At 40.6% G+C, this 110906-nt stretch overlaps 5 protein-coding genes across 6 annotated transcripts; 1 reads left to right on the top strand and 4 right to left on the bottom strand.

Moving 5' to 3' along the window:
- Positions 1 to 2045: 2045 nt before the first annotated feature.
- On the bottom strand, positions 2046 to 21919 carry scinlb (scinderin like b). 2 transcript variants are annotated; one of them, XM_084732355.1, is made up of 17 exons: positions 21803 to 21919; positions 18214 to 18401; positions 16351 to 16505; positions 13200 to 13361; positions 11813 to 11962; positions 11139 to 11228; positions 10118 to 10250; positions 9463 to 9551; positions 8481 to 8696; positions 7866 to 7999; positions 7550 to 7640; positions 5778 to 5948; positions 5511 to 5685; positions 4008 to 4123; positions 3781 to 3858; positions 3589 to 3649; positions 2046 to 2915 (listed from the first exon to the last, which is right to left on the bottom strand). In XM_084732355.1, exons 2-17 carry the CDS (start codon positions 18392 to 18394, stop codon positions 2755 to 2757), a joined length of 2163 nt encoding a protein of 720 aa, XP_084588481.1. In that variant the 5' UTR covers positions 18395 to 18401; positions 21803 to 21919; the 3' UTR covers positions 2046 to 2754. The 2 variants fall into 2 exon arrangements, with proteins under 2 accessions (XP_084588481.1, XP_084588482.1); XM_084732356.1 differs by lacking the exon at positions 21803 to 21919 and adding an exon at positions 18523 to 18540.
- A 12954-nt stretch (positions 21920 to 34873) lies between these two features.
- ccdc18 (coiled-coil domain containing 18) lies at positions 34874 to 55658 on the bottom strand. Its single transcript, XM_084732677.1, has 26 exons — positions 55120 to 55658; positions 54582 to 54771; positions 54047 to 54205; positions 53738 to 53844; positions 53276 to 53404; positions 52899 to 52995; positions 52692 to 52813; positions 52306 to 52585; positions 51943 to 52030; positions 51035 to 51252; positions 50827 to 50937; positions 50604 to 50735; positions 50257 to 50391; positions 49525 to 49602; positions 48849 to 48965; positions 48593 to 48760; positions 44719 to 44861; positions 43232 to 43395; positions 42898 to 43111; positions 41236 to 41335; positions 40978 to 41115; positions 39805 to 39945; positions 39423 to 39560; positions 37287 to 37709; positions 36312 to 37040; positions 34874 to 35240 (listed from the first exon to the last, which is right to left on the bottom strand). Exons 1-26 carry the CDS (start codon positions 55203 to 55205, stop codon positions 35220 to 35222), a joined length of 4428 nt encoding a protein of 1475 aa, XP_084588803.1. The 5' UTR covers positions 55206 to 55658; the 3' UTR covers positions 34874 to 35219.
- Positions 55659 to 59539: 3881 nt separating this feature from the next.
- Positions 59540 to 72610, bottom strand: mtf2 (metal response element binding transcription factor 2). The gene is made up of 15 exons (XM_084732205.1): positions 72040 to 72610; positions 69852 to 70053; positions 69368 to 69449; positions 67846 to 67956; positions 67618 to 67718; positions 67120 to 67292; positions 66587 to 66682; positions 65023 to 65091; positions 64631 to 64754; positions 64197 to 64264; positions 63908 to 64078; positions 62646 to 62769; positions 62287 to 62345; positions 61773 to 61865; positions 59540 to 60455 (listed from the first exon to the last, which is right to left on the bottom strand). The coding sequence occupies exons 1-15, from the start codon at positions 72042 to 72044 to the stop codon at positions 60080 to 60082; spliced, it is 1854 nt and encodes a 617-aa protein (XP_084588331.1). The 5' UTR covers positions 72045 to 72610; the 3' UTR covers positions 59540 to 60079.
- A 605-nt stretch (positions 72611 to 73215) lies between these two features.
- On the top strand, positions 73216 to 84316 carry dipk1aa (divergent protein kinase domain 1Aa). The gene is made up of 6 exons (XM_084732254.1): positions 73216 to 73728; positions 81593 to 81727; positions 82239 to 82346; positions 82435 to 82611; positions 82704 to 82835; positions 83443 to 84316. Exons 1-6 carry the CDS (start codon positions 73675 to 73677, stop codon positions 84121 to 84123), a joined length of 1287 nt encoding a protein of 428 aa, XP_084588380.1. The 5' UTR covers positions 73216 to 73674; the 3' UTR covers positions 84124 to 84316.
- Positions 84317 to 90441: 6125 nt separating this feature from the next.
- rpl5a (ribosomal protein L5a) lies at positions 90442 to 96423 on the bottom strand. The gene is made up of 8 exons (XM_084731807.1): positions 96280 to 96423; positions 95824 to 95893; positions 95573 to 95688; positions 95346 to 95480; positions 93864 to 94066; positions 92788 to 92965; positions 90916 to 91004; positions 90442 to 90613 (listed from the first exon to the last, which is right to left on the bottom strand). The coding sequence occupies exons 1-8, from the start codon at positions 96280 to 96282 to the stop codon at positions 90511 to 90513; spliced, it is 897 nt and encodes a 298-aa protein (XP_084587933.1). The 5' UTR covers positions 96283 to 96423; the 3' UTR covers positions 90442 to 90510.
- Positions 96424 to 110906: the final 14483 nt, after the last annotated feature.

Here is a 110906-nt window from a genome sequence, read left to right as displayed (position 1 = left end):
AAGAGAAGAGTTATAAGAACAAACAACAGTATTGTGGTAGTACGTTGTGTCTTTTGCAACTTATATAAAGAAATATCACGTAATTTGTATGTGGAAAAGTCACCCGGGCCCCAGTCGTCCCTACTGACTCCGCAGCACGCTGCTCCCCTGAAAACAGCTTTCGTCTCTGTTACTGAGAGCCGAGCAGGTCTCTCTGTTTACTGCTGGTGATTATGTGATTTGATTTCAAGCCAAAAAATTTTATTCACAATGTCACTTTGCCTGATGCACAGTGGATCAGGATCTGTCGCACAACACAATCTTACAGCATCCATAAGATTATAAATACGGGGACACTTAAGACAGCAGAGACATTTTTAGAGTTGCAGGTGGAACCCTAAGACACAAAATAACAGATCTCATGTTGTTTTCATGTGTATTTCTGTTTCCAGTTATTGATGACAACGTAAGGCATCTTCTTTACAAAGCTCAGGACTTTATTTCCCCATGTTCTAACACACTGGTCATAATGTCTGTTGCATCACATTATCTTCATTAGCAAATAGGGAGCTGCATGGTTGTCATGGCCTTGTAGATGTTCAGATTTTTTATTTTTTGCAGCATTTTAAATACTTCTTGCGTTGGCCACATTAGTTCAAAAGCTGAGGTTCAACATTCGCTCTTTACCAAGGTATCAACAGTTGACAAAAGGTCCTTTTACTAGCAGCTTTGCAGTTTTCAATAAAATGGCATAATCTTCATCAGTAGATTAAGTTTGTCCTATTGTCATGGAGATGCCCACTTTAGTTTCTATGACTAATCTGTTTATCATGTATTTCCCAAAAACCATAAGGAAACAAAACTTTCTAAAACTGAACAATTTTGCCTGCCCAGGGGCTACAGATGAGAATTAGCCTTTCTGGCTAACTCTGGCATATTATCAGGAATGTTATTAAAATGTATGGCTGGTGTTTGTCAGCGCGCCATTCAAAGTTGGCCCCTCCTCCTCAGCTCAACAAACAAGAAAGAGAAAGAGCTAGAGAGCAAATGAAGTGAGGGACTGAATCTGAGAAATAATTCAAATTCATTCTAAAGTGCAAAATAAACACGTCCACACCTCCGCATAACACCTGATTTTTAAATGAAAGTAGCCATGACTGTGTGTGTTTGTATGTGTGTGTATGTCGTTCTGCAGCTCTCACAGGCAGAGAGAAACAGAGGCAGCGATCATGTAACCATTGGTTGCAGAAACTGACCCCCAAAAAACATCTCAACCACAGCAAAACATGAGAAAATAATAAAATGCAGTCAGAGGGTATTCTCTCTGCAGATACAGCCACCATCACACACTTCTAGTGGGTCATCAGGGATGATTAACAGGGATTATTTTAATGAGTCTATGTTTTGTTTTTTAGAAACAGTATATGGACAGAATACTGAGATATGATGGCATGTTTAGATGAATATTTCATCACTGTAGACAGCGGTATGTATGTGGTAAATCTGTCTCCTGGGGGCCCTTTAAAGTGGTTTTTATTACACGGGACCTTTGGTGTTCAAATTCAGTTCTTTGAAATTAAATCAAGTAAAAGATTAAAATGCTCATTAAACCATCCATTAAGAGCTGTTGCTGGAATTGTTTTTTCACTCACTCACTGGAAGGATTTGGCTAATGGGCTTTCCACCGGGTTTGTTTTGGCACATCCTGTAATTAGCCTGGAAATGACAGAATTTCTCAATTCACAGTATCATTGCATAATAAAGAAATTTCCAGGCTGGAATTCTTGCTGCTGAAACCGGTGTGTCTGCGCCGCTGTGAACTGAGCTTTCATGCCTTCTTCTGACTTAGTCAGACGCCGCGAGCTGCAACAGCATCCCATACTCTCTCCCCGAGAGAGAGAGAGAGAGAGAGAGAAACTCAGCAAGCGCTGGCTGATAAACCTGACAGTTTCTGTAGGTTTGACTCAAATTATAAATGCTGCTCGTGGTGGGTATTAGTGCACATTTAGGATTAGTCTCATTCCTTTACTCGTTAGCCTTGAAAACGTTCAAATGCGAAACACAGGTTTGAAATACTGGGAGTTTTATTTAAAAGCCATCCATGTGAGCATTTCAGGGTCAAGTAATAAAGAGTTGACACGCGTACATACCACTGCACGCCTTTTAAAATTCACAAGCACAGAATATGATAAAAAAAAAAAAATGCAGCATGCGACTTCTATTAAGTGTACACCATTGCAGTACCAATGATCAAACACAACACATGTAGACACAGCGTAGTAATGGGATAAACTAATTCATTGTGAATAACGAAGACTGTGGAGACAAACAGAAAGGAAAAGCATGAAGGTGTCCTCCGAATGGTGAAAAGTGGTGACAGAGAGCAGAGAGAAACGGTGGATATCTCCTGACTTAATGTCTAACATGGCTTCCTTTCCTATTTTCCTGTTCATATTAGGGAGTTCAGATAAAGACATGAAGGCAACAAGCTGTTGGATGCAACAGATCAATAAACCACTTCTATCAATTACAGATCATGTTGCTACAGGAAGCCATTTGAGGACTGATGTGATGCATTCCTGTTTACGAAGTCCGATGCACTGCACCGCGACCAAGGCATAGAGGCAGCCGTTCAACCTGATAACAGAGATAACATTGGGTTTTCTTTTTTGTTTGGCACTTAGGGACTGGAGTTAAGACAAACAAAGTGGCAACAGGAAGCGCTGGACAGGTAAGGAGTCAGATGGGTAGAGAGGAAGGGCGGGAGTTTTGTGTTCAGAAATTGCCACGGATTCTCTCCAGCGGGTCCGTCTCCCACATCTTGGGATCCCAAGCCTGGAACCAGCCAGTGAATGTTGGAGGCTCTGCTCCCTGTTTGATGGTGGTGATGGGAATTCCTCTGCGTCCAGACGGATCTGAGTCCACATATTCTTTTGCTGCGTGACAGGAAGTAGATACAGGCGGAGACACATAGAGACAGGAAGTCAGAACATGCAAAATTCTAACTAAATAACTTTAATTAAATAAATTTTTTCCACTCGGTTATGAACAAAACATTAACATATGACCACCTCATAAGCTCATACTGTGAACATGTGAAAACAGCAACATTATCGTTCATGTGAAGCTGTGTTTGGCAGATGCAAATCCAAGATTAACTCTCCCTTTAGCTCTGTCTCCTGCTGGAAATATCTGGCTTTTTATCTGCTAAATGCTCCACTATGTTCACCAGCCAGTTAGTAACTTTGTCCGATCAATCTGTTGATCATTTTCTCCATTATTAAAATTAGCTGTTTGGTCTTTAAAATGGTGAAAAATGTCGCTCACTGTTTCCCTCAGTATATATATTATCATATTTACCACATTATACCTTCTTGCAGAAATATATTTTTACTGTAAAGTGAATTTGTGAGTGATTGCTTTGGAACTTGAACGATACACAAACACACATAGTTTATTATCATCCTGCTTAGGATGCAGAGGACGCCTTTAAACTCTTTTACTTTAATGAATCCAGCCATGACCTAATGGTGCTTTCTGGCAGCAAGTATCTGAAGAGATCTGAGAGGTAAATTAGTTTATTTCTGAGGGGGGGGGGGTGCAACAAACCTATTTTAGGAGCTCCGGTCCTTTCCTCTGCATTAGCATCCTTGCCGACCCAAAGGAAGATCTACAGGGAAGAGAAACACACTCAGTCACTCTAATAAGTCTCCAGTTATGCAGAGTTTTAAGAGTATGTTTGCCTCGGTCTAGAGTTAAAAATGTTTTCTGCTTTCTCGAATGACGGCGACATCATCTTACCTGGTCCCAGGTGTCCAGGAGCATGACGTCATCAGTGGCCAGGTCTGACTGAGTGAAGTCTCCTGGTACTTCTTCAACCTGATAAATAGAGCAGAAGAAAACTTAATCTCACTCTGTGCAGATTAGTATATTAACATGACTGTCTTTAGAGGGTAAACCTAATAAAATGTTCCACATCATATGACACAAAAAAAATCCTCTTCCTGTAATTTCACACCGTGACTTACAGAAAGTCTTCCAGATTTGTTGGAGCAGCCAAACAGACGTGGGGGGTTGACCACTTTCTGCAGACTCTTGGAGGTCTGGTATTCCTTCTTCCCGCCAAGAGCGGACCAGAAATCCCCTAGAAAAGTGAAAACAAAACACCAGCCATCAGCTTCAAGTTACTCGTCTTGTATTTGGTTTCAGCTCTGGCTGAGCAGGAAGTGAATCACAACCTAATATTTTTCAAGTTTGATCAAAACCAGATCATAAAATGCAGCAGTAAGGTCTTATCAGTCACCGGATCAATGAGTGAGACTTGTTAGAAAAGCTTAAATTGCATGGCAACATTCAGCATCTAGTATTAGCCATGACTGTTGTAGTTAGGGCCTTTCTTTTTTAGCTTGTCACTGTGTGGTTTGTCCGTTCTGGGCTACTGTAGAAGCATGGAGGAGGAGGACCCACATCCTTAGTAGATATACAAAAGACTAACAAATCAAAAACACAGTGGCCTCATGCCAGAACCACTCGTACTAACAGATCTGCTCTTAAGTGGTGCGTACGTGTGATTTAACAGAATTTGTCGCATTCAGCAGTTTTCTAGTATTTTGAATTCTCTTTCAGATACAAACACAATTTACGAGGTGCAGATCTGTCGTAGAGTCGTGTGCAGTCAGTCTGCTGTTGTCCAAACCAAAGTTTTTCCACTAATGACTGTATATTGTAATTTACTCATAAAGCCTATCTTCATTCATTCAGGGATGCATTATTACGTACTGCCAGGTGTGTTGGCTGCATGTCTGCACATGCAGGTTAATGATGTTGTTGTTCATCCTCACGCAACATCCTGACTCTGTCCTCTGTCCCCGTGATGAAAACTTCCCCTCAACCCTCTCCTCCCGCTGCACTCATCGATCACCGCTTGCTGTGGCTGCAGCGAGTCGGTGCTTTCTCTCTGAAGTCATTTTCATATCAAGACATTTCCTCTTTATTTCAGTGACAGTCTGACCCTCCAGTAACACGTCATTAACAGCTTTAGCAGGTCTTTTAATTCCACTGCTGACGCTGTTAAAATGACAGATTTTTCTTAATGGCTCTCTGAAAGCAGGACGTCAAACTCCAAACTCGTAAAGTTCTTTTTTTTTCTCTTTGATGCCATTTTAATGGATGAACACTTCCTGACATATGGAGCAGGAAGCACAGGAATATATGGTATTATTAGGCCATTAATTATGCTAATTTACAAGTCTCATACAGGTACAATTGTCTGCATTTGTTGAATCTAACATGACATGTTCGTATGAGCCCATCATACAAACAAAAGTATGAGAAGATAAGAATCTGAAAATGTTCTCACATGTGGCCCACTGATTTTTATTTTCAGGTGATTATACGCTAAAGAAAACATACTTGAATATGGATATTAAATTCCCTTTCTGACATATTCTACCCATAAAACCCTGTAAATCTCACGCACTGGTCATTTTAATTTGTTACATGCAGTGAATTGGTCCTCGGAGGACACCCACCTGGCTCCTTGCCCTCCTGCACCTGGCTGGGACTGCCACCCAGGTAGCTCACCACATGCTTGGCAGCCTCCATCTCCTCATCGCTGGCACCCGTTCCCCGCCAGACGAACAGGGCGCTCGGCGTTTTCAGCACAAACACATCGTTGGTGTTCAGGTTGGAAGCAGAGGCGTCAACCTGAGGAGACACACGTCAGGACGGACAGGTCAGAGACGGGTGCGTTGTCCTACGTGCCAGAGCCAAAGACCAGTCTCAAAGACCAATCTCACCTCCACAGCCCTGGTGGCGCGGGAAGAGCTCTGCCGGATGTGGAAGAGACGGGTGCTGCCGGCCTGCGTCTGTCCACCCTTGGTGGACGTTCCTCCGCTGTGGATGATCATGGGTTTGCCCTGGAACAGACTCATCAGGTGTGGAGGCTCCTGGCCCTGAGTCACTCTCACCTGTGGATGAAAAAGACATCAACATCAAAAATCTGTCTAACATGAAGCCTATATGAAGATTTAAAGGACCATGTCAAAATGTTTACAACTTTTAGTTTGTAATTTTGTACACATTTTTATTTTTATCACCAATTTCAGAGTTTCAGTTTGCTTCATACAGGATCAAACAGAGTTGTGGAATCTGAAAAAAGCAGCAGTGTGCATCACAAACGCTATCTGCGATTTAAAGTGCCTGTAATCTGTAGTAAATGGGCCACTGTAGATGCTTTTACGGTTTGTAAACCATGAAAAAGCTGCGTGCACATTTCGGCAACGGAAGTACGGCGGACCACAACAGCTTGTCGATGGGCCGCTGCCAACACAAGCAGATTTGATCACGCCCTCAGTCCAGTCAACACGTTTTAATAGCTCGCAGCTGTAGAGGCCACTGATTTCTCTGAAACGGCTGAGATCTTGCCAAAAGTTGACAAGTTGAATGGGATTCGTTTTAGTGGGATTTTTAATGATAATATGGGGGTCACTGGTCAGGGTCAGTATTGAAGAGGTTCAGAATAGTTTTTACAATACAAACACAACACTGCGAAGGCAACTGGCTCACAGTCACGCATGTTGTGTTGACATCTGCATCTACATCTCTGAGACAGAGAGTATCAACAAATATTGTAAATACATCTTTCATATAAGTAACTGATTCGTTTTGATGTGAAGAAGAAGCTGCACTGTTTTATAATCGTGTAAATAAATGGAAATAATCTGTGGCATGTTCAGAACAGAAGTGCGGTAGTTTGAGCTGAGTGGCATCAAACTGAACACTGCAGTGAGGCTGCCCTCTGCTGGTTGTTTCAGGCTGGTTGTTTTTCAGGGCAGAAGAGTGAAGGTTTTACTCTTCAACTTAATCCGCAGTAATAATTAGGTTAAACAGATTTGAGAAGCTGAAATGAGCAGCTTTACTTTGTTTTTCTGCGGTGCTGCTATCATGAGGCAGACAGACATTACAGTCCACTCCTCTGTCTCTGTGAGCTACGAAACTCATCATTTATAGCATCATCACAATAAGATGGTAAACATTATAAAAGTTTCAAAATAAGTTCTTAATTTTGACACGTTAGCTGCAGCTGCTCACTCAACTTCCAAGAATTCAAGCAACTGTACCTTTGTCTATTCATGTCAGCTTCTAGGAAAAATAACACTTTAATAGAATTGCTATAAGCATTATTTTGATGCTACTGCTGCAACAAGCGATCAATCTGGTGATTTTATCGATTGATTGATCAGTTCTGTGGTCAGAAAATTGGGGAAAAACGTCAATCAATGTTTACCAAAGCACAACGTGACATCTGCAGGTATCTTGCTTTGTTTACAACCAAAAGACGTTCAGTTTACTGTCAGAGAGGACTAAAGAAATCAGAAAAAAATCACATTTGCTAAGCTAAATCAGAGAATTTTTTTTTTTTGTTAAAAAAATGACTCAAAACAATAATCAATTACCAAATGTAAGAGTTGACAGCTAACACAAGTCTGTACAGAATCTGAGCTTGTTTTTTTTTTTGTTTTTTTTTTGTGACATGAAGGTGAGCAGTGCGTCAGAATCGAGCTCTGACCTGAACCGGGGATCCTCCCATTGAGTCATCGAGCTTCACTGTGAGGAAGGCCGAGGCTGCCAGCTCGTCCTGTGTGCACTTCAGCCCCTGCCTGACAAAGTAACACACACACACACACACACGCACACACACACACACACACACACACACACAGTCTGAATGTCATTTACTGGTGTGTGTGTGTGTGTGGTGTCGGACTGGGTGTGGTGGGGTAATGAGCGTACGAGCTCTACAACAGCCTGTAATTCTCAGTGTTTATCACAGATTACACTGTACAGACGCACACGTTGGCATGGATTTTTCTTTTTTTACCCACCAGGTGTAGATGATGTGCTGCTCGCGGCCGCCCAGTCTGTAGCTGTAGAGGATGAGGTAACAGTCTCCCCCGAAGAAGTGACCATACGAGGCGGGGTCCACGGGAGCCCTGTCACCGTTCTCAACACGCCAAATCTAAAAGCCAGGGAACAGATACACAAAACACCTTGAAGTGAAGACTTTCTTTTAATTTCTTAGAATAAAACTGGTCATACAGCACCCTTTTTCTGAAGGTTTTCTGAAAATGTTCACGTAAGTATTTAAGGTGTTCCTTCAAATAGTTAAACCACTGCACAAAAAAACTAAGGAGATTTCTTTCACTGTCAGTCATACAGTTTGACTAACCTTTACGGTTACTTCAAGCAAGTAAACTTCAAGTTATTCTTACCTCTTTTCTTGTATTTCTTCCTGTAATTTGTGACCTCTTTTCTGGCCAGAATATATAAGCTGTCATAATTTGCTAGACCACATGGACGGAGACGATAGCAGGTATAACAAGCACCACTGCAAGCAAACAAACTAAATGCCTAAAAGTAAATGCCTCAAGGTTAAGAATCCTTTAAAGGGGTTCTGTGCAGTACTCTTAAGTAAATCCCTCAGCTAAGGAGACTCTTACCTGGACTTTGCCTTTGCCGTCATCCACCATGCCGTGCTGGGCTGCCATGGCCTTGTTGGTGTGCAGGGTGGAGGCATCGAAGGGGATCTGCTCCACTTTGGCTATGCTGCCGATGGTGTAGGCCTTACTGGGGCCCGTAGTCTCGTCTTTGTCCTTCCAGTCGCCGAAGAACTGCTTGAACAGGGTCGTCTCAGCTCCCGCGGGAAGGACTTGGATCTGAGAAAAATGGGCCAGGGAGGGAGTTTAGCCTGTGTCTAATTATTTGTGATCACTTGCATTAAAAACCATTTAGGTTTCACTTACATTTTCATGTAAGGAAGCCTTTGGGGGAAAAAATGAGGTGCATAAATGCACAGATTTTGTATTCTCTCTTATTTTGAAGGCTCACTCACTACTCAGTACATAGTCCACTATATAAAAACTAAAAACCATTTATAGTACTGTCCAGATGTATAGTGAGAATTATGAATATATAATGGACCCAAAGTATGCCATCAGTGATCACTAACCAAGCACTATATACCATCATGCATTGCACTGAAAGAAAAACAACAGCAAAAAAGACAGCTGATAATAATGCTGTCCAGTAACACAAAAGAAAGATGTAAGTGATGTGTAACCATGGTAACCGAAGTGTCCATGAGCTGTTTTATGACAGTAGCTGCAGGGAGAGCGTTACCCTGGAGATACGTTGCTGTTTAACCACGTGTTTGCGTTTTGTGTTAATCTCTAAGCACAAGAATAACCATCGATCCAAATGGATGCAAGATATACGAGACAGCCATGATGCGTAGGGACGCATATGCAAATGTGTAGTTATAAGCAAGTATAGCAACATTTGGCTTAAGAGACAAAATTGGCGGTTTATGCAACCGAGCGCAGCATATTTTTGTTATGGCGTTATAATGGGGAATTTTTCCAACAGGAGAAATTTAACACAACTTTCTACAGGAGTCACAAGTTTTCTGTCATTTCTTTTTACCTGTGTCTTGTTGGAGTATCCTTTGTCTTTGATGAACTGCTGACCTGCTGACATGGCTGCTTTACGCTCGGACATGTTGGCTTTGGGACCTGTTCAGAGTCAGGAGACATGACATGATCAGAAGGTCATTAATTATCAAAAACAAGGTGTGATCTGACTCTCCCTCATGCTACGTAATAAACCTATATAATAAACTACAGAGTAAATATTAAAGTACAGCAGTTGCTGAAGACAAGTATGTTGTTTCATTATTAACTGGGCTTCACTTATTGCAGATATTTCACTGAATTTATCTCATTAGTCGCCTACAGGAGGCTCAGGCTGATCAGTTGGACCAGAACTTCTGTAAAATTTGGTCATTTTATCTCATTTCTTACCAAAACTACATCATGTGTAAATTAATGCAAATAGTAAAATGGCCAGAATTTCTCAACATATAATTTCTAAACAAAATAACATAAACTACAGCATTACTAACAAATTAACATTAGTATTTATAATTTTAATTGTTAACAGTTAAAAACTAAACTTTAATTCACTATCAATTCAACATAAATCCAGTCAGAAACAGATATTTCATGTTTACATGTGTCTGTTTCAACCAGCAAGTTTATAAGTTTATGCAGGAAAAAAAAAAAAACAGTGATGTCGGCACCTTTCCAGACAAAGATGTTCCTGTCCACGCCGTTGTCCAGGATGTAGCACTCCTCAGGAGACAACATGGCCTGTTTGAAGGGACTGGACGGAGCCACGGACGTCACCTTCATCGAACCAGACGCATCGGAGATCTGCGAAGCAAAGGGAGAACATCAAAAAAGTTCAGGGAGGATGTACTTCTTCAGCATCCTCAATGCATCTTTATTTGTCACAATATGCAAACTTATTTTCAGTAAATGCATATTTTTTGTAATTGTATGATCTACATACAAGGACTCAAAGTATGTGGGATTTCCTTAATTTTATCTGCAGAAACTTGAGATTTCTTTTTAACTTTATTTAAACTGTTAACACATAAATGGTATCAAAGAAAACATCACAACAAACAGAAAAGCGAAACTGAAGTCCAACATAATATAAAGTATAAATAAAAACATCTGAGTATGGCAATAAAAACTTTAAGATTTGCAATACGCAAATTATTTGATAACTTTTTTGTTTCAGGGAGAAACTGTTGCCACATATTGTTCCAATTTTCTTCATAAATACCAAGAATTGAGGTTTACTGTGAATGTGAAATTCGGCAAGAAGTAAAATTAGATTAATAATGAAAAAATGCATTAACATCATAGCATCCCCATAAAATATTTCTTCAGTAAAGAGCAAAATCTGAGAAAATGTTGTCAGCTATGAAAGTTTCAGGGGAGAGCAATTTAGATCTATGTTGAGATTTATAGTCTGATTTCAGGAAGTCATGTTCAGTGATTCATACATTGATGGATAATTCAGACGAGCCTGGATCCAGACTATAATGTTCAAGTTCTGTTTTTCAAATTCAAATCAGTGCCACAAGAACGCAGCACGATCTTTTCAACGACTATCAGGATAAACTTCAAATCCTGCTTTGTGAAATATCCCTTTATGGTGGTTATTGATTCTTATTTTCCACCCAGAACTCAAAGTCACATATAAATATATACATAAATAAGTTCAGTTGAATTGTGAGTTTTCTTACTCACCATATAGAGGGCACCCTTCTTCCTGTTGGAGGTGTCCACCGCATCATTATCCGGAGTAGCGGGGCCGATGGCGGTTTTGGGCCCCAGAGCCTGTACGACCAGAGATATGAATCATTATGCTTCGTCTTGTCATAATTATGATTTGTGCTCAAAGTTACAGCCGTGTTTTTTACTCACAGATGAAGAAAAAGCAGCATGGAGATTATGTACTTTAGCAGCTTTTCTCAGATCAAACTAAGATCTTTATCTTGATGAGTTTGAAAAATGTTCTGTAAAGCGTCCCTCCCCTCCCCCGTCCTCTGTCCCTCATTAAGCCTGTGTGGAGTTTACCCTCCTCTCTTGTTGTAAAGAAAGTGTTTACAATGCCGCCTTGGCACAGAGTTGGCACATGAGCAGCACATTACAAAGGACGGCATTGTGTCCGCTCGTTCCCACGCTGACTAACCCGGCGGCCGTGAAATGCATTAATAAAATTTATAGCTTCTGCTCACAAGTGATCACCTTTGGGGTGAAAACTTCAGTGTGTGGCTGAAACTCACCAGCAGAGGGAGGGTAAATGAAATGAATGTTTGTTTGTTTGTGTGTGTGTGTGTGTGTGTGTGTGTGTGTGTGTGTGTGTGTGTGTGTGTGTGTGTGTGTGTGTGTGTGTGTGTGTTTGTGTGTGTGTGTGTCACCTCTAGGACTGCTGCCGGCTCTTCCCCCTCCTCCACTATGTGCAGTTTGGCTCTGCCGTTTCTCTCATTATCTCTGATGTCGATGGTGACTCCGGAGGCCTTCAGCCTCTCAAAGCGGTTACACTCACTGCCACACCACTGATACACATCCTGCAGGAAAGGCAAGACAGGAAATTGATATTAAAAGTCATAATAAGAAAGATTTCAGTCCTGGATTATTTGGTTGCCGGTGGCAACAACAAGTGACAACACAGCTCAGCTTGTATTAGTGGATTAGTTTACAGTGCAGCCAAACAAACTTTGTTTTAATAAAGACCAAGCTCATATTCTGTCATCTTTACATTATATCACAAGCAACTGTTATTTAGTTTATAATGCAGTTTTTACACCAAAAATTAGCGTGTATATATATATAGGCTTTTTAAACATCACAAACACACCAAAAAACAGGGTCAGTAAACAATAGTATTTTTTATATCTTTCTCCTCAGTTTGAACCTCAGTGACGACTAATTTGGAACGACATTCGAGCGCTGCTTGACCGAGATGGATGGAATTTGTGTCTGAGATGACAAAGAGTCCTCGACAGAAGTTATCGATAGAGGCGACCAGGTGATTAGAGCTGATAAATGCCCATGACTACTGCAGAGTCATTTGACCGGGGAATGAAGGCCGATTGGAGTGTGAAAGGGACGTAACTGAATTATCACCTGTAGGAGATGTTGGGTTTAACATTATCACTAGCCTGTTCTATGCTGCATTATTTTCTGTAGGATCTCTCATGCTTGGGTAGGCAATTGGCAATTCAGCACTGGAATGGCGGACCCCGCCACTAACAATGACCGAAACTGTGCAGTGAGATAATTAAAGGGTGTGAATAAATTAAATGGATATTGCTGAAAAAAAAATCAACCATAAATAGTTTAAAAGTCAGGTTGCAAATCTTAAGTCTCACAATGAATAAATTAATAATAGTGCAGATCAATAAGAGTGTAGTACACGAGCTATGTCGTTACTATTATGACAGACACAGTAGTATTAGTAGTATATACAGTACATGGAATAGTCACTACCTACTAAAGATACTTTTGAGCAGCGTCAGATGTTTAACTGACTATTTTTAGATATAATATTGGGACTTGTTGCCATTGTTGTCAATATTGTAATTAGTAGATACCAGTGTTGATTCATTGTTATTAGTTTTTTGTTGTTTTTTGTTTGTTTTGTCTGCTTTTACGTGGGATTTTAATTTCTTTATGATGTACTGTTCACTTGTGCAGACCCCAGGAAAAGTAGTCGCTACCCCTGTAGTGGCTAAGGGGGACCCAAATAAAATAACATAAAAAGTACAGATGGGCGCACACTAAAACAGATAAAACCCAGCTCACCTTGCCCAAGTCGATAATGAAGCAGTCTCCCTTGTTGAAGCTTGCCCAGGACAGCTCCACCTCTGTTGCTCTGATGGCCCTGCGACCCTTGATGTGCAGCAGGCGCTTCACGTTCATGTCATTGGTCACCACGTGCTGGAAACCTGAGGCCACGCCCCCTTTCTGTGACAAATAAATGATAATTCAAGTGAGGTTATGTTCAGGAAAAATCTTTTGTAGAAAGCTTAATTTGAGATATCGACATGAGTTAGGGGAAGAAAAGTCACCAAGTTTACATCATTTGCACAGTTTTAATAAACAGCCACAAATACACCACTGAGAGGGTCTGAGGCAGGATGTGAGCAGTCACATGATTTCATGAGCTCAACATTTGCTGCACAGGGAGGGTGAAATGAGGTTAATACAACTATGCAAAACTTCAAAGGACTATTACTACAGTTGTGCTGCCAAAAATGAGATTAGCGCGTAGTGTAAATCAGAGCTAACAAAGCTAATAAACCTTATCAAGAGGGAAAAATGAAACTAACATGATGCCGGTTTCAGGAAAGGAGGGTCACGTCTGTTGTGTGCAACAGTGGTGTACCTGGGAGGCAGGGTTGTCTCGTAATGTGCCGTCCTCGGTGAAGCCATTAAACAAAACAGGTATTTACAAGACATGCAAATGAAACAAATGAGCAACAGACACACTTTCTGTTGGTGGAAAAAACAACGTGACGCTCTGATGGATGATGTTTGACAGGCGTTTCACCATGTAGACACTGAAGCTGAGATGAACCCAGGGCACATTTCATGAGAACAAAATCAAAGAGGGACTTCCTTGTTCTTAAAATGTCCATGGAGGACTCAGCATTCAGCCACAAAGGCACAGAGACTTGTTAGCATCTGGAGGAGTGGCTCTTCAGGCCTCAAAATGGAAACCACATTCATGCCGTCCGCCGTCGTGCCTTTCTCGAGAGAGAGGCATTACATTTTTTTTTCCATGGCAACAATGCAGGCTCTGTTTATTCTAATGGAAAGATTGTGTCCTAACAGTGGAGTTACCAAAACTATGAAGAGATAATGAGGTTTAGTTCTGTCTCTCGCTCTTTTTCTGAAGAACATCGTGTGAGTGTGTGTGTACGTTTCTGCACATGTGCAGAGCAGAGTTTCCACCCTCCAACTTTGCAAAAGTAGTAAACAAGGCTAATTACATCCAACTAAAGCCAGAAGGAGGTCTGGATGGTTTTCATGGCAATGAGAAACAGATGGCTGGTAAAACAAAGTGGCCTAGCTTGAGTCTTTCAAAATGTCTTTCCTCTGAATAGGACGGTTGCCTCAGTTACAGTCAGTCAGTCAGTCAGACACACCCTGGGATGTGTTGTGAAGACTGTTGTTTCCTCTGAACTTCAGACTCATTAGACTGACTGCATGGCAGAGTCCATGAGATGCTGACAATCATTAAACCCTGTAGATATTTTTAGCCCAAAAGAAAGTTCAGAGACAGATTGTTGCTCCATTTGTATGTTTTGTGTCGTCATAACTTTCACTGTCTGTGTTGTAAGAAATGCACTGTAACCTTTTCATGGCTCGCTATATATTTTATACTGTATATTCTTGAAAACACAATAGAAAAATCACTTTAAGTTCACCTAATCATGCAGTCATTTTTCTTGTAAACCCATCATTTGTCTGCTGTTCATCTGAACAGTTACTCTCTTTTCTCAGACTGTTTCGTTTAAATACTTTTTACAGACTTTAAGAGCTAAAACTATCCAGTGTTTCAAAAGGAATAAGCCGTGTGAGGTTGAGCTAAATGCTAACGTCAGCATGCAAACATGCTCCAAATGACAATGCCAACATGCTGATGTTTAGCAGATATTATATTCGCCATCTTAGTTGAGCATCAAACAATAACCTTCAGGGATTAAAATTTGAAGCCAACTTGGAAATGCCAAAAGCTGCAGTTCCTTGAGTGGCCACTTGAGGCTGGCTCCAAAAGCAAGTTTTATAGCAGAAATAAACATGTTTACAGCCTGCTACAAAAACAGTTTTTATGATAGATGTACAGGCAGTGAATTTTCATACAACTCACCCGTTTGAATCATATTAAGGCTTAAAATTCTGCATAATTAAGGGCGTGGTGGCTTTGAGTGACAGGTGGTACCATCACAGATGGATAGCTGCTAGTGAGCAACTTCTTTCGGCTCCCTCGGCTCAACCAGAGCCACCACACCGAGAGCTTCAAAACAGCTCTTCAGGAACTTTTAACTGACGCTCTGTTCACTTTTTATTTCTTACCTCTTATTCATTGCATCTGTGGTTCGCATGCTAAAATTTGCAAATTAGCCAAACTCACAAAGTACAGCTGAGGCTGCTGGGAATTGCATTATGTTTGCAGGAATTAGGTTGTAAAATGAAGTATTAGGCAAATTATAAATTTGACGTGATGATGGAGCTAAATGAAAAGTAATGGGATCACCCTTCATCATCTGGTGACAACATTTAATGCTTGTCCACCCAATAGTTGCTGAGCTTTTTTCAGTCCAGACCAAAGCGGTTGACTTTGCATTGTTGCTAAAAACAAAAGATGAGCGAACAGTCCAAAAAAATAAATAAAATTGTGTTTAGCAGAGTTTTTTTTTTCTTATTTCCTTCGCCAAATATCATCTTGCAACCTCTTAAAGTGTACAATCATATGCATCATTTCATTTGTTAAAAAGCATGAAGAACTAGCATGTTTGCTACCAAAATGTGGACTGGCAGGGAACAAACCTGGACTCGTGACGAAATGGGAAATGCTTGTGTCATTAAATTATTTAATACCCACTATCTTCTGAGACTGTGAACCTCTAAAGTCTGCTATATGTTCTCCAGATCAGCACCGACATGAACAGAACCTGTTTGTTCTCCATGATGTCTGATATCTTGGCAGAAACTGGGCCGTTTCTTGTTTTTTTATCCGCCCACTCTTTGACCAATAATGAAGCAACATTTCCACCACATGACATGTGTTAAAAATTACTGGACTGTTTGTGCTTTTCCTTTGCGGACGCAAGTCACACCCAATGGAAAATTCTAACAGCACAACGTGTCATCCTCGCATTGGTTCCACTTTTCGCTGTGAACCCGCCCTCAGACGCATCCCGCCTCTCTGCTGTACGGTGAAGCTCACCTGGTACTTGATTCCTGACTTGAAGTACCCCAGAAGGGTGTTGGATTCGCAGTTCTGCACATCCCTGTACTGCACGGGGCTACCACCCAGGAAGTCATCCAGCTGCGTGGCAAAGATGGCCGCCGCTCCGCTCTCATCCTGGGAACACTCCTCTCCTGCAGGAAGGAGACATTTGCAGTCAAACTGTGTTTTTCTCGCTTCTTTTTATACTCTAATTGCATCACATTGATGCACGAGGATAAAGTTTCTCACAAAAGCATGAAGATGTTTTACATTAGCTTAGAAAACTGCAGCACTTTAGCTTCCACAGTGACCTTACGAGCCCTCTGAGTCAGAACTGGAGGCTTTGAATCACATTAACCACATCTGCAGCAGAGGCGCTTTTTATCCTGCCATTACAGTCAGATGGCACACAACATGGATAAAACTATTTCATGATTTTAAATGACTAACATTGACCCCAGACAGAGGGATTAATTATGTTCTTATGTTATTTCTATTTCAACATCTTACAGATGGTTGCAATGACAGCAGAGAACTAAAAGGCCTGTCTGTGTGTTGGCACTGCAGCAGAATTGGCAGAGAGCGCTGCAAACATGCAGGGACTGGTGCATGTCTCTTGTGGCCTTCAGGGGTATTCCAGATGTGAGTCATGCAGCGGTTTCTCTTAGGCCTCTGTTTTTCTTATGTAACTGAAAATTTACTGAGCATGAGAAGACTTTTTTTTTCTTTTTCTTTTTTTCATTTTGGGATTAAGAGTAGCTGGAGTTGTGTGTCATTGTTCGCTCTGTACAGGCCTGAACTGAGTCCACGATGAGAGCAGACAGCACAGAGAGGGAACTGTGTGGTGGAGAGGAATTTCACAAACTGGCATGACTTTACACTTTATAGAGCAGAGAATGTTTCAGCGCTGAGATCAGATACCTAATCTGATCTATAGTCACTTGAACACCACAGCTATGGTGCAAAACATCTGCATTTAAATCGCTTTGTTAGACTCATGATGCCTAAAGTTTTTTAGTGCATTTGTCTGGGTGTTTCTATCAATGCAAGCATCACAATGCATTGATATTCATCCTGGCATCATGTATGGATGAACAATATCTCTATCAGCTTTGGGGGAAGTTACTTTTTTAACTGTTAATGTTTAACTTTGAATAAGGAACTGATTGCAATATTGTACTTTTATTCATGTCAAGATCTGCTATTTAAATCGCTGTTTAAACAACAGGAATCTGCTTTGGTGAGCTGACATAATACAAAAGCAGAAACCTCAGGACATCATATAACCACTCAGAGGCATAAAACAAGTGGTGAAGCTATAAATTACAATTGTTAAACAATAATACTTCAAAAAAAGAAGAATAACAGTCGAAAAAAACAACTGACTTCTGCTACCAAGAGCCCCGTTGCTCAAAATTGCAGGGCGAGACTGTTCCTGTGTTGAAATAGCATGGCAAGATAGTTTTTGTAAAGCAAGATAAACAGGAAGATTCTAATTAGCAGCTTGATTTTTCAGGGAAAAAGTAATATTTTATCTTCTGCACCACTAAAGATGGGATTTTAAGAAGGCAGATACTATTTGCACCTGGGGTAAGATAGCCAATGTGTCTAGTTACACCCAGGTGTATATAGACACAGCATGGCAGTGAGAAGCACCCAGGCGTCCACAGCCAACAAGGCTATTTGCACACAGGTAAAATAGCCAATGTGGCTATTTACACATGCATGGCAGAGACAAAACCTTACAAAGAAGTTCTGTTGCCTGAACCTAAACACTTCGACCACAATCTCTTATCAAATGAGAATTTGACATTCTTAGATAAAAAAGACTGAGGTGCACAAACTGTGTCCATGTCTTACCCAGCCACATGTGTATGTTGTATGAAGGGGCGGAGGTGGTGAAGAGCAACAGGTAGGCGTCCCCGGTGTAGAAGTTGCCGTGCAGGGCCTTAGGAACCGGCTTCAGGTCCAAGTTCTCGATGCGCCACACCTGCAGCCCCGGCTGCTTCCCTGCACCCACGAACTCCTTATGGGAAACCATGATGGCTCTAAGAGACAGACAATGAGATGAAGAGACAAGGAGGAGGAAGAGGAGGAGGAGAGTAAATATGGAGACACGGGAAGCAGGAAGGAGACAGGAAAGACAGGGGGTGATTTTAATATTTTTACCTTGCAAACTTGGCTGCAAATGGGATCTTGTAAATCCCAACCCAACCTAAGAACACAGCAAACAATGGAAAGAATATACCAACATTGAGGCTGGGTTTATTTTTAAACCTGATTAAATTATTTAACTTTAAATTATGTTGCAATAAATTAAGAAAGAGTACATTTAAACTTCTCTTTAAGCCTCAGTTCAGTTTTTACTCTAAACATAGATTCAGTTTTAATCTGTTGCACCAAAACTTCAATGTAAAATGTGATCGAGTGCTAAATTTAAACTTGCACTCGATGAGGTCCAACTCTTAAAATGCAGAGCAGCTAACTAACTCACAAAAAAAAACATTTTGTTGACTTTTCTGCTACATAGTAAACAATGTAAAGTTTTGGTAACTTTTTAGCAAGCTGGTAATCAATGGAAGATTTCGCCAGGAAATAAAGAGCAGCCAAATTATAACAGTGTCATTTTTCTTTTCTATTTATTAGATTATATTAATCTTTGTTGGTGCAACTGAATGAGGACATTGTGTTTCACATCTTCATGTGTTTCCTGGAGGAGGAGTTGTGGGTAACAGCTCAGAGAAACAAACTCACAGTGGGTATAAATACACGCCTTATCTTGACTATATGTTTCTTGCTGCCATATTTGGGCTTTAAGTGTAAAGACTGAACCAGACAAACCTGTTCATTAACCTGTAATTACTGCTGCTGCTGCTCTCACATATATGAGGTACATCAGTCATTGGGGAGATTTAATTGTATCTGACATTTACTGAATGTCACTGAAGTTTTCACATGATCTGAGGGATTAAATGTTCTTTCGTGGGTTGTGAAATTCTCCTACTTATACATGGTACCTGATTTTAAATGGTCTTCAAGTGGATTTGAGCGTGACTGTTCATGTCACAGTCCAGTATAAACTGTCACACAAGTGTCAGGAGAGAAAATATCTTTATTTCTGATAATAAAGCCCATAAAAACAATAGCATTGTCTGCAACTGAAACCAGACTGATGCAGGAACTTTGAATTACTATCAGTAAATTATAATCAGTAAATAATTTGCTAAAATAACAGAGATAAGGACGTGCATGACCTGGTTTATTAACTCACACACTTTATGTCTTTATAGCTGATAGGGAGTGAAAACAAAACTTAATGATACTGGATTATTTCTGCAGACTGCTTCATTTCATGAGCTCTTCAGTACGACCGAACCTGGCGCTCCGTTCAATTAAATCGAGTTAGAGATGAGATCGAGTCTTTGCGCCACAAAAGTTAAGAGATTAACGCAGATTTACGTTTGGCCCGATTACACAAGGGCCAGATTACAAGTCGGTGCGGCAGCAGGATTATTGCTGCAGTGAGTCTGACGTCGACGGCGACGACACAAGATCTGACCAGGACTACTTCCTCACTCCTGTCGCAGCTTAAAGCCCTGTGATCTGCAAACTGCACTGCAACTACTTAAGATATAACAATATATCAATGCTTCAGTGCTGCTTGACTGTGACAATATCTCTGTTATTACATGCTTAATTATTTTATTTTGTTATTTTTATTCAATTTGATAAAATGACTGTTGTAGTGTTGTTGTTCTGCAGAATTCAAGCATTCACTGCCAAAGATAATTAATGCCATTTTCAGGCACATGCTCAAGTCGTGGCTACTTTTATTCTATTTCAGAAGGAAAAGCAGAAGCACATAAAGTGAAATGGAAAAACAAATATTATGCAAACACAAAATGCTGCACACATGAGCTTTATTTATTATTTCATATATGATATCATTCAAGGCTGCATTTGTTATTTAATATTGTAATAAATAACTAATAATAGTAGCTACACTTTACGAGGGCTGCAATTACCAATTATTTGCATTGTCAATTAATCTGTCTGTTATTTTTCTTGATTAATTGATTAGTTGTTTGGTCCATAAAATGTCAGAAAAAGGTGAAAAATGTTTTGTTCTGCCCTCAATCCAAAGACATTTAGTTTACTGTCAGTTTAGTTCAGTGTTAATGGTTGCAGCTGTACACTTCACGCCTTCTTACTGTGCATAACGAGCTGCACGCAGACAGATATTAAAATAACACCTCACACTGTTTGATTAAAACCCTGCAGACATAATCCAAACACCCACACATCATCACCAGCACCTGAAGGAGTCGTGTTATTGTGGAGTTTGTTCAGCTGTGCGTTAAAAGAGTCGCCTGCAGCTCAGGTTTCAGCACACAGAGACAAAACACCCGGTTTATCCTTCCAGTAACAGTCTGATCAATAAACGCTGCATCACGGACAAATCTTTACATCACTCAAGAGTTATTGACTGTCTGGAGCCAGACGCACTGTTACTGTAATAACACTGGTGTGGCATGATGCTGCAGGTCTGTGGGGGATAAATGCAGAGATGCCTGCTGGGAAAAAAGCATCTCTAATGATGAGATCTAATCTGCTGCCTCCTCCACAACCAGCTCCTCTTGTCTCCTGCTGACTGGTCAGACTGGAGGCCTGGCTGATGACTGCTGCAACCGACAGCTGTTTTTGTTATCGATTAACCAGTCGGATATTCCCTCGATTAATCGATTAGTTGTTCGACAAAATCGATCAATTTTTCAAGGTGCCGCCGTAAAATGTCTTGTTTTGTCCACAACCCAAAGATATTCTGTTTAATGTCACAGAGGAGCAAAGAAACCAGAAAATATTCACACTTTGACTTTATTTTCTTTAAAAAATGATCGATTAATCGTTGCAGCTCTATTCTTATTTATGTAACAGAATAGAAGTGCATCATCATAGAGAAACAGAATAAAAGCCATCATATTTACTCTTTGCACGGCTCCATCTTTTTTTTCTCCAGTATTACATAACATCCAAACTACTTCCTGCACTTCTGTCAGCTTTTTGCGCCCCATTTCATTCATTCACGAGATAATAACAGACAATAAGAGTATTTCCCCATAATAAACTCTGCAATAGTCCGTGTTTCCACAACAAACCGAGACGTTTTACTTCCTCAGACTGTTTTCCAGCCTTTCACTGACTGTGACTCATGACAGAGAAATGAACGGAGATTTTTTTTTTCTTTTTTTTTTCCACACATCTGGAAACACAATCGCTTCAAAACTTTGCGTTCGTCGACTGAAGCAGAAACATAAAGTGAACAGAGCGATCGTTAAATAAGCGTTGAACTGTGCAGAACTGCACGGTTCATGAAAGGCTTGTCAGATGAATCAAAGTCCGAAAAGTCAGGAGAAGGTGAAGAAGAAGAAAAAAAAAAACGTGAACTCACAGTTTGCAAGAAGAATCACACGGGAGAGAGAAGCAGAGCTGATGGAGGCTGTAGATGTGGGAGTGAGCTCAGTGCGGGGAGTCTTTATGTTTTAATATTGTGTAGTAGAGAGGAGGAGGAGGAGGAGGAGGAGGAGGAGGAGGAAGAGGAGGAGGGGGGAGTGTTCATAGGTCTGGCTGAGGAGCAGAGAGAGCACTGATTGGTCGAGAGGAGCAGCAAAGCTAAAGATGCTTCTGCTCATCCCGTGTTAGAGAAGATTTCCTCAAACATGCATTCATAACCTCACTTCACACTCACACTCACTGTTGTTGTTGTTGTTGTTGTTGTTGTGTTGTATTTTAAGGATTTCCCTCTCCAGGTGCTCTGTGTGAACTTGACTCTGTGCTCCCTGTTGTTCACTGTGGTCGGAGAAGCAGGGACCAAAGTTCAGAAGTCATAATTTCTCCATGAAGCAGCAGAATCAACAGCGTGTCTGTTTGTCTTTGGCTTAAAGGAATCGTGTGACTTAAAAAAACTAACAGCGAGGAAAAGGTGCGTCCCTTTGATTTCCTGGAGGGCAGAGCCAACAGGATTAAAAAAAAACAAACATAGGAAACAGTGGCACCAGCTTCCCAGAAAAGTCCAAAACACATGTTTTTCCTCTGAACTCTACAGTTTTGGTGTGAGCTGCAGAGTTTTGGAGATATCAGCCGCAGAGATCTCTGACTTCTCTGCAATATAATGGGAATAAATAGCCTTCAGCTTGTGGTGCTCAAAGGATAAAAAAAAAATATTTGAAAAACTCAACAGGAATTCACCATGCTCACACTCTCCCAGTGGTGGAAAGAGCACTGAAAATCTGTACTCATGCACAAGTACTGTTACATTACTAAAATATTACTCAAGTACAAGTAAAAGTACTGGTATTAGAATTATACTCAAGTAAAAGTGCAAAGTATTCTTCACAAAAACTATCAGTATCAGTTACTTTGGTCCCATAATTTCGTGGTAAATAGGTGGCAATTACCAAGTAATATATTTTGAAATTTCTTAGAAATTACCTTCAAGTTTCATGGTTAATTATGTAATAATTAGCAAGTATACAGTTGTCATGTGGTGGGTGGTGATTACCAAGTAACATTAAATTGTGAAATGGTAATTACCACCTACACTTGTGAATGATCACATATTTACCATGAAGTTTGTGGATAATTTCTAAGAAATATCAAATATATTTCTTGGTAATTACCACCTAGTTACCACGACATTATTGGACCTGGAAATTGAAGCGTTATCTTACTATTTAACTGTTGATGTTAAATTATAAATAGAAGACATTCAGTCTAAGATGCTTCTGTTTCTCCAGATGTTGATTAAATACTGCGGCGTTTAGTTTTTCATTGATATGTCCCGTGTTCATTGGCCCGTTTGTGATCAGATCACCTGATTGGCTACTAAAATGCAGATGCAGGATTGGATATTAAGTCAGCACTCAACTTTGATTTTAAAAGTAACTAAATAAATTACATGGTGTAATGAATACTTAAGTACAAGTAAAAGTACAGACTTGAAAATCTACTTATAGAAGTAAAAGTACCCCCCCACCCAAAAAAAAAAACTTAATTACAGTCATTTGAGTGTTTGTAATCAGCTACTTCCACCCCTACATATTTCAAGATAATCCACAGCCCTCGTTGTGAGCAGTTTCAGGCAGGAAATATTTTTTTTCTGCCGTCCATCAACCGTACAACTGTGCAGAAAGAAGTTTGCATCTATTCATGCATGAGAGTCTTGGGTTTGTGACAACACAGGATGTAAACATTAATGGAGTCCTCCTCTGAACAAGCAGGGTGAAACGTTTGGTAGGTGTATCTCGGTAGACAGAAAGTAGTTCCTCTATGAAACTGCTCACACCGAGGTCTGTAGATTAACTCAAGTAACTGGCTCATGTTCTCTGGAAAGAGAGTGCAATTTTTTAAATGTACTTTTTGGTACTTTGGGCACCACAAGTGTCATCTAGTTCCATTATATTCCAGAGAAGGCAGACGTCTCTACAACTGATTAATCTCCAAAACTCTACAACTCACACCAAAACAGCACAACTGGTAAAAGAAAAATATGTATTTTTGTATTTTGGGGTGAACCGTTTGAGAGATTTCAGTGATTTTTAAACCTTCTCCAGCTTCAAACAGCATCTCTGCAGACAGCAGACAACACAAATACCAATAAGAGAGGATGCAAAATATTGACTCTGACAGGTACCGTCTCATTACACACACACCAAACACATTATTAACCACAGCTCTGTCCTTTGTTACCGCTCTGCACAAAACCTGCCGCCCCACAGTTCAAACGTGAAGTGATGCTCACACGGGTCACGCCCAGCCTCCACCTGATGTTCTCTTCCTCTTTCTGCAGACGGTGTGTTTATTTATACGTGGGCAGATTCCTCACCTCAGGGGTGATGAGCGACGTGGCTGTTTATTCATAAATGTTACGTACACAAGGATGACGAAGTGTACACATCCTGCAGAGAGAAAAACATACACACACAGGAGCTTCAACATAAAGACACTACAGCCGGTGATTACATGTAGGGGAGCCCGGGGACCATTGCAACATTTTTTTTACACTTTCCTTCATAACTTAGACTAATTAAAATACACCAGTCATTTTCTGATACAGGTCATATTAACCCACTCAAAGTAATCACATTACTATGTAGTATAAGGTGTTTTGTAAATGGTAAAATTTGTAATGTCAAAATTGGTAAATTCTAAATTATTTTTGTAAATCTTGTGCTATAATAGTAGTTATGTTTGTCTTATAGTTATGTAGTTATCTTTCACTTAATAAATACATAATTGAATTTAATTAATGTTTATCAGCCTTTTTAATTGTATCATTAACGCTTTGGCAATATTGTGATTCATTCATGCTAATAAAGCAAATTAAACTGAATTGGTTGGCTAGTTTTTTAGATGTCAAAATGCAAAAGTCTTTGTTTTGCTGAGGATTATTCTAGCAGTAATTAAATTTTAACTTTTTCAATTGAGTTAAATGTAATTTTACATTTAAAGTTAGTGAAATGTGTTCAATTTCTACCAGAAAAATATTAAAACAAAGATAAACAAGGTGCTGATACTGGAGTATCTTGTGTGCTAGTAAGCGAAATCTATAGAAGCATAGTTTGATCATGTTAATTTTTAATCATTAACCTAAAATTAACATCAATGTAAGTTTAAACAGTAACTTTTTAACACTTCAGCTGAGGCAGAGAGAGAATCCCACTGAGCATGTGAAGAGTAGATGTCATCACTCCAGCTTGTTTCTGATTGGAAGAGCTGACTGTGTTACAGTTGCCCCCAGTCTCCCCTGCTTATGTGACAAGAGACTCCACAGTGAATCTGTTTTTTTTCGCTGTCGGTGGGCTTTCAGTGTTTTCACGACTTAAAATTAAACTTCATCTGAATTTGTGGCTGTCCTCTTGAAATTTCGGCCCATGGAGGAACAAAAAGCTCTTCCTCTCCGTTTGATTTTCAGAACTGCAGCTGCAACTTCTGCTTTGATCTGACGGATAACGAGAACTACAGGACATGATGATATCGTACGGGAGAATTTCTCAACATGTTGCTGGGAATCCTGATTAAAGTGTTTATTTCGAAAAAGGAAAGGAAAAGGAAGGGAGCTGGGATGATAAAACCTTTTTATACGTCTTAATTTCATCACGACAGTTTTGTGAAACAGCTGTTTAAAAAAAAAAAAACTGAGTTATTATTGACCTGCAGTGACAGTTTGTCCATAAAGCACACAGAAGGACACAGCGGAGGAGCTGCATCTGTGCAAAGGTTGCGCTGTTTATAATTAGATATGATTCATCAAATGATCACACATCATAACCACAAAAATGTGACATCTGCCTGACGTGTGTTGATGTTTGTGTGTGTCATAGTAACACAAATACTCAAAGGAAAATTATCAGATGGCTCTGCATCAGTCTGTAAACTGTGCCACTGTCTTGCAGGTTGTTGTCCCTTGTTGTCCAATCAATTTCTGCATGCAAATGAATTATTTTTCATTTTGTTGCTATTCTTTCATAAGCACGAGGGTTACACCACTGATCTGAGCTCAGCTGTTTATCTGCAGGCGGAGGGACGACACTGGTGTCAGACTTATCATGAAACAGGATGTGACATGCAGGCCTGAACGGCTGGCTGCCGGAGCCCCATTGTGCCACACACTGACAGCTGACCGATGCACATCCTCGGTGACAATGCGACCAACTTAAAATGGATTAGACGCATATAATCAGAGGCTTACACCGCGAGAAGTGACGCTAGTTCACTGAGCCAGATGAAGCAGAAATGTTCTCTCACTTTGCCAGTGAATTATCAGGATGTGAAGTAAAATTTAAACTTCCAAACAAAATGTGTTTATGGTTTTCTGTGTGTTTTTGTGCTTCTAACAAGTTTAATATGCTTACTCACTTTTTGTCCCAGTAGTTAGATGAGAAGATCGATACTCTTACATATGCTTATAATTAGTTAGCCAGTTAGCTTATAGCTTAGCATAAAGTCTGGGCACAGGGAGGTGAACGTGGCATTAAAAGGTTAAATCCCTGCAAAAGAAAAGGTAACAGATGAGCTTGTTTCCATGTGCGCTGTTGCCCTTTTTGAGCGTGCAGGTTGCCAGCCTGGAGGCTGCTGTTTAGCGTAGCAACAGGGACTTTGAAAATGGCGACATGCAGATAATGTAAGGAGAGGAGAACACTGACTGAAATAGTCGGCCAGTGGTTGGCTTATTCCAACCTGCTACTTCCTGTGTGTCAAGCTAATTCGTGAGCTTTAGAGGTGCTTGTAGGTGGATTTTATTCTCAGACAGAGCCAGGCTAGCTGTTTCCCCCTGCTTACAGTCTTTCTGCTAAGCTAAGCTAACCAAGCTGCAGGCTGGAGCTTCATATTGACTGTACAGATATGAGTGTGGTATTGATCTTCTCATGTAACTCTTAGAAAGAAAGCGAAAAGTCTGTTTCCCAAAATGTCAAGCTATTTCAAATCCACCAAAGTTTGACCCGTGGAAGTCACAAAACAGCGGAATAACTGATGAAGTTGAAGGACCGGTGTGTAAGAATTAGAGGAATCTAGCAGTGAGCTTTCTCCCTGCCAACAGTTCGTCTCACCCTCCCCTTCCATGTGTGAAGGAGAAGCTATAGTGGCCATGAGACTAGCGGATAACGCAAAAGGCCGTAACTAGAGCCAGTGTTCAGTTAGTTTGTTCTCATATTTTAGTACAGCAGTTCTTGTACTTGAGTACAGATTTTCAGTACTTTGTCCACCACTGCCTGTGTTATCACAGAAGTTATAGTAACTAGCAGCTAGTAAATACAGAGCTCAACAAAATATATAGCATATGTCTTGTAGTTTTAGACATTTTAATGCAGAAATCTTAAATATACTGCTTTAAAAAAACACACTGCAGTAACTGTTATCTTGCTACTTGTTACAGAAGCTTTTCACAGTTGAGTCGTGATAACCGGTTTGGAGGTGGAAGGTCAACAAAGTCACACATGACACCGAGCAGGAACTGTGGGAGTAAACCAACCACTGACCAAACGTCCCCCCGGCTCAGACACAAACATCCCTATTCTTGGTTTGTCATAAAAACGGTAACTAGGACACCCACTCCCACTCATCCTGAATAAAGGCTCGGTTTTAACGAGGGAAAGGTCAAAACCAGCGAGCTGCAGCCTGGTGATTGTGGAGCGCTGTGGGAGGAGATAGCGATGACCTTTCATCAATGTCAGCCATTAATGGTTGTTTTGTGCTGAGTCAAACTGCACACAGCCCCTCCTCGTGAGACAACAGTGGGACGAGTCCTCCGTGAAGTCCATGAAAACTCCTCTGGAGGAGAGCTGGACCACTTAATGCTCTGCATATACTTCTACAGACCTCCGGACTGTGGAGCATCATGAATTTTTCATCTTATCTCACGACTGCCGGTAAAATGGAAGAACTGTCGATGCTCTTTGCACAGCTGCGTTACGATGGTGCAGTTGCTACTGTACCACGAAAAGACAAGCACAGACTTATAGATTTTTTTTTTTTCCAGGGAACGTGTGTTCAGAATTATTGTTGGCTCTGCTGGGTGTGTGCGCAGTCAGATAAGGATTGCACAACTCCTTGGCGACACGTATATATAAAGGTATTTATCACTTTAAATGCAATGGTGGAAGCTGTCAAGACCATGAGCACAGATAACCTGTGTTGTTCAGCAGTTTGACCCCCATGAAAAACGACGGGAACATAGTGGAACCAACTGATCTTCCCATTAACTTATACAAGTTTTATTTATTCAAGTTAATTTACCCTTCGCTAAGCCCCGCCCCCCTTAGTTACTGTTGCTACATCTGCCAAGCTTTCCATTCTCGCACTACATTTATGCAGTTTATGGTGATAATGGTGGCAGATTTAACATCGAAATGGGAGTAATTGTTGAAACATGAAGCCTTTGAATCTTCTAGCTGACGATGGTGGATTTTATCAACTGAAATAATGACTCACAAGCAGATTTTATAAGTGTAGCTGGATGTAAGCTAATGCTAACTCGATTTGAGTCAGCAGAGGTCAGCTGACATTTTAATGTCTTCATCTGACACGTTTTAAAACAAGAACCCTGTGAAAGTGTTTGTGTAAAGTTAGCTAGCAGCTGCATACATGATGTAACGTTAATGCTAACAGACTGAGGCTAAAGCTAGCTTACATCTCAGCAAACAGTGGTTGGATGGTGAAATACAGCAGGTATATCTACATGATAGATGACAGAAATACACTCATTAACGTGGGAAAAGGAAGCAGAAGGACTCGATTAGTGCAGCGGACTTGGAGACGAGTCACCCAGCCAGACAAGCTGGACCGTGATCACGGAAGAGAGCCGGGATAAGAGCTAAACTAACCCAGTTTAGACCTGAGACAGCGAGCCAGAGAGAGATGCATCGTCGTCAACCCACTTTGTGATTCTGCATCAGCCCACATCCTCCTCTGAGAAAATATTCACATTTAAAAAGCTGGAATCAGCTTTCCCTTTAAAAATGACTCAAATCAAATAGAAAATAGTTAGCAATTAATTCAATAACTAGTTGATTAATCGCTTTCAGCTTCAGTTCAATCAACCCATTAAATAAAGTTTGTTATGAATCATGACCAGCATATTAACAGACTTCCCAGTTTATTAAAAGTTGGCTGAAAAGTTGTTTGTCCAACTTAATATTTTAAGCTTACTGATCATGTTTTCTAAAGTAGAACTGAATAATATCAAATCAGTTTGATCAGAAAAGTCTATTTGTTTTGAATCACTGCAAAATCACCTCAACCTGTCTTTTAAAAGTCTGTCATCTTAAAATAGCTGACATTTTGTAGGAGTTATCCCAGTAGGTGGAGCGTGACGAGTGCACAAACACAGAGAATAAACAGGGAATCAAACTCTATCAACCCTGAAACCTCCTGTCGTCCTGCTCTGCTGCATTAACTCATCAAAGCAGCACAACCCACTGAGCCAACATCCTGATGTTACAATCGGCAAACAAGGATCTTGTTGCTGTAATCACAGGATTATCACTTGATTGTACAGTACACGACCCATGTGGCATATTTGATAAACACTGCTGGCTAATGCGCCGCCAGCTGTGGTTAAACTCGTGTGCCAGGCGGCCCGTCACCCGCCTGCAGCTCTGGTGTATATGTGCCAGTGTGGTTAACATTTACCTGAAGTAACCCCACGCCCTGCTCTAGATTCTGAAAACTGCTCCGACTGTCTGGTTTGTGATGAATAACTTCACACTTCCTCACATGAAACTCGCAGTTCTTCTTCTTCTGTGCCTTTAGTGCCAGAAATTCAGATACTTCTCTCAAAGCTCTGTTCAGGGTTTTGTTCGATGTCATCGGGCAAAAGTTCAACGATAACTTCTCAGTATGCTGCAGGGCTCGGCGGTAAGGATTGCCTGCTTGTCGGCGGGGAAGTAAAATGGCATGTCAGGCAAGTGAGTTGCCAGATTTAAGTACCCAACATGGCATTTTACTTGCCCCGGACAAAAGAGAGGGCAGGTGGTTAAAATATTGAACCATTCTGATAATAGTAAATATAACAGCTAACGTCGCACTGCATTGTGTTTTGTCCACTGGAAAAATTTCAAGGTTTCATGCAAAATGGTAGAAATGCTGGTTTTAGCCTCTCAAATATGGAGATTTGTCACGTTTCATCATTTATTATCATAGTTAATGGAATATCTTTGGGTTGTAGTCAAAAAAAGGCATCTAAGACATTAAAGATATCACTTTGAACTGGGATTTTTTCACTATTTTCTAACATTTCAAAGACTTTCTTGTTATTTGCTAAATGCTAATAAAACAGCTTGTACAGGGGCAAGTAAAAATTGACTTTGGGCAAGTAGATTTCTGACCCATTTACCCAAACAGGCAAGTGAAAAAAGATTAGCTTTGAACCCTGTGTGATTCCAAATTAGTCCAAATTAGACTTAAAGGAATAGTTTAGGCTTTTTCACTTTCTGATGGAAAGTCGGATGAGAAGAAGGATATTCTTCTGTTAAATGTGGAGCTACAGCCAGCAGCCATTTAGCTTAGCTTAGCACAAAGACTGGAAACGGGGGAAAACAACCTGCTCCTCTAAAGCTCACTAGTTAACATGTTATTACTCTTTTATTTTTATATACAAACACTGAAGTGTTAAAATAACAAACTGCTGTTTGTTGTGGTTTATGTGCAGCTCTATCTGTCGGCCAGGAGAAGTGAAAGGTGTCATTTGTACTGATAAACCTACAGAGAATTATCACCTGAATCTGCTGCTTCCTTTGACTTTATTGAGGGTTTTTTTTTTTTGTGAGTTTCAGTTCAGTGTTTCGCTTCTGGCCCTGAGCTTATAATGTCCTTTTAGTCTGCAGCTGATCTGTAGCCTACAGTACCTGCTCATCACCAGACAGCAGACAAACAAAGACAGCAGTCAGCCGGTGAACACGTTTGATTATGGATCAGCTTGAGAGCCGCATATTTCCCTCTAAAGGTGGTCGGCAGTGTTGGGCAAGTTACTCAAGAAGTGAAATAAGTTACTTTTTACTTACCACTTCTTTAGAAACTTTACTTCTCTGAGTTTACCCTTCAAATTAGACTTAATCACTGCATATTGTCTCTCGAGGAGCCAAACAAAAAAAACAAACAAACAATCAAAATAATGGCAATATAATATAATATATTTCCACCTGTGCATCTCTTCCTCTCTCTCATCCTCTGTTTAGCTTTTTAGCCTGTTTAGCTTGTCATCAGATGGCCTACCTAGGACAAAAAGTAACTCAGTAACTCAGAGTTACATGGATTAGTAATTGTAATATAATTATTGTTTTGGAAACTGTAATCCCTCTCATTACTTATTACTGGGTAAAGTATATTTATATTATATTATATTTATATATTTTTTAAAAAGATTCAAGCATATTTTGAGATAATAAGCACAAATTCCAGGCGTTTTCCCTGCAGCCAAGGTCTCGCAAAGGAAATCTGTAGTAAATGTAGATTAGTACTAAGACATACATTTTACAAAATTCTTCATACTTGTGATTTCTGTTTTTGAACAGTGATGTTTGGTGTCTGTGCACCTGGACTGAAGCCTGACCAGCTAACATACATTTATTTTAATACTTTCAACAAACATTTGAATATATAACTCCTAAATGTGCACGAGGCCTTTTTGTTTTATTTGCACTGTTTTTCTACACTAACAGTTACTTGTGCACTTCTTGTAAAGAGCAGTGTGAAGTCACTGATGTTACACAGGCTGGAGAAAACAACAGCTGTGATTCTGAAATGTCATCAAAAATAAGAACTGCTATCTTCTGTACAAAAATGCCATATACTATACGTTGATATCATGCAGACGGCTGTGGAGACATTATTCTGAGGAAGTTCCATGGAGGAACTAGAGCACAGTTACGTGGCACGCAATATACCGCCGAGGGAACCACATCCTCTAAAAACTTCTTAACATACAAAAGCTCAGCAAAAGAAGAAGAGAGGGAGGACAGAAAATTATACACAAACTCCGAATGAGATCTAAAAAACTAAAATGATCAGTCACAGCAGCTTGAAATGATCTGTCCACTCATTCATTTTAGACATCCCACCTCCGCTGCATGACAGCGGAGGACACACAGGTGGGTTTGCAGACAGCAGCAACTGCAGCGTCTCCACTGACAACATACACACACACACACACACACACACACACACACACACACCCGACCATAAACCTTCTATCGCACACAAACACGCACAGAAATAGAAAACGTCCAATAACTATTGAGGCCTGTGGTGCAGAAGTGCAAATATGAACAGCCCCCCTCCTGTGTGGGCAGGAAATCACTCAGTGTGACATTTACAGCAGCCTACTGAGGGTCTGTCTGCCAAAACAAACACTTTACATGATGTGCAACCAATGATTAAACCTCAGGACTGAACTGATGATAAGAAAGAAGTAATATAAGTGAGACATTGACCCGACCCCTAGCAGCAAGGTTGGAGGGTAAAAGTATGTTGGAAAATATAAACAAAAATATTCCATATTAAACAGAATAACAGATCTTTTATCACTCCTACTTAAGACTCGCTGAATTGGCCAAACATGAGACGAATTAAGTTTGTGTGGGTCATGTTATCAACACTGAAAGGTCGTCTAAAATTTTACTTTTGTCGACTAAACTTAAACGGAAACTTTCCATCCTGCCCCTCAGCTTGTAGCATTACTATGCTCCGCCCTTTGGTTGGTTCAGTATGACATAATAGACTGTGCAGGTTAGACCATAAACATTTAAAGGGCTTCACAAATATATTTTACTTCCACGCAACCATCCAAACTCCCACACTAAGGATAGAGTAGGCATAAACCTGCATGACAGGGAGTGCTGCAAACTGTGCATCGCTTCACACTGTACACCCCCGATGGCTGCAGCACAGGCAGCAAAGATAGTGACAGGACAAATATTTTGCTGATGGTCAAAATAAGCTGGAGGAGGCCGCTTGTTAGCTTAGCTTAGCATAAAGACAGGAAACAGGGGGGAACAGCTCGCCTGGCTCTGTCCAAAGATAACAAAACCCACCTGGCAGCATCTCCGGAGCTCACTAATTAACACATTATATGTGATTTATTGAATCTATACAAAACCATAACTTTAAAGCCTACAATTTGTCTATTTTGTGGCGTCATGCACAGGACTGTTTCTTGACTTTGGTGCCAGATCAACAGAAAATAAATTATTGTGCACATTTGGAAAAAATCAGGCAGTGTGTTATTCTTTGAAGTGTGTATTTCTGATCATTTTTTATAGAGGCATCTCTTAATCAAAGATCATGATGTGGATATGTTGGATTTTCATGTGCATCTCCAATAGGCGTCAATAGAGCAGCGTGTATAATGTCCTATAGTGATATAATGACCCTTCCTTGTTTTTTTGGTCTCCTTGGACTCTTGTCATCACTGTGAGGTTGCCAGGCAACCAGCGGGCAGCTTTAGAGGTGCCGGTAGGTGGATTTTGTAACTCTTTGTCACAACCAGGCTTTGTTCCTAGTATTTGTGCTAAGCTAAGCTAGCTGTCTCCCAGCTGTAACTTCATATCAAACTGATGAAGGACCCAGATCGTGATCATCCCTACCTTACCCTATCCCAGCCTTTTGACTTCCCTTAGAGAAATCTTAATAAGTCACTTTAAACAGAGTAAAACTCTTTGCTGCCCCCTGACCTCGGGGTAATCCATCTGTGTGAAAGGCAACTGTCCTTGTGCAAACACACATGGTTGCAATAGGAAAGAGTTAACACATGCAGGGTGCATGTTACTCAAAATAGTCCACACAGCTTTTTGTGAACAGTTTCACATAGGAACTGCTTTCTTCCTGCAATAGAATCCACTAGACAGAAAGCAGTTCTGACGTGAAACTGTTCACGATGAGGAGTGTGGATTATCTCGAGTAACTGGGTCCTATATTTTGAATCTTTCAAATGTATTTTTTTGGCGCTTTGAACACCACGAGCCAAGTGCCGTTCAGTCATTATACTGGAGAGAATGGAGAAATCTCTGTGGTTGATATCTCCAGAATTATGTATTTTGGATTTTGGGCTGAACTGTCTCTCTAAAGATTTCAAACAAAACAGGTTTACTTTCTTACATCCAATAAATCTCTGTTAACTCGCACAAAAAGTTACACTGGCACTTTAAGTTCCCATGAAACAGCTAACTGAGCGCTCTTTGTTTACATGTTTCCTGTAAAACAAGCAGGTGGTGAAGGACAGAGAAGGACACAGACACTGATCAGTGTTTACAGCAACCAAAACCCTGAGCGCAACGAGTATTTTCTCCACAAAATATGATACAATTTCGCCCAAATCGGTAAACAAAGCTGCAAAGATGTGCTTTTGTACAGTGAGGGCCGTCCCCCAGAAACACTTTGATTCGCTCCAGTGAAAAGATGTTCTGTCTGTTCATTGTCCTCTGCGTCATAAGTGAGAAAGCATTTCATCGGATGCAAATTAAGTTTTTGTCCTCAACGGTGTTTAACAGTTTTCCAGAAAAAGAAACACTGAAATACCAGTACAAATACTCTGGAATACCTGCAAATTTACTTTTTTGTCATTATTGGGCCAGAAACCTGTGTATAGGTGAATAAATATGTGATTAAAAACACTAAAACACCGATTTGACTTCATGGGAACTTTATTCTGATGAGTAAAAAGAGCAAAACCCATCCTAAAACTCTGTAGAGACCAAACGTTTCTGATGTTCTTGTTATGTAAGCCACATGAGAGTGCCAAATCCAATTTATCCAGCTTGACTCCAACCGATTCAGCACGACCCCCCCTCCACAGTCCAGAGCCAAAAAATTCTTCTCCTGGACAGAAAGCTGCCAGCTGTGCTGGTAACACGACCCCACAGTCACCCACAGCATGGGAACATCCAAACAGATGTGAGTGAATGCAGGGCTTTAGATTTCTCTGGAGAATAAGAATCTCAGCAGTAGTCAAACAAAACACAACATCTGCTTGTATAAACTTGTATAAAAACATTTTATTCACTTATCTTATTCAAATTGTGTAAAAATATATAAATATCAGTTAGGGAAAAAAATACAACATGAAACACTCTTGCTACATTCACAGTAGATCATTTACAGACGTGAGAGTAGTGCTCATCTAAACTGACCATTAGTCTTTTCACTGACGGACAATATTGCAGCTTGATTTCAGAAACACACAGCGGAGGATCAAACCTAATGAGGGGTGTTAATGAAAATAGGACTATATTTCTGCACACGTACGCTGTAACACAATGATGACCCCGGCTGTAAACAGCTCTTCTCCTCTCTGACGTCTCCTTGGCAACACGGCTTCACGTCTCCTTGACGTCTCTCTGAAAAGGGAAAAACAAACACGTATTACAATCTCTGGTAGAAACCCTAAATTATGAGCATATTATGGTGCGTATTGATTTTTACAGGCCCTGAAAGAGAATCTGTTTTCTCAATCCGCTTCAACACGAACACAACATCCTCTGATCAAGTTAGAAGTTAGTTTGACGCTGGTTTGCAGTGAGTGAAAACACATGATGATGTCATATATTTCTTTGCAAAAATATGTGGGATCGTTTTCTTACTGTATTATTATTTATTTTTTATTAGATCTCCATTAGCTCCTGTATTATAGCAGCAGCTACTCTTCCTGGGGTCCCCATTAATATTTGAAGAATGCTCCAATAACAAAAAGAAACTTTCTAGAAAGAAGGGCAGACATCTCCACAGCTGATATCTCCCAAACTCTGCAATCTCACCCCAAAACTATCTAGATCAGTGTTTCCCAAACATTTTTCCTGGGGACCCACTTTTTTTAAAAATGACCAACCATTGCAAAATAGTCTTCAGTAAAGTCTTTGTCTTACTGCCATTTTCACATCGTCTTTATTTCAAAAACATATACACATGTTAAAAACTTTCAAAGTGAGAGATTCTGGTTAACAGTCATCTTATTGCTTTAATTTCCTCCTTGGAAAACAGCACAGGACATTTTAGCCTACGTGCATTTAGACGGACTTAACAGGCTTTTTCCTCTCACCAGTAAAACAACTTCACATGCTTCATAAAAGCTGTACTGCAGATATAAATCTTAAATTTGCAGAATTTCTTCCATAGTCTTTTATTTATTTGGGGGACCCAAATAAAATCTGCTGTGACCCACCTGTGGGTCCCGACCCAAAACACATTTTAAGGGCTTTAAAGTCAACTGACACAATAGAAAAATACAGCTAGAGATGCCGCGAGCCCGTCCCAATGATCGGTATCTGGATCAATGCAGACATATTTTAATGGAGCTGTATCGGCTTAAATAAAGCCAATGAAAATCTAATCCTTTCTTCACTGCTTTAGACTAATCAGACTATATCAGACTAATCACTGTATGTATGAGACAGCAGGGGTGTGGTAGTTACCTGTGATGTGACAGCCGACAGCCCAGTGGAGCTCCATAAAGACGGGTTCTCCTGCATGGCTAACGTCTGATTGACAAACCTCAGCATCCCTGTGAGGGAGCTCATGTCCACCTGCTCCTCCTCCTGACCCACCAGAGTGCACACAGACTCCCTCCTCGACTCACTCGTCCGCTCCTCGTCGCCCTCCTGCATCGAGGTAGCATCTGTGTTGAGGTTGCTGTCGTCTTCTCGGTCCACCATGTACGTGAGGGGGTTGAAGGAGAGGTCAGAGGTCGCTGAGGCCTCCACCGCGCTGAGGCCCTGCCAGCTGCGGTCCGCCGCGTCTGGGAAAGAGGAGATTGAGGGGGAGGAGGAGGAGGACTCCCAAGGCCGCTTGCTCAAGGCCTCCTTCAATGTGGCCTTCAGGCTCGGAGGGAGATCCAGGGAGGAGTCGATACTGCTGCTCTGCAGCCAATCGCACGGTCTGTTAGACAGACGAGAGGCCGAGGTGGGATGAAGGCGTGTGAGAGCAGGGGGTGACGAGCAAGTTCGCGTGTGTGTCGGGGAGAGGAGGTTAACAGAGGGGACAGCTGTCTGAGGATTTTGAGAGGAGGAAGGTGAGGAGTGAGCAGAACAGGAGCGTTCTGGAGAGCGTGTGAATCGGTGCAGAGCAGGGAGGGAGAGCTGCTGGCGGTCAGCAGCTCGCTCCAGACTGGAGATCCTGGCCTGGAGACGAGTCACCTCAGACTCCTGCAGGGAGACGAGGACACAAACTTTGAGAAAAAGATTGCCTTCCCCAAAGTTTAAGATTAAAATCATCAGTCACAGACCCCTCAGTCAACTTTAATTATCAGGATTATTGTGTCTTTTTCCCCCTTGTCCCTTTGTCAATGAGTGTCCATTACAATAACAGGATAAAACAAATGGCTAAATTTGAGATCTTTGGATTTTAAGCTTTTTAAGGAACCATTTAAACCCTGTCGTAAAGAGCAGTACCTTGATGAGCAGAGACTCGTTGGACGTCTCCATGGACTTCTCAGCGCCCTGCAGCTGACTCTGCAGCTGGATGGCCTGGGCTCTGGCTTGATTTAACTGGGCGGTGAGCTGCTCCAGCTGGACGTGGAGGTGACTGTTCTGGACTCTGGTCTGTTCGCACAGAATCCTGCTTTGCTCCAGCTGTGTTTTACTCTGAAGGAGCTCGGTCTGAGTCTGCTCTCTCTGCGTTTGGAGGTGACTGATTTGGCTCCGGGCACGATCGAGCTCAGCATCGGTTTGGTCCAGCTGGGCCTTGGCCCGCTCGAGCTGGCTCTGGCTCTGCTGGAGTTTAGCGGCGAGCTGCTCCTGGGAGGAGCGCATGGTGGAGGAGATCTGCTCTGAGACTTTGAGGAGCTGGCCTCGAGTCTGCTGCAGGGACTCCAGCTGGGGAGGGAGGAAAGACAGACAGATGGAACTGCAACGGTCAGACAATTAATCGATTATGTGTTGGTCTAATCAGGCGATTAATGACGCTGATTATCCCAGCAGTTAAACACTCACAAAAGTTTGGGTTGTGGATGAAACAAGATGTTTAAGGATGCCATCTTGGGCTTTTGGAAACAGTGATCAACCATTTTCTGACACTTTTTTAAGTTTAGATTAATTGATAATGAAAATAATGATAAGTTGCAGGGATAGAGGAGACTAGTTTGATTTTAACAAGCTGATATGCAGCTTGACGTGCGGCTCTGATAAGAATATGATCCACCTTCTTTTTGATGGAGGCCCAAAGGTTGCAGCAGGACAAAGATCTGAACAAACAGCACCATCAAAAACTATCAGCAGAAATCAAGATGTTATCAGCTGTGTGTGGGAGAGAGATGAGGTAATAAGAGAAAACTGGAAATGTAAAAAAAAAAAAAAAAAAAGAGGAACTCACACGGTGTTGTGAAAAGAAAAAGAGGAAAAAGTTAGACAAACATGAACACACTGATGACCAGAAATGCTGATCCAAAACCCACAACACCGTCAGACGGAGAGAGACAAACTGAAAGCATGTTGACAGACAGACGAGGCGCTGGCAGGAACTCTGCAGAACGTTATTGTGAAAACAGCGTGTCACAGTGTCAAATTACAAGCTTATCATAAACATCATAAACTGGAACCAAGGCTTAGCCAAGAGCCAAGTCTTGAAAAACAATTGAAACCTTGATGATTGCAACCACAGACACAGTTTGCACAATTTGTAAAAAAAACAAGCACGTTTTTTTTGTTTGTTTGTTTGTTTTAACTAGTTACCTCTTTGTAAATCTGTAAAACGTGTAAAAATCTATAAAATGTATAAACCTATTGTGAATGCTGCTGCTCATACTGCTGTCTGGTTACACTTCTATCTATGTTTTATATTTTTATATGTTCATATTTGTCTGACTGCAGAGAGAGAAGTCACTCATGATTTAATTGTACCTGAGTATAATTACAATTAGAGCTGCAACGATTAATCGATTATTGACCTACTAATAAAATACTCAACTATTTTGATAAGTGTTTTGCATCATTTTTTTTTTTTAAATAAAAAGTGGCTAATTCTCTGATTTCAGCTTCTTAAATGTGTTTTTTCTTTATGCTTCTCTGACAGTAAACTGAACAAAACGAGACATTTGAGGACGTCATCTTTGGGCTTTGGGAAACAATGACCAACATTTTTCACCATGTTCTGACATTTAGATTAATAGAGAAAATAATCGACTGATTAATGAAGCTCATTAATGAGATCCCATAGAATATTGGCAAAATAAGCTGTGCTACTCATTTCAAACAGGCACGCAGGATAGGTCTCTGTTTTGTGATGTGATTTTGTCTTTTCTGTGCTGCAAAACAGGAAGCTGCTGTAAACCAGTTTTAACTGGGCCAGACCCATTTAACTATAACTGATTTAACCATCTGTGATGTTACTTTTAATCATTTCCTGCACAGTAATACATGAAAGAAATGAAATTATTCTGATTCATGACCTGCAGCATCACTTCCCTCCCACCCCTCACTTTGATAACAAATTTCAGTCAAAAATAATTGAGTTTAAGGACAAAACCTGACTTTTGAGCAGATTGATTTAATGCATTGGACTGAGGAAAATGACTCCTGTAGTGGCCGTACCTCCTCGCTGTGCTGCTCCCTCTCCAGCTCCAGCTCCTGCTCTAAAGACGTGACTGTGCTCTGCAGCCCGGCCTCCAACTGCAGCCAGCGGGCCTCTTTCAGCGCCAGTTCCTCCTCCACGCCACGCAGCCGGACCTCCTGCAAACAGACGCACACCATGGAAATGTTACCGGGAATAGTGCTGCAGTAAACTATCTATCTCAGCAAGCCATTCATTCTTTTATGCATCCTGAACACCAAAGATTTCTGTGTGAGATGCTTCCTTCCACATATTTTCCTAGAATAAAATGTTAGTATCTCAAAACAAGCCATAGTATTTTAAAACAGATATGTTTTAGGAATTATAAGCTTAAGATTAAACGATAATAAATTGTGTTTTTACCTTGTCTTTGGCGTGCAGCTTGGTGGCGTCCAGCTCTCTGGTCAGAGCCTCACAGTGATGCTGAGTTTCCTCAAGCTCCTGCAGTGAAGTCTGAAGTTTCTGCTGACACACACGCAGCTGCTGACCGAGCTCCAGTGACTCCTAACGCCACAAAAACACGCGAGCATACAGTCTGATCATCTACATTATAACACGTCTCATTTTAGGCACATGTCTGAATTTATTCATTATATAAACTGCTTTGACCCAAATCAGCACGTCTCTTAAGCAGCCTCACAATTTGCTGAACCAGTTTTGAAAGTAAATATAATCAGGGTTTAACTGTGTTGCTGTCAGTGTTTGATTAACGTTTCACATTGTTCGCTCCTCAGATCTCATGTTACAGCTGATACTAACCAGGGGCTGCTTTCACAGAACATCCACGGCTAAGTAGTGCTTTTGAACCTTAATGGTTTTACAGTTTTGCCTCTAATTCACACACACACTGTGAGTGTGTGCACATCAGGATCAGCTTGGGGTTCAGTGTCTTTCATGGCCGGGGATTAAACCTCCAACAAATGGATAATCTGCTCTGCCTCCTGAGCCAAAAAACAAAGCTCAAAATCTGCAACTGGCACAGTAGCTCCAAAAATAAAGGGCACATCAGTACAAACCTCAGGACTCCCGAGTTACTTTGAATAAAACTTTTTCATTGCCATCAACAGACTGACTGTGGAATACGTGCTAAATATAGAATTAACTAAAAATGAAAATTCAGTCATTATCTACTCACCCTCATTGGATTGAAGGTCGGGTTTAGTTTAATTTTAGTCTGTTAGTCAGTTTTCAAATGTAAAAAAACAACATAAAACAAACATAAACAAACATAAAATGCCTCCATGCTGCTCGTCTGGTGTAATCCAAGTCTCCTAAAGTCCCAACATGCCGTTTGCACACTGTCACAACACACACACCCGGTTCAGACAGTGTGAACGTGAACGTGGCTCCAAGCTAAGGACTAAAAACATGGTGTAAATAATATTTTTTTAGTTAACTTGGCATGTCAGGGCTTTATTGAAGAACTTTATTCTGTTGGTTATTCTGTTTGTTCTCGGTGGCTCTTGGACGAGTTGACTCGCAGAGATACGCGTCACCATTTTCTCACATGTTCTACCCTCGTATTCTGTTCCTGACCTTCGCGTTTCTGTCTGCGAGCTCCCTCTGTGCGTCTCTCAGCTCGCGCTCTCTGGCTTCCAGGCTCTGCTGCAGAGACTCCACCTTCCTCTCCATCTCCTGCTTGTGCTCCCTGATGGCCACCTCCAGCTGACCCAGCTGAGGACGACGGGGACGGAAAAGAAAAAAGAACATTTTAAAGACAAAAAAAAAAAACGCTGAGGGAGGCGGCAGCAAAACATTTTCTGCAAATGAAATGAAAAGTGCTCTTTGCTGTACCAGCTTTGCTCTCTGTTGGAGCTCCCCCTGTCTCTCCTTCAGTGCACTGTCCATGTCTAAGACCTCGTGAGTCCTCTCCTCCAACTCCCTCTGGGTCTCACTGTGAAGCCACACACACACACAAACACACATTACTTTTACTGAATAGCTTATCAGATGCTTATCTAATCAATATTTATTGAAAAAGAAAGAAAAAGACGCACTAAATAACTGAATAAACAAGACTGGGAGTGTCCTCTGAATGGCGGATATAACTCAGGGCCAAACACAGGGAACATGATGTGAGGACTCTCCACAGGACTTTATTGTTGAATATTTTTAGGCTGACCTTTAGTTTGAGTACCGAAAACATGCCTGAGGGAGTAAAACTCATTTCAGTGCCTTAATGTGTGTAATGGGGCTCATGACAACTGTTACCAAAACTTCTTTAAAGGGTGTTTTCTGCATCAGGAATCGACATGTTCCTGCTTATGCCTGTGCTCATTGTGCTCCGAGAGACAATAAGACCAAAGACAATCTGCCCAGGACAGATGGAGTGACTAACAGTTAATGAGCGGAAACATGCAGCATCCTGTTTTTTTGTTTGGTTTTGTTTTGTTTTACACAAGAAAATGATCTGTGAATCATTCATATGTCCAGCTGAGTGCTTGATGTACAGTAACACTGTGTGAGACAATAGGTGTTATTCAAACATACACAGTTTTTATCTGTGTCAGGAGCATGATTTTAAATATAAAAACATTACATCACAAACCAAAAGATATGCAGAAATCAGTCGCAACAAATTACATGACACACACCTTCAATAATAAGTAAAATAACTTAAAAATAATCTTTAAAAGTCATATTATTACAAAAACAAAGGATTTCCTCTGTAAAAATGTACACAATGTCATCATTCAACTCAGAACAAAGATTAACTAGAACACTGGTTCCCAACCTGAGGATCCTGACCCCTTCTCGGGGTCGCTAAAGCTTTAGACAGGGTCACGAGGCATTCGTGACCTTAAGGGGTTTAAGAAAACTTTTTAAAAATACACAGGAGGCAGATAAGGGCTCAACAAAGACCTGAAATAAGAGCCTTCAGCCTCATCCTGCATTAGAAACATGCGCAGTTAAACAACCAAAGAGCTAATAGAACAAAGAAGAAAACACTGAATTCGTCAAAAAAAAAAGAAAAGAAAAAGAAGCCTATTAATTATGTATGATTGTCAAAGATGAAAAACACTTTATACCAACAGAAAGTTCAAAAGAATATCAAGAAAGCTCATCTCTGATGCACAGGAATCATCTGAATTGCTCATTTTACACAAACTTCCTGCAGTTATTGTGTCACTCTTTGGTTTAACTGTACAGCTCATCATTTGTTCTGTACTGAAATTGTTGTGCATTATGTAATATGTCACTTAGCGGGGGACTCAATGATAGAAAAGGGGACCCTTCAGGAAGAAGGCTGGGAATCAGTGCACTAGAGGACACACAGTCAACAGACTCCATGACTTTCCGTGTGTCTGTTGGTGCGTTTGTGATACACAATGTGGAAATTGTTTCAAACACAGTCTTCTCTGAGTAACAGCACATGGACGTCATCTCCACCCTGTGGGGGGCTTGTCCCTCGTCCCTGTGTGCAGAAGGATATTTCACATGAGGGAGTGTCCTCACCTAAGTTGAACAGTCAGTTTTTCCATTGAGGCTTGCCGCTCATCTGCGATGGTTTGGGTTCTTTGCAGAACGTCTCTGAGTTCCTGTAGCTGCTCCAGAGTGTCGGCCAGCTCTGTCCGCACCGCCTGCAGCTGTCCCTCCAGGATCTGGACCCGCTGGACACAGTTGAGCTTGTCGGCCTCGCAGCGGTGGAGCGCCTCCTCCAGATCCACCACTGGGAGAAGTGGACAAGACGGAGAAGGAAACAGACAGTTAAGGGAAAGTGAAGGAGCAAGACGAAACTGGAGAATCAGAGTCTCTGCTAAAAACACACAAGTAAAGGAAGAAAACACACCCTTGTCGGTCTTGCTGTCGAGCTGGCTCTTCAAGTGTTGCAAGCTTTCATCCAGGCGGCTGATCTGTGAAGTCTTGGTGGCGACGTCCCTTCTCAGACGCTGCAGCTCCGACTCTTTAGACACCAGCTCCCCCCGAGCTTTCGTCATCTCCGATGACAGATGGCTGCAGAGGACACAAAGACAAAAACACAAAACAATCAGTAAAGCAATTAAAAGTTTTAAATAAACCAAGGATATGTTGGTCGGTTAAACAAAGACATGCTGCAGAAAAAGCAGTATCATACAAAAACAACAAATTGTTTACATATCGTATTCTCCACCAGTTGACTGGGACAACTGGGGTCTCCTCACCTCAGTGTGAGCACGGCTCCCATCGTGGACTCCCTCCCTCCAGAGTTGTTAAAAGACGCTAAACTGAGCCGAGCCAACGTGTCTTTTGATGGCACATTTAAACAACCAACAAGCTTTTGCTCTGGAGCTTTTAAAATGTCACAAAAAATTGAAACTAAGCAGCAGCCCCGCAGGATGAAATTACGCCAAACGCATCTGGCTTCTATCTCCTACCGCTAAGCAAGGAAGATTCCCATTTATATACACATAATCATGGGTCACAGGGGGTGGGGACAGGGGGGTTGCTCCATGCCTACAGACAAATGGGATGTGGTGTAATCATAAGACTGTGTCTCAGACTGTTGAGGCGCTTGACTGCCTTTGCTGCAGGTCAAGAAAAACAGCTTATTTCTTGACCTGTTCTGTCAGAAAATAGCCACTAACAAACATAACACCAACATCACCAATGAATGATTGGAAACTACAGTTATTACTACGTGTTTGGGGGAAATAGTGATTTACTATTAAGAAAGAAAATACATGAAATGTGAATCAATGTCATTTGAAAATATTTGGATGGATCTGAATGGAATATTCCAAATGGTTCTGTTGTATCGTTGGCGTTTCAGGTTTATTCACGTAGCACCACTCTGACACACGGCAATTCAAAGTGTGTTACAGCGGGGGCGTAGAAATACATGAAAAAAAGAAACTAAATTAAACATGCAAACTGCATTTAAAACACAATAAAAACAAAAAGCAAAAACAAGCAGATTAAAGATTAAAAAAAGGACTTTTCAGACTCCAACCATGTTATAAAACTCAAGTTTTAGGCTTGTTTTGTATGTACACTTCTTTTCTGTTGCAGGTGTGGAGTATGTCCATTAACACTGCCTCTGATGGGTGAGCAGACTATGGGAGTCATTCTTTCTTTTGATTTTGTGTTTCTGTTGTTATTTCAGGACATGTTAACGCCTTTTCTTTTAGAAAATGTATCTGTACTGTGTTTTGTCCTTTAACTGTCTCACCTATATTTTTTATTTCACTCTATTATGGTCAGTTCAGTTTGTCAGTCGTCTGTTAAGAACTTTGAAAGGTGTTTTACGAATAAAGTTTGACTGATCGATCGATCGATTGATTGTGCAGGTGTTCTGACCTGACGGACTCGGACAGCTGCGTGCTCTGCTGTTTCATCTCCTGCAGGTCCATGTCTCTCTCCTGGACGTCCTGCTCTCTGCGTCTCACCTCGTCCTGCAGAGACGCTCGGGCTCGTTCCAGCTGCTGCTCCAGACTGGACACCTACAGACACACACCCATCTTTATGTTCCTCATAAATGAAAAACAAACAGGACATCCATTTCATGAATATTTGTTTGACCTGACCCACAACTCAAAGAATGAAGTAAAAAAATTTCTTGACACTTGATCCCTACAGGCAATCTGATCAGACCTTCACGCACAGAGAGGCTCCACGTTACTGTCCCTGTGCACCGCTGCAAACTCAATGGAGACCATTGTCCTCTGTTTGTTGTGAAGGACAGAAAGTACAACTAAAATGTTCTGAACTATAAATGAAATCACAAGTTCAAACTGCTGCTCCCCTCGAGCGGTGATGCAGATTCACCACATGTTTGTGATGTGTGCAGGGTGAATCCCATAAGTTTGCATTTCTGCATGTTGAGGGTAAAGCCGCACTTTAAGTTTATCTTCTGCTCTGAATTTCTTATTATATCTAAATGAATGGTTGTAATTTAGTTTAGTATGTTACATTTACTTATATCAGGGACAACCTACAAAATCGATTAGTCTCAAAAAAGTGAAAAGATGCTTTGTACTGGATTTAGCGTACTACTGAGGGAGCGAGAAACGATGACGCTGTGAGGATTTGAGGCGCTGTAATAAACATGTTAACATTATCAATATGTGTATTATTAACAGGACATCAATATTTCTTTTTTTAAGCATCATATTTGTCATCAGTACCTGTGTAACACAATGTTATTATCCTGCACTGAACAGTGATCTTTTTTGTCTTTTCTGACTTCGACTTGTCCAAAAAGAAGAAGCAGTCATGCGCGGATCGACCCCGGGGGCGGGCGGGTTACGACGGGTGGGTCAAGTGACAAACCAGCAGTCGGAGTAAGTGGGATGTGTGAATGATTTCCAGAAATATTGTGTGCAACAGTCCTCCTTCTACCTTCCACCCCACCTCTCTGTCAAACACATACACACACACACACACACACACACACACACACACACACACACACACACACACACACACACACACACACACACACACACACAGGCTGGCTGCAGCAGTGCACACAGCAGTGCATCCAGTGCGCTCTCTCAGCTCAGCTGATCTGTGCTCAAAGCGCGACAAATTAGATTAAATCTTGCAACTGTGAGCTCTGTTCTTTTTCTACACAGTGCAGACAAACAACAGGATAAAAAATACAGTACACACCCACAGATGAGCACTAATATTCTGTTAAAATAAACTCTTAAAATATGAAGAGGGAGAGAATGAGAGAGAAAAAGCAACAGACTTAATATCTAAGCAGAAATAATTTTTGCATTCCTTTCCAGACATGGCAACAAGCTCTCCTGGCTGAATTTTATTCTCATTTTTGTCTTTTACCGTGGTATTACAAATTATGTGTGAGAATTGTGAAAATTCACTGGTGTTGGTATTGACTACTCGAGACCAGAGTGGTGCTGTGAGACTTGTGAAACATTATCATGTGCACGGATGGCACATATCATATGTCATATATTCTTCATTTTAAAATGTATTTTCACGGTTTTAAGTTTTATTTTGATACTAAAAAGGTGATACTTGACTGAATTTCTAATCTTGGCAGAATAAAATGTGGAAAAGGATTTTACTGAAGCTTCACTGTAACATTAAGAATGAGTCCATCACAGAGAGGATGGATTATGGTCTAAACAAATGAATGAAAATTCTCTTCATATGGTTCTACTGTCACCATCCAAAGGTAAGATGGTTCACTGGAAGCCTTGGACACATCACTAACATTTGTTGGATGTGGGCTCTGACTGTAAACACTAAAGAAAACAAGATAGTGACGTTCCAGACCACAGAAAAATATGTTTAAATTAGTTGACAGGGTAATTAAACAACACTAATTATCCTAAATCAGTGCAACAGTAAATGTACGCCTGGCTGAGCCTAAAGAGAAGGATGCACTCTTAAAACATTAAAAAAAAAAAAAAAAAGTTTTTTGCCACATAAAGCCCAGTAAACCTGACACTTTGATGCCAAAAGAACCGTTGACAAAGCTTTTCCTGAAGCCCCAGGAAATGTCTCAAAAATCGCTCGGTCCAATTGAATTATTACCAAACTGAAGGACAAGTATCAGACTTATTAGAACGTAGTGAAAATTCATTATGTGAACATTGTAACTGAAACTAAACTGAAAAAAAAAAACCTTTGCATGATACAGACTCAATGAGAGCAACTGCAAAGAGAACCGGAGACACTGCTGAACTCGCTTCTACACTAAAAACATTACAAACAAGACACAACATTACAGAAACGCATTTTCCAAACATTTCATAATCAATCCAACCACAAACCTCCTATAATTCATAATTATGAAAGGCAGTGTGTTTCACTGCTGCTCAACATCTAACACTGTGTGACCAACAGAGACAGAGAACTATTGATACCGTGAGCAGAGAGACGACACACCGGCTCGCCGATCGAGCCGAAACACCCACAGGGCCTGAAGTTCACCATAAATTTTATTTAAGTTAGGTAACTGATGAACTAAAACAGAAGCACAGGCATTATTACCAAATCAAGGCCTTGTGTTGTAGAGGGGCCTCAACTTTAAAATGTAGTTTTAAGTCCTTTTTATTTTAGTTCATACTGATAGTTAATATAGGTTTGAGTTTTTATTAGTTTTTATCATTACTTTTTAATGTTTGTTTTCAATTTAGTTTAGTTTCAGTTTCCAGAGGGGGTTTGCTTGTTCCAGTTTATTTTTTTTTTAACATTGTTTACTTTTGGAGTAGTTTTTAATAGTTTCAGTATTAGCTTTAGTTTTTTAAAATTATGATATAGGCAGGATTTAAGAAATGAAGAATAGTGTCATGTAGACATCCCAGTCCTGATAAACATCTGCACCAAAGCCCACTTCCTATTTCAGTGGTACAATTACCACAAACTAATTAGTGACTAAAACAGAATTCACAGAAAGTGAGATAAACAGTCGTCACAAGTGGCCCAGAGTTCATTTTTCTCAATGGAGATTCATCTGGCACTGCTCCAAATATGCAAAATAAAAAGTAAAGTAACAGTTGAACACGCATCACATGACCACATGTATGTTTAGTAAGAAATACTCTTGGATTGTATCTATTCTTGTGTATTGTTTTGGCAACACAAACTTCTGTATTTGCCAATGAAGCTCACCTGAATTGAATTGGTGTAAAGTTAATAATTAATTATTAATAATAATAACAAGTCATATGTCTTTTTGTGCACTAAAATAACTCTGAATGGCTAATTATTTAAATTTTATATTATTTTATAAAAGGACTGCTTCTGACTACTGCATTGTTTTTGTTTGTAGATACATAATCCAAACTTTCATTGCCAAAGAAAATTCATGCCAATTTCTTTCACATGTTTAAGTCGTGGCTGGATAGTTTCATTTTATTAAAGCAAAGCAGAAGCATAAGTTAAAAGGAATATAACACATTTTATACAGATAAAAACTTCTGTACACATCAGATTTATTATTTACATTTTTTCAAGTTGTCATTTTTCTTTGCTTTCTGAGATAAATATTGTATTTTTTTAATTGCTGTACTATCCTACCTTGAGTTTTTGGTATCATTACATTGGTTGTAAACACAGCTTGTTAGAAAATTATTGCATTTTGTTTTTACTTACATTTTACGCAGCATCCCAACTTTTTTGGAATCAGGTTGTAAATATATTTTCAGATGTATATTTTCTTCTCGACCTGGCATTCGAGAGAGCGTTTCTCACTCACCTGTGTCTGCAGCTGGCTCTGACTCTCCTCCAGTTCAGAGATGTGAGCGGTGCTCTCTGTTAGCATGGTCTGCTGCTGCTGGAGGGAAAGCTGCAGCTGCAGGTTCTGCTCGCTGGAGCTCTGACAAACCAGGCTGGCACTGTGGAGCTTCTCCTGCAGAGAGGACACCTGAGGAGGGAGAAGAGCAGCCTGAGAGGAGAGCTGTGCATCAAGGATCAAAGACAGAAGTATGCACAAATCATGTGTAACACCGTACCTTGTTATTTTGCTTCTGCAGCTCAGTCTCGTAGTTCTTCTTTACCTCCTCCATCTGCTGCAGGTGTAAGTTCAGCTCCTCTTTGCACGCTGACAGAGACGACTGGAGTTCACACAGCTGTCGTACAAACACAAACACAGATGGTGCATTCATGATCGAATTCATGAATTCTGCCAGATGTTTTTTAAGTTGGGATATCTGTGTTTCTCTGTAGCAGAGGTTTTCAAAGTGGGAGGCGGGCCTCCAGAGAGTTTCAGGGGAGGCTCAGTGAATGGAAATGATAAAAAAAATACATTAGTTATCAAAAGGAGATTTACATAGAATACCAGAAATGTGTGTGATTTGGTTAAAGAGGCAGTTCAGAGAAACAACTTTGGGGGCTTTTAATGTTTTTCCCAGAGTCAGAAACTAATAAATGTCTTTGGACAAACCTTTTGATGTATTTGGTGTAGTCTGAGGTTACATCAAACAGCAATATTAGGCTATCTTGGCTCAACTGTTGAGTGGCTATGGGATCATATAACATACACCACAATCCCATAGACATTCAGGAACTGAGCAAAACTAAGTAAACTAAGGGGTGGGGCTTTTTTCTGAGGTTCGTCTGAGGGGAGGCCCACAGTCTCAGACTTTGAAAAAACTTTTGGTCTGTAGTAACCAAGTGTTTGTCACAAACCTTGGTGGCAGACTGAGCCGCCTGCTCTTTGAAACTCTGCAGCAACTCCTCGCTGTGTCTGACTTCAACCTCCTTCTCCTGAAATTAAATCAACATTAAAAGTGTCAGAATGAGTCGAGATGAAATGAAAAATGTCTTTTTTAACCCTTTTAGATTACATCCCTGGTAATACAGTGCACCTATTTATGTCAACATATACCAACAAAATAGAAAAAGTCAATTTCTTTGCACTCATTTCAAAATCCAATCATATTTCCTTCCTGTAAAACAATTTATAACATGAGCTTACACAGGATTGAACTAATCAATTTCAACTAATATCATGACAACCACCCATCCATCATCCACAAATGTTAGTGACACAGACTAAATATTCAATAATTAAAAAGCTAACAGCAGGACCTTTTATGTCTTTCTGTGTGAGTGATGGAGTGATGGGGGAGGGTGCAGCAGAGGGCTGCAGTCCATGGCCACTGCAGAGGACTCACAATCTGAGTAAATGGGACGAACACTTTCAACATTAAAATCAGATTCATCCCAACGTTGTGTTCTGCCTGCCTGTCCTGTCTCACTCCTAAATGCACCACAAGATGGAAGACAGATACTCTCGAAATCCTGTTTAATCTGGAGTTGATGCACCTTTATCCCGCATCTGAACTGGTTCCTGTTTTACCCCATGAAGGTGAAAAGATGCCCTGATATGGTCCTACATACTGTAACATGAGCGCTGACCTGCGTGAATTGGTCCAAAGAGCTCTGCAGGAGGACAGCTGCTTTCTGAGCCTCGTCTCGCTCCCTCTGGAGTGAACTCAGCTCCTGCTCCATCTCCAACACCCGAGACTGAGCCTCCTCAACAGACAACTGCAACTGCAGAGGACAGAAAATACTCTTATTTACTACTGCGGGTAACATCACTTTGTCACAGCTCATTTTAGGAGCTCTCCTGCTCCTTCTTCAACTGTTTGTAGGTGCAAATTAATTTAAGTCATACTGGTCATAAATAATAATAAACAGGGGGATGAGGCAGAATAAGACTGCAGAGGATCAGTGAAGAGACAAAGTTGGAGCAGTAAAAATACCATTTCTATTCTGTGCTGTTGCTCTGTGAACTGCTGAGAGTGAGATTTTTTGCACTTCTCCAAAGACTGCTGGTACTCTCTTTGCTTTTTGGTCATCAGTGACTGGTAATGCTCAAGGGTGCTGGTTTTCTCCTGTAATTACAAAAAGAAAACCTAAAATTGCCAGCACCAGAAAATACATTCTGAATGTACAAATTATAAGGAGTGAGTGTGTGTTTTGTACCAGCAGCTGATTCTCCAGCTCAGTGTTCGTCAAGGCAGCCTGACTGTAGGCTGATGTTTTCTCCTGTAACTGTTTCTCCAACGCAGCCACACGAGCACTTTTTCTTTTTAACTGAAACACAGATTAATTAAAAAGTTTTTTTAAAAAAGCAGAAACAAACAAACAAACAAGCAAAGAGGATGATGGGAGACAGGATGAGAAAAGTGACCTCTTTCTCTGTGTCAGTGGCTTGGCTGACTTTGTCCAGCAGCTCCGTGTGGAGGCTCTGGTAGTGGGAAGCCCTCTGGGCCATGGAGCTCTGCAGGGTGGAGATCTCCTCCTGCGCTCTGCTCAGACGCTCCTGGAGCCGCTCGACCACGTTGTTCTGTTTGGTCCGCTCAGCCTCAGTCGACTGCAGCACTCGCAGCAGCTGCTGGTAGCCTTCACCTGCAACGGCCGGGTGACGGGGGGGAAAAAACAGGGATGCTTCTAACTTTTACATAATAAATTAGAGAAAATGACATGGTACCTGCCCTCTAATGAAGTTTTTCTGCTTTGTAGTGGAATTAACCAACTTGCCATGATGCAACAGGTTTCAAGATTTAAATAATTTACGTTTGCCTATTGAACTGAAACACCTGTGTACACACATCAACAAAAAAAAAAGAATCCAGAATGAGTCTCTTGGTCTGTCCATATTAAATTTCAATAATCCAAAGTAATTTTTCATAAAAGAAAAAAATAAAGATGGATAGAAAATTAGTGTATAGAAAACAATTAAAAGGAAACTGCAGGACTCTTCAGATGTACAAAAAAGAGAGCAATGTTCAAAAATCTCTGTTAAGCTCTGTTAATAGACACAGATAATATAGGATGTAATAGAGGAGAGGTTGTATTCCAATACCCCTACTACCATAATATTTAATATGCCAGAAAAAGTTTTAGTATGTCAAATGCAATATGCTAAAAATACCAGGATCTCCTACTGCAGATAACACCAAAAGGACATAACTATGAAAATAACAATGACAGAGACATGCATCAGGAATTTTACATTTATATGTAATGCATTTAATACAAATGGATTAATGAATGTGTGGGCAAGAAAAGAAAAATTATGTGATTTGGAACGGATACCTGGCTTTAGCTTCAGCAGGTGTGCTGTTCCTGAATAGTCCACTGGGGGCAACATGCAGGGCCTGACGCACAGCGGCCCCATGGCACCCTGACATTAAAAAATAAAAATTAACAACAGTAAACGCATCATCTCCTGTGCAAAATCAGTGATGAATAGTCGTCTTGTTTTGGACAGTTACTGTGGTACCAAACCCAAGTTTGGGCAAACACATAAACTGATGATATAACAATCCCTCTGGTCAAACACTGTGGGCGACTGAACAAAACCATGTGACACAGAAACACAAAGCACAATGTGACAGTGTGTACATAAATATGATGATATAAGTATATATATATATATATATGTATATTCCTCTCCACCTCTCGTAGATGCAGCAAGGCCAGTATGGCCTCTAGGCCAGCGAGCTCCGCCTGGCTCTGCTGAGCGCCTCTGTGGCTCTGGGCCACCCTCTGCTCCTGACTCTGGGTGAAAGTCTGCAGGTCTGCCAGCTCCTTACGCAGGGAGGCCAGCTCCCTGCACTCTGCTCCCCGCTCCACAAGCTGCCGCTCCAGCTGTAAGGCCTTCCTTCCAGCCTCCTCCAGCTGAGTCTGTAAGCCAGCGGCTGCAGATGTGGTCTGCCTCACCTCCTCCTTTAGCTGACTGAGAGACAGAGGAGCGGGAAGATCAGGGATAAAAATGAGTTCACCGGCAAATCAAAGCTATTTCTGTGCAGGAAGGATGATATGAGATGATTTCACATGTGTACCTAATTGTTTGGGTCTGTTCAACCTTCTCTCTCTCCATCACAGTGCACTTCATTTCCAGCTCTTCTTTTTCTCTGTCACACTCAATAAGACTCTCTTTGAGTTTGCTCTCACTCTCCATCACCTTAAAAACAAAAAAGAATCAACATAAAACTACAAAGGAGTTCAAAATAGATATATGATTAAATAATTAAATTAATTCTATTTACCCTCTGAAGTTTAATGGAAATGGTAGCCTTATAATCTTTGAAGGCTTCTTTGAGTTTCTCTGCATTTTGGAGAGCTTGGTTCCTTTGTTGCTCTGCCCTGTAGGAGACGAGGTACAACATAAGTAACAGGTTTATTCTTTAATTTAGTCTATAATGGAGACATGATTTCAGGTAAAAATCCTGCCCAGTGGCAGATAGATTTGCACAGTAAAAGCAAGGCTTATTGGGAAGCAGTCTAAACGTAGATGGTGTCATTATTCTATGGCCATTACACTGTGCAATCAACATTTACTTCATAATGATAAGTCAAAGCTAAAAAAAAAAAAAAAGTTGTCTATTTCCACTTGTATATGAGTGGAAGCGGGTAAAAGTATCACCGTTTGCACAGCGCTGTCTTGTCTTCCAGCTCGTCTTTGAGCGAGTTCAGCTCCTCGGTCAGAGTCGCCACCACAATGTCACTGTGAGCTGCTGCTTCCTGGCTGCACTCTGCCCTCAGCTCTGCTGCCCTGAGAAACACGGACAAGGACAGGCTGTTAGGATATTAATGCTAGGTTCAACCAGAGGTTAGTGTAACAGTTCCAAGACAAAAAGCCGAAAGGCAAATCATTAAAAGTAACAATCAAACCTTCCCCTATAGGAATATTGACAACAGGAATAGCAGTAAAGATTTACAGACAATTATAGTATTATAAATAACTATGACTATGCCCTATAGCACGACATCTTCACACCAATTCAGTATCCAGTGTATACAGAGTGTAAAAAGGCATGCAGTTTCCACATTACAGTTACATAAATAGTGAAATCTAGAGAAGTCTAAGTTGAGGTCATGAAATTACTTTAGTTCTTCCACTTGAGCCTCCAGCTCTGCTTGAAGGTGACGAATCCGCTCACTCATGACTGCCACATTGTTTTTAACACCGACCCTGGAGCCTCTGTGACCGACCTTAGAAAGAAAACAAACACAGCATACACATGCAATACAATTTCTGTCATAGCACAGATTTTTTAACATTATTATCACACATTTCAAATTACTTTACACTACACTCATCTGTGACACATAAGGTTGAAGCACAGGATTTGGTGTTTAAAGATTATAGAACCTATATTCACACAAATCAGCTGTGTAGGGATGATTTTCCTACCTGTGACTTGAAGCTGGAAAGTTCATACTGCACAGCTTCACTGATGAGCTGCTCATCCTGCATGGTCAGACAGGCGTTCTCCTGACGCACACAGCCCGACCTCTTTCTTGAAGAAACAGACTCCATCTTCTCTATTGATGTGGTCTTGACTGAGGCAGACTGAGCAGGAAGGTAGAACACAGGTGTGGAAGAGAGGAGTATTCTATTATTAACCTTTGTTATGTTACCCTGGCCCTGTTTATTACCAAACGTCTTACCTAAAGGTTATCTCTATTTCATTTACAGCATAGAGCAAAATAGATCAGAGGTGGAAATTTAAATCTGACTTTCCTCTGCCTAACAAATAAAGATTGCTGTACTGATCACATTTATGTCCTTTATGTGATTTTACAGTCTGTGGTTATTCTGATGACATACAGAGGTGGTTTGAGTGAACAAGTATCTGTTCTCTTCACATGCACTTAACAGCACAGAACATTAGGCATGGTGATGCACAGCATAGCTGACTGGTTGTCTCTTCGATCTCGTCTCTCACCCTAGAGCTGGAGGAGGGTGGGCTTGAACTACCAGCAACAGTGCGTCTCTCAGCCGTCCCACTGAGAGGTCTCTCCTGAAGAGTGCAGCCTGACTGGGATGGAGCAACATCAGGTACCTGCAGGTCTCGTGAGATCAGGCGGTCAGGGCTCTTCTCACACTCTATCCCTTCATCACATCCTTCACACTGACTGTAGAAGGTGTAACGTAGGGAAAAAAAACAGTGAAGAAGGAATCAAGAGTATTTCTTTTATGTACTATTTTGTATTTTGCCGCTGAATGGTTTTGCACCCTTTTTACTTGTATTTTATTGTTAAATATATTTTGTACTTAGTTGTTTTGTATTTTTATGTACTTTTCTGTCTATCCTATTTCATTTTAGTCTATTCATTCTTGGACAAATACAGCACTTCACTATGTCTATGTCCTAAACTGGAGGCTGCAGCTTCACTCTGTAGCTGTAGTTAACTGTTAAAAGTGGTGTTGTAGCTGTCAACAGCTGGTTTAGACAGTGCGTTCATGTCATGCATTCAGCTCACCTCAGTTTATGCCCCACACTTTGCAGGATGAGATCTGCCACTTGAAGTAGATTCCTCAAACTGTCCACATCTTCGTTCTCAAACATCAGACTAATTATAAATACATGTTAACTTCAGCTAGTCAACAACTTGTCTTGACTTGCTGAGGTTGGCTTCAAGTTGCTCAAGCGACATTTCCAACTTGTTGAATGTTCGGAAAGGTACAGAAAATCACAGCTAACTCATCCATAAACCGTTATGTTACACACGTAGAAAACCACAAGCTAGCTAGCATAGCTGCGCTCGCTAAATGTAAACAAAGATGCTCGTTGTATCAACAGGTGGCTAGCTAGCTAGTCAACGTTAACATTATCGTTGATTTTAGAGCAAAGACTGCCAAACTACTGGAAAGACAACGTCTATGTTTTGGCTAAAACATTAATTTTGTCTTCCTGGCGCTATGAAAACGTAAACTATGTATCTGAAACTTCTAGTTGAACAAATGTTTCCAGGTTACCCGGTTTAGCAGATGTAAAAGACAAGGTAGCCAGAAGGATTTGTAATTTTAGTCTCCGCCCACGTCCTAACAACGCGTTTCGTGATTGGATAAGATGAAGCAGTCTGTGACGTGATTGGTGGAGAGGGTTGTCAACGGCAGCGGCCGCGAACACTGGCGCGTGCGCTGGAACTGTCAAATTCACATTGGTGTGATGAAAAAATAAAGATCCTGAGTCATTTTACTGAGAAAAACTTTATCCAAAGACAGACTTAGTGTCTTAAAATGATTGGAACTTTCTCAAAATAATGGATGAGTGTCTCAGAATAATGACTTGCTGTGTTCAAACAAGAAACTTTTTCAGAATAACGTGAAAGTCTTAAAATAATGACTTAGAATCTCAAAATAATGTCAAAATTTCTCAAAATAATGACTTAATCTCAATGTCACTACTTAGAATCTCAAAATGACTTACTTACCTGAAAAATAATGGAAAACTTTAAAATAATTACTTATTTATATTACTTAAAAATAATGTGTTGTATCGCAGTATGACTTAATAATAATTAATTAATTTCAAAATAACAAGAAAAGTTCTCAGAATGACATTTTCTCAAAATGATCTAAACTTTTGAGTGAGTGCCTAAAAATAATAATCTTTCTCAAATTGACTTTACTAAATCATTATTCTAAAATACTATCTCATATTTAGATACATCATTATTTCAAGAAAGTTTCATTATTTTGAGATGTTATAATTCTGAGAAAGTATGAGAAACTAAGTGATTATTTCAAGAAAGTTTCTCATTATAGTGACTTACAGGACCTTTTCCTATCACATTAACAAATGTGTGGAAACTCATTTTAGTCGATATTAAATAAATAAAATAAATATGGTTATGGCTATATGCAACTGCTGCACCTGTCTGGAAACTGTCCCAAGTGAAATAACCATATCCCTTTGTTTTTTACAAATTGGAAAGAAAAAGAGCAGGGAAATAAATTAACGTGGCATTAGGGAATAAAAGTGTCCTGAAATAAATAAATGAAGAACGAAACAAAAGCCCCTGAACAAAATTTCACAACCATACGTATTTATTTCAGTCATATTTATCTATTTCTGTATTTATTTATTATAGACTAAAATGGCTTTCCAGAGAAATGGGCTTCCATGTATAAACACACAACACAAAGGTTCAAAATATCAGCTTTTATTTATCCTTTAACTAAACAGGTTCAGAAGTAACACGTCAACCTATATAATGATGTATAAAAACGTAATAAGAAGAATCTCAAGAGACAAAGCAGACGTTACATGTATGTTCTTTGGCTACAGAAGCCTGCTGGAAGCCGGTGGCAGCAACATGTAGGCCGAGACACCGACTGAACAGAGGAGAGAAGCTTCAAATGCACTGACTACATCTGCACAACGAAGAGGTATCAATGTCGAAACAGAAACATCTCATAAAAGAGATAAGACACACTAACTGAATATTTACCTCTTGCAATGACATACAGCACATTAGTTTTCCAGTGATTGTTTTCTGACTCAGTTTAAACAAGCGAGTAGCAGTAAAAAATAGACTACAAATTATTTTGCTCGTAGAAAAGAAGCGTACATGCATACGTGTCAAAAATAATGTGACAAATGGAGCACCTGATATAAAAATACTGACCAACAACATCGAGCGAATAACATACATCAAGATCTCCTGTCAAGCTGCAAAAGCCGGCCTATACAATACAGTGACGTTTTTGGACATGTCCTGAGTATGTAAACTACTATGTGATCTTGACTGTAAAGGCAAAAAAAATAAAAAATCCAAGTGCATTTTTTGTCACATGAAAAATTTAACGTCCGAGTCAAATCATCACGAAAATAATAATTCCGAAGCTCCCCTTTTGTCAAGTCATATGGTCCAATTATATGACTAAACACCACCTTTATCCAGGACTAACTTGCATAGGCAGCACAAAAAAAAAAGTAAAACAATTCTGAACTCTAGGTGAGAACTGTGGATACACAACATTCATCTTATGCAGCACTTTATTTTTCTTGAACAACTATCAGAAAAAAGTAAAAACTAAATAGGTCCTTAAAGATCTCAGAGTTAACAGTCATTTTATCAGTTTCAAAGCAAAAGGTTATAAAAGGTTTCGCAGACTCCTCTTGGGTTTGGGCTTCATTTACAGGCTGAAATTACAATTGATTTGGGGGTGTTTCTTTTTTTTCCATAATCTCACATTTAAATTTAAACAGAGTTATGACCAACATAAATCATTTAAAGAACTCTACCCTGGGTGAAAATGCTGCCACGTATGAGCTTAAAAAGCTCAAATTATCTGTTCAAAATGAGATGACGATCTAGCAGACATTAGTTGATATGTGCAATTTATACTTAAAAATAGAAAAGAAAATCAGATCTGCCCTGTAGAACAGAAAAAAGGCATATAAGAAAGTACAAGTGGAAAAAGGTCATAATAAATGTAGCATAATTTTATATAAAATAATAAACATTTGCAGCAGCACATCTCTTTTGTTTTGAGTTCCTCCTGAACTGCTCACAAATGAGCACACTTTTCCAAAACACGACTGAAGGATATGTCTGCCCAAGGCAACGAGAGGTACTCACAGCTGGGACTAGAGAAGGAGGGGACAGGGTTATAAAGAGAAATGTTCTTATTTACCAAATCTGGTATGGAAAATAAATGTCAACTAAAAATATGAAACTGTTAACATTGTATTACAGTTGTGAAATTAATGAAAAGTCTTTGAACAAAACTTCCCCTCTTTCTCTCATCCTCCAAGATTCATCATTGAATGCCGGACCAACTACATTCTGTCAGAAAAATTTACATTTTCATAGTTAACTGGTCTGGAAATGAGAAGCATATCACTGGATTAAAAACAAAAATCAAGCACAATAATGATTCACTGAAAGCCTACAGGTGCAGTGCACTGATTGATGATTTGCCCCTAAATAAAGGGAGATTCTGTAAACATTCAAAGCAGGTAATGAAACTTAAAATCAGGGTGACACAGATACGGTGTGGAGTGATGACAAAGTCTTGTCTTTATCGATGAATTGCAATTATTAAAAGGAGCAATGTGTAAAACACCCGTCGTGGGTGACTCAAAACACATATAGCTGCACAGCTAACTTGTTAGCTCAGTTAGCCGTGCAGCTAGAGGCCTTGCTATGGCTCAACTCAGATCACCAATAGAGTCTTTGTGTTTACACTGTGGGCAACAAAACCAGCCATCAGCAGCCATCTTGACATCGGGGACACCTGCAGGGATACTCAATTTGCAGCCCGTGGGCCAAATCTAGCCCCTGATAGGATGCCAGACGGCCTTCTGACCATTTTTAATCAACAATGACAATTAATTGATTCACACTGGGAAGTCAGACCCCTCATTCCCCCTTAAGTTTTATGGTGACCTGTGCAGGGCTGCTACAGTCACACTTGCTGTTTGGTAAAGAAGTGTGAGGACGACAGACCTTGCCTTTACTTTGCCACCTCATATCGATCTCAATCCACTGTGTTTAATTTGCCACATGACAATTTCTTATTAATGTTTGTTTAACTGGCACCTGGCCTTCAGTCAATTTGCAAAAGTGGCCTCCTGGCAAAGCAAGCCGAGTATCCCTACTGCATCAAGGTGATTAAACTGCTCTGATCAGAAGTCTGACTCGGGGGGCGATGAGGGCTGCAGGCGGGGCAGGAGGTGCGTGAAGCAGAGAAGAGCAGGAGAGAGGTCGGGCGTCAGAGAGGCGACAGGAAGCCAGAACATTTTCACATTAAACGCGGTGGATTATGGATTTATTGTCAACCAAACCGATGAGTTGGTGACTGCTGAACAGTAAAAAGACAAACCGAGACATTTTTGTTTTTGTTTGAGTTTAAACGAAGTTTGCTTTACAAACAAGCTTGTATTAGTTAGGCGTTTTGCGAGTTTATTTTGTTTATTTATTAGACTATAAAAGCTAAGAGCCTGTGAAAATAGCAACCTCCCCACTTGCATACATCTCCCTGCTGAAATTACCGGGAGATCGGACGACCGTCTCCTGAGGCACAAAGTGGTATTATTAGAGAAGACAGGCGGGGGCTAGTTTGGTAGCATGCTAACTTCAGTTGTTAATATGACACAAAACAAAGTCATCTGTGACATAACGTCATGACTGTTACTTCACATTTTGATTACAACGTTAGTAAATTACTTCTATTAAAATTTTGGCCATACTGTAGACGTTGCTCCTTCAAACACATGAGGAAAACCATGTTCAAATGTGAAATAATCACGCTGGACTGCACTGGACCAGTAGGCTTTACAGTAAAACTTGTTCCTGTCTAAACTAAACAAAGGCATATATGAAATTAATGCTCTGAATACAGGCTGTGTACACAACGTCCTCAGCACAGCCACAGACCTCTTATAGGCGCTGGTTAGAAGTTAGAAGTGAGAGGATGACAATAACAGGTCTAGGAGGCAGTGACTCCCTCCCACTCCACCAGGTACTGCACCTTTCCGTCGAGGGTGACCCGTCGTGCCAGGACTTTGTACTTTTCCCCGCAGGCCAGCCGCCCTGCCGCTCCGAAATAGCTGCTGATGGAGCTCTTGAGGTGGGAGAGCTGGCTGTTGGGGTCCATGCCGTGAACTATGTCTGTGGAGTGAAGCCCTGGGAGTGGGCTCAGCACTTCTGTTGCTGGGGGGTTTGGGTCTGCGTGGCTGGGAGGGGGGATCTCCGGGTTGGGGGGCTGCAGGGCCCGTCGTGGCCGCCCGCGTTTCCTTTTTAAGGGTGCAGAGGAAACAGGCATGATGCAGGCTGTCGAGCGCGTCTTGTTGGAGCTACAGAGGCTGGAGGGTGTTTGACAGGAAAAGAGGAAGTCAGACAACTGATTTTAATTCTGGGGGCAAAAACAAAAAACTATACAAGGGGGAATTACAAAACAACAAGACTAAGAGTCTATTGAAATAACTGAAGACATGTGGCTGAATGTCTGGGAAACAAAGTCGTCCTCCACCAACTCCCAGACATTTTCTGTTGGGAAAACTTGATTAGTTCTTTTTTTGTTTTTTTTAATCACTCTAAAAATAGAAGCCTAAAGAAACTGGCACTCAGCTATTCTGCTGGAGAGACTCTGGAGAAATCATGCTTGGTCATGCTCATGTTTTCTGGTCTTGTCCCTTTATTTAGAATTTCTGGATAAAAACAGCAACATTCATCTCAAAAACCTTGGGTTTGAATATCAGTACAATTTTCACATCCTCTATCTTGGACAAATCACTGATGGGCTGAGTAAACATGATACCTGCTGTAAGAGACATGGTTTCAATTTCTGTTTAAATGTAATATTCCTCAGAGCATCGGGAGGTGTATGTTACAGGCAGACGCTTGCCCACAGGTGATTTAAGTTACACCAAGTTATGCAAATAATCCCACATGTTGCCAACGGGAAAAAGCTAACAGTTGTTTATTGTGCTTGGACAACATTGTGGCTGCATTTGTTTTGATTTTGTGTAGAAAACTTGGAAATAAAGCGTGCAAACAAGTAAAATGAATAAATGCATTGTGATGGTATTAATAAAGACTGGATATTGTTTTTCCGAGTACACATCAGATCTTGCTGGCAGCAAGTGATAAGTACTATTACCATAACTATTACAAAGTACCGTCTTCAATTGTTCGATTTACTGATCATTCCATGACCTCATGTTTGTTTGCCTTTTTGTTTTCTGTTCAAAGTCCTTATAATCTGAAATATGTTCATAAAGCAGCAATTTTAAAAAGGTACCAGGAAGCACATTACCCCCGTCTCATCATCTTTATAAGTTTTAGAGTTGATTTTAAAATTTTACTTACTGCATTTAAAGCCCAGAAAGGTTTGGATCAAGATGGACACGACTGTCTCTACCAAATTAAACGTCGATCCATCCAACAGTTTTAAACCTTTCACTCAAAATCACAAATGTCAACCACACAGTGGTGCTAAAGGAAAAGTTGGGAGATCATGCATCATCTGGGGACCACGAATGTCTGCAAAATGTGCCAATCCATCCAATAGCTGTCGAGAGATTTCAGTCTGGACCGAAGTGTTGGACCTGCACTCCCCTACACAGAGCCGCAGATGTCAAAGTAAGAAAGGGGTGAATGTAGTTGCATAGCAGGCATACCTGGACTGTCTTGAAATGCTAGTTGAGGTAGTTTCTGTGGTGCTCAGAGCTCCTATGGATTCCACATCTGAGGACAGCAGAGACCTGTCACTCCTGCGTTTGTTGGGATGATAAAAAGAAAAAGAAGGGAAGATGAACAAACTATACACAAAATATGTAATATTATCATACATAGAGCTGAAATAATTAGTCAAATCATTAATCGGTCAATGAGGAGAAAATTCATTTGCAAAAACTTTGACTTAAAAATGCTAAAAAATGTTTTCTAACACCTGAAATGAGAGGATTTGGTATTTTGCTCTTTGCCATATCACCTTAGATTAAATATCTTTGAATTTTAGACTATTTGTTGGACAAATCAATAGCAGAGGCTTGCATTTTTTGTTTTTTTTTCATGTTTTTTACTCAATAGATTAATTAAAACAGTTGTTAGTGGCCACAACCTCAACTCAATGCAGTGGAACAGTCGTAATTGTTCAGAAATAGAAATTCTGCACCAAAATTGCTCACTTACTTGATAGAGGTTAAGTGATCCAATGTGTGGGAGTCTAGTGGTAGAGGCTTTCTTATCCCCTGTCAAAGACAAGAAAAAAATGTTAGATTAACATGAAAAAAAAAAAAGAAAAAGACACACACATCCATAGACCCGATGGGATGGCTGCTGGATCATAAAAAAGCTCGAACAGAGAAGAAGAGATCCGCACACCAAATATCTAAATATCCCCAGCAAAAGTTACAGCTTTTGTTACAGTTACAGTTTGTGTGTGACCTCAGGCCTATACAGAGTAAAACAAAAACACACACCCCTCTCAGCAACTATGCACACGCCCAGCTCACAGCCACTAAGATACACATACATGTACACGCACACACCTGGGGTAAGAGTTCACTGGAGCGCGGTCGTTTAGCCAGAGTCTCCAGAGAACGGGCTCCTTGCTTCCTCTTTTTCTTCTTCTTCTTCTTCTTCTCTGTGCCATTGGTCAAAGTACTGCAAGTTCTAGACCAATAGACCAAACAATAACAACAACATTTCACAACAGATTCACAAGTAATAACAGCTGTGCATTAATAATAACACTGCAACTGTTAAGCAGTTACACATTATGAAACTTATTACAGGGTGCAGGAGAAAATCAAAACACGGCTGTTTTCCAAAATTCCAAAAATGTTGGGACGCTGTATAAAATGTAATGCAGTGATTTGAAAATGTTTTGACCTATATTCAATTTAACACAAAAACAATAGATTTAACACGCTAACTGATAAACTGTTAAAATGCTGTGATGCCTGAAACTCGACCCAGAAAAGTTTGGACCACTGTGTTACATCACCTTTTCTTTCAACAACACTCTAAGTGTTTGGGAACACAAGACGCTTAGCTCTACTGTTTGATGTTTTGAGAACCGTTCTTGCTTGATATATGACTTCAGGTGCTCAACAGTCCGGGGTCTCTTCATAATGCTCCACACATTTTCAATCAGTCTGGTACCTGAACCCTTTTAAGACGAAGCAGGTAATGAAACTTAAAAGCAGGGTGACACAGATACGGTGTGGAGTGACGACAAAGTCTTGTCTTTATCGATGAACTGCAATCATTAAAAGGAGCAGTGTGTAAAACATAAGACACCCGTCGTGGGCGACTCAAAACGCATATAGCTGCACAGCTAACTTGTGCAGCTAGAGGCCTTACTATGGCTCAACTCAGATCACCAATCATCAAGATGGTGATCTAAGGCTCCCAGAATACTCTTCAGGCAAATCACAGAGACTGCTGTATTCATTTTCCTCCTACTTTTCTTTCTAAACTTCACATAACTTCATTGACGAGTGGATCCACACTACGTGATCAAACCAACAGCTAACTAGACTGTTATAATGATTGAACAAATAACCTAAACAACACACTTGAACAGCGAGTACTTGAAAAATGTTATTTTACGATTTTGTTATCTTTTGGCCTCTTACAATGTAAAATTAAACTCCAGTGTAGCCTGTGAAGTATCTTTAATATAATACGGTGTTTTAATGATGCAAGTCGCTCAGTTTATATTATGAGCTTTTTTCAGGATGACATCCCAACTAGAAATACTAAAACAATTAACTTCAGCAGTTCAAATCTACGTTTCACATCTTACTTCATCCCAGATAGGGCTTTGGTGGACTTGCATCCCTTGATGGTGATCTCATGTGAAGCTCTCTCCATCACTCTGCCGGCTGGCTCATCGGAGTTGGGAGGAACAGGGGGGAAACGGATCCTCAGCCCAAACAAGTGCTTCTTTTTCTTTACCTCCTTCCCTGACATGAACCTGAAAAAAGAGAAGAGAAGGAGAGCCTGTAATGACTGGTAGAAACAGTCGGTGCAAAAACTAGGATAGGCAGAAAAAAAGCACAGGGTTACGATTCAACGGTAAAGGGATAGCTTACATGCTACTGTTGCTGTTTAATGCCTCCAGAACACATTCGTATCGCTGTGATCTCGGAGTGTTGGCAAGCTGCAGACGCGGGGGAGGGGAGTCACCACACAGGGAAGACAGAGTGCAAGAAAAAAAAATTAAATATTTCTGAAAATCAACACCATATGGTTTCAGAAAACAATTTGGCAGCCAGGGGTGCCAAAAACTAATTAACTCTCTAGGACAGGCGAATGACGTGGTTTTCTGGTCTCCATTCAACTTGAGATGAACTGGTGCATTGAGCAGCTACACACTGCTACCGTGCAACAGGCTGCCAAATCCAAAACATACAAATATAATACATGTCTTTATGTTCATGAGAGACTTTATATCAAACATAAAAGAGTGTGTGTGTGTGTCAACAGCTGGCCACTGGTGCATCACAACTGAAAGTAACGTACTTACCTCCCCCAGCTGCAGCAGCTCCCAGTTGTCGTTGATGTAAGTCATCAGGTGCATCTCGGAGTCAAAGTACTTCTTCTTGTGGATCACACTCAGGTTGTACAGGCTCAGGTGTGTGACATCCGCCCTAAAAAACATTTTAGTAAAGGCTGTGTTTTCTACACTCAGTCTGTATGGCACAGTGACAATGCTGAAGTATAGAAAAATTAAATAAATCTAAGACCAGAATCTTATTATAGGTCTTCAGGTCACGGGTGTAAGAGGAGGTATTGTATCTAAACAAGCACCACTTTGGAAAGGAGGGCAATCACATGCTTGTGTATTTTATTAAATGATATGTTTTAAAGGAAGGCTAATTGTATCAGAGTTGAACTTGGATGTTGAGACTCACTTACCATCTGAGAGGAAGTCGGCTGAGGTACTCTGGTCCACCATTGCAAACCGAACAAATAAACAGGTAAAACCTAAAGTCAGTCACAGAACAGACACAAAACCATGTTAGGCCTTACATTCTGCCCAAGTCATTTTGCAGCTTAATAAGCTTAACACTTTATGGTATCTGAAAGTAAATGTGGAGGTCCTGTGTCCTGACACGAAAACACAAGGTGTGGCTGAAGATTAAGCACAGTCTACAATCATTTCCTCCACTGAATTTATTTCCTGCAGTTGGACAGCTGAGTGAATAATCACATACTGTTGGCCACACAGACAAAAAAAAAGACTGCATGCAACCGTTGAAAGAAGAAATTATTGCTTAAGCAGTTACTGAAACTTTAATAAGGTTTGTTTCACAAGTAAGAAATAACTGATATTGTAGCATGAAGTATTGTTGCCACTATTAGCTATAGATAAACTAATAATAGACCAGTAAATCGGGCCAATTATCCGGTATGTTGAGATCATCAGCATCAGCCAATGCCTGCGTTCATGAGACCGAGAAATAAACTATTTCTTCGAACACGTCTGCAGGCAGTCTTGTCTGTGTGGCTGCTGTGCAACAGTTTTAGTTTCAATTCCATTTCCATAACGTTCATGAGCCCTGCTGTAAACATCTCCCTAAACTCCCTCAGTCCCAGTCGTCTTTTCTAAATGTGGACATGTTTCTCTTATCCTAAATGAGAGCAAATGTAATCTGAAAACTGTAATTGATAAGCATTAAATATCTATTATTTTATTATGTATAGAATAATGCAGTTGAATGCCTTTGCCTCTGACATACTACCCGTGTTCTCCCAAATGTATTTTTCTCTCTCATTCATTACAAAAAAAAATCTAAAACAACATGTTATTGGCTAAGATAACCATGTATATTAAATTGTAATGTGCACTTTGAATTTCTACATAGGATGTATCAAACTCCCAGTAAGATCCATCTGATGAAACTCATACCCTCTTCAAACTGTGAGCTCAGCTCTAATGAGGACACTGGGTCTTTTCTGCACATGTACAGGAACTGCCCTGAGGTAGTGGATTTCTAGAAAATGATTTCTACAACCTAATCTGACCTACTTGATATTAAAGTGTCATACTGTCCTAAGCTGCACCTGTCGAATGATGACTCCGCTCTAGGTCACATGGACTTTGCTTGAGAAATAACTAAAATAATTCAGTCTCATCATCCTCTGTCCCAAATTCACTGTCTACAATCTTTGTTGGGCAAAGCATGTATGGCGTTGCCAGTAGCAAGAATGCATAATGCAAAAAAAACCCATCAGAGCCTGGGCTTCTTTGACTCAGAGTGAAATATCTTCTGCATTCACAGACACTATTTGATTATTTTTTGCAAATGCCATGCAGCTTTCTTTACATCTCAATGTAGTACTATTAGTAAAGTTGTAGTTTGTTCTTTATTTGACCTCTAGGGACAATTGTAAAGTTTGTGTATGTTGTTAATTAACCATGTTAATCAATAAAAAGTTGATGGTAAAAAAAAACATACATACATAACATTTTTTTTACCTGTCTCCGTAGAGCATGGGCATCTGTAAGCAATGGAGACACGCCTCATGGAACCACTGATGACACCTGTTACACTGCAGCATCTTTAGGTACCAACTATAAAGAAACAGAGCAAGAGAGAGATGTTAGCTGTACCAGTAAGATTAAAAATGTTTTTAAACATTAATATGTAGGAAATTGTTCCTTTAGTGTCTTGTAAAGTACAGGGTTGCTACAACTTTTCCTAAGTGAAATTCAAGTGCTTTTCAGTTATTTAAGGTGCATTTTCAAGCTTTTTTTATCACATTAAATCAGATGTTATTGTGCCGTAAAACAGCCAGAAACTATTCAGTCACAGAGTGACTTACTGTAATAGTAATGCAATTATAATTTATCCAAAGACCAGACACTTTTTAAACCTTGAAAACATTGCATTAAAATTCAAGGAGTGTTTGCAAGGATTTCTAGCACCAGCAAGAACTATGAAATGATGAGTGAATTTGTTTACACGGGTTCTTTAATGTGTCCCATAAAGTATGAAAAGTGTTACTCACTCTCCTGGGCCTCCACAGTAGCAGTAGCACCGCTGAATGTTGGTCTTGTGGCCCTGGTCCCACACCAGTTCACCTAGATTGTACGGGAAGGACAGGTGCAGCTCCATGTGCTGCTGCTGCTCGTGCTGCAGAAAGCCTTTAGCAGACGCTCCTCTCCTGTGGGTCCCTCCCCTCTGTGAAACATACAGACAAAAGCATGTTTATCCCAACATAAAACTATGTACACACATACAGTATTTAGATTATCCTTTAGCCACCCTATATCAGAGTTGATTTTAAGGCCTAAGAAACAAAACACTCAATGACATTTCGACTGAATGAAGAACATCAGTCAGTGTCTTCATCCTGTCCTCTGTCCTCCTCTGATGCGATTCATTATCTACAGATACTGCTGGCAGGGACAGGAGGAGCTGCTTTGTCTCACTGTGCAGCCAAATCAAACAAGTAATAGATTCAACTAAAGGCTTTACGCCTTTACACTCAAAACAAACACTGTACCTTAGGCATAGCAGTGAGCTCACACTCTGAGCAGAGCCACTTGTCGTCCGAGTCGATGACAGAGGCGTCGATGATGGGGGTGTGACACAGCTGATGGTAGCCTGAAAGAACCGTGAGCACATTTACATGCAGCTGCCGTCTACTTGATCATTCTTTGAAGAAGCACAAAAGCCCCTGATGAGCAGAGATTAGGTAGATGGTGGATGAATAAAGACGATGGAACAGCACCTTGGCCACATTTGTCACAAATGACAATCTCATTGGGCTCCTCTGAAGTTTCATCCTGGCATATGGAGCACACAATGTCATCGTCATCGTCGTCATCATCATCTTCATCCCCTGAAATGGACAAACGAAATCAGAGCAAAGAATCACAACTCTTTCTCCAGCACCTCAAATAGTTTTTTTTTTAAGCTGAGTAACAAGGGGGACCATTTTTTGACTGGAAGTAACAGAAAACATTCACCATGAGGTCTGTGGATTATCCTGATTAGTCAGGACAATGTCTCTGAAAGGACAGATTCATTTTTAATTAAATCTAATTTTTTTAATCCCCATGACTGTTTGTCTGTTGCCCCAGTAACCACACCTGACAGTGATGTCAGTCTGGATTGGTATCCAAAGCCGGCACAAAATCAGTACCGGTTCCTGATTGGTCGGTACCAAAATAAATCTAAGCTCCTGGAAAAATATTGCTGTATTGGTATTTATTTAACATTAATTTGCGCTAATGTAGCGAATGTGTGTGTGATGTTACAGCACTTAAAGCAGTGCAGTGTGTGTACAGTTTAGGATATTTGTCAGTGAATAAATGCCACAGCTCCTCAAAACACAAGCTTAGTTCCCATGTCTTATATGCTGATGAAGGGGTTTAGCAACAAAGTTAGCTATAACTTCAGTACAGGCTCACTTCAGGTGGATCAGAAGAGCTATTCTCATTTTAGAGACAAGCTGCTCAGGACATGACCACAGTCCTTAACCTCAAGTTACCAAGTACTCAAGTTAAAAGACATCTTTGCATGTCCTGCCTTTATTTTTTGCATCAAATTATGGAAAGTAGGAACACAAGAACTTATAAGTACATGTGGATACTGGTGTCAATAAAACCCTAATGATACCCATCCCTGGATGTCAGGGTGCAGTGAAACACTGCGAGTACATTTCCACATCTTTGCAGCAAAGTGAGAACTTCAACCACTGGAGGTCAGCAGAAAACAAGGATTTTAACTTCTGTTAGCAACATGTGGAGCCGTTCAAACTGGAATTAGTCAAGATTAAAAAGAAACATACAATTAATGGTGCGTATCTGGCAAAAATGTGTGCGATTTTTAATCTGTCACAAATTCTTAAGCTTTATTACAAAGCATAGCTGGGTCATATGTGCGTTTTAACTGAGTGATCTGGAAATGGCTAGACCCCAGCTTCTCTGTATCTCCCCCATGCTCTTTCCACATGTGGGCAGTGCACTGATGCTGTGCTGATGCCAGACAATGTGGACAGTTAACTGTCAGCAACATGAGGAAGGAGATAAGCAAGTCAGAGGAAGGCAGACAGCAGGGTGGAGAGCACAACACTAATGCACAAATTCAAGCCAAATCACTTTTAAACTGTTGAAACTGTGAAAGTGCAGATACTGACAGGCGATAAAATACCATATACACCTTTAGGATTATCTGAAAATGATCAAGGACTGAATTTTTATTCGCCAGTAAGATTAACACACATACACACTGAAGTTGAAAGAACTTACCCGTCTGAATATCCTTCCAGAGAACCCAAGATTTTGACCGGTCCTCAAAAACCACAAAGCATCGCTGCTTGTCCCGATCTATCTGAAGGAGGAAACAAAAATAGGTCTTTGTCTTCTTAAACACCACACTGAGAAACAAGATGCAGACACAAGACAAGATATTGTTCCAGGCAACAATTTACAGAGAGGGAGACTGATCCAATAAATTAGGAGATTAAGAGAAATTAGGAGAGGCGGACTTTATGCATCCAATGACCAAAAATACTAGACTTAAGTTTAACAGTTGAGGTTTTGTAAAATTATGAGATCAAATGGCCAAAACATTTTTTTAAAGTGTACTCACTTAAGGTGCTATTCCACCAGGTTGTTTCCATGTGCCAGAGATGCTGGATTTCAGTATCTGATCTATGTATCTTATGCACTGGAAAATTTGGTGGCGCTGTGATAGAAAACGTATCCGAAGTAGTGTTTCCCTCACACTAACCTTGGTGATTGTCCCCAAATAGAACAAGCCATCTGACCACCGGGCCAAGACGTCCTGTCCCTCTGTAAACCTGTCAGACATGCCGTCTTCTCCATACTCTCCCCTGGCAGAGAGGCTTGTGGGGGACAAGGACACAGCCTGCTGCTGCCGCTGGGGGTGAGCTCTGTGATGGACAGACAGGTGGTCCACAACCCCTGAGTCTCTGGAAAAACAGGGGGAGGTAACCAGGAGAAAGGGAAAGGAGAAAGGGAAAGGGGTGGAAGAGAGAGAGAGAGAGAAAGAGAAAGAGAGAGAGAGAGAGAGAGAGAGAGAGGAGATGCATTTAAAACAGGGAATTCATTTGTTCAAAAGGATCAGTGTGTAGGATTTAGTGACATCTAGTGGTGAGTCTGCAGACTGCAACGACTTCGTCTTTCCCTCCCATTTCCAGCACGCAGGAGAATCTACAGTGGTCACAAAACTCAAAACATAAAGGTCGGTATCTTGAGCCAGTGTTTGGTTTGTCCGTTCTGGACTATGGTGGAAACAAGGCGGTGCAAAAATGTCAACCTCCATGGAAGCAGACCTGCACCATCTACAGATTCAAACACAGGGCTCAGTGACAAGGGTTGCCTGCTTATCAGGGGCAAGTAAAATGCCATGTCGGGCAAGTTAATCTGGCAATTCACATGTCCGACCAGGCCAGTGGTGTAAAAAAAAAAAAAAAAAAAAAAAAAAAAAATTAAGAATATCTTTATTGTCATTGCAACATGTACAACAAAATTAAAATGCCAAATCAATCAGTGCAACATTCAAGGCTGCATAAAACTATAAGGGAGAATAAAAAAAAATCTACAATAAATAGGTAATTAAAATAAATAGTTAAAATAAGCTATTTTGTCAATCAAGCAGCATTATTGTTAAAGTAATTTTTCATGCAAAATGGCAAAAAAAAAAAAAAAAAAGCTGTTTTCAGTCTCTCAAATATTAAAGTTTCCATTTTTTTCTTCATTTATCATATTAACTAACAAAACAAGACATTTAAAGACATCACTTTCAACTTTGAAAAACTTGGTAGGAGAATTTTCAGTATTTTCTGACATTTTATAGACGCTCCTAGATTAAACCAGATAATTAACTCTAGTGTTCGTCGATATTCGACAACCACTAATAAAAAGTGAGCAATTGGAAAAAAGAAAAACAACTGAGACTGATCCTTGTAAAAACTATAAAAAAAAAAAACACTTTAATTTTCAGGTGATTACACACATTCTGCAAATAAATACCTATAAATCTTACCCACTTTAATAACCAGTAATTACATTTGTAGGTACAGATGCAAAAATTATAATAATCGCATTAAGAGTCTTTTGGCAAAGAACTACGGGTTTTTGAAGTTGTTTTGTCTAAATAATAAAAACTGGTGGCTTAAAAATATTTATACTGCAATCAATACTGTAGTTGGGATCATCAGCTGATTTTTTTGTGACAGTCAGTAGGAAATATATGCAGATATACCTGTGCATCCCTCCTGAAATACTCCCTTCTGTGTGTAGTATTGAACGGAAAACACAAGGTCGAATGGTTACACAAGATCTCACAAAAAAATGGCTGAAAAATGGAACACATGCCATTTCCCCTCCAGTGGATACAAACAACAGGTGATTATACTCATAATTAGCGTTAATTGGTTATTAACCAGCCACGCAGTCAGTGAGAGGGCTGGAGGGCAACGCTGAGGATTTATGTAAAATACCCCACGTGACAAAACAACAATAAATGCAAACGTATTATCAATTTTGAACATTTACAAGACCGACAATTGGACGTGAATGACAGTTGTCAGTTGTCATTACACAAGATCAACACTTCATATTTGCATCTTCGGCTGGAAAAACAGTAATCACTGAGTTGTGTTAGAGATTGTATATTTAATTTTTCTATTTCCCTTCAGACACTGTCCGTCAGTCTGGGACTCCCTTTGTTCGGATACAGAGTGAACATGGTCAGTATTTAGCCACTAGAGAGGATAAAGGGCCACTTTGAGATAACGTTGCATGGTGAAATGTCTCGTAAATGAAACAGCCAGCAACCAGGCCGGATTGTTAGCGTGAGTAATCCACATGCAAAGCGGTCTGTAACCCCGGACAGGTCGCTGACCGTCGGACCCACACCCCCCCACAGGAGGAAAACATGATGACAACAATACCTCATTCGGTCACCTCCGCTTCTACAAACCACTCGTACTACAAAATAACACGAGATGAGTGGCCGTTGTCGTGCAGCTCCTTCTGAAGTTGAATTTATTTCAAAAGTGTGCCGCTAAATCCTGCGGGGCTTGCGCCTTCCTCAGAAAATAACAAACGGTTCATTTTCCCCCAACACGTTCGCCATTTTGGTTTCCCGCTGATGATCGGGGAGTGCATTATGGGAAGCGCTTTAACGACTGCTGCTGGTTGTTGTCGCTGCTACGTTCACCTTTTTTTTTTCAAACATTTGAAATTGTAGGCAGGGCATTTGCCAAGCAGATCATATCCGCCCCTTAAAGAAGTATAAGAAATGTTTTGCTCTTCTGTTTGGTTGAATGCAGCATCTTTATTGCAGTGTTTTTTTCTGTTGGCGTGGAATAAAAACGAAAAACTAACATTGGTAGCATTATTAATTACCGAATAAACATGTTAGCAGCTGAAACATGTTTATTCAAAACCTTCAAAAAGTTTAACGAGGCAAGCTTTGATACACTTGTCCCAGTTGTGGCCACTCGCTGGCGCTACAACATCATTTTATGCCATTTTTATTTTGGATGTTATAACCGGAAGTTGTGTTAGATGGTGGGCTATCACTTGAGACTTACCTGAGTGGGCTTGCCCGTGTATAGAAGAGAACTCCAGAGCCATGAAAGATCTCGCGAGAGTGATCATTTTACCTCAAACCATTAACCCTTTCACGAACCCTAACCAGATGTCCTCTGTCCCTAAACCTAGTTAAAGTCACTAATGCCACATTACGATTTTTTTTTAGGTTTGAACAACGTGAAAATGAAGAAAATATTCGTAAATCTCGCGAGAGTTTCGCAAAATTATAGGGTTCCCGTCTGGATACCTGTTTTACCTACCTATATAGATGAGAACTGTAGAGTTGCGTAAGTCTCGCGAGTTTGGAGGCGTTGTTCCTTCACTGCGCAAGTTCTACAAATAAATTATGTTTTGTGATGTGACAACGCCATCTGCTTACGTGTAGGGAAAACAGCACTTGATTTGGATCGGGAGAAAAATCATGGTTTGGGTAAAAATGCTGAATCTCGCGAGATCTTTCGCGGGTCCAGACCGACTTTTATTGTGAAAGGCGTGGCGGAAATGTATTTCACTCGTGTTTGTTAGCTTGGTCCGGCGATGCCTTCATAGTTTAGCAACCAATACTCAAAATGAGTACATGATTTTAGTGTAAAATGTGCCACATGTGTCGCAGTGACACACATTTTGTCAGTTTGGTTGACGACCTGAAAACATTTTATATGTAGATGAACGCGCTGCGCCTGCGCCGTGAACCAACGTTTTTTTTTTTTCCCCAGCTTGAGGTATGTTGCTTTGGTTGAAAATCAGCAGCTGCTGCAAAGAGCAGAGGCGCAGGCAAAGTGCACTATCAGAGCGATTCACACGGTTAAGACAAGACGAGAGCCTGATCAGTGAATCATACTGGGGCTGAAATCGTCTAATATGCTGCCGTTTCTGCCTGCTCTGTAAAGGAGGCGACTGGTTTCATGTGGAAGACGCTCTCTTTCCCCCGTGTATTCTGGATGATCTTCTACTGCCAGGTCCACGTATTGAGATGATCTATTTTTGTGATGGCGAAGGGTCTGTTTCCACGGGCCTGGGTGAAAAAGTCTTTCTATTTCCAGGTAAGATCACTGTTCTGTAATTTCTCTGTAAAGCAGATTATCGTTGTATGCTGTGTTTAAATTGACCGTGAGCCTGTGTGTGTAACGGGGTCGTCGTGGTGTCACACCAGACTGACAGCTGGCAGTAAACACGTACCTGCTGGGCTGCTCTGATGGCTATCAAGGACAGTTTCTACATACCTGAGGAATGTGAGGGCTCAAGAAACATTAAACTGACAGTCTTTCCACTGATCACAATGCTTTGCACAGAGCAGAGTGCAGGCCTGCCACTGAGAGTGTGTGTTACACCATGTGAGGAGAAATTGTTAATCCATGCCAGGGCTGATTATTACCCAGGGCCAGGGAAGAATCTCTGTTTTTGGATCATTTCATCTCACTTCATTTTAAGTTTTCTTTTCCTCTCAGTTGGACTGAAAAGGTGCCAAGACTTTCATTCACTGTTGTATCATCACCCACCAACAGTGCCAGAGCAGCAGTAATCCTTGTGGTTGGATAATGAGGTTCTGATTTGGGTACCAGTGGTCTGCTGCCAGCAGTTACCTCCAGTACAGTAAAGAGCTTATGCAAGAGGGGGAGACTACAGCCAGGGATTTGCCTGAGGGAAGAGTCCACATATTGCGACACGACAGCGGTGGTCCTTAACCTTTTCCAGTCATGACCCCCCCCAGAATAAATAATTTGGTGTTCAATACCCCCACAAGAAAACATTCACATGACAGAAAGTTGGACATGATGGCACCTTGCATATCTAAGCCCAGTTCAGTCTCTTGTTGGACTGAGTCTTGAGCTGGAGCCTTTTTTTTTTGGAGAAGCATCACGCCGCAGAAGTTGTTCCATGTGTTAGCTTGTAAAACTGGCTATAATTGCTTGGTTAACCATGATACTGTGGCACAAAAATGCCAAAATAAAAGACTCTTTTGTGTGTGTGTCCAGTCAGGACTCATGTGGCCACACACGTTGACTCTCACAAACACAATCAATACAGTCTATTCTAAAGTGCTGGAGTTAAGATTTTTATTTTATGTTACAAAATGCAGCTGTTAGTTTTTGTGTCTGTTCAGAACATGGTGGTTTATGTTAATTATTGTCATTTTTGTGCAGTTTTATGGTTGTAACCATTAGTGAAGAGGCTGTTACAGCAGAGATATACTTGCTCTTAACTATATGTTTGCATAGGTAGCTGTATGCATCATGGCTGCACGTGTGCACGTCCTCAGAAATTAACGCTACTCGAATGCAAATGCGTGACTGAACAGCAGGTTCTTCTTTACATGTCTTGAGGCCGGCTGCATTTTGCATATTTCTGAGCGCTTTTCCCTTGTGCTGAATGTCATTAAGGGGCCGATGTTGCCAAGAGCTGTTTGCGACAATTTTTGTTTTGTTTTCTCCACAACGATCTAGAGACCTCACAGAAGTCATCTTGCAACCCTCTTGGGGGTCACGACCCCCTGATTGAGAACCATTGCATTACAACATCCAGTAAGGTCAGAAATCACGACTTCAGGCTTGGATTATAATCTGACAGCTGTGTGATGTGGAGGTCAGGAGGTGAAACATGTTGGCAGAGGTGATTACGTCTGGTTTCTGAAGACAATATTTAATTATACGAGCCAGTGTTTGGCCTCATGGGCTGGTTGATTCAACAAGATCAGACTCGATTAGATTTGATCCTGTAGCTCCTGTCCCACCCCTCTCTACACACAGCAATATACACAAACAACACTGTGTGTGCAGAAGTGTTTTCTTTTAATTGTGAGTTGAGAAAAGTCTGCTTACACTTTTGCCACACCGGTCCTGTATGTGTTTGTACATCGTATTGTGTCATTTTTTTCAGGGTTTGTTCTGTTCCTGTTTTTGTTCAAAGTCTTCATGTGCAAGAAGAGGCACAATTTTGGCTCGGTACTTTTGGTTCAAGGTACAGTTTGTGCATTTTTTAGCCTACCGAGCTTACCTCCAAACCAATTAGCGCCTTTTGTATTCAAGCAAAATGTCAGCACACAAAGGTAATACAAACTCTGGCTGACACCAAATCTACAAAGGAGTTTTGTTAGGGGATCTGCTGGTTTGTGGCGACACACCAAAATGTGTTGGCAGAGGCAGGTTATCCAGGTCTATTACAGGGCGTGGTGTCTGGTTTGCACCAAGGTCCACAGAACTGTTCCAAGAAGCAAGTTTACAGGCTTATCTGGCTCACTTTGCAGAGTAAAGTCCAGAATTCAACAGGTTCCAAATCTGTGGGGGTTCCAGGTTTTAGTTTCACCAAAGTTATCCAGTTAATTCAGTAAACATTTTTTGGAGCAATGCCCTCATGTATTATACATCTACAGTTCTGGACTAAACCATGCAGTGACATAACATCTTAACATGTACTTGAATAAAGTAGGACAAATGGTTTTTGAATTTCAAAGCCCTTTATGAAGCACCCGAGTTCAAAAGGCCACATGAAAGCTGCTTTCCAATTTGTGATCTTCCGTCTTTCCTGTTGGATCTCTTTGATACCAGCATTGCAATTCTTATATCCCTTTTTCCTGCTTTGGGGCCTTACGCTTACAGAATAAGAAGGAATTAAAGGGATAAGGAAACATATTTTAGCCACATAAAAAGGCTTGCCTAAAAAAATCAGTCTCACTCTACCTGTAAATGTCACTCTCTTCAAACCAATCAGACTCCTTTAGCAAAAACAGTCATTTTACCTTGCAAAATACGGGAGGTGCTGGTCTACCACTGCCTTGATTTGTTAGTTTGTTTGTGTTATTGTGTGACTTAGATCAATCTGAGCTAGCTAACCCTCCAAAACACCAAAGAGGGTGGTATTTGTCATATATAACAGCAGTTTTCCATGAGAAAAGGATGTCTGAGAGCAAAGTAAAGCGGTGAAATAGTCTAAATAAAGTGTGCGCTTAAACTGATATTGATTCTGTTTTTTTGTTTTTTTGTAGATGGGCTTTTTGTAGATTGCTAAAATACGTTTTACTGCTGAACCTGTCCACAGCAGTACATTTCTTAGCTTCCATGATGATACTCCTGATCATACTTCATATAACACCAATGCAAATAATCTGTACTAGGAGGACACAAACTGATGAGGAGGACAGGCGGCTCTGTCCCGAGGACTTCCGTAGTCTCCTTTTGAAGTTGGAGAGAAAATAACGACCGGCAACGGCTCCCGGTCCGTACATGAAACCCTGAGGTCAGCTCCAAGCTGCTCGATCCACATGAAGACACAGATACCGCAGGTCTCTTCTGTCCCTGCTGTAGTGACAGGACCACAGAAGACAATACTTCATGAGGGTTAATGTTCGGTAACTGAATCTAACTGTTGACAGCTGGTAACTCTACAGTTTACCCAGCAGGGTTTTTGTACAATGCCACTTTGAAGTTTGAACAGGTTTCCTGTCTGCATGACTCATTTCCAGTTTTCTTTATCATCTGTATCAAACACTATTAACTAGTTATACCACTATACATTTTAAGGACATGTAACACCTTTTTTATTTATGTGGAATAGATTTTTTGCTTTTCTTTTCCACTCTTCTTCATGTGTAATATTTTCTTTTGTTAATTATTTTAAGGATAACTTCAGTATTTCATCAACCTGGACATATTTTCCCATATTTTTGTGCCTAGGTGACTAATGGGGACAATCATTTTTGACATTGGTCCAGTATTGACACAAAACAGGCTGTCCCCTATAAGTGCTTGTCTTTGACGCTGACAGGTTCAGATTGGATCGGATCGGATTGGTACTGGTATCCTAAGTGTATGTCAATATTACAGAAAGACTTTTTTTAAAACCAGAAACACGTGATTTATTGTTCTGTCAAAAGTCTCCACTTAGAGATTTTACACTGTAAAACACACTTTATTCAATCTCTGCAGAAACAAAATCGTCTCAGTTTTTCTCTTTTAACTGTTCCAACAATCACCAGCTCTGGTTTGGTCGAAATAAAACCTTAATTTCAATGTCAGGACAGGAGATGAGTGAGGTCAGACATTAGAGAAGCTGTAAATGTCAATTGTCTGGCAAGATTATTAATGATTTCTTATGACTCATAAACAGACACTGACTCATTTGGCGAACATTCGGCATTCATTTTAATTCTAATTATCATGAAACTGGCACATAAAAAGTTATTGTAGCCCGGAGGATTTCAACTTTCCTTAATCCTGTTTCCTTAAGATCTGATGCCATATGGTCATTTTATGATTTATTACAGATTTCTCCTTTAAGGAAAGATTGCTACAGAGATAGGACTTTTGTTTAACCAGAAACTGCTGTTTTATTATTCTTGCCAAAGCCACCAAACTTTATTCAGACTCAACAGTAAGGAAATATAATTCATCCAAACCATCTTTGTTCGTCTGTCCACTGTTTCAGCAATCGCCAACTCCGGCCTTGTTGAAATAAACCACATAATTTGCAGTGGTGGATATGAAAATATTCTGGACATACACGCAGTTTCTCCCCTCTGCTTCTCTGATATCCAACCTCACTCATCTCCTGATTTTGAAATTAAGGTTTTATTTCGACCAAAACAGAGTCTTTGAGTGTTGGGACTGTGGAAAGACAGTCGAGACAGTTTGGGTGAGTTTTAATTTGTTTCTGTAGAGTTTGAAGTGTGGGGTTTTTTTCAGCGTCTGTAAATGGAATCTGGGGTTTTTGGCCAAAGTGATAAATTGTCTGTTTTCAGTTAAACAAACAGGATGTTTAACTCTTTAAAAAAAGGTGCATCTCTGTAGTGATTCTTTCTGTAATGTTGACATACTCAGTCTGAACCTGTCAAAGTGGCAAAAACAAGCACAGTTCCAGGGGACTTAGATTGACGAGCACCATTTCCACAAGGGTTACATTGGAGTCAGTTTGATGACTGATGACTGCAGCCTCAACACTGAACCATTTTCAAAAAATGTTGTCTCCATTGACTCAGTTAAACCTCTGGGTCTCTTTACATTTGCAGAACAGTTTCATAACAAGTATACATTGCATTTAGTGCCTCTATATGGTGCTTTGTAGCGTACAAAGTATCCCACTCCCTTTTTCACGATTCCCTGTGTGGGATCAGTTTATCTAATGTTATCTTAGCTGAGGCAAACACGACATATTAGGTTCCAGTGAAGAGGAGGCACTGCTGAGGACCACGGGGAAGGAGTGAGGGATGAAACGCTGTGCCGCTCGGGTTTCACTTATTTAACTCGGAGGCCTCATCATGTGGCTGCAGACACGCTGAGACACACCACCAGACAGACAACGTGCGCGCATGACTTCCTTACCCCACCGTGTCGTCAGTGTGCGTTTCAAGCGCATGCATCGCTTACATACATACCGAGGGAGTCAGATCTGATTGTGTGGTTGCTTTGTGCTCCCCTTGCACCTCCTGTTCCCTCCCTGGATCCTCACTATCTGTTCGTTCATCTCTTTAGGACAAAGGAGAACAGACAATCTGGTGAAATGCACCAAAGGGAATAGGAGGCAGGAAGATTATAGTTTTCCTGTAAAGCTTGTTGCTCAAATTGGAGCTGTGTTGCATATTTTGCATGAACAAACTCCCTGGACTTCATTTGGGTTTTCATCATGTTAAAAACCCACAAAGAAGTTGAAAGCCTTAATTACACCATCTGTGTGTACATGAATGTTGATCTGATCCTTTAATTTCTGCTGCAAACAGTTTGTGTGGACCCCAAACAGAAAGATCTGTCCACAGCAGAGCTGTTTACAAGAACGGTAATCACATCAAAGATAAAACGGGCTCGTGTTTGGTCCTTGCTTCGCTGGGTGCATACTTTGTTGGGATTTGGAAAACTGTGCTGGAGCCGAAATGAGAGGAACAGCACGCTGCCAAAATACACACAACATAAGCTGTTCCCGCCATGTGATCAGAGTGAGAATCAAAATCACTTTATCCTCCCAAGTGCGGTTAGAGTCCTTGGAGAAAAACTGACTGCAAAAGTCACATACTGTGTTGCTTACATAGCAGATTTGACCCAAATTCCTGCTCACTGCTCCACTGCACCTTCCAGCAACTTACTTTTCTCCGTGTTTTTTTACTTGTTTCCATTGCAGTAGTTACCTACAGCTCTATCAATTCATTCTTCACACTTTTGTTGTGTGTTGTGAAGAGTTGCTCGCTGTATAAAAGTAAAAAGTAGCCCTCTGAGGGACATTTCTACAAGCAAAACTAACTGAACCTCACCTTCTCCCTTTCATCTGATTCAGCTTGTTACGTCTTTTACGTCATTTTTGTCTTGTGACATCTGTTGTGTGTGATATGCACTAATGGATGCACCAAGAAATCGCCTCTTCTGTGTTTTTCTCCCATCCATTTAGGCTGAAATTGGTCTTTGTTGGTCTGAAGGCAGCATGCGATGATGCAGAATTAAAAATAATCAATAATTCCCTTCAAATGCATGAAAACTGAAGTAAAGAGCCTGTTTCAAAAATGTAAGAATTAGAAAGTGCAGATATTTGTGTTAAAATGCAGGAAGCAAAAGTAAAAAAGTTGTTAAAATACTTGAAAAGATTTGTCTCAGATTTGTCTTTTTGTATAACATAAATGGTGGACTTAAATGTTAAAGGTCCAGTCAGTGTGTGAAATTTACAGGTGTTTATTGGCAGAATATGGAAGAAACTGAACATAATATTCATGTGTCTTCATTAGTGTATAATCACCTGAAAATAAGAAACGCGTTTTTATCACCTTAGACTGAGCTGTTTTATTTTCAGAGTGTGCAGGTCCTGCTGATACCACAAAATTTGTTTAAAAGCAGCTAATGCATCATGTAAAGAAAGAAATGTCATAATTCAGTGGTTTTACTGAGAAGCTGGCCTCCCCGGGGGGTCCTGACAGTTTCAGGAGAGACTCAGTGAATGGAAAGTGAAAAATACTGTAATTATTATGTTAGTTATCAAAAGGAGATCACATAGAATAGCCTGCGTGTGTGTGATTTAGTTGGAGCGAAAGGTCAGAGATACAGTTTTGGGGAGTTTTGCTGTATTTCCTTTTTATGTATTTGTTGTAGCCTGAAGTTAAGTCAAACAGCATCATCAGGTCATCTTGGCTAAATTGTTCAGTGTATATCAAATAAAGTAAGCTTGATCCCATAGGAACTGAGTAAAATTAAGCAAGTTTTGTCTGACGGGAGGCTCACAGCTTCAGAACTGACTATATTACCACTAAATAATTAGCCAAACATCATTTAATTACATGCATGTTTAAACACAAGATGTCACCTAACGTGGGATGGTATCAATCATACTGAAGCTACTCAAATCAGTTTTTCTTTAGGAGTGAAGAATTCTGTGTTTTATCACAATCAGTGGAAAATCAGATACTGCTGATTACGTTAACTTGCACAATGTGACAGAAACAACAGGGGCTCTGTCCAGAGGTGCATTGTGAGACATGTGATGTGTGCATCCTGTGACACGCACACAGACGGTAATTTGATTACTTTTTGAACGAGCCGTAACCAGACTGACATGTCACGCTGGAACAACTCGATCTGCACCCCCCCTGCCCCCAAACCGTTTTATAGCTTCATGAACTGTTGTTGCACATGGCGACTAATCAGCCAGCCGGTACCTTGTTATGCTGTCGCCATGGCAACCTATTATGTGATCAGGTTTGATCAAGGAGTGTAAATGTCAAGAACCTTTCAGTGTCCTGCCTGTGTAACATGTTAATACAGGCAGTAGATCTCAGATTAACACTTTCATAACAACATGAATGTAGATAAAGAACATTTTCACCGCCGCACAGTAAGATGAACAGATTCTATATAAACTGTTGGACTAGTGTGTAGGTCGGGTGTATTTTGAGGCTCTGGATCTATCTTAAGACTTTCTGTTTCTGCTCGCCCCTCGCAGGCTCGGATCTCCTTCGTGCGGGTGAAGTACCTGTTCCTCACATGGCTGACTGTGCTGGTGGGGAGCTGGGTGATCTATGTGCAATACTCCGCCTACACAGAGCTGTGCAGAGGACACGAGTGCAAGAACGCCATTGTGAGTAATGGCTTTCTTTGTTCATCTCATTTATTTGTTCAGACCCTGTTGTTTTGAATTATTAATAAACTTTTATTTTGTAAAACCTTGGCCTATGAATACGCCTGGAGACAACCTGATTTCTGTCTTCTTTGTTGCTCGGCTGTGATGATCAAACACACAGGACCTCATGTAATCGGTGAATAAAAAAGTGCCTATTTGCACACTTATTTCCCTATTTACACGGCTGTGGTGGATACATGGGTTAAACACAGGACACAGACATAAAACAAATCAGCAATACAAAGGTCAGGCACTGTTTGGTCAGGTCTTGGTTAGGTTTTTGTTAGGTGTAGGCAGCAAAACTGCTTGTTTAGGATTAGGAAAAGATAATGGATTATCTTAGCCATGAATGCAAATAGCTGCATTGGCTAAACAGCAATGTTGGCCACAGACACTCGGGTGCTAATAGCATCTGCTGTATTAAAAAAAGGCTTAACAGTAAATCACACTTCTCTGCATTTTCTCCAAGTGTGATAAATACAGGAGGGGGATCATCGATGGCTCTGCGTGCGGCAGTCTGTGTGACACAGAAACTCTCTACATGAGCAGGTGTCTGTCTACACTGCCAAATAACCAGGTAGGAACCCTCACTTATTTTCTGTTTAACCCTGCTACTCTCAATGATCAGCTTATTAAACAATGGTTTGGCTTTTCTTGTTCACCAGGTGTACACAGGAAGCTGGGGTGACCGTGATGGGATCATCCGCTGTAAGCTGGGGGAGGTCGTGCACTACGAGCTGGGCGAGGAGCCGGAGCCGCGGAGAGAAGCCCCCGTGTTCGACAAGCCCACCAGAGGCACGTCAGTGGAGAAGTTCAGAGAGATGGTTTTTAATCACCTCAAGGTAAAAGATTCAGGTCAGACGGAACCAAAATATTTTAGTCAGAGACACGACAGAGTGAAGTCTGAAGCTCGCTGTCCTTCTTCTTCCGCCAGTCCAAGCTCGGAGAGCAGGCTAACCTCGCCAACCTCGTTAGCCAGATCCTCTCGGTCGCCGACGGCAACAAAGATGGACGGGTGTCACTGCCAGAGGCTCGCTCTACGTGGGCACTCCTGCAGATGGACGAGGTATAATAACAAACCCCTGAATAAAAAAACCACTTGACTCAGAGGTGGGAGATGCACGCAAATGATTTACTCAGGCAGAAGTACAAGTATACACAGTATGTGAATGTGAAAAAGTACAGGCTCTGAAATGTTCATATTGTATAAAAGTAAAAAAGTAGGTCATTTCTACCAGCCGTTTCTGTGCAAAGCAGACTGAGCCTCACCCTCTCTATCTCATCCGTTTCATCTTGTTGCATCTTTTACGTCGTTTTTGTCTTGTGACATCTGCTCTGTGTGATATGCACTAATGGATGCACCAAGGAATCGCCTTTTCTGTGTTGTTCTCCCATCCATTTAGGCTGAAATTGGTCTTGGTGGTCGGAAGGCAGCACATGATGATGCAAAATTTAAAATAATCAATAACTGCCTTCAAATGCATGAAAACTGAAGTAAAGAGCCTGTTTCAAAAATGTAAGAATTAGAAAGTGCAGATATTTGTGTTAAAATGTAGGGAGTAAGAGTAAAATTCTTGAAAACTCTACTTGAGCACAGTAACAAAGTATTAGTACTTAGTTACTTCCCCCCTCTGTGGACTCTTTGATGAGACAGGTTTGTTCTTGTTTTTAAGGTGCTGCTGGGTCTGTTGCTCCAGGACCGTGGACACACTCCTCGCCTCCTGGGCTACTGCGGGGACCTGTACATGACGGAGCGAGTCGCCTACGGGCCCCTCTACGGTCTGTCTCTCCCCTGGCCGCTGGTATCCTGGGTGCCCAGCGGCTTGCAGCGCACTATGGACCAGTGGTTCACCCCCTCATGGCCTCGCAAAGCCAAGATCTCCATGGGCCTGCTGGAGCTGGTGGAGGACATCTTCCACGGCACCTACGGCAGCTTTCTGATCTGCGACTTCGCCGCGGCGCACTTTGGTTACACCGACCGCCACGAGCTCCGTCTGACCAACACCCGAGCGGTGGTGCCCGAGGCGGAGTTCAGGCGCAACATGCGGGCGCTGAAGTGCGAGACGGATGCCGACTGCGTGTACGGGGTGGACTGCCAGACGTCGTGTGACGCGTCAGAGAAGCGGTGCAAGGAGGAGCCGGTTCAGCCAAACCTGGCGAAGGCGTGCAGTGCACTGAAGGACTACCTCCTGCGCGGGGCGCCGTCGGGGCTGAGAGAGGAGCTGGAGAGGCAGCTGTACGCCTGTATGGCCCTGAAGGGTAACGCTGGACAGATGAACATGGAGCACTCGCTCATCCTCAACAATCTGAAAGCTCTGTTGTGGAGACAGATCTCGCACACCAAGGACTCGTGACGAGGAGAGGAAGTCGCTCTGAAATCATGTCAGTTCTCCACATGGAGCTGAGTATTAAAGGGATAGTTAGGATTATTTGAAGTGGAGTTGCATGAGGTACTTATTGATAGTCAGTGTGTTATCTACAGTACGCTATATTTAGAATATTTTCCCAGCTTTACCTTGCCATCAGACAGCCTTTTTCAACAGGAAACCAGGCCAAGCCAAATCTCACTCTCTTACCAAACTCCATAGACAAAACCAGTCATTTTACTTCACAGAACACTGTTGTTGCTGGTCGACCGCTGCCTTGATCTGCCTGACTTTGCTAAATGCAAACTATCAGTCAGGCAGTGGTAGATCAGCAGCTCCTTTGTTCTACAAGATAAAATTATCAATTTCACCTGTGGAGTTTGGTTGGTTTGCAGCAAGCGATATTTGGCTTATATATCAGCGGTTTTACCTCAGAAAAGGCTGTTTGACCGCAGTAAAAATATTCCAAATATAGCGTACACTTAAACTGATTTTTTTCTTTTAGGTGGACCCCTGTTCTCTGCTCCAAAAAACTGGGGGTGTGTCAAACTGCCATCTACTGTAGATAACAGACCGACTGTCGATAAGTACGTCACACAACCCCACTTCAAATAATCCCAACTATCCCTTTAAAGATGCTGTGATTTAGGAATAGCAAATTTAATGAAGTAATTTTTATCAACTCTTAACACTTATGAATGGTCAAACTGAAGGAGACTCTACCTCCTCTTAATCCCGGTGTCAGCAGAAGACCTGGAACACACGTCCAAGTACTTTTGAACTGTAAGACTAAAAACAAACCGTATGATTGCATGTTGCCATCAGTCACACTTAAAACAGTTCATGCAGCCACACCTTGTATTGTATTGTACTGTTCACCACAGAGGAATGTTACCAGGGGGCACTTACGGAAAAAAAAACACAGACTTGTAAACAGATTTTTTTTTTTTTACTGTTGTTAGTCTCAAGAGCTGAGAGACCAAATTGCTGTTTTTAACCACAGGATCATGCTGATGTGTCTGAGCCGTAAAGGTTAATCAAAGAAGAGTTTCTTCTGTTGAGAAAACACAACTGCACAAAGCTCCAGCTTAAAGTGTAATGAACTTGCACTATATTAAGATCGGCTCCGTAATTTTTCTCATGTTAAGGTTGCTTAATGAGAAAGTGTAACATAATCATGGAGTGAACCTGTGAAGGATAAGGCTGGTGATATTCTTTATTTTTGTTTCCAGCAAATCTAATGAAAAGACCAGCTGTGTTTCAGTTGAGGGCTTTTCACACTGCAGTCCTTTGCACAGGGTTACGAGTATGAGCGTGAATCCCAGGGGTTAACCGTCATACGATTCACACTGCACTTCTATCAGACCTGAGAACACGTGAGTGAAGTTTACACTCTAGTATGACGTGACAACTCTTTCACAGCCTTTTGCTCCATTTCACATTTTTACTTTCACTTTGTACCTTTTAGTCCCGTGTTTAGTCCAGTTTCAGGGGTTAACCCTGCTCCGGAGCAGGACCGGCAAGTTAAAGTAGAGGTTAGTCCACTTTGGAATGTGCCAGTGTGAAAGCTTTTTCCAAAAAAAAATGCTTTTCACCCCGGGCCAAGAGCAGCGTGAAAAGCCTTTTGTCTCTAAAATACTTAGGAAGGTATAAATCAGGTCTCAGTATTACTTTTTTTTTTTTTAAGGTTAAATAATATCCTTAAACATCTGGGCAAAACAGTTTTTTAGCAAAGGTTACTCAATCAGGAGTAAATGCCGCATTTGTTGGGGACTACTTTCAGCTGCGGATGAATACACATTTGCTGCTAGTTTGTATTTCACATCAAGTCAAATTTAACTACATTGCCGATGTTCGTCGTGAAGAAGGAACATGTCACCCAGTGCAATTTTTTAGACAAAAAGTTTTTGGACAAAACAGAAAAATATTATTTTGATAAGATGAGATGAATGAATTGTTTGTCTGGGTCTTTTCAGTTCAGCCTTTCCTGACAACAGGAAAAATAAAGAATATCACTACACTTAACCTCTAATAAATGCGGATTAGTAACAAATTAAAGGAAAAAATGGAGAGAATTTAAAAAAAAAAAATGATAAAGCCTTTACATGGGAGTCAGAGACTTGGAGAAATCGATGGTTCATGTCACTTATCCCTGTGTTAAAGTGACTATGTTTACATGCACAAAATATTCAGTTTTTTTCTCCTTGTTCTGAAAAAGACAGCATCCCCACTAAGATGTTTACATGGGTGATGAAAATATTATAATGTATAAATATTACACTAATATTCCTGTTTACATGCAGCAGTTCATACTCTGATTATGGAAAAGTGAAACTGGAAGCCGGAACCATTTGTGTTAATTTATTTTTTATTTTTTTAAGTGTTCCACTGATGGCGGTCTGTAAGAACACAGCCTCCCCCTTTCATTCGTTCACCTTGCAAACTGTCGGCCAGGTGGTTTGGTTTGTGTCCCAAACTGCGTCCTAGCTAACAGATAACATTCCCCGACCGTTCTTTATGAGTTTCAGCTTTCTAACCCTCCCAGAATGTTCTACGAATGCTGAGAAAATGTTTTTGTGCGATCTAACATTCCCAGAACCACATGAAGTAGCGTTTTTTTTGTTTGTTTTTTTTAAAGGGTACTTCTTGTAAAGTTCCCCTGAAGTTCCTTAGCCGGTAACCTTTTGGGTAACCCTCCCACAATGTTCTAAGAATGTTGGGTAAGGATGTTTTTTGTTTATCTTAACATTATCAAAATGTTCTCATTAAGTACATTTGTTTGTGTGTGTGAAAAGAGAACATCCTCGCAAGGAAACCATAACATTATCTTTTTTGGTCGGAAAAACGTCGCTTTTACCTTTTAGGGAATGTTACGGGGAACATGCAGCTTAGTTTCCCCAGAATGTTCTGGTTTTCTGTCGGGGCAAACTTATGATTAAGTTATGTTAAATGTAAACGTTCAAGTAACCTTCCTATAACGTTTAACTCATCTGCCCAGAGTGTTCTGTTAATGTAACGATAATGTTGTTTTTACATCAGAAAAACTTTCCGTTTTGGGAACGTTCTCCATGAATGTTCAATTAACGTTCCCAGAACATTTCAGAACCAGTTTTCACCAGCTGGGATCTTCTGAATGCACTGTAAACATATCTAAAGAACGCTGCCAAAGCCTGAATAATATTGGTGTATATCACGTCTTAATCAGAAAATGCTGCATTTGGAATAAGGCCTAATCCGGAATATCCAAACGGAATATGCTGTTTACACGACCCGTGTCGAAGCTGGAATGTTATCATGCTGGGAATAGTGGTGGAAAATTAGTGTGCATGTAAACACAGTCAGTTCATTAGTGGACAAAGTGATGATAGGTCTGTGTGTGTTTCTCGGAGGTCACAGATTGTGTGTCGGTGTAGTTCACTCTGCTGTACATCCTCCACCTGTAACACTAGTGACATCATCAATGCTGCATCAACGACACGATGAGAAATATTAACGTATTTAATTTGGTTTGTGAATGTTACCTACTCGTATTTCTCTGGTAATGTGCTGTATCACATTATTTTTGAATATGTTCTCAGTGCCATAGAAATCATGCTGAAATCACTTCTGAATGTTTTTAACCGCCGCTGAAAAGGTGGACATCTTTGTATCAAATCTTTGTGGTCGTCACATTTGAATGCTGTACAAAAAGAGTATTTTCCCATGATCCCCCCCCCAGACTTTGCCGTTGTGAAGTTACCGTGACCGAGTCGACGGCCTGACTTGTTCAACTGCGTTTCAGAACAGACGTGACCTGTAACAGCATGTCAAGCTCGCGGTCAGTGCTGCTGTTTGAATTTTTTTTTGGAAAATTGTAAACAATGTTTACTTATTGAAGAGACCAGCATGATTTTGCACAATTAAATTACATACCACTTCACTGTAACCCCTCGAAATCTGCTCTCGTCTTTATTCACACCGCACCATTATCACACTTTGAGTCATTTATGTGGATTTAAGATTATCACTGTAAATATTTAAAAAAATCAAAAGTACATTTAACCATTCAATGCATAAAATTCATTCAGTAAAGTACTAAGAGACCTAATAGTTTGCTAAAAGATCTTAAGAGTTGGCTCAGCTCTTTACATAGACCTGGATTAAAAATGACAGCGCTGCAGCTGACAGGTTCTCTGGTTGGCCGAGTTTAACCAAATATCAAAGTCTACCAGCTGTGTGCTCACTTCAGTTTATCTTTTTTACTGGATAAAGTACGAAACTTCCTCTGTTTGGCTCGACATTGAATCATCATTATCAAAATGTAGACGACAGGATTTACTAGTTTTTAAGAATTTAAAAAAGACAAAACAGACAACTGTGTCCATTAATAGTCAACGCTTATTCAGAAGCATGGCGATCAGCTTGCTGTCTAATATTCCTTGTCAATAAGGCGCATCACTAAGAGTGTAATATACTACAATATTATATAAATCCCAATTCCAGGAAAGTTGGGATTCATAGCTAGTGAAGTCCTCGTCCTAAAACATAAATCAAAAGGGAATGTAATGGTTTGCACAAACTGTTTGACTTTTATTAAGACAAGATGTTTAATGTTCAAACTGATTAACTGTTTTTTGTAAAAAAAAAAAAAAAAAAAAAACACTCACTCAGCATTTAATGCCTGCAAAATGTTCTGAAAAGTTCACTGTGTTATATCACATCTTTTAACAATTCAGTAAACATTTCTGAACCAAGGAAACTAATTGTGAAAGTTTTGAAGTGAAATTATTTCCAGTCCTTGCGTGATATGTGACCTCAGTTGCTCAACAGTTGGGAGTCTGTTTTTCAGTCTAGTACCTGAACTCTTTTAGTATGAAGCCACGCTGCTGTAACGTGCAGAATGTGTCTCGGTATTATTGTCGTCTCTGAAAAAGACGTCCACATGGCAGCTTCAAATGTCCGTTATTTTCAAAACAGTTTGAAAAGTGGACTCGTCAGACCACAGCACACTTTTTCACTTTGGGTCAGACCATCTCAGAGGAGCTCGAGCCTCAGAGAAGTCTGCAGATGTTATTGATATGAAGAGGACATACTTTATTAATCCCTGAGGGGAAATCACTTTTTTTACTGTTGTAATTTTGTACATACACACACAGGCCTGGAATGCATCTAAGATACGTCAGAGTGAGGGGGCTGCATATATATATATATATATATATATATATATATATATATATATATATATATATATATATATATATATATATATATATATATATATATATATATATATATATATATATATATATATATATATATACACACACACACACACACACACACACACAATATACAGCCCATGCTTCAGACTGTGTTCTTTCCATGATAGAGTCATGCCAAGAGATAGCCATATATAAATATCTCATCTTTGTGCTGTATTCAATTACAAGATCAAAGAGTATTTGCAAATCATTGCCTTGATTTTACTTACATTTTACACAACATGTCAATGTTTTTGGAATAAGGCCTTGTAGATCTGATTTTGAGAAAATGCCACTTCCACAACCAGAGGAGGTGTCTTTTAGTTCATTAAATAATACCTCCTTGCTAATACACAGAGGATTAAAGGTGAACAGGAGAGGGAAATGACAGTGACGGTTAATGAAGAAACATGGCAGGATATCTGGAGACGTGCCAAAAAGATATCCGCCTGTGCCAATATGAAAGCAATCCAATTTAAAACTGCACATAAAACAAATGTCACCTGCATTCTTTTAACCCCTCACTATCTCCTGTGTCTCTCAAATGGTACCTTAACCGATTTCCTACAGCGTTTCAGTTCAGTTTATGTTACAGCAGACCCCTGCAGAACATGTGGAGAGCTGACGTTCCTGACAAAGACCCAGCTTTTGACTGGGACAAAGTCTCCTCTAACATACTTCTATCTTCCAGAAACCCTGATCACCAGCTAATACATGATCATTTTATTCACAGAACATATTTGACCGCCAGGAATGAAAACTATTCCTGAACGTTCCTAGTCTTTGAGCCCAAGGAAGGCCACAGGTACTTTTTTTCCACAGGTTCTGGGGAACAGTGGCTTCATCTGCCTGTGGCTTTTGACATATTTAGATATCGTGCACCTGGAACTATCGACAGCCCGGGTACACAAGGCTAAACAAGAAACTACATTAAACTATTTATTGATCTGAGCTGTTTATTTGCTAATTTTACAATTTCTCATGAGTTGCTGTTATGGAAAATGAGAAAACCCAGATGAATATATTGTTTAAAAAAAGTAGTGAAAGTATTGACGGAGACAAAAGCTTGTTTGAAATAAATTTATTTGTCTGTGAAGTGTGTTGTGTTTTTGCAGCAGGGCGCTGTGCCGTGCCCCTACCCGTCCCCTGCTTCTTGTTCTTGTGCTCGTAAGAAGCTGGCCTTTTTCTGGGCGACGCGGTCCTTCCTCTGTGCCAGAGATAACTTGGCGCGATTCCACCTGCCCGGAAAAGAGGCGACAACAACAACAGCAGCTCCATTAACATTCAGCACAATGTCTGTCCGCTCAGCACTGGGATCTTCCCAGTGCAGCTTTTCAACACTCAGACAGGGAGCTCATGTTAAGTGAGCACAGTTATTAACCCTGGGTGTCACAGTATGATGTGGGCGTTTTTAAGGGTTGCATTGTTCAAAATTTGGCCACAAGAAAGAAAATTAGCGTTTCAAATTTGTCTTATATCAGCATCACCAACACTGGCTTTGACAAGGAAAATAAAACAAACACGGAAGTTAGGAACCCACCTCTTCTTCTTGACGTCTTTTTTGGGCTTCTTTTCGTGTACGGGATTTGCTCTGATGTTGGCGTGTGCTTTTTTGTACATTTCTTCTACCTGAAAAGAACAAAAAAAGAAAAAAAAACCACTTAATCTACCACAGCTCGGGTGTTTCACTCTGCGCACCACGGTTCGTCTCGCTTCTCTCAGCCCCGTCTTGAAAGGACAGTGAACATCAGCCAATGCAAATGAAGGACCAACTACATTTTGCTCAGCGTGCTTTGTATCATCATCAAGAAGCAGAAGACCAAACAAACTATTTGGAGCCATTTGTCTCGTTTCTGTGGTCGTGGCGAGGCCCCATGTGAATGTGCACTAATTGTGCTGCCTCAGGGGAGACATGACAGTCATTTGAGCACAGGGTTCAGGATGTGGACTACTGCAACTTTTACTGTTCCAAATGTATTGTGCATGGAAACATATTTTAAAGTTAACATCATAATTATACATTTAGAATTCATCTTTTAATTGCAGGTATGTTTGTGTCTGTGCACATCAAGGAAGCACGTTGAGTTGAAATACTCACTACTCCGACAACAACACTTTTGTTATTTCTACTCTGCTGGAATAACGTTTTGTACACGCGGTTCAAAATTAACGCTGAATGTTCGTCAAATGAGTAAGTTTCCATTCATGGGTCATAAGAAATCATTAATTATCTTGTAGAAGGCGTTTATAACAGTTCATGAGCGATATGTTAATGGAGTCTGGACAACAGTGAGACAGGCAGAAACTTGTCTTTTTGGATCGGTGCGCTCGTTTTATGGGAAACAGACTGAACTTTACACGGACAGACAATTCTCAGTCATAAACAGCTTATCAAATTACAGAGCAGGACTCGTCCTCACTTGTTATTGTCAATTTACGATGCAGCGAGCGTCCTGCACTCCTGCAGTGTCCCTACAGCCTGCGTGAGCTTCCCCGAGACTGGGGAGGAGGGGGGCGGGGGGGAGACAACTCCTCAACCATAGATCATATATTAAACAGGAGCACAACCCATTTAATATACAGTCTATGGTTTCCACTTGTTATTTGGCCTGCTGTACTCATTTATGCACACACAATTGCGACATATTGCGCCTCTAAGCATTCTGAAAACTTTTAAGATTTTGTACAAACTGTGTTCACAGTCTGATATTCTCTTTTTTTTTAATATAAACCAGGGACAGACATTTTTGGAAAGCCCCCCGCAAACTTGTTATGTGATCAAGATGTGTGCTGAGCAGAACATCGAAGTTTAAAAATTAATTTGGCAGTGCTCTCTGGTGGACAAATTATGCAACTGAAACACTGTTAAGTCCTCCATGTAGCATTCTGCAGGGATCTGCCACTGCCTCATCTGCAACTTATTACTTATTGAACAGACTATATACTGATAGATATATCTGCAATAAACTGACAGCTGGACGTAAATTTATTGTCTTCAAGTGTTACGATTTCTCAGTTCTAAATTAAGCTTGCAGGAAAGAAGTGTTTGGAAATGCAACTGCCGAAATATTTTTCCACCAAGTGTATTCTGAGACGTCAAGCAACTGAACTAACCCTTTTAAAATATAAATTCAAATAATACAAGACCATATTAATGCATAACTGCTGTTGTCTACACTGACTCCTGTCCTCTCCCAGGGAAAGGCTACTTTATCAAACTCGAAAAGAGGATGTGATGGATGGTCGTCATAGTTTGTTTTTTTTTAGGAATCATGATGTGCAGTACATACCATCTTTAAATACATGGAGAATTTTAGATTAAGCTCCATGTGTAACCCTGATCAGGGGTGTTTTACTGTGGTATCAAAGTGTCGTGTTGTCTTTTGTCATGAATGAGGAGCCTTCTTCTTACTGTGTCTGGCGTGACTCCGTTTTTGATGAAGCGAGAGAACTGTTTCTTGTACGCCTCCTCATCCTCCTCCATCAGGTAAGACATGTAGTCGGCCACGTTCATGCCCATGATGTGTTTCCGATGCACCTCGGCGTTGAACTCTTTGCTCTCTGCGTCGTAACCGGGGAAGCGTTTTAGACTGGAAACGAGAGGAGCGGAGATCAGGTTTAGCGACTGGGTCAGATAATCACTGCTCTGTGAGACAGCGACAGATGTTTGCTTTGATTCGTCTCGCTTCTCTCAGCCCCGTCTTGAAAAGGACAGTAAACATCAGCTAATGCAAATGAAGGACCAACTACATTTTGCTCAGCGTGCTTTGTATCATCATCAAGAAGCAGAGAAGAACCAGCAACCATGCAAAAAATTATGATGTGACTTAAAGCAAGAGGAAAAATGTCAGAAAAGACAACTAATGTCCTCTTTTACCTCTGTGTAGGACTGCACCAAAAAGTTTGAAGCTTCGATCATTACTGTCACAGTTTTTGCATGTTCATTCATTCAGTTTAAAACGGAGTATTTCTGTTCAGTTGCAGTTAAAGATTTGTCAAATATTACAGAATTCATATTAAACCATTTGTAGATTTAGATTCCAGTGGCGGATCATTTCCAACTCGTCCAAACATTTCCAGTAACTTCAAAATTTATTGAAAATAGACGCAATGATTTCCAAAATTCACGTTTTTATCTAACAAAATGTTCTGCTTCAATCTATAATGTTAGACCAACTCATTTAAGCTGACTAATTACTTAATTCAAACTTTTTTAGGCATCAGAAAATGACAGACATTTCCAAAATCTTAGAAGCTTTGAATGTCTTTTTAAAAAAAAAAAAAAAAAAGGTACAGCCCTACCTCTGTGAGATATGGAAGTTTTATTAATGTCATCACTGTTAGACGGTTGAGTAATTTAAAGCTGCAACTGGTATGACTAACTTGACATCATTCAAGAACATTTTAACTTTTTGTTTGATCCTGTTTGTGTACTTTCTACACATGAAATCACACATCTACTGCAGACGTTGCTATTCTCATACTGACCTGTGAGGAATGGCCAGCCCTCCGTCGACTGCACCCTTCAGGGCTCCAAACACCTTGTTCCCTGTGGTGGTCCTGGCCAGGCCTGCATCCAGGTAACAGGTGAAGGCGCTCGGCTGTCCGTCAACGCTCTCCACATTGAACTCGTCGCCCGTCACCTCCACCTGGCCCTCGTACACCTGGTCCATGCCAAACTTGTGCAGCAGCTATGAAGAGGAAGAGGGTACAAAAGAGGACGTGAGAAAACACTGAGCAAATCTGTTCCAGCAGTAAACACAAAATGATTACATCTGGGGTTTCTGCAGGTTTCAACAAGCCAAATTTAAGATGATTTTGTCTTTTTAAAAACATTATGACTTCAATTCAAAGTCTATTTCACATCCATACTGGCTAAAAAAGTAGAGGATATGAAGAACAATCAGAGTGTGCATTATCTTTGTTTGTTAGATGTTACAGCTGAATTAGTACAAGTTAATGCAACTTCATAAAAGTATGGTTAACCTCATAATCAAATACATTTTTAACACCTGATGAAACCAAACTGAAGAGACCTAAATTTCTAGACTTAAACTCGGGGCCTGTGGAAACCCTGAATGTTTATGTGCACGGAATATTTCAGGTTTTGCCTGAAAAAGACATTCCCACTAAACTGTTAACAATGAAAATGAATATTCCACTAATATCCCCACTTAGCTGCATGTGCAGATTATTGAAAAGAGGAACAGCTGGAGCTGCAGAAACCATTTTGCTTAACAATTTTTTCAAAGTCCTCCTCCGGTGGCGGACTGGTTGGTCTGTGTGAACACAGCCTCTCTTTCACTTGTTCAGCCACTTTCTTGAAAAGGCCAATATCCGTAATCCATTCTCACAAGTGCAGCTCTCAGCGGAGATGATAAGGAGGCGAGATGACTCAGTCATCAGCTCCGGAAAAAAACGCATGTTTAATTCTAATACACCCCCCAGCTGCCCAATCAGGCAAGTGAGTTGCTAGATTTACTAGCCTGACATGGCATTTTACTTTCCCCAGACAATCTTTCAGAGTGTTTCTCCTTCCAACCAGAAATGTAGAGTTTACTTTTATGCATGCATCTCTGACCAAGCCTCGCCAAATCTTGGCTAGTTGGTTTGTTAATTGAGACCCACAAATGTGCCGTGTGCATGTAAAAAAAAATACTTTAAAAAAAAACTGAATAGTCCCAGTTTATCCCACACGTCTTCACTGGAAACTGCTAAATTCAGACAATTGAGACTGGATATTCAGTTTCAACGCCCTGTATCAAATTCAGCACATTGTCATACTCTGTACATAGAGGAAAATAAGTGGGCATGTCCACAGGCATTGAAACTTTACTTTTGCTGTTACTAATCTGAAACACTGTGATCCACTAAATCTGAGCTGTGAATGTGTCATTTCAGCACAAATCTCAGCCACTGTCCTATTCATGAACGGTCTGCTGATATCTGCAACTTTCTGTGCGGTCTTACCCGGCGGGCCAGCAGCAGCCCGGTGCAGTAGGCCGCAGCATAGTTGGTAAGGCCTACGGTGATGCCATATTTAGGCAGCTCATGGGAGTAAGCAGCACATACGATCTGATCTCCTTCTATCTTTGCATAGGCGATCTGGAAGAGATACAGACAGAGAAGGGTTAAGTCAGGCGGTTTTCAACACCTTGTCACTGAGTTTTTCCACAGTCTCTCTCTCAGTCACTGACCTGGCAGCAGATGTCCCTGTTGGAGAACCTGACGATCATCCGGTACTTGGGCGTGTTGTACTTGTTCTTGTCCTGCACAACCAGGCGCTTGCGGGCAAAGTAGTCAGTTTTGCCCTCTGTAAAAAAAAAAAAAATGACAAGAATCAATAACCACTGAAGCACAGTTTCAACACATTTAACATGAGCTTAGCTGACTGTGGCGCATGCTCAGTATCAACCCTGTGAAGCTGGGGTGAAAACTACAATCTCACCTCTCCTTCTCCTGAATTTGACCTCATATCTCTTGAAGTAGGCTTTATTCTTCACCACTTTGACGAAACCCTGAAAGAAAAAAAAGCAGACGAGATGTTAGCATGCTAGCAAGAACAGGAAAAGTAGCACACGCGTAGCAAAAGGGAAAAAATATGTCAGTGTCAGCCGGCTAGCTTTGATTCAGAGCGGTGACAGCGTCATAAAAAGGTGATCTGGTGAGTTATTAAGCGCTTCATGTGAGTTAATGTCCGGTACAGCGGGTCAGCTGAGGTTTCATCAGCCATTGAAGCGCCACGCTGGAGCTCAGAGGATCACCGGCCCGGCGCCACCGAACAGCCGCTAACATCCGCCAACATCCGCCTCTCAAACCGCTTCAAACACGCACCTCACGATCAAACGCGTCTCTGCGCGTCGATATTATCCGCGCTGGATGAAAATTGAAGTGTTTCACTCACCATTTTCAGGGACTTTTGCTCCTCTTCCTCCGGGACTCACGGGATGTCTCCTTCCAGCGGAAAGCTGACTTTGCGACTTTTTCTTCAGGAGGACGCGTCGCGAGCGGCAGCGCCCCCTGCCGCACCGGAAGTCCACAACCACGCAACAACACGAGCCAACAGGGGGCAGCAAAGACAAACACAGAAGGCCTTCACTCATCCTCTGCGACTGTGATTTCCTCCTCAGTGAAGCTTATAGCAATAAAACACAATGTAATGTACATGTTTGTTTGTTTTAACTTGTTGAAATGTTTACATTTAATCATCTCTATTAAAGGGATAGTTAACCAAAAATGAAAATTCAGTCATTATCTACTCACCCTCACACCAACTGAAGATGAGGTTTGAAGTGAAAAAAATTATATATTTCCAATATTTATCAATAATGCCTATTGTAAACTCGGTCCTCATGGTTTGCCATTTAAAACAAGTGGGTTCCCAGACAAGCACTGTCATTTTGTGTTTTTTTTTTTTCCTTTTGAAAACTGGTCACCATTCACTTCTATTGTGCAACACAGTTTTCCTGTGAAACTCCAGCAGTGTTTTGCAGACTCAGAAACTAAACCTGACCTTCAGTCGGCCTGAGGATGAGTAGATAATGACTGTATTTTCATTTTTGGGTGGACTATCCCTTTGATGTGCTTTAAAAAAAAACAGTAAATTATTATTCCTGTAATCCCTTCCAGAATCATCATAATCAAAACAAATTGAGAAATAATAACAATAAAATCATTCTCAACTCAAAGCACCATCTAGTGGAGTCAGAGGTACTCCCAAACTGTTAGAGTTAATAAAATGTTTTGCTAATTTACAAAACTAGCTATCCTTATATCTAAATGTGCTCAAGTTTTTTGCTCATTTATTTGGGAAGATGGTCCTCTGAATTATTTTAACAATAGGTTGTGTTCTCATGTTACAAAAGGTCAAATTAAAAGAAAAAAAAAAGTATTTTAAACCCCACATTTTGCGTCAAGATCCACTGAAACTACCTTGAAGCTATCTTCAGGATGTACATGGTGCATATATTTGAATCGTTTGTTTGTTTGTTTGTTTGTTTTAGGGAAGTTTATAAATACATGGAGAATCTTAAAGGACCAGTCTGTAAGATTTAGTGTGAGCTTGACTGCACGCACTTTGTGTCTCTCTCTCCCCTTCAAACCAAACAGGGAACTTACGGTGGCCGCAAAACTCCCACAAAACTAAACGCAGCAGGCCGTAATCTAGAGCCAGCGTTTTGTTTGTCCGCTCTGGGCTACTGTAGAAACATGGCCGTCCAACATTGCAGCCTCGAGGGAAGAGGACCAAGGCTCTGCAGATATAAACGACTCATTCTAAGGCAACAAAAACTAAACAAATCTTATTTTCAGGCGGTTATACACTAATGAAAACACACTTATAAATATCATATTCAACGTCTGCCATATTCTGCCATTAAATCCATGTAAATCTGGCACAGTGGACCTTTAAATTCGAGTTTTTCACCACAGCCATTTCGACATGAAATAGTAGTTTAAACTGTGATACTAATTAAAGTTCTGTTTAGGCCAAACAGACTCAGGATGCTGCTCAACTACAAGTAAAAGTACTGGCGTTAGAAAAATACTTAAGTAAAACTAAAACATATTCTTCTCAAAAACTGCTCAGAGTATTAGTTACTTTTTAACCACTGACCCCACGGATGGATGATCAAACAAACACTTCCATCAGGAAACAGAGGTTCGTGTTCTGCATGAAACCAAAGTGTTATTAAAAGTTGTACTGTAACTTTTGTCATGTGACGTGTGTCGTATCCTAAACCTGGCCGAGTATTTTTTGTGTCTAAACCGAACCAAACTGACCGTTTCACAGCATTAATCCCGTATTAAAAAGGTCGGAGAGTTTCGTTATCTGTATGTTCTGGTTTTCACTGTGCGATCAGAGAGCATTACATTGTGTAACACATACTCAAGTATGAGTAAAAGTATAGCTCCCAAAATAAACTCTTAAAAGTACAAGTACCCAAAAAACTACTTTTTACAGTAATTTGAGTATTCATAATTAGTTACTTCCACCCCTGCAGTATGGCTGCTGTGAAAAAGGCCTATTAAAGTTTATCTTAAAACTATTTGGAGGCCATTGAAGGGACTTTAAGTTACAGAAATTAATTTAGCATAAGTCAGTGAAATGAATAAAAGAATGAATGGTTTGATGAACATGTCGCCTGCGCAGTTACGATGAGGCCTGTCCGCTCTCAGATAAACTGTCTCTTTTGAGTTCACCTCTGTTCACGTATCACGCATACGCGATGAGAAATCAAACTATTCACTCAAACGGTGATGATTTGGGGATGGAAAAGTCCAAATGATGAAATCTCTGAAGCTTGGGCGGATTCTAAATCCAGAGAGGTCACAATATTTGACACCTGAATCAGAATCTGAGACAGATTTTTGTCTGAGTTGCCGCCCACCTACTCACCAGACTCATATCTGTGCCTGGTTACTCAGTCAGCTGTGGAAAGATCACTCAGAATCTTTGCAGTTCACTTGTTGAAACCTTGTGTATCAAGATTTAGTTATACAGTATAAAACAGACCTGGGCAAAATGTGACCCAGGGTCAGGATGCAGCTCACTGAAACGTTTCATTTGGCCCACACCGTCATCATGGAATTACAAAAATTAAAAATCTAGCACCGACACTCAATAGCATTTTGTTTACCATCAAACCTTTATCAGACCTTTATTTTGAAAGCGGTCAGTGCTGCGTTCATTGGTAATGATAATGAACTGAATCTTTCATATTAAACTAACTTTATTCACTCAGTGCTGCACATCCATGTTGTTTATGTTGTTCTTTTTCTATTTTTGCTGCTACTATGGTTGCAGCCTGTATGATACACTGTAAAACATTACGTTTTGGACATTGCCAACAAAATATTTGCCCGTAATTCAACATGGCAATTCAGAAACGGTGACCAACAGTAGATGTACCCTATATAGAACATGTTTGACCAGTCCATTATTAGAGATTTGGCCATTATTTGGACCTTGTTATATTTGTGTCTAGGGCTCGGCAGCCTGATCAATTTCTCACGTGGCCCCCCATGAAAAATAATTACCTACATCTGTTCTAAAAGACTCTATATTGCCCAGCAGCTCTGACCTCTGCTGGCGTATTTACAGACAAGTGGATGGGGGGAGAGTACATATACACACTTCATGTGGGTGCAAGGCTGTCAAAAACTGTGCCAAAGAAAAAAATGCAAAGCCTGCACACTTACTCCATGCAACAAAAGTTTATTAGAAAACATTTTGACCACACTTGGATCTTCATCAAGTCAGAATGTTGAGATTTTCTGCGACTCTGCTGCTGCAAAATCCTTCAGGAAAGAAGTGATTGATTACTTGATCTTAATCTCTCAGTTTGTCCCAGTATTTGCTGGGATCCGGAGCTGCACAGCAGCACAAAGACATAAAAATCATAAGCCTTGTTGTTTTTCATTAGATAACTTGTTACTTAAACCTTGTCAGTATGGAAGGACTGATCGATATCTGAAGTGATAATAATAATAAAGGTCCTGAATGGTTTAGGATCATATCCTCCTCTGAGTCTGTACCTGAGATGAGTTTGGAACGTGGCTCCCTAGCAGCGGCGTGAGACCCCAAGTCACAATATTACTGCAAATTTTAAACATTTTGCAATATTCTGAGTATTGTGATAACATATACCGTGATTTATCACCTTCTTTTACTTGTAAATTACGTCTCAGTCCGTTCATTTGAATTCAGTCATTTTTATTGCAGCAGAATGGAATTGTCAGGCAGAAAGATTGACCAACACTGTCATAAAAACCGTGACCTCTGACGACCTCAGCAGAAAGAAACCACTCAGCACCATCTAGTGGAAACAGAAATGCTAATACAAACATTTTGATTTGCATTTGCAGTATTAACAGTTCCTATAATTAAAGATCAATATTTGGCGCCTGTGTATCGATACAGTATTGCTGCACAGATTTTTCCCCAATCTCTGCTCTCTATATGTAGACTGGAAAATCACCAGTACAGACACAACTTGGTCATGTCAGCCTCTATTTAGTTATTTAGAAAATCCTGTATGAACGCAAAATTGTGAGTAAAAAATAATTATTGTCTGAAGCATGACATGACAAAGAGAAGATAAAACAGACTCAGAACTAAAAGATTTGATTAACTACTTTCATGATGTCATAAAATAAAAAAAATTCCACACTAGTCCTGACGATGTAATTATTGCACATCAGATTAGCTAATATGCTCAACATTTAAGTGTATTAAACAGAATAATACAAGTGGAAATGTATAATATGGCACCACAGTGACAAAACTAGTTACACATCTCTATTTATAAACACCATCATAGTAAAAGCACAACCTGGAAAGCTGCCATGAATTACCAGTATGACTAATACACTGTCGCCACGTCCCCAGAGAGCTGACGGTCAGCAGCAGTTAGTAAGAGTGACATGAGTAAGACAAAATCACTGAAGGACATGCGATTCTCACACAGTGGAGACGCTTATTTCCAAACAGCAGAGTGGTGCTGCTGCTGATCCACCCATGAAGCCCCGCTGTGATTAATAGGAGCGGCGAGCGTCACACTGCTGGTGTCATTCAGAGGGCTCAGTGTTACTCCACAGGTCCCAGAGTTCATGGACACGGACAGGAGTGTATTCACACACACACACACACACACACACACTCGACTGCACAGATAAGAGAGTCAGAGAATTTCCAGAAAATTAACACCTGACATCAAGAGCAACATAAAACAGGCCACAAATCAAAGCAAAGCAACTTGATTTTTTTTTTAAAACTTTGTTCATCTGTTCCGTGGGAAAAAAAGATAATGTAGAAATGTATATGATTTGTCCAGTGACCCAAAACTGATATTTACATCTCTGTAGTCCAGTTTTGATTGTTTTTATTCTCACTTCTCTTATTTTTTCTGGTCTTGTTATGACATTATCTCATTAGCATTTTATTGTTTTTCTTTCATTTAAATGTTCAGAAAAAATGCTATTTAAATAAAGTTTATTTCTATGTTAGAAACAACTATGTTAATTATGCTAGTCTACAATAAAACAGCGGGCTAGAAAATAGCTGATGTTACATCAATTTAAACAGTGGTGGAAGAAGTATTGAGGAAATACAGAGAGAAATAGTTGGACTTTTTTGGAAATACACTTATTTGCTCGAGAGTTAGACAAGAAAATTGCTACCACTCTCATGTATGCAAGCTAAACATGAAGCTACAGTCTAGACATGATTAGCTTAGCTTAGCATACAGCCTAGAAACAGGTGAAAACAGCCAGCCTGGCTAAATCCAAAGCTGCTAGCAAGGTATAGCTCACTGCTGCTGTGTTCAAGTTAAGTTTATTTTAGTTTATTTACGTGTTACATAAAGAGAGAAAGACAATATGAACAATAAAAAGTTATATCACATTTTTTTCATTTGTACAAAAACACAAAGTAAAAGTAATAAGTGGCGGTTTTACAGCGGTTTACATGTTGGACAATCTCTCAGCCGGGCACAGTGACAAGGCTAAGCTAACTGGCTGCTAGCTGTAGCTTCATACTTACCATATAAACATGAGAGCCAGTACAAAGAAAGCAAAACGGTGTAGTTCCCAAAATGACAAACTATTCCATAGTTGCCTAAAGAATAGCACAACTTGTCGTTTTACGTTACAGTTCTTGAATGAATTAAAGAAACAAGATAAAACGTGTTATTTAGTGAACTTTAGAGGTGGTGATCGGTAGATTTTGTTACCTTTAGACAAAGCCAGGCTACCTGTTTCTCACTGTTTCCTGTCTTTATGCTAAGCTAAGCTAACTGGCTGCTGGATGTAGCTTCATATTTAGCATCCAAACATGTTAGTGGTTTAAATATTCTCAACTAACTAGAATAAAATTGAATCACTGAAGACTACGCCTGTGTTTAAAAATGTACGCAACCCAAGAAAATGTACTTAATTACATGCCACCACTGATTTTAAAGCTAAGTTAGTGCTTTTTTTTAGGATGACAAGGATGGAGCCAAAAGTTTAAACCTGACATTAAGTGTAAAACATGGGTGTTATGTGTTTTGTTTGAGTTTGACGACTAAGCAGGAAGGTGCATTTCATTGACAAGTGTACAACTAGGTGTCATAAGTCTGTTAAATAAAATGTTCAACTGAAACAATTTGTTGAGTGGAAAAAAAAATCTTTTAACGACTACTTTTTCAAGTGTTGAAGCAGCAGTTCAGAGTTAGTCTATCTGTTAACTCTATCGACAACCACTGAAAAAAAAGGAACCAGGATCTTCTGCTTTTCTGTTCGAGCGAGACAGATAATATCCCTCGCTGTCACTCTCGGTGCAGATGTTCTCAGTGTTAGATAAGAAAAGTCAGAGTCACTCTTGTGGACGAGTTTTTCTTGCAGCCGTTCAAGCTGTGTTTCTGCAGAACTGATTTCACAACGAAGAGGAGAAACTGCCCAGTCATCCCTCCGCATGGGGTGGTCAGCGGTCAGTAAGGGTTCACACCGGGGGCGGAGGGTGTGGCCGGCGGATGAGGGGGCAACGCTTGTAGAGGTCAAGTCAGATTACCTCAAATTTTTATTCATACAGCTCAGCATCACAAATCACAATTTGCTTCAGGGAACAAATGGGAGAAATCTTTTCCCTCTTTAGAACGTTTGTCCACTCTAAATTGTGATTTCCTGAGCTTGACTTTCCCATCCTAAATTTTGCTTTTTGCCTCTGGAAGTGATGCAATATCAACAAAGACCGATCAGTCAATCTTTTTGTGCGCCACTGACTTATGTTTTCGTCCGAAAAACTCACAAAATAAAATTGAAAGAAGATTACTTTGAGGTCACAGTGGACTCGAAATGACTTGCAGAAAGTCACACATCAACAAATGTGTTGACAGGCACACCGCAGATAAGGAGACTGCACTCTGTGAACAAGCAACACATTTTTGCCTTTCCTGCCTCTTTTTCTTAACGCTGATTGCATTTCTTTGAATTTGCTTGCAGAGATGTTTTAAGAAGAATGACATCTACAACATGCATGTGCCTCGTAAGTCAGTTGACACTCCTCTGGTTCCCCACATGTTTCTGTGTTACACAAAGATACACATCACAGTTAAACAGTCTCTGTCCCAGAAGACTTACAGAAACAAACACTGAGTACTCAGCAAAACCAAATCAGTTCTGCAGAAACTAAACTGAGTTCTGCTAACTTTAAGACCAGACGGAGTATTTTAGGGCACAGCAGAGATGGTGCCGTGATGGAGTTTCAGTGTGAAAGCCCAGCCCAACCACAGTATGACCAGTATTTTACACGCCTTGCAGAAACAGACAGCGTGGTGTTTTATGTGTGAAAATACATTCAAAAACAGATTACAGATTTTAGAGAATCAGCAAAAACAAACTTGTGCTTGTTACAGTGGCAGAAATGGGGAAGAAATTAGATTCATTCAGAGATTACTTATTAAAAAAAGTGAGTAAAAGTGGTGCAAAAGTGTTGAAAAGTGATTATAAGCATCCGACACAGGATATAAATAAATGCACAGACACACATGAACGGCAGGCTTATTAAGGTTCGACTCTGCCTGTTGAACCCTGACCTTTCAAACTGCTACTTCACCCCCCCGAGACATGCACAGAGACACAATGACCAGGAAGCACTGAGCAGGTTTCTTCACATCCTCACACCAACGTCCCAGATGAGATTCTCAGTGTTTAGGAGAGAAATTTACAACCAGAAACGGGCTGGTTGCAAACAAGGGGAGCTGCTGATCACAGTGATGGATGAGGGAGGTGATTTGTGGAGTGTTTATAAGCATAAATCCAAGCATCTGTTTAGTGTAACTTGACAGTTTCTTCTCAGTGCTTCTTCTGTTTTTTTTTGTTTTTTTTTCTCGCTTTCAAGGTTTCTTCCTTAGAAACTGTGAGCCAAGATTTTGAAGACGATGGTAAAATCAGAATAATCATCCTAACAAATAAACCATGGACACAATAAATCAAATCAATGAGGTTACAAAGACATGAACTCCCCTACTGCTGCAGGACAACAAGATCTGAAGTGAGAGTAGGTGAGAAAAAAACAAGGCCCTTGTGAATCCGGTGTGTGAAAGAAGAACTGTCTTGCGGTCAGCAGCGTCCAGTAAATCATTCATTGTGTTCACACTCGGCCCCTATCTGGTGGCTGCAGGTGGGGCAAGCCGAGAGCTCGACGGGTTTCGGACAGCAGCTCCCGCGTGCAGTTGAACCCGAGGAAAAGGAGTGAAATCAGATTGTAGCTGGAGGGAAAAAGGGACGGAGATAGTACAAAAGAGAAAGGGTGGGGGTTTTCACACTGTGGTTAGGGTTCTGGAGCCAAAGGAACCTGTGAGGGGATGTGATAGCATGATGTGGTTTTCATTGAGATGCCACCACAGAGGGGAGGTGCAGAGGTGAACGCTCAGACTGAGTGCCTGGAACTAAACAAAGACATGAACCAGTGAAAGTCAGTTTAGCCACAATAAGCTATTATTGCATGAAGCCATTGCACGCAGCATATTTTAATAGATCACTGTATTACATATGTCGGAATTTCTGAAAACTGGAGAAAAGTCAACTGAACTATGTTTTGAACATTTGCAAGTTTTATGTTCGTCTGCAAGTTTCACTTGCCAGCAGTCTGACTTAAACCGAAACTGTCGATTTTGGAAGACGAAATAGCACATTCTGTCTTTTAAAAATGAAAATTTGATGAGAGATAAAATGCACTTTTACATAATTTAATGCTCCCAGAGGTTTTGCTGCTGCAGCCTTATCTGGCCTGGTATGACCCGCAGCTTATGCAGGCTAATGTTAGCTTATGTTAGCACGCGTCAGCTCGATGTTGGCACGAAACAGACGTTAGAGGGCTAGTTAACTGACGTGACAACTTTGCGTTTCTGTTTGTGCTTATTATCATCACCTAATAGTCACATGTAGCCACAGAGAACACTGTTCAGCTAAACTTGCAGCTTTGCTTCAAACTGAAAATTCGACAACAAAACCTTTTCTTTTTCTTACAGATGATATAATGAATTCATGACAAATTCGGTGCATTTTTTTTTTTCTCATTTCAGTCTGGGGTTTTGACTTATGGAGACTACTGTTAACTTACGTTAACAAACTTAAGGTGATTTTACTAAGACATGGAAATTAGAGGGCCAGTTTACTGACTTGATGTGTTACTGTTTGTATTTATCATTCCTGTCACATACAGCCACAGTTGCCACTGTTCAGCTAAAGTTAGTGTCACTTCAAACTGCAGTGAGTCAAGACGACAAAATCTACTTTAGTTTCACTTGTCAACAGTCCGACTTACACTGAGACTGTAAGTTATGAAAAAAGAAATCATACATTCTTCTGCATACAAATTAAAAGCTGAACTCATGAGAAATTAAAAAAATATATATAATTTTTTTATTAATTGAAATTTTACTCAGCTCAGTACGCTCAGGGGTTTTGCTGCTGCAGCCTGACTTTGTATGACCTGCAGCTTATGGAGACTAATGTTAGCTTATGTTAGCAAATTCTAGCTTGATATTGCTATGAATAAGACATTTCACAATCATTTCACAATCATTATTCACATGTAGTCACAGTGGACACTGTTAAAGTTACACTCTCACTTTAATTTGAATTCCAGCAAGTCAGAATCAAGACAACAAAATCTGCTGTAGTTTCACTTGTCAACAGTCTGACTTAAAACAAGAATATCTGTTTTGAATTAAGACATGATGTGATTTATGTGATTTATCATGGGACTTATGTGATTTTGTGTCTGTAATATTGAATTCATGAGAGATTAAATACTTTTCATTATTTGATTAATCGATTACTGATTGATTATTTGCTCTGGTATGACCTATTAGCTTGTGGAGGCTAAGGTTAGCTTAGGTTAGCGAACTTTTAGCTTGATATTGCTGCAACACGGACATTAGAGCAGTCAGTCCCAAAGACAGGGTCCAGACCCACAGGTGGGTTACATGAGATTTTATTTAAAGCTCCACATATATAAAAGACTACAGATTAAATTCTGCAAATTTAAGATTCATACCTGTAGTACATCTTTTATAGAGCATTTAAAATTAAAAACATATAAATGCACTTATTTAGTCTTATTTATGAATGAGGCTAAACTGTCTTGTATTAAGATGGTCTACAAGTCAGCCCAAATGCATTTATTTCTCGTTTCTAAAGTTTTAACATGTATATTTCTTCAATAAAGCATCAAGATGATATAAGACGATGCAGAAATGGTGGTAAAAATGGTCAGGAACGTTCATTCATGTGCAAATGAACTCTTCCAGAATTGGGTCATGATGGTTTGTAATTTTTAAAATGTGGGTCCCCATGAAAAAAGTTTGGGAAACACTGCATTAGAGGGCTCATTCAGTCACTCGACGGTTTTGTGTTACTGTTTGAATTTATCATGACCCCATGACATGTGGCCACCGTTTAGCCAAAGTTAAAATCTTGCTTTAAACTGAACTGCAGTGAGTCTAACAACAGTCTGACTTAAAACAAGACTGTGTACGTTTTGAAAGAAAAAAATAACACATTCTTTTACAAATTAAACTCACAAGAAATAAAATGTGCTTTTATTAAATTCAGTATTAAGGTTTTGCTGCTAGGCCTACAGCTGTCCGGTATGAGCAGCAGCTTATGGAGGCTAATATTAGCTTATGCTAGCAAACTTAAGCTCAATATGAAATACATATTAGAGGGCAGTTCACTGACTTAACAATTTTGCATTATTGTTTGCAGTCGTCACTATCCAGTCACATGTAGCCACAGTTGTCACCTTTGGCTAAAGATATCTTAAGGTGTTATTTCAAACTGAATTGCAAAGAAACCAAGACAACAGACTAGTTTCACTCTCTATCTGATTGACTTGAAGTGAGAAGAAACAACACATTCTTCAAGCTTTGCATTTCTCTCCATGTTGAAGGTGTGCAGGAGACTCTGAGAAGAGCGACACTGTGTTTCTTGAGTCTGGATGGTGGCGTCTCTCAAAAACATCAAACACAAGAGCACATGTGCTGAATGGATTAAACTCTGTCTTCATCTGCTCTAACATAAGCTGCAAATTTTAACATTTCTGGCTAACTAATGCTAGCTTACTAGATAACTTGTTAGATCCCACTGCATCTGCATTTGTTCTGTGGGGGTTTGAGGAGGAGGATGTGGGCTGATGCAGAATCAAAGTGGGCCAAACGTTGATGCATCTCTCCCTGGCTCCCTGGCTTGCTGTCTGGCTGATCCAGCTGGGTGACCCGTCTCAAAGTCTGCTGCACTAATCGAGTCCCTGCGCTTCCTTTTCCCATGTTAATGAGTGTATTTCTGTCATCTATCTGCTGCATTTCACCACCCGACCAGTGTTTGCTGAGATGTAAGCTAGCTTTAGCCTCAGTCTGTTAGCATTAATGTTATATCATGTATGCAGCTGCTAGCTAACTTTACATTTACACTTTCACAGGGTTTTTGTTTTAAATGTCAGATGGGAACATTTAAAGGTCAGCTGGAGACTTCTCAGCTGACTCAAGTCGACTTAGCAGTAGCTTACATCAACTAGCTACACTTATGAAATCTGCTTGTGAGTCATTATTTTAGCTGCCAAAATCCACCATCATCAGCGAGAAATGAGAAGCTGCTTCTGTTTACATCTCTAAGGATTCAAAGACCTCAGGTTTCAACCATTATTCCCAGTTTCAATGGTAAATCTGCCACCGTTATGGCCGTAAGCTGCATAAATGCAGTGCAAGAATGGAAAGTTTGGCAGGTGTAGCAGCAGTAACTAAAGTGGGCAGGGCTTAGTGAAGGGTCAACTGCATGCTGACTCTGTAAACTGGTTCTCAAAACTTTGTTAACCCCTGAACTGAAGCCACAGTCTCGTTCCAAACTGAAGTGCAATGAGTCAAAATCAAGACAACACAAGTGACCAGCTGCCTCACGTGTTCTCTGCTCCTCTTGTCAACATTCACACACATGTGGTGTGAAACCTGCAGCCTCAGGTATATATTTAAAACTATGAGGAGCCCCCACAGCCTCTGTCTATCCTCGCAGGGGCCAAAAGGGGCCCGAGGTTGAGCTTGAGAAAATAACCCCATGGCTCACCAGCACAAGTCTTTATTTAACCCCGCGACTGTGATCCGCACCTTTGACAAGGTAGACGACTGCTGCTGCGTCTACTGCTGTGAAAAGCAAAGCAAAAGTGCAAGAACCCACCCTCACCACCACCACCACCTCTCCCCCTCCTCTTCCTCCTCTCTACCCTGTGATCGCTGCGATTGGGCTTCTATTTCAATCACATACTTTCTGTAAGACTTAAACAGAGACAGAATCAAGGCCTCTGTGTGTGTGTGTGGGCAGAGGGGGATACTGATAGCGTCTTCTCGTCTCTGCTTCTGGTTTCCTGTTCTGAGTCAGTGTGTAACCCTGAGTTTGAACATTGTCACATCGACCCCGTCCTCTTGTCTGCATCTAGTGTTTAATCTTTTTCTCTCTCTCTCTCTCTCTGATGAGAATAATCAGAATGCTCTCAGCGTCAATCAGCAGCTCAGTTTCAATCTGAAAGCATTTATCTAAACATTTGGTTGAATATGTTTCATTACAGTGTGAGCAACCACGCTGTAAAGGAAAAACGTAGAATATGAGCAAGTAACGTGTCCATATTGTAGATTATTGTTGTAGGAGTTTTTTTCATGTTAATTTTACAGGAAAAGCTGATGTCTGACGTTTTGTCTGAGATCATACTGTGTGATGAAGCATTGCTATCTGCTCATTGGTGGGAGGAGAACTAGGACTTAAAAATTCCAGTATTGTCTAATTTTATGGACTGATGTCTCCTTTTGACCACCTCTTACATTTCGCAAATCAGGACAGAAAGAAATTAAAGTTATAAGTGCATGACAGGAGTAATCAATTGTTTTGTCTATAAAATGTCATAAAATGGTGAAAAATTAACACAATCTTGTCAATTGAAAAATAGGTCCAAACACCTTTTTTTCACGTTTGGACCTATATTTCAACTAGTGATCAATCTGGCAATATTTTTTCGACTGATTGATTAGTTGTTTGGCCCAAAAAATGTTGAAAAATATTGATCAAAGTCCAAGATGACGTCCCCAAAGAAACCAAATAATATTCCAATTTAAGAAGATGAAATCAGAGACTTTTTTTCCTTTCCTTTTTTTCCCCCTAACCAATTAATCGATTATCAAATAGTTGAAGAGGAATTTAATGCTCGATTCATACCTGAATAATCGTTGCAGCTCTGGTGGTAACAGGCAGTATCACAGTTTTTATTTCCTCTCGTTGGGAAACCAATATAGGAAATTTTTACTATATTAAAGGCGAAGTGCAGATATAAATCTTTTATTTATTTGGTGACCTAAATAAAAGCTCTCGTGACCCATCTGTGCAAGGGTACAGAGGTTTTCTTGTCAGGTTTGGCTCCTAGCACCCTCGGGCTGAGTCACCACTGACCGAGCTAAGGGCAGTTAGCATGTAGCTAGCTTACTGTAGCATTAAGTTAAGCTATCTGTCCATCAGGAAACTTCCTAAACGGCCTTGGTGCTTTATTCCCTGCCGGTCTTGTGACCCCGTTGTGTTCACTGGGAGGCTGTTGAGCCTGGTTCTGTTGCTAACACCACACCCTTTAACGAGTTTAAAAAGTTGTACAATTTAAGAGATGCTGAATTTGTATCATACCTACAGCTAAGATCTATCTTAAGGTCACTTGTCTCAAAGTCCACGGGGCTCCAAAGAGAACTTTTTGATAAACTGAGATGGATCCCCTTAGTAAGGAGGGTAGTTTCAGCAGTGTATGGGTTGCTACGATTTGCCTCTTCAGACAGTCTATCTTCCATCAAACCTCAGTAGGAGAGGGACTGGTGTAGAGCTTGAGCTCTGTGCCTGAACCCGACGGGACCCAATGGGTTTGGGTCGGGTCAGGCCATATTTCTCACGTATTTCACGGGAATCCTGTGAAATACGTGAGAAATTCCCTCCCATGTGTTGTCCCTGTGACTGCCACCTCCTACTGTTTGGTACACAGAGGGAACTTTGTCGGGAAAAATGTCGGGCTGTAATCGGGTTCAGGCTGAGATATGCTAATGAGGGACAGGCTCAGACAGAATTTTTTCAGGCTTGGGCCTCTTCGGGCTCAACTTTTCAGGCCCGATTAAAGTCCTGCTTGGGTGTAAACCTGACCTCAGCCCTGTGGGAGTATGTCCCCAAAAAATACAACAGCGGTATCCAAATGTGCTCGATACAAAAATTTACAAATAAAAGTGGTACAGAGGGCGTATATCCTGCCTTTCACACTTGTGTTAACATGGCTGCGGTGAGGCGGGGTCACTTATAAATCTGTTGTGGTGCTGCCCCCCAGTGAGAAGTTATCAGGACAAGGTGATATTAAAGGGATAGTTCACCTATCCCTTTTTTCACTACCCTGGAACTACCCCTTTAAATTTGTCTTAATATAGATAACTGGTTAGAAGACTTTACAGATTTATTATCAATGGAAAGGGCAGCTTCGGCCCA

Source organism: Lutjanus erythropterus, chromosome 12, assembly GCF_056507025.1.
Source record: "Lutjanus erythropterus isolate fLutEry1 chromosome 12, fLutEry1.hap2, whole genome shotgun sequence".
In the NCBI taxonomy this organism is placed as follows: Eukaryota; Metazoa; Chordata; class Actinopteri; order Lutjaniformes; family Lutjanidae; genus Lutjanus; species Lutjanus erythropterus.
The sequence above is the reverse complement of the archived record's forward strand: the minus strand, read 5'-3'. Positions and strand labels throughout refer to the sequence as shown.

Coding starts and splice junctions, on each gene's coding strand:
- dipk1aa (XM_084732254.1), top strand. CDS start 73,675: ATGGCGAAGGGTCTGTTTCCACGGGCCTGGGTGAAAAAGTCTTTCTAT. Junction 82,347..82,434: donor CTACACTGCCAAATAACCAG/GTAGGAACCCTC, acceptor CTTGTTCACCAG/GTGTACACAGGAAGCTGGGG. Junction 82,612..82,703: donor TGGTTTTTAATCACCTCAAG/GTAAAAGATTCA, acceptor TTCTTCCGCCAG/TCCAAGCTCGGAGAGCAGGC.
- scinlb (XM_084732355.1), bottom strand. CDS start 18,394: ATGGTTTCCCATAAGGAGTTCGTGGGTGCAGGGAAGCAGCCGGGGCTG. Junction 11,229..11,812: donor AGCCGGCAGCAGTCCTAGAG/GTGACACACACA, acceptor CTGGTCGTACAG/GCTCTGGGGCCCAAAACCGC. Junction 3,650..3,780: donor TCCTGGACACCTGGGACCAG/GTAAGATGATGT, acceptor TCTTCCCTGTAG/ATCTTCCTTTGGGTCGGCAA.
- ccdc18 (XM_084732677.1), bottom strand. CDS start 55,205: ATGTTTGAGAACGAAGATGTGGACAGTTTGAGGAATCTACTTCAAGTG. Junction 53,405..53,737: donor GCTCAAGTGGAAGAACTAAA/GTAATTTCATGA, acceptor CGTGTTTCTCAG/GGCAGCAGAGCTGAGGGCAG. Junction 52,031..52,305: donor CCTTGCTGCATCTACGAGAG/GTGGAGAGGAAT, acceptor TTTTAATGTCAG/GGTGCCATGGGGCCGCTGTG.
- mtf2 (XM_084732205.1), bottom strand. Junction 61,866..62,286: donor GATCACTTAACCTCTATCAA/GTAAGTGAGCAA, acceptor CAACAAACGCAG/GAGTGACAGGTCTCTGCTGT. Junction 60,456..61,772: donor AGCATTTCAAGACAGTCCAG/GTATGCCTGCTA, acceptor AACACCCTCCAG/CCTCTGTAGCTCCAACAAGA.
- rpl5a (XM_084731807.1), bottom strand. Junction 95,689..95,823: donor CAAATTCAGGAGAAGGAGAG/GTGAGATTGTAG, acceptor TTTTTTTTACAG/AGGGCAAAACTGACTACTTT. Junction 94,067..95,345: donor GGCTGCTGCTGGCCCGCCGG/GTAAGACCGCAC, acceptor TCCTCTTCATAG/CTGCTGCACAAGTTTGGCAT.